This window comes from Gambusia affinis, linkage group LG22 (genome assembly GCF_019740435.1).
Source record: "Gambusia affinis linkage group LG22, SWU_Gaff_1.0, whole genome shotgun sequence".
NCBI lineage: Eukaryota > Metazoa > Chordata > Actinopteri > Cyprinodontiformes > Poeciliidae > Gambusia > Gambusia affinis.
In genome coordinates, this window is record NC_057889.1 from 8,689,888 (window position 1) to 8,834,066 (window position 144,179).

The following is a 144,179-nucleotide window of genomic DNA, read 5'->3' on the forward strand; positions in this document are numbered from 1 at the left end:
TCCATGGTGATCTGAAACTTGCTTTAATATGGACACTGAAACTGGCGGCTCATATGTCTCCTACCTGACCTGCCTCTTAGCTGATGATACACTGTAGATCAAGTCACCATCTGTCTTACAGTTGCTCTTCATCTTGTTCTGTATTGATGAAAAGAAATAAAAAAAGAATTGCCAAGTTTTAAAACGTCCTACAACCATGTTTCTTAAATTATTATACAGATACTACCGGTGGAAACTTTAGAATACAATGTTGTTGTTTTGTTTTTTTTCAAGGAGTCAACTCAAGAGAAAATTCAGGAGGAGAATGCTTGAGACCCTCTTGTGGAACCTGCAGTGAACATGCAAAGATGCATTTACCTCTGTAGTTGTAACTGGATCTGAAAATGAGACCACATCCATGTTCCAGTAGCCAATTATGATATTAGTTTTAATTGATAAAAACACTACATCTGCAAAAGACTTGTAATGCCCTTTCATAATAGCTGTCTTCATAATGTTATATTGTCCTATCTGGCATGAAGATTTTCATTTCAGATCTATTAATATGAATTAATAACTCTGAGGTGAAGTGCATGATAACATCCACAACCATGCTGTCTTCCACAGTGCAATCCGATACCCCATATTAAACAAGAAAGCATTTTAAATACATGGCTCCCATATACACAAATGATTCATCAGTGTTGCCAGTTGTTCCAGTTGTTTGTCCATTCCTACTTAGGTGGAGAACTCTGGTCAGAATGGGCTAACTGGTCAAAACCACGCAATGAGGTGTGGCCCACTGTATATTCTGACATGTGTCTATCAGAACTCGCACAAACATCATCGTTTGAGCTACAGCAGATCGTGTATTGGTGATTGATGTAGGCTATATATCTCAACATCCCAGGATGAAGATATTATCAATGTTATCCACTTCGAATGTCAGTGGTCATAATGTTATGGCCGATGACGGGGATCAAATGATACGATGGACTGCCGTAAACACTCTACAGTTACAGTCTCATCAGTCGCTCGGTAACTGATGCCCCTTTAAAGCGACCACTGACGTCATGTTTTTGACAGGGGGTGGGCAACGGGAGAAGAAGAAGAAGAAGGGAACGGATGTACCCGGAGAGAAGGATGACCAGGATCATGTCCCCGGCTGTTCCTCGCTCACACAAATCTGCAACATGATGAACGCCGCTCCTGGAGCGCTCGCCCGCAGGATGCCGTCAGCGGCCCGGCGGAGCGGCTGCTGGATAGCGTGGTGCCAGGCAATCCTGCTCGGCGTGTCGGCGCTGGTTATCGTGGCCGAGCGGAGCGCACGTAAGTGGGCAGCTAGCTTGCCGGTGGCGTTCGCGCTCCCAAGTTAATGCTTTATCTAACAAAATAAAATAATAGCGAGACGACAGATTTCATTACACTGTGGATGTTTTAGCTACACTCTTGGAAATATGACCTCTATACTGTAGTACTGTCACGAAGCTTTATATTCATGTGGAAACACAATTTAATAGGTGAAGCTGTTATTACTAGTGTGAACAGAGTCGAGACTTTGTTTACCTCAGCTGGAAACTGGTGTGAACACCTGAAGGTGTCCCCCAACAGCTTCACCTATCATCCAAGGCTATTTACATCCTACCACTCACCACAAACAGCATTTATATTCTAAAACCCTTACCCCATATTAATTTCTAAAATTTTAGTCCATATTAAACAAAATTATCTCTCGTGCTGTTCTCATCACACTTGTTATCTGTCAGCTCAGTCTCCCTGAACAAGCGGATCAATGAGCCAAGGTCAGGATACCAGAAAGATGACTGGATCTGTACAAAGTGTGACTTTGTGTTCTGCAGGTATACCATTCCCTGAAGATAAAAATACTCAGCTACTGGTTGGACTCCACACTTCTGCCGATTTCTCATTTCTGAGCAGCATCAGTTTATGTAACAAATATTTGAAGTTTGCATCAAAGCTGGTAGACAGACAGCATGACTGCATTGTGGCGGATCTTTTTGCTCGTGGCATTCTGTGCATTTGGCAATATATCAGAACATATGCAATGCTTTAATACAGTTCACTTCAATTACTTTTATTTATGTAGTGCCAATTTGCAACACATGTCATCCCAAGACACGTTTCCAGGTATATGAAAATATATATCCAAATCAATCTAATACAAACCATCCACATATTCAAATCCAGTTCCATCCTGGTTATAAAACATTGCAGTTAAATTCAGTTTGTAATGCCAAATGGTAAATTTTTATTTTCTTTTGCAGAAATCCGTCCCACTGATAAAGCATGCTTTATGCATAATGACCTCTTGTTACCTCATTTCATTCTTGCACTCTGTAAGTTCCATTTGCACTTTAAATTCTTGCACAAACCTGCATTCTGCTCGTCTTTTTTTTTTTTGGCGTGCGTGCATCAGTGATCTACTGTATAGGATTCTACCTTTGGAACGAGGAGACGCAGTGGGCAGGCCTCACACTCGGCCTCTTCCTTCCTGGGACAGCAGTCCAGCTGCTCAGTGTGAAGTGGTACTATGATGACGGGGATGAAAGGCGGTGCTACCTCTCCGTCATACACGTGCTACACTTGGGCATCTTTAAAAGGTATGATCTGTACAACCACAGGATGTTGGGGTTTATTGCATGTGAGCACAGCCAGCATGTTCAGTGAGATATGACACTCCTGAAAGTGCAGACAGGGATTTTGACATCATTCTGTCATTGAGAAGGTTATCCCTGTTCAGGTGTTTGTCTCCCTCTGCTGGCAGGTTGTGGGACTGCATGAGGTCAGTGCTGCACATGCAGGGCTCGGTGGCTGAGCTGGGTGCGGCTGTCATGCAGCAGGCAGACGTTGCTGCCCTGTGGCTGCTGGAGGCGCTTGTCCTAACGCTGCCTCAGAGCTTGCTGCAGGCGTATGTGGTTGTGTCTACAGATGTGGGGATAATGTCACCAGGTCAGCTCATCTCTAAGTCAGTTATTAGCTCTCCTTTTAGGCATGACTTTATTGTCTGATGCTTTGCTTCTGTTTAATACTCAGTGGCATATTGCTGTGGACTATGCGTGCTGTCCATTTCCTGGGCCCTGGTGCTGTACAGCAGAGCCTGCTGCCTGATACGACCAGGCCACTTGGCCATGCCACCAGCAGCCCTGCTGTGCCAGCTGGTCTGGAGAGCAGGCATGTTGGGAGCCCGGGTGACCTGCCTCATGTTCTTCGCCAGGGTCTTCAACTGGTGGGTGTGCGGAGTAGCAGGTGAGCACAGAGAGGGAAGGTCCTCCGATACAATTTAGGCACAATCCAAAAACAAACTTCCGTAGTTTGCATTTGGGCTATAAATCTCTGATTTTGGTCCTTTTTGCCTTGATATCCAGGTTTTCACTGGCTCACAGCCTCCTTCTGGCTAGTATCACAGCAGCCCGACATTTGCACTGGTCACTGGTGCTGGCGTGCCTTTAACGGCGTTCTGGGGCTCATCCACGTCTTCCTCTTCCTCAACGTCAAAGACGGACCCTCGCGCTTTCGCATGGCCAGCTTCTATGCAGTAAGAAATGACTTGTTTTACAGAAAACTGTTTCATGCGCTGTGCACCGGTGTGCCCGTTCATCCCACACAGCGACCTACAAGGACACACACTTATATAAAGCAAGAAGTTTGCACCGTCATTCTCACCTCGGTGTCCTCAGCCTGAAGTGACGTAAAGCTGTGACTTTCTCCTCCTCCCTTAGTTCATGCTCGTAGAGAATGTGACTCTGCTGCTGGCCGCGTCCGACTTCCTGAGCGAAGCATCATGGGATAGCATGACCCTTCCCACCTCTGTGCTGTGCAGCTTTTTCCTTGGTGAGTAATTTTGTCCGCAGCGTCTGTACAGAGGCATAAACCAGTCCAATTCTGTTAGTAATAATAATGATAACAAAATGTATGGAATCAAAACTCTTAAAAACGACTATATGGCTGCAAAGGTAGAAAATTTATCATCTGATATGTCTGAAGCTGTTAAGATCATATGATACCAAATTTTCTTAAATACACAACAGTGAAGAGAGACTTTTTTGTTTCCTCGGGTTGTCTCTTTGATGAACACTTAACAGTCGAAGGTCCCACATCCATACTTACCTTCACCTTCCCTAATTCAACCTTGTCTTCCTCGTTTGTAAAAACACTGTATATGCACATATTTACAAAAACATGTTTTATAATAGTTCCCTATTTATATTTAAAATGTTCTCACTGAGGGCAAAATTGAACCAAAGTCAAATTTCTTGTTTGTGTGCACAAACTTAGCGTATGAAGCTGCTTCTGACTGAAGTGTTTGTCTGCAGCTTTTCACCGCAAATTGACTGACTTTTTCTGATAAACCTTTTTGAAAAACATCTAAATAAGTTGCAGTCGGATAAATTCATAGAAAAACAAATTCAAAAGATCCTCAATTACCATACAGTTATTAAATGTGGAGAAAATCTTGCACTTAGGCATTTTTATTTTTTAAATCACCACTAATAATTAATGGCCCATTTCTCTTTGACACTCTTCAAAATGAGAAAGACGAACACACTACCCAAGTAGGACAGGAGTGTGTCTGTGTTTACCTACTACCGCAAACTACAATCTAACAGAGGTGCCAATCAGTCGGAGGGCACAGGGAAGGAATACATACTAAACTTTGATATTTTCTCTCGTTTGCTTCCAAGGAGCCATCTCGCTGGTCCTGTACTACCGGTTCCTCCATCCCAAGTCCACAGAAATCTCCCAAGGTACAAACCGGCATCAGATGGGCAGCACATGCATAGAGCAAGGCGAGTCCTCCTTGTCTCTTGGCGACAAAAGTCTGCCAGCGTCTTCTGTCCAGAATCACGGCAGCTTCTCCCTGTCCGGCATGGCTGGCTCTCTGCTGGAGCACCCGGGAAACTGTCAAGGCCAGTCCAACAGCTCCTGCCCTTGCTTCCACCACCACTGGCTCCTCATCCGTCTGGCCCTGAAAACCGGCGATCTCTGTAAAATCAACAGGGCGTATGGAGCCGGTGGGCCTGCGGCCATATTGGACATGGAGGAGTACAACCAGGAGTTTAAAAGCAACGAGGGCATCACCTTTACCGCTGGAGGCAGCTGTGAAGGGGTGTCCACCTCCGAGTCCCAGGGTAAGGGCCTCGCTCCACTCTCAGACTGCAAAGACGAGTTCCAGAGCGTAAGCGAGCCCACGTCAACCGAGCGACCCGAGGGAGAGGACGACAGTCTGGAGATGGAAAGCCCCATGGAGTCACCCGCATCGGATTTTAAACGCAGCTCCCCGGAGGGCAAGTCTGTTTTTGGAGACAGCCCAGAGCCTTATTACTGCCCTACTGAATCAAGTTCCACCTTGTACTTCAGTGCTGATCCCCAGTCCCCCAGCAGCGCCAGCAACCCCCGTTTGGACCGGGACATCGGGGGTCTGGAACAGGGGGTCCGGCTCAGCTCCATCCCCAGTGATCCTGCCCTACACAGAGACGTGCGTGGACTCATGAGCCGCGTCGGGCCACGCTGCACCTCCACTCCTAAGCTGGACTGCGGGGTGTCGGATTCTCCCCCAAGCGTCCCACATCTCACAGGTCCAAGAAGGCAGCTCATACTGTCCCGCAGAGAGGAAGATAATACTTTCTAGCTGTCATGTGGCACAATCGGGGAAGAAGTTGAGAGCAGCAGCTGATCCAACGTTAATGGAGCACACCAGCTTTATCAGAGTCGTAGGGGTTAGAGCACTACATGCAGTAGGGAACCTAAAATAACATCTAGTTTTCTCTTAACATTAACCATTCTAAAAAATGCATTGCTTCTAAATGTTGGAAACACAGAAACTATCAACGTTTTTTTTTTTTTTAAAGGAAAATCTGACATTCAAGTGACAGTAATGATGTATGATCACGCCACCAGCCCTGGTATCAGTTCATATTTGTGCTATACTACAGCTACACTTTGGAATTATACTGTGCAAAAAAAAAAAAAAAATTGCTTCCCCTTGACTGTGATTACTTAAAATGAAAGCAAAAGTATGCATAGCCCTTGAAATGTTTAGATTTTGGACGTTTACAACCACAAACTCCTTTTATTGGGATTTTATGTGCATGTGCAGATTTGTGAACTTATTATTAATTTACTAGTTTTTGACAGCTAAAAATCAGGAATGTGTGATTTGCTTTTATCCAGTGATAGTCTCAACAACTCTGACCAGGTTCCCTGCTTTTGCTGAAGACAAACATCTCCACAGTATGATGCTGGCGCCACTGTGTTTCACAGTGACCACGATGTTTTCAGGCTGAATGCAGGGGTAATCTGCTGCAGGATACGGGCAAAAAATTTTATTTAGTTGTCATTTGAACCTCTTACACATATTTGCAGTGTCACACACATAACATGAGGTAAACTCCAAACAAAACAACCAGTTGTCTCTGCAAGAATAGTTTGAACTCTCCTTAACAATTAGTTTTGAGAACCTGTCCTCAACATGGTCTCAGGTGTTTTGATCAGTAGTATTCCCTAACAAATCCCTTCAGAGAACAGCTGCACCTATACTCACATGACATTTTATGCAGATTGACTGTATTTACGGATTAGGCAACTTCTAGATTCAATTAGTTCCATTAGATTTAGTGGTATGGGGTTATGATAACAAATGCACAGCAGACATTTTTTCATTTTTATTTCCCAAAAAAAAAAATATGTTGGTCTGTCACATAAAATTCCAATGAGCTGCATTGAAATTTGTGGTTGCAGGATGACACAATGTGAAGAGATTCAAGGGGTGTGAGTATTTATTCAAAGCACGGTACGTGCTAGTTTGGTTTAAAACATTTTATCATAGGCAGCGACTCTGCTCTGAAACAACAGCGAATTTCAGTAAGTCATACTGAAACATTCATATCACTGCAGCTGTTTGATGACGGAGTGCATAGTTCTAGCAGTGAGTGGAGCATCTGACCTCTGAACCTATCTCAATGTAAGCCATAGCTATTATGGCTTCTTAAAAGCACAACTATTTTCAGTATAATCTGTTTCTGCTGCAATGCTGTTATTTTTATTTTTTTTCCTTTTACGTAAAAAATAAGACTTCACTACCGGTACATACACGTGATGTTAATAAGCTCTGTTTTTCATGTGGTGTTAATTGCCATTGTGTTGAGCAGAAAACTGTGATGTTTTTTTTATCTTTTTTTTTTCTGTTACATGTTGACCATGTAATTGTTAAATAACTTATTGAACTAACATTATGTTGTAAAACAACAATAACGTCTCAGGCACAAATTCATCTACTGTGAGACAAAATGAATCATGTGCTTATGAGACATTTATGGTGACTTTTTTTTATTTATTTGCTCTTGATTGCTCTTTTCAGGTGACAAACTTTTATTAGAAGCACTGTTGTGAGACAGGAAAGCAGTGTAACAATGCCTGTGTGGCATTTTGAGATATAACGTCTGAGGCCACTGGTGGCTTGAAATAAGCAATAAACAGCCTACATGTTTGACTGAGTTGACTTATTATTTCTTTAATATTTTTAAAGATAGTTCTTAGGAAATTATTGAAATAATCTCAGACTTGTATGTTATTCCTGCAGTAATAGAAAAGTTATTTAAAACTGATGGTGGGTGGAGCTAAATACAAGAGACTTCTGGAAAAAAAAACAGATTTAGGCTGAAACATTTGACACACACTACTTCTGAAAAATATATGTAAATAGTATCGTTCCTATGTTTCAAGGTTGTCCGCGACTTAGTGTCGCTCTTTTCATAAAATCACAAGTGTAAAAAGCTAAAGGAACATGAATAAGACACTTTTTGCACGTCTCCTATTGTTTTTTTCACAACTGACTGTTGGCTTTGAAGTAATTAAAAAATAAAGCGGAAAATACTAATCACTCTTATTGTTGTACTTAATACAACGGTTGTCTTTATTCGTCGTTTTTGTAACCTTTAGCCAAATCTTTTTAATTTCTCGGGTGTAAAAAACAATACAGGTTGTTAAAACAGCCTCAGTTTTGAGACTTGTGTCTAATTATCTTTTTTTTCAGTAGGCTGAGACCTGAACGGCTTTAAAGGTATTTATGACACTCGCCCTTTAAGATGAGGCGCATGCGCAAACCGCCGCCAAAGTTAACTCCTGAACTTCGCAGAGCCGAAAAATTTTTCTGATTTATAAAATCAGTGAGCTGACATGGCATTTCGCCGGAGAAACAAGAGCTACCCCTTCTTCAGCCAGGAGTTTCTCATCCAGAACCATGCCGACATCGTGTTCAGCCTGGTAATTTTCATTCTGATCGGACTGATGTTTGAGGTGAGATGAACTCTGATTCTTTCTTTTCTTCCCTCGTCTCTGTTTGTCTCTCAGCTGTTTTAAGAATGCAAGTCTGTCTGTGCGTTGCTGCACTGATGTGTGAGCTGAAAAGCTCTGTTTCTATCGATTATGTGCAGAGTGCATCAGAGGTTCGTTCACACCGACCGATAAGAACGAGAATATCACCTTCTTTCATGTACTTTTTTTCCCCAACAACTTGTGTTGCCAGTAAGTGCTGCTTTTCTAGTCGAAGACATACACGAATTAAAACAGCTTTATATAAGTGTTGAACAGAACTGCAAGACATATTACGGGGATCTGATTTTCAAAGTGAAATATTACATATTTGCTTTTAGTGTTAAGTATCTTCAATAGGGCTCTTGGATTTCTTTCGCATAAACAAAATGATTCCGTAATTACCTGCTTTGCTTCCTGTCAAGATGAATATATTTTCTTATATTTAACGTATGCTTCATTCCAGTAAACATTGTGTTGTAACAAACTTTATGAACTGTAGCAAAAATCCAACAAATTATACAGAAAATTAGGTTGTTCCTATTTTCAAAATAAAAGCACGGCACTCGCTGTATTGTAATTAATACCGCTCCTGTTTATTTTGAAAGGCAGTAACGGAAGTTACTTTGTTTTCAGCCGCGCTCTTTATCTGTTAAGTTAACTGCCACGTCTCACTCTGATCCGCTGCTTGTGGCCACTCTGGCTTTAGCAGCTCCAAAGACCGCTTTGACCAGCCGCTATTTCGGCAAGGACATTCAGCTATAGATGGTTCATGGTGGAGCTGTTTCTCCTAGCACCCTGCTAAAGCCATCATGTCCCCACCTCCGGGTATTTAAAGTTTCTGTCCGGATCTCTGGTTGTGATCACACATCTGGTCGAGATGAGAATGACTTGAAGGGGGATTTCCTTTTTTTCTGGTTTCAGAAGAAAAAGGGAACTGTGCATTTCATATGAACTAGATTTTTCAGATCTTGTTCTCATAGGTTAAATGCCCTCAGCAAACAGAACAAAAGCAGTGAGTTGTTGTGATGGTCAATCCGATGGCAGAGCACCAAGTCTTTCTCAACAGTCCTGTATGCTTTGGCAGTTTGGACTGCTTAAAACAGAAGCAAGCAAATACTGTCCTTTAAGAGGCTAGGTTTTGGACTTTTGACCACTTCACAATGAATGTTATCTCAAGGCACCTGACTAGGAAACATGTGTAGCCTAATTTGTCCAAATTCCAATCCACTCTTTTCATTCTTTGACTCCCAGTCATACAGTCAGATTCTGACCTGTGATTGTGAAAGGGGGATACTTTGTTAAAATGAAACCATATCAGAAAACATAGGAAAGAAGATGCTCGGAGATCTAAACTGAACTTTTTGGCCTCCAGTCGAAACACCGTGAGTGGCAGAAACCTAACACTGTACATGGGTTAAGACCCACCATCTCAATTGTAAAACATGATGGCAGCACCATGGTGTTTGAATGGTTTACATTGGTGGAGAACAGTTGTGCCAATCACAGTTGGGTCCAAATTCAGTTCATATTAGTCTGAATAATTCCAATACAGCTCAGTATTACAAACAGATTCAGATCGTATTACTCCAGTTGTCTATAATTGTTTTAATGAAAGCATTAAGATGTTCTGTTTGCAGTTCACCACAGGCCATGTCAATGGAACAATCCAGACATGTCTACAAAGGTGATGTAATTGGATAATATTAAAATAGAACCTTCTGGCTTGTATACATATTACAGTATTTTTACCACCATAGTGGAAGCATGGTGGAAATTCTATGGAAATACTATGGAAATTCCTCATACAAAAAATCCTCAGGTATCTGGTCTTACTTCTGATTACGTCTTTAACAAGCATATTATCCGTAGGAATTCAGTTCATTTTACGCCTTTCTCTTCCTCCTGTTGATACTGTCTTGATCTAATCTCATAACAACACTTTGAAGACCAGTTTGTTGAAGCTGCTTTACTCAGATCACTTACTTGTTTTTGTCCTTTGTTTTTCAGGCAACAGCAAAGACAGCCATACTCTTTATTCAGCCCCAGTACAACATCACCACATTATCACTAGGTAAGAGGTGACGAAATTATATTTAAGACCATAAACACATTTCTTTCTAACTTCTCCAGGATGTTTTAACAAAATGTGTTTTGTGTTTCTTCCCTCCTTTGTGTGCTTAGAGGGAGAGGTGACTACATATCATTATGGATGGAAGGACTGTGCCACCATCCTCTTCTATTTCTTCATCGCTATCATCCTCCATGCTGTAGTTCAGGAGTATCTTCTGGATGTAAGCACCTAAACTGCCAAGCAAAATGCATTTGTAAATCACAACATTATATAGTGTCCTTATCTTTGTTGCAAGATTCAACAAAAACCTCACTGTATTGTAATCTATGTACATAACTATACTATGTTAATACATACAGGAAAAAATATTTTCTTCCATTACTGATATAAAATTGCAAATGTTTGCCTTCATATTATAAGATTTCTCCAGGTTTGCTAAATTAAATCATTTCTTATATACAAAGTTTTGTATTTAAAAATGTTCTGATGACCTCACTGCCTTTAACAGGTATTCATAGAAGGTTTTCATAGTATTTGATTAGGAGTTTATGTGACAGGCCAACACAATATGCATAATTCAGAGGAGCAGGTAAAAGAATAACCAGAAATTAAATTGAATTTTTTTGGGCTCCATACAAATTGGTAAAAGTAATGTGATTATGACAGTGTGAAAGATTATACTTTAAGTCTATCCAAAGGTCAGAAAGTAAACTTTTTCACTTGGCTGGATTTGCACACGTAATGATGAGTCATTACAAACATTTTCAAGCTTATTCTAAACACAGAAAAAGACTGCTTGTGTATAGTAAAGTCACATAATATTTGATCTGTCTTAAAATACAGCCAGTCACTAAGGACAAATGAATTTTATTTTCGCACCCTCCATCAGCTTTTTGTTTGCCTTGAAAGGAATACACCGTTAGAGGAGTGTTTGTCAGCAGCAGCCATAAATGGTATCTCCTGTCTCTTCTTGCCCTACTTTTTCTTTTTTCTTTTTTTTTTTTTTGTATCGATGACACTTCCTTGTGGCCACAGTGACAGTGACGCTCATTATGACAGGATCCAGTGTCACTCACATGATATGTTGTTTTGTTCCTGCCACAGAAAGTGAACCGCCGCCTTCACCTGTCCAAGAGCAAAAACACCAAGTTTAATGAGTCAGGTCAGCTGGGTGTGTTCCATTTAGTGTCGAGTGTGTGGAGTTTCTACATCCTCATTACAGTGAGTAAAGATTTTACTGGTACAACTTCTTATTTATTGATACTCCACCTAACTTTGACATGTAGAAATAAGGCAGTTAGAGGGTTTTATTTGTTCTTTATGATCTTTTCTAAATAGGAAGGATATCTTCTGCACCCCAGCAGCCTTTGGGAGAACTACCCCCATTCGCACCTCAGGTAGATATTTACAAGGTTTACTCTTTTACAAATAAATACAGAGCTGCTTGTTCTTATGGTGGTACACTGGAATTTTAACCAGAAGTCATAAAAAATAAGAATTTACATGTAACTGAGTAAAGTTCTGCTGAAAAATATGGTTTTAGATCATTTTCATTCATACTGGGTCACCTGTGTAATGTCTGAGATGTACTGACAAAATTGGATCCTGACTAGAATCGACAAGTTTTCTTTTTTGTTTTGTTTTTTTATGACGAGACATGACCTGGTTGGAAGTCAAGAAGGAGTGTAATTTAAATTATCCATGTACTCCATTTAGTTTGAACTGCTTTGGCATGGGTCATCAGAAGGTCGCCACATTTGCAGGCAAATTTTTTAAAGGAAATTTTTGCTGGCAAATTTAAAGTGAAAAAAAAAATTGTTGAAAAGGAGTTGTATGTTATTTGTAGAAAAATGGCCTCAGTGCATAATGCTTCCAGAAAATCAGCATATTAAATAATTTTCTTCTCTGCAAAAATAAATTAAACTGATCTTTTTAAACTGCAGATCATTCATTCATTTTTTTTACAGCTTAGCAATTAAATATTTTGCGGTACTTTTCAATGATGTAGAAACTGGCAAGTACATGACCTGCTGTAAACAGTTTTTTTCTGAAAACATAAATAAGACATGAAAAGGTATTTTGTATGAGTGCAAATTAAACATGAGGGTTTAGGCGTCTTTCATAGTGTTGGAAACCCCTTTTTTATGCTTGAACAATTCAGAGTTCAGTCTTTTAATTGCATGACACATAAAAACCTCATTCCCCTCTGAAAAGTTCTACTTCAAAGAAAACGCTGCCAATGACCCAAAGAACATCTTCAGAACAGACCTTCAAAACTATTTGTTAAAACAGCAACCCTCCTTGAAACAAAATAAAAACAAAGCCGAAGTAGCCGACACCAGCAGTGCTGCATGTTTCTGATCAGATAAGAATCATCTGTGTTCATTTATGCACACACAACTGCAGCATGTTTGCTGCTGTTTTTGCTTCTGTTTAATTCTCCCACTGTTCTCCGTGTTTGCATTCAAGGTTTCAGGTGAAGTTTTTCTACCTCACTCAGCTGGCCTACTGGCTCCACGCTCTGCCGGAACTCTACTTCCAGAAAGTACGCAAGGTCAGTGGAGGAGGCCCAGGGAGCAGGTGGAGCTCTGGAGTGGGACTAGATAAGCTTGGTTTAGAACTCCTTCCATGGACTTCTTGTATAATTTCCCTGCAGATGTGCTAAACAGAATGAGGGGCAATCTCATGGAAGATTTGAGAATCGGGCGTGTTTCTAAAAATAACTGCTTTCTGTTTCAGGAGGAGATTCCACGTCAGCTGCAGTACATCTGCCTTTATCTGCTGCACATCTCTGTAGCTTATTTGTTAAAGTAAGTGTCTGTGAGTAGGGCTGATTGCTAATGTGATAGTGAAGTGTGGAAGGTTTGTGAAGAAGTTTGCATTAGCAAAGAGCAAAGTGCTAAGATAACCCAGCTCAGTTTGTTTGTGGTTTTGCTTGTATGTCCTCGAGTTGATCTTTTTCTCTTCTGTAGTTTGAGCCGTGTGGGTCTGGTGCTCCTTTTTCTCCAGTACGTGTCAGAACTGGGCTTCCACATTGCTAGACTCCTGTACTTCACTGATGAGAATCATCAGAAAATGTAAGGGGTTTCTTACCTAAATAGGTTCCAAGTCATTCAGCTGTAAAAGGTTAATTTGCATCAATGCAGCTCCATGCAGGGTGAATCTGAAAAATGCCACGTTGCTGTGTTGGTTCAGGTTTGATCTGTGGGCGGTGAGCTTCGTGTTTACACGGATGGCCACTCTGACCCTGATGTTCCTCGCTGTGGGCTTTGGTTTGGCCCGCTGTGAGAATCAGGGGCTGGACATAGAGATGGGGAACTTCAACACTGTTCTGATAAGGTGAGCCCTGGTTTAGGCTTTTTTGACTAATAGAAAAAAATGAATGATCTCAATAAACATTGTATATCTTTAACACGAAACGGGTGCCTGGGACAAGACTGGCTGAAAAATGTATAATGTGATGTTTGGATCAGACCATCTAGAAACTACAATCTAAGGATTAGAATATCTCTTAAATTGGAAGAGGTTATAAGTGTATGAAGCAATCGCATCTAATTGTGAAAGTGGACAAAAGTACTGAGCGTCTTTTTTTTTTTTCTTTAGAGATGTGGGTAAAAGACAAGTTCATTAACTGATTAAAAAAAAACAACTTTTTTTGTTTTTAGCCTTCTCTAGTTAAACATTCCCTCTTTATTAGTCAGTTTTATCATTTGATAAAAACCTGCCACTCTACAGCCAACTCTTACAGCGCTATAAGACAGCTTTGAAAAAGAATTGTCCCGATTTACTTGCCAAACTGAAAAAAAAAATTGCTCACTTTTAAGTTCACCCTGCCACTATCGTTATTTTTTCTTTTTTCCAAAAATGTATCGGCTTTTCTGAACATGTGAACCTGAGCTGTGTTTTGTTTTGAAAGGTTCCCCTTTGATCCTCAATAAAATATGAAGATTTGTTCAATTTAAAAAGAAAATTGAAAATAAGATACAAAAATGCTTGGTTCCCCTCTCTAATAACAGTGATTGCTTTGAAAACTGAATGAGAATGAGGCTTGTTGGATTCATACCATCTAAACTAATATATATTGTCTATATATTAGTGTACTGAGATGCTAGCATCAGGTTAACTTACTGCCTTGTTAATTTTTGTTTTTTTGAGTATTTATGACAACCGGCCAGCTAGTTCGAATCTGTTTCTACATCGCAATTTTCAATCCAGACTCCCAGCACGAACAGGTCTTTTGGCCAATATTACCAGGACTGCTTTAAAAAAAAAAGAAGAAGAAGAAAGAATGTCAGTTAATGGCAGCAGCACTAATTTTCTCTCATTTGGTCTTGCTCAGGATGACTGTTCTACTGGTGGTGTGTTTGACTCAATCTTGGCTCCTCTGGAAGTTTATCCGCTTCCAGCTGAGGCGCTGGCGGGAGTTCAGACACGAACAAGCTGTCCGCAAGAAGGCTACCGCAAAACAACCCATGCGGCAATTAAAGAGGGACACATGTGAGCTCCTGAGATAATATTTTATTCTTCATTCAACTTGTCTCGCTCTAACTTTTATGACGCATCAGAGAATATTTTAACTTTTCTCCTCTGTCTCCCTGCTAGTTGGTTATCATGAGAACGGAGTGCTTAAAGCTGAGAATGGAGTCTCACCGCGGACAAAGAAGCTCAAATCCCCTTGAGGTGGCAAACTTCCTGGCCTCCACGGTGACTTCATCCCTAATTAAGGTTTCTCATCAGCACAGCAGTGAAGCTGAGGGGGAGAGCTGCCGCTGGTCACATGGTTTTGGCTGAGAATGTCCTGTGATGATGATACAAGGACTCAGTTACTACAGACTTTTGGCTTGAATGCTGGAATATGAAAATCCAAGGACATCCTTTGAGCCCAACAGACATTTATTCCTCTCATTGTTTCAGTATTGGTTTTCTTTTTGGTGTTTTTGTACATCTCCACAGCCTGCGATCCGACACTAAGGCACACCGTTAGTGATTCATAAACGGCAACAAATAAAAAAAGAAAGTAAAGTGAGTATTGTGTGCTGCACATGTTATCTTTGTGTCCATGTTGAATGTGTTTTTGCATACTCTCAAACATAAGTACTGTACTGCAGCTCATACTAGTGAGCCGGCTTGGCTTGTTTTCTTTTCTGCTCCGCCGGGGCAGAAAAGCGTTGCTGATGAAACGATATGAACTAACCAGCAAAAAAAAAGAAAAAAAGTATATATCATGCATTTCTCACTGGTCACTTAATAGATTTGTATCAAGTATATATTGTGGATGTTACCGCATGCCATTTCATGTCCTTTTTATTCCCTCTGTTTTGTTTATCAATTACTTTATTAAAAAATACATTGGTCTGAAACAGATGGGTTTTGTTTTATTATTATTAGTGTTTTTAAATGTTTCCCTGACTTCTTTTTCAGTTTTTCTCTTGGACTACAAAATATTTATCAAACCCTGTCAGCATGAAGCCTGAGATTTCAGTAATTATTTGAAATGACACCGCGCTGGTATGTTTCCAGCTGAGAGTTCTTTTGTGTTTCAGTGAAGGACTTTAGAGTAATCACAGTACTACAGTTGCATTTTATTTGCATAATATTTTATTCATTGCCCTTGGGGAAAAAAAATAATCCAGAATTTCCTTCAGGTCATGGAGCTGATTATTTTTCTTCACCTGGTAAAATAAGGAGAAGCATTAGGTCTTTTGTTTGAACTAATGTGGAGAGAGCGACATCTACTGTATGTAAGGAGGACATAACAAGCAGACAGATGTAGAATCTGAAGTCAATTTAAAAGGCTACAGGAAAAATAGGCAGATTTAATGGTTACCTTTTTGCTTCACTTGGCATGCCGCTCGCCTTTTCCACTCCTAACGTTTGTTTCAGTGACTCCAGAGTCTGAGAAGGGACCTGATCTGAGTTGGACTCCAAGTATTTAAGCACGTAGAGGTCTGCGTTGGTCAGAATGAAGCGGTGGCCAAAAACTGGTAAACAGTAAGCTCTGTATTAATGTCTTGTAACTGACTTACTGGACAGAGCTCAAGATCCATGCATGATATCTTTATAGCAAGTTGTAGCAAGACTTGTAAGATCTGCAAGACTTCATAACAATCTTTCAGGACTGAAATTAGGATTACCCTCCACAGTGGCTCCAATAACAAAGTCTGCAGGTGTGTAGAACACAGGATTATCCATAGTGGAGCCTGGCTTGGGAACTTGGGACTTTTCCAGAAACTTCCCAGTAATAATGCCAGAGTTGCGCCTTGGCGTTTCATAAATACTGATCATGTCGGTATCCAGGTGGTAGGACAGTATAAAACGCCGGTCTCTATCTTCAGGGTATGGGGAATCCTGAGGGACAGTGAAGGAAAACTTAAGTCTGGAGGGATTGAAGCATTAAGTGTCTCCTGAATGTACCATAGCAAGTAGTTTACTATTTGATTTACAGTGCCAGTCAGAATATTACATAGGAGCATTTTGAACATTAATCTCATAACTGGTTGAGGTTTTAACTGTGCCTTTCTGCCATCCTTTTTCCAGGTTAAAATAATTGTATGGCAAACAGCTTCAATGAAACAAAATTGCGTATTTAATTAAGCTGACTACAAACTTTCTCTAATCCACAAAGGGTTAAAATTCCAGAAATTAATGATAGCCTACTTAAAATCAGTTTTACACCATTGTCTTGTTGAAACTCTCATTTGTGTTAAAGTTCCACGCCATGAATGTGAAAACGGCTACAAAATATGAGTAGAGTTTCTTCAACTTGCTAAAGCAAATTTAGAAAAATATTAGTGAAGGTTTGAGGCTTTCTATTATTTCAAACCTGTAAATATTCCACTCTGGTAGACAAAAAATCACATTGTTCATTAAAAGCCTGAAATTAATGGGACAATAAAGTGAATGACAAGTGAATGTAAAACTCTGAGCAGCACTGTATGTTTAGTTGATACTACTGCCGCAGAGTTTATTATTCATCAGTGGTATCTCACCAGCTTGGCAGTGTAGCGAAGCATTTTGTTGCAGTTTACTAATCTCTTCATTATATTATGTTTGGGAGGCTCAGGAATTAAAGAATAACAATTTTGGAGAGAGTCTTCAAGAGAGCCAAATCCGTTGTAGGGTGGGATCACCTGTGTCTTTGGAAAAAACAAACACACTTTAACATTAGATAATCTAAAAGGCGTATAATCCATGATGAGGAACAGAATGCAGATTTTATGTTTTTTTTTCTTTTTTTTCTGCAAATCAGCAAAGCCATACCTTCTTTGATGTATCTTCCATCTTTGGTATCTCTACAGCTTTCATATCCATGTCTGGGTAATTCTTCTGGTAATATTCTCTAGTGAAGCCGTCGCAGTCGTACAGAAAGAAGTTATGGCTCAGGAGCTTCACCTTTTGACCCAGCTGGAAGTCTTTGGGGGAATAGTACTCCTCCACAAGGTCGTTGGAGATCTCCATCACAATGCTAGGGAAGGTCTCTTAAAGGAGTGGAATTTAATCATGTATCTTCATTTTATGTAGTAATATGTTGTTTGAGCATTTTTTTAAAATTAAGTATGAAAATATTTCAACATAAAATGAAGAATTATTTACATATATCAATAGCTACATAGTTGCTTTCACATCTTAAAGCATCCTACCTTCTTTGACTTTCTTAGGTATCTTTTGTCGGCTCATGAAAAGAGGGAAAGGATCGCGGCCACTGTTGCGTTGGTGAACCTCTCTTACATCCACAGTGTCGTCTACCAGGTAATAGTGAATGATGACAGGCCAGGTATGACTCTGATAAGCATCACATTCGACCCACTGACCATAGTATCGGAGCACCTGACCATGAATCAAAACAGGGAGTTAATGTACAATAAATTAATTAAACCGTTAATTAAGATCATATTAATGCCTTCTAAAAAAATTAACTAGTTGCACTCCAAATTCATGCTTGCCATTCAAAGATGGAGAACTCTATCACTATTCGGGATTTTGATTTCAAGAATACCGCTTTGAAAGACAGAAGTGTTTTATAGACTGATTTCTACAATTATTGATGAAAAATGGAAAAGAGAAGTGTATTTTAAACTATTTAACTTTTTTTGTCTTTCTAAAAATTATTGCATGTGCTCTTTTGGAGCTTATCATGCAACTAGTGGCCGATTTTATTTGGCACCCTCTCCAGGTGAACAAATGTAAATCCCCTTTTGGCCTTCAGAATTGCCTTATTTCTTTGTGGCATATTGTCACCAAGTTATTAGAAATATTTCTCAGAGGTATTGGTCCACACTGACACCATACAGTTACTGATTTGTCCAGTCTCCTGCTCTGGTGCATCACTGTCTTACTGCAAGTCTTCCTAAGAAGATAGATAGTGTGCTCATAAAGGGATGGACATGGACAGCAAAAGTACCAATTTAAGCTTTGGTATTGAGATGAAGGTCAATTAATACCAAGGCACCCAAAAGTTTCACAAACATGCTGTAGATTGAACAGAGGATTATCAAACCAAGCAAAAAGTTCTGCTATTGTCCTCTTTTGGTGAACTTGTGTGAAGTATAGCGACAGCTTGCTGTTCTTAGTTGACAGGCATGGCACCCGGTGTGTTCTTCTTCTGTAGCATATCTTAGTTGTAACAAATGGTTATTTGTGCTGTTCCCTTTCTGTCTTCTTGAACTAATCTGCCCATCTGCTCGGAATTTACCTTGGAGTCCATATGAAGAAAGCGGTATAATTTCTCAAACTTGGCAGGGCTGGTGTTGACATGTTCTAGGACTGGTTTGATACTACGGCGTTTGCTGTATGGATCTTCTGGTATTTTTTCTGGCTCCTTCAAAATGATGCCCTCACTTCCCATGAATTCCTGTTCAGAGGATGTGAGATATAGACAAAGAGTGTGTCTGTTTCCAAAAGTAGACCTATAAATGCCACTACATCTTGTTGTGTGAGGTAGGCAGAGGTGGTAATTACTGTACCTTAGTGAACAAATCACAGTCTGTGATGCGGTACTTGGACCCATAGACCTCCAGGTCCATAGCAAGGTTGAGATCTTTCCAGTTGTAATAATTCCCATACTCATTTTTTGGCAAACGCTGACGTTTGATACGCTTGCCTTGTGGTATCCCAGAGTTCTCCACTGATGGCTCGATGATGCACATGCTGTCATCCTCAAGGTAATAGTAAATGGTCACGGGGCGAACACGGTAATTTTCTGCAGGGGAGTGCAAGATTTCCTCCATGAAGTAGCCGTAGAAGCGAAGAACCTAAAACATGGTATGCAAGTAAAAGGCATTAAAAACAAAAAAGTACACCCTAACCTATATTGATATTTTTCTTCGTGATCTCAGACCTTCTTGTCAAGTGCCACATGAGCTGGAATGAATTCTTCATATTGCGGCTTATCATATACAGTATATGGCTCCTCAAAACATAGTTTATCAATATCGTGGTGAGTTAATGGCTCTGATGCTAGAACCTCCTTCCCAATGACCACAGAGGGACGATGAGACAGAAAAAAGCCGTTCTTATAGCCGAGTGTCTGGGACCGATGGAAGGCTGTCTTCTGCACACACAGACCACTGAGAAGTCAATGACAAAGGCCTAGCCAAATCACAGTATAAATCTGGACTTACCAACACTAAGCATGTGCATGAATACAATTAGAAGTGTGAGCAATGGCATAAAAAAATGTATCTGCAGGAACAAACATTCATATGCACAGAAAAATAAGAATTTAAAGATTACAAACAACTAAATATGTAACAATAACCCCACCGCAAGGGGAAAAAAATTAATAAATTGGATGCTGACAATCTTTTCATTCAATCAGATGCAATGACAAAAACCCAGAACCTGATCCGACAGTCTCTTTTGAAAGGAACATCTGGGTGTTTTTTTTTTTTTTAATTTGTCATAAAATTGCTTCTTCTGACCTTGGGATGAATTTGATGGCAGTGAAGATCAAAAGATTTAATTTCACATTGGGGTGAAAAATATATATATAAAAAAAATATTTATCCTCATTTCTTAGGCTTTATGCTATTCTTTAATTTAAGCCCTAAAAAAGGAGTAAAGTGGTGGTTCTTGACTTTTTTTTTCTTTTTTTAATCTTCATGTAAGATTTATGGCTCTAAACAAGTTTTATTTACTCAGACTGAGAGTAAAAAAGTAAAAAAGGCTTTTTGGATTGTAAAGGTTAAATATACTTGTTTTATATTCACCTATTCCTGAGAATGTCTTGAATATGCTGTGTGGACACCCTTACTGAAAACTGTGTCGCTGCAGCTAGAAATTCTCACATACTCGAATGTTAAGAGGAAAATGCTTTAGCTCTTAAATTCGTTTGTTTTTCGGACCTTTAAGTTAAACGAGCCCCGACTTGCTGTTTAAAGGAATGCGGTAGCTGCATTTTCATTACCGGGGGACACAGAGTTATTTCATCAATGAAATAGAACATCTTAAACAAGACCTTAAATCCTTAAAATTTTTTAAATAATATTAAATAATAATAATAAAAAAGTTATGTTTAACAACTTACCGCCAGATCCCGAAAGGTGTATCCAGGTATAAATGGTAATCCGTTATTCCACTCGGTGGACATTTTCTGTATCGACTTTCTTCTGAAATTTTCTTCACTCTAAAAGCCTGGTAATTCCCTGTTTTAGGAAATTTAAACGATTTCGTTTACGCTAGAAGTTGCACAACACTTCCACTGTTTAGTTTATGGTATCCATGGAAACCGTAAACCGAAAACAATTTTAAATCAAAATGCGGAACTTTTTTTGAGCCCCTCCGAAAATGACACAAGATAGACATTAATGCTAATGAATCAATACGGATTCCAAAACTGTTATTTCTTATCACAACAGCCTAAAGTTTGTTTCAGTATAACACAAGTTGCAAAACTGTTATTCAACCAGCAGGTGGCAACAAAGCTCAAATCTGACTGACCCAGCTGACTTGAATTGCATTTTGTTGCTTGTTTCCTTCTATTATTAAAGATGTGATTAAGTTGTTTGTCTCCTATTTATTGATTTATCCAGGTAAGCTGTTGAGTACCACTTCTCATTTACAAACATGACCTGGCTACAAACCAAAATAGAAAAACAACATACAGTGTATAAAGACCAAAAGTGCTCGACTTTTTGGTAAAAATTAAAAAAAAATTTTTTGAAGAAAAAATAGAAAGAAAAGGCAATGTTGATGATCACTTAATTTGAACACAGTTTATTTAAAGCACAGATGACATAGTTTATTCTGACAGATAGCAACGTTTAATTTATTTATCATGTAGGCATATAGTCCATGTGGACTGGTCCGTTATAATAATAACTCTGAAATGCCCTGTGTCTTCTGTAACAAAAATCTGTTAAAATATTACAAAGCCAAAGGCAGTAGCTTATGTTATCAAACTGGCAATGTGACTGAAAAACAAAAGCAGGTTACATGTCAGCTGGGGAGGCGCATTTTAATAAATTAGAATTTCATCAAATAACTCATTCATGTCAATAGTTGAATTCAAAAGCAAGAGCTTACTTTTTTGTTTGTGATGAATAAGGCTTACAGCTAATAAATAACCTAGAAGTTAGTTTGAAAATATAAAAAAAATATACATAAAGATATTTATCTATATACCTATATCTCGCTTTCTCTCTCTCTCTCTCTGTCTTTATATATATATATATATATATATATATATATATATATATATATAGAGAGAGAGATATATATAGATATATATATATTATGCAGAAATGTTTGCCTAATGAATTGTATGCCCATGTTCCATGGATTAAATTTGCTCTACTTGGTTTGAGCTTCTCCTAGACTAATTCTGCATCAGTGTGGAAGAACATTTGCCACTGCTGAGATGTTAAGGAAGCCCATGTTACTTAAATAGTTCACTTCTGCTTGTCTGTATTCCTCTCAGCAGTCTAAAGAATGTAATTTCTGTAACATGTCTGTGTGCATTGGCTGTTGAACCCACACGTCTTGCCAATCTTCCCTGAACTCTTGAAGACCCTTTGCTTCACAATTCTCTTAAACCTATGGTTACTCATATTGGTTGTGCACCTTTTTTCTAATACATGTTTTCCCTCCATTAAATGTTGTAACAATATGCTTGAAGACAGCAGTCTCTGCTCCAGCAGTTTGTGTAATAACATGAGGATTGTGTAACATAATAGTAAAAAAGGTGTTTTTATTGGTTTTATCGCTTATAAATTTGCTCAGTAACTGAATGTTGTGTTTTTACTAGCTGAACCTCATATTAATCAACGTTAACAGAAACAAATGTTTGAAATAAGCCACTCTGATTGAATTTCACTTTTGAATGGATTGACTTATAAAAAATGAACTTTTCGGTGGATTCTAATTTACTTAGACACATGTAGCCTACGTGTTTATTGTGCAGAGCTGGTTCCTTCTTCAGATAGCCACAAACATCTGCTTAGGACCACTAGCTTTACAATAAGGTCCTGATTGGCAGTAGCCCCGCACTCCACACAATCTTTAAGGAGCGAGAACCAAAACAGGAAAAAATAACAAAAAAACGTTCAAGCAAAACCACTGGTACGAAACTGGTATATTCTTGTAATTTTCATATCCGTCAGAGTACATAGCAAGTGCAATATTAAATAGAAACATTCAGATGTGACACAAGCTTCACCTTTCCATTGTAACTGTACTGTAATAGTGGCATGCAAATGAAGTATTTCGAATTAATTAGCTCACCTGTTTAAAACATTTGTTAAATTCTACCAACTATCTTTCATAGCTAGAAAAAGGCACTGATCTGTGAATTACTGTATCAAAAATAAGATTATAAATCATTAAAAACCTCTTGGAGGCTCTTTGCATCATATTTCTAGCTATTTTCTTTCAATGCCTTAAAAATAAAAAGAATTTATTTGGTCTGCTAATGACTCCCTTTTTAGGAAGAAAGCACATCAGCCAAACACAGAAACACTAGGATTGCATCCCTGAGGTGCCAGACAACTTTTGCCACGTATAAAAATATTTTAAAATAAACCATACTTGAGAGCAAAAGGTCAATATCTATTAAATATTATAAAATATGTTTCATAAGGATTGAGATGAATCCCTCGCACTCACACAAACACATGCACACATACAAAATCTTTTGGTTTTATGAAGCACAAAGGCAGCATGGTTCACCGTGGAAAGATTGTCTTAATTCATCTCATTGTCAAAAGCACTTTTTTTTTCTTTGTTGAATTTCATACTGAATACTGGAAAGTAGAGAGCAGAAAGCTCAAAGTTTCACAGTCTCATCCAGCTGCCAAGTGTTCTGTGTATAATAGACCCCTGTGAGGCCGTGGTCCTTCAGTCTCCATGTAGTCTCTGCAAGCCTGTGGATGTCCAAGGCAACCAACCCATAAATCCCCACTTCAAAAAGGCCTACTGAAGTCAACGGAGAGTCAGTGTTGCCCTTCACCCCTCAATTCCGCCAGTTAGGGTGAACCATGAGGTAAGCTTGCCGTGCAGAGCCCAAGCTTTTTGTTTGGCTGAGGGGGCTCCACCTTATGATACCTACTGGTATCATAACCCTACAACCCTGCAAAACCTCCCCTCTGTTTTCAGAGTCCACAGCTGCATTTGCATGCTTGCTTCCAAAGCTCCATGCTGGTCTTCTCTGGTTTCTACCCTCATAACCAAGTGCATCCTGGAATTAGTTCAAGGAAGTCTTCAATAAGAATGACTGAAGGCGGGACTCAGTAATACCGATTGAGGCTCCGTGTCCCTGGAATGTCAGGCTGCCCGTTCATCCAGATCTCTCGTATGATTCGCTCCCTTTCCTCGAGCCGCTGGGCTCGCTCCAGCTCCTCTGCTGAGGTGAAAACATTCATGTTGAGCGTGCGCTCAAAGCGCCTGTGCCTCCGCGCCGACAGGTCTGACGTGGTGTCCCAGTCCGAGTCTGAGTCGCTGGAGTCCGAGGATGAGTGGGCGGGACGGGGCGGTTTCTTGACGACTGGCCGCTTCCGAGCCTGGCAGTCTGTGCGACAGGAGATCTGGACCACCAGGGCAAAGAGGGTGAGGAAGAGGCCCAGACACACACCGCAGACGAAGAACAGTGCGGCCCTTTCGGGATGATCTGTTTTTGAAGAGAAATAATTTTTTTTGAAACTGCATCATCACACTCACTTATACACTTGAAGTTTCAAATAAAGAAGAAATAAAAAAAGTGGAAACCTATATTTGGCTGTGGTGTAACTTATACAGCAAATATTTATTGATCATAAAATGTTATTACCATTAAATACGCAAGAAAGTTTTTAGATTGTGCAAGCTAATGTTCTTGGATGTTTATTTTTGTGCATGTACAATGCATTTCATTACAAATAAAAAATTGTTTTGGTCACAGAGATGGATATAAAACACTCTAATAAAGTTTGTTCAGATGACCTAAAGTTTTCCTCCTTCTTTTGCCCTTTTTCCTTAATGATGTCAGATGAATGCAATCACTATTTCAGCTTAAATCTGGATATTCTGTAATGCCTCATTAAATGTCACTAACAGTGTCCTACCTGATATGTAGGTGTATGCTGCCAGTGCATTGCTAATGAGGGCCATGTTGGCTCTGGAGGTGGAGTTGATCACAGGATTCATGCCTGATGGCTGTGATGAACTGTTTCCGCTGCCTCTTCTGGTGTCAGATGGTTTCTTCTTGTCGGGGCTCCGAGCTAAAGGTTGCAGTTTTAAAAGCAGTAAGTCACCATGAGGCTTCGACTTCAAGCCCATTACATTCAGTGTGAGTAATTCGTCATTACTAGGGTAATTTATGGTGAAACAAGTGTGTATTGTGCAAACATCCATCAGAAAACTGAGTCACCGAAGGCCTCTCAGGAGAATTTTTCTATGTTTTGTCAAAGACACAGAGAAATTCAGCAGATGGAACAACATCTGCTTCTGTTTGATTTACTATGACTCAAAAACTTTAAGCGACAGAAAACCACGTGGAAATAGTTTTCAGTTTGGCAACATTTCAAAACGCCCCTTTCCCCCTATTTCTCAGGAGGTTGTGTTCATAAAAAGTAACAACTTTATGCTACTCTGGATTTTCGTTATTTCTATTTGTGCTGTCTTTGGACATCTATGTCCCAGTCTAATCACTGGGTACAATTCATTTTATTTAATTTTAAATTGTTGCTTTTTTTAGCCACAACATGATCTCCATGGATGAACAATGCACCACTAGAAAAATAACCTAAAAACAGATGTGAGACGTGGTTACACTGTCATGTTACTACGTTTGGACTTTTTTGTTTGGTGAAGGTAAGCGGGCTTTGGTAAACTGTCTTACCTCTAATTGTAGGTTTCTTAAGATAAGACTTTTTTATCTGATAAATATAGTTTAGATTGGGGTTGCTCACTGTGCAGTTAAGTGGTTCCACCTGGACCTGTTAATGTGGCCAGCACGTAAGTTCAACATTCAACCTGGGTATCTTTCTCTATATCAAACACAAACATATCCACAATATATGTGGATATGTTTGTAACAGAAAACACAGGAAACAGAAGAATGTTGCTTCAATAAAAAGAGATCTTAAAATATGAAAATATTTTTGGTTTTTTGAATCACATTATATTAATTGTAAATACTTTGTTTGCATACTCTTTGTCTAATGCTTGAAATAGATTTTTTTCACAACTGTAGGCAGAAATAAAAAGTGGCTCAAATAAATTTTATTGAAAGAAACTTAAAAATATATTGCAGAAGAAAATAGGGCTTTTTTTTGTAAGAAATATGTTCTTAACACCTGGATCTAAAAACACAGATAATGATTAGAAATGGCACATTCCACATGCTGTGCATTTCCAACAAGTCTGCATATCAAAATAACTAGCTGTTGACATTAACTTTAGCTGGCTTTAACATAGGTTCAAACTATGTACCTTTAATTGTTTCCCTGCGACATACGTCTGTCTGCCATTGTACAGTCACTTTAGAGATAAACAAGTTTTTCCCGTTAAACTCATAAAGGATTTTTTTTTTATATAAGTTGTGCAAGGAAGTGAATCTATTCATGAGTCAGAGGCTGTCAGTGCTGCATCATTCCCAGTTCCCCCTGTGCTTTTTCCCCTCTATTAACTCCTTGTTCATTCAAGCATCCTCCCGATCAGTACTGTGCCGGTAGCTGAGCAGAGTAATGAGTGTTGGATGGGAGCCAGTGTCCCTAAAGAATGAAGCTTTGTTTGAGTTTTCTTCATTGCCAGGCTCTCCACTTTTTGTCTTTCTCTATCTTTTTACCTCCATGGATATTTGACATTATAAGACGGGCTTAGACTATGCTTACATGTAGGCTAATCAGTGGATCCTTGAATGCTTAATGTTTGAAAGGCCACTGATCACAACGTGAACTCGACACATATGGAAACAATTATACATGTGACTTTTGGTATACACATACCTCTAAACTTGAGCCATAAATTATGATTGGTCTTGAGTCCTGGAAACCTTCAAGACTGTTCACTGTTCTCTTTAAAAGGCTGAACGTTTGAGTCTGGATCTATTAGCTTGTGCATTTGCTCTATTGCTTACTTGGAACAGTGTTTTGGCCTGAACTTCCCCCAGAAGGCCCGTCTCCCACTACATTGGGGTCACGGGTGGCAGAGGGTGGGTGGTACACCGGTGGTCTGCGGCCTGGCTCCTGGAGCAGTCTCTTTGGCACTTAAAAGAAAGGGAAAAGCAAAGTTACAGAGTTAGTTGGAGGAGCAGATAATTAAAGAAAAATGTTTTTTTTTCTAAGGTACTTCTAAATACATATTTAACAACTTCTGCATATTTAATGTAATGTTGGCCTTATAACTAAGTGGCTTACATAGGTATTTGCAGCTTAATATAACTGTTTCCAGACACAATAATGAAAGAAATTACCACATTTTCTACCATAAGAAAGTAGACTCGTGAATAAGATGCAAGAGAAAGTGAACACAGTTTTTAACAGCAGTAAGAATACATTTTGGTTTTCATTTCACAAAAATAGCAAGTAGATCATGTTATTTATTTTTGTTTTGAATTTTTGGGTAAAACCCCTGATACAGCATTTGTACTTTAGATTTTTTTTTTTTTTTTACAGGGAGAGTCTCATACCTACCTGTAGTTGTGGCTTAGTATTCTCGAGCTCTGTAAGCTCTTGTAGAGACTAAGTATAAGCTACTAAGTATAAGCCATGATTTCCATTATTTATTCGGAACTAATCTTGCAATGAAGCTAAAGATCCAAAACAGGCTACAGCAGACGCCAGAGATGCTTAACAGATGCTGCTGATGAAGACTGAGAGTTTCCCTAATGCCTGGTGTGTTTCATTAAAGCAAAGACAAAAGAAAAACAATCATCAAACAGCTACTGTATGAAGGAGACAGATGTAGAGAACATCCTGGCCATGACTCACATTCCTCTTCATGCTACTCACTGATTCCCAAAAGTTAAGATTCTTCAATTCCCCCTTACCCATTGCAGCCCCCCCGCCACCACTGCTACCCCCATATCCTAACAGCTCCCTGTGAGTTAGAGAGTCTGAACTCTTTTCCCCCAGACACAAACCCACAATGCAGTGGGTTATACATTCCTGTTCACTCAAATGTGGTTTTTGCAGGCCAGGCCACGCTCCGGTCACCTTGTTTATCTTCCCTGTTGTATCTGCAGTGATTTGCAGCTCGACAGATGACCGACTGTTCGGCTTTCTGCTGTTCTCTCATGTTCATCTCTCTGGACAAGCAATCAGACGATGAGGAAAGATTTGCTCCGTGTTTCTGCAGGCATCATCAGCCCTCCTAATGCTCAGATTCTGACACGTGATTGAAGACAAAAAAAGCCCCAAAAATGTCCAGTTTGTTTAAAATCTGGGAAAATAAATATACTTTCCAGGGTTGTAATTTGGCTGTGATCCAAAAGCCAATCTAAACTAAGGAAGGAGCTGAGCAGACCACACTCCTTCCAGTCACTGGATACTTATCCCCTAGACATATTAGAAGGCTTTCCCAATTGTAAGCAATAATGAAAATATAACCACTGACATTCAAAGCTTTTACTCTCTGGGAATTCTGTTTGGCAGAGTTATGCGCTTATCTTTAGAGCACTGCATAACTGCTGGAGAACATTTCATTGTTCATTTCATTGCAAATAATTAGATTTACATCATATTAAAAGGGAACAGCAGTCTGGATTCCAAACTAATTGCAATTGTCCCAAGTGACCTCCAAAAAAGCAGTCATACTGCTGCTTTAATTGGTGTCCAGAGGAAAATATCATGTTTATAAGGGTCGGTAAAACGTGAGCAGATTCTTTGTATATTCAAATATTTCCTTAAACAAAACATTAATTGATCTTTTTAAAAAAATTATGTTTTGGTGTGTAATGATGCAGCCATTTGTCAAAAATTATAGTCTTTGCAAACAAATTTTCCTGACTGGAGTAAAAGTGGATAAAACAGTGGATTCAGTCACAGTGGTCCAGCTGGTGGAAACAGTGGCTGTTTAAATTTAGTCAGAGGAATGTGAAAGGTCATAAACTAGAATGCTTTTAGGTTTTTGCCTTCAGAGAAACCAGTTAACTCACTAGAGAAATAAAGACCAGTGGAGCAGCCTGAATAAATGTACTGCATACACAAGGGGATCTAAAAGACATAGTTATTGAATTCTAGTATTTGTTTCAGTTCTCTATTCATTCAAATTCCAAATGATTTTAACTATGTTTCCAGTTGCAGAAGAACATATTCTTACATTTAAATACTTCCAGGTCATGTGGCAAACCAAAGCAATATATCAAATTTGGAAGTAGAAGAAACAGCAAAATTGAGAAATGAGATTTGACCTTAAAGTTACCCTTTATTCTTCCTCATCTATCTGACCCACTAATCACAAGTCCTAAAATTCCCCCAATAGCACACTACCATCTTCCCCATGCCCCGCCCTGATTACAGCTTTCTGATTGGTCCTAATTGACTGCACATGTGGCCCGCGTTCACAGCGAAGAGACACCAAAGTGTGACACGCACAAGCACACCAAATGAGACGTGGTTACATTACCTTCCACAAAAATATGCTTCAGTGCAATGTGTTACACTGACCACAGCTCGTCTAAAAATATCTAAAAAGTCAAAAAGCTCAAACTTTGTGAATTAAATGGCCGCAAACCACCCCTCAGAACCCAGACAGTTAGACTGAACCAGTAAAACGGGAGGAAAAAGGGGGTGAAAGGGAGCAAAACCGAGCACATAAATCACACCCCAAAGCCTGCATTATAATGACATGCTCACATAAATGCAGGGCAAACGATTCCTCGCGATTCTTAAAATAACTTTGCCAAACGAGGCCTCTCTGCTTAAGCCGTGACTCTAAGAGCCATGGATCGCCACAGGGAGCGAAGATACGAGGCGGGAAAGAGCCCTCATAACAATGACCCTTGTTTACACTGGCAGAGCACAGCTTTGTTTTCACTGGGCTCTGCAGACCAGTGTGCATGTGTGTTGGTGTTTGCATGCCCTGTGCTGACCAACGCTGAAAATATTTGAAGAAAAACCTTGCAAGCCGAAGGGGATATAATGAAATATTAGAGCCTAATTATCTGAGGTGAGATCAAAACTGTGCCAATTACTTTAATGTACGTAATGTAGCCCTTGAGAACATGCAAGAGTGGAGGGGTTGGGGGGCTCAGGGCGCTGCAGGGGAATAAACATTTACAGCATTGTTTTAAATTCCCTGTTTGGCTCTGAAACCGAACATATGTAGTGTGTTTAAGGGGAAAAAATACATTAAGACAATGTGCTGGCATCTTGTTGGAAGTCTGAGAATAAACTGTCTGGTTTTAATTAGCACACAGCCAGTGCCTAAAAATCTACATCAATAAAGTGCTGATTAAAGCTCAAAACTCAACTCATGGACGCAAAAGGGTAATGATTCAGTGAATATGTTCACTGTTTATTGACAAATGGAAACAAGAAAATGTTTTATTCTGTTTTGGGTCTTTCTCTTACCTCCCACAGACATGCAGACAGACATCTCCATGCACACATTCATGAACTCATCCACAAACCCAAACACACACAGTCATTTTTCACTTAGGTAATGGCATTCCTGCGGAATAACAAGCGAGGTGAACAGGGCAGACACTGAAGGTGTCGAGAAAGCTTCTCAATGGTCCCTCCCCCAGTGTAACGCTATAACAGTATCCAGATGACAACAACCTTATTGAGGTTGAGTGTGAATATGTGTCAATTTTGACTTCTTATGAGAGACAGACAATGCCTGGACATAACACAGTATAAAGATGTGAGTAGGCATGAGTGTTTAAAAGACCAGAGGCTGCCAAAGTTTATTTACTACCATTAAAAAACAGAGATGCTAACTCTCCATCTGCGGGAATAAATGGCTTAAAAAATTGTCAGCTTGCTTTAAGTTTTCTTCCATTTCCTTTGATTAAGGTCTATATGTCAGAGGACATGATTAACTCACTCATTCTTGTCTTGTGTATACAAAGTAGATCAGGTTTAATAGCAGTAATGTGAACACCACCAAGGGACTGATGGTCTGTGCTAAGGCCTTTTTCTGGTTCTGCTACAATTTTCTGATAGCTTAAACAATGCAAATTACTTTATTGCTTTATTAGGTTTAGAGTTTAGTGTGTGCAAGTGCTAGGAAAGAGTTACAACCCACTATCATTGTGGTAATTTTAGAGGAGTCCTGAAGCAAAAGGCCAACAGTTTTACTTTTGCACCTTCCACAAATATTGACTTCCCTAGTAAATGTGTGTACAAAAACCTTTAACAAACAGTAGATCCTGGATTAAAAGTTGGGAGACACATTGATGCACCTGAAACAGAAAAGGCTACATAAAAAATTAGTTAGCAACTTAGGTTATAGCAGTTGTCACTGACTGGACCAATATGAACCAAGACGTCACAATTTTTGTGACCTACCTTGAATAATTGGTTGGTCAAAATATGAATTGGACCACAATTTTTCAGAACAAACTTTGGTTTGTGGGTTCTTACTAATTATTTGAATGACATCCGTACCTCTAATCTTCTTCAGGAAGCAAATAGATGGAAAACTTATAAAAAAAGAAACTAATTATAGCCCAAACAGGACATCTAGAAAAACTATAATAAATGCTATTCTTAGAAAATCTCATACAAAAGGTCTTGAAAAAATATTTAAATGTGCTAAATAAATAAACTCAAATAAGTCCAATAAACTCAAAGCTCTGCCAAAATTAAAAGTGATTTAAAATTAATTTCTATGGCTCTTTGAACACCTTTATATTGACACATCCGACAGGTGTGGAAATCTCTAATCATTATTCTGTTTATTGCTAAAAAAAATCAAAATACCATAATATGTTATAAATGTTACTTTACATTCAAGGCAAGGAGAACTAATAATTGACACTTTGTGAAAGCAAGAAATTCTCTTTTTCAGAACGAGTTTGTCCTACAGCTGCATCTCTCTCTTTTTTTTTTTTTAGCACAATACAGGTTTACAGAGCAGCAGTAGCTCAAAAAAAGACAAAAGGTGATACAATCCTGACAGAAGATAACTTCACTCCCTACTTTTCAGCCTTACTTCTATTGTATGCCCAAGTTCAGCTCCAAAACAGTATTTACAATTTTATTGGATAAACTGCCAATTACTTTATCACCTTCTGTAGGAGACAAATGAATGTAAATGTATGCATACACACACACATGCAAAGACTCCACAGACTGTCTTCAAATTGTGATTGCTCTCACCACAACCATTCGTTTCACTCCACAGCCCCAGCTGTTTTAACTATTTCAATGCTCCTCATTCTCAACACAAGCCTACACTCACAGGGTATCATTAATATACATGCAGTGACAGAAATAGACAGAATAGCGTCATAATCATGTAAGAAAGACTTTATTCTGGTACTCTCCCTCAAATCCCACACAAACATGTAAATTATTTTATATCTCTGATTTTATATCTCTGATGCTAATAAATCAAAAATAAATGTACTAAACTCTTAAACGGACTAGAAATGTTGCCACAGCAAGCAGATTGGATCTCTGTTGCTAATGTGGCTGTTTTCATCAGTTGAAAGCAAGACAAACTTATCTGAGGCTGAAATCAGCAAAGCTCGTCATTATCTGGTGTCCATCTGTGGGTCAACAAGGATGTACCCAATGCTGAATCATCAAACCTAAGCCACCAGCCTAAACTCACTCTTTCGTATCATAGTTATGAGGTCATGGGGGCTGTTTTCATAGGCCCACACAGCAGCTGAGGTAACCAAATGACTGTATCATCTGTAAACCACCAAGATGTAGACGTGTCATTTGTTCTTACTGATATAAAAGGGAGAAGTGTCAGTGTGAATGTTGCAGGATATGTTTGGGCAAAATAAGACATAAAGGCAACATGCAACAAACATGCCCTGACAACTGTCAAGGCTGTTCTGAACAATAGTGCTATCTTTAGCTGAGGACAACAACTGGTTGAACAAAGGCGATAATAACATCAGCAACTGACAGAAATCTACTGGGACCAGAAGAGTGCATAATGCTCCAAGATTAACCGCTGTTAAATTTATTTCCCATAATGCCCAACAACAAACTGACATACAGCATTTGCAGTTAAGAAAATGAATGAACAAGTTAATTAGAAGAACCAATGATTATAAAATGACAAGAAGACTTTGTTTATATATCCTTCTCTCAGTGTGTATGCTAGCTAACTATTGCTTTTCATAGCTACAGATGGATGAAAACAATGCAATCACAGCTTTTGCAACAGAATACAATAATAGCACGCAGAAGTAGCATCTGATAAAGATAATCTTTTTCAGAACATTTAAGGGAAACCTGCTCTACTTTTCAAGCTTTCCTTTAAAAAGTTGATTTCACAATTTCACCTTTGTCACATGTCCCAACGAGGTAATCATACAAAGATAGAACAGTGTTGCTTGCATTGTTTAAGAGATTCCCAACAACTAAGTGGCTTTCCCGTAAACACACAGAAGAAGTGAATTAAATTAGAAGCTTTTGTCTTAGACACCAGAGGACAAAATTATAGAAGCATCACAAAGCATCTTCTTTCAGCATCTGTGCATCATTATGTAGTCTATGATTTGATGCAGAACATCTCATTCTATTCGTTATTCAGGTAAAAACACCACCACCTGCCTTATGTGTGTAAACTGTATATCACTGGTGTTACTGTGCTCTGTCATCATCAAGCAATTATACAAACCATAAGTGAGAATGATTACGGCCACCAGATCTCAGATAAGTAATACCTTACTCTATTACGCAAACAGACAATCAGTGATAACTTAAGCATCATCACATTAAAACCGCCGTGTGGGAGTGCATATCTAAATGTGAGCAATGTTTTGTTTTATCTCTAAGTGATGACAGAGTTATACATTAGAGGTGGGTTCTGGAAAGAGATACCGATAGCGAGGCCTGGCTCAGTCTAAGTTTGTCATCTGTCTAATCATAAGACACATGAGATTATGTAATGGGAAAAACTGCAACACCGTTTGTTTAGTCTGCCGTTAAACACTCTGCTGGAGTTTTAACTGTCCAAAATATCCTTTCAGAAGGAATTGTTACACAGTAATGGAAATGAAAGGGTCAATGGTAAAAGGAAGAGTACAAAATAGAGACAAGAATAAAGGAATCACCAGATGGGCATAAAAAAGGAGAAATTACGGACAGAAAGCAGGAGTGGTACTTAGTAAACAATTACTAGGTAATGGAACAAAAACCTAAATTATACAGAGAATTTTACTTGGAAGGGATCATGTTTGTAAGCGGAAGTGATGTAAAGCAAAGCAACTTTACAGGTCTGTGGTTGGCTGAGGGTCAGGAAGTGATAGGGGAGTGGAGTGGAGAGACAGGAAGTAACATACAGCATATAAATAAGAAAGAAAAGAGGTTCTAAAAAACAGTGTTTTGCTGATATTTACTCTCAACTTGACAATCTGTTTATAGATATCAACTCTACACTCTTGTTTGCAGCTACCGTGATCATTTCAGACCGGAATTCACTGTAAGATATATGTAATGCTCGTTGACGCATTAGCATTCATTAGCAAAGTGAATGCACGTTGAGTACTGTGAGCTAAATCGGCTAACAGAAGACTTAACTAAGGTTTCCATCGTGGGAGTATTCCAGAGCTGAGCCTAGTGCAGAGAGATGAACTTACACTGAGTTTGTATGACTGTGCTGGAGGGCTGTGTCTCTGTTGGACTTTCCTGCTGCTTGCTGAATCCTGTGGACCGAGTGACTGGTGAAGGAGCTGACAAAATCTTGCCAACTGTGACCAAGGACAGGTTTATTTCCAAGAAGGTTCAAGATTTTTCCTTTGGAGTAAGTTACCACAATTCCACCCTTCACCATCACATCAGGCCTGCAATGGGGTTTTTTTTTGGGGGGGAGCTATATTTTAGTTAATCATTGCTGGCCTAGGTGAACGTTGAAGTGTGGGCCCACATTAATTTAGGTTTTGTGAAACTAAGAGACTGAAACAGTTGCAATTTTGTGAATTTATTTTTGTGTTTATTACATGTTCATATCTCATACAGGTGTGTGAGTGTGTTTGATTTTAATAGAATAATATTTTGAGTTTATTATTCTTACTGAGAGCTGTATTATTGGGTGAAAAGATTAGAAAGTACTGGTGTATTATTACTCTAAGGTGAGTGAACTCCATAGGTTCAAACTCAAGAGTGTATTAGAGTTATTATTTGTAAGTTAATAGGTTTAACAAACTACTAGAAAGTGAGTAAGGCTCACTTTCTAGTAGCATTACTCACTTTATAGTAGTTTGTTAAACCTATTAACTTACAATAGGTTAATTGTAATGTTACTTTAACATTCATAGCTCAATGTTAAAGTAATGCTTACTTTAACATTGAAACTGTTAAACATTGAAATTTCTGTAAATCAAATTATACCTAAGTTTCCTATATTTCTTGTATGTCAGATAAAAATTTGTGATTTGAGACAAATAAAGATCCAGAATCAACTTTAAACATCAACTTAAAAGTTTTATTTAAAAAGACAGTTTTACTTAAAAGTATTTTAGCATTTGTGATGTAATCCCCAGATGACTCGAGAGTCACAACCACTGGATTTGCACCATGCTGCTTAAAAGTTGCTTCATTTCCACACATCTGGGCCCACATAGGAAACAGTCCACATCTACAGACCAAGAATATTTGCAAAATTAATACATTGTATGCCACCAAATGCATTTGTACCATCTACAAGGTGCAATTACCAGAACTATCCTCTCCCAGCAGAGAATTTTTAACATGATTCTACTGTTAACTATTATTAGAACCAGATCCATAGTTAGAAAGTAGTAAGCAGGTGTTACTACAGAATGCACTCAGCAGCTGTTTGTGATCAACAGACAGAGAGGAGAGACAGTAAAAGAGAGCAGGACAGTCTATAAACATGCCTGTCTTCATTTCAAAAGGGAATGAAAAAGTTTTTAGACAGATCCCACAGTGACTCTTGGGTCAACCGATCAAGGTAAAGACTCAAATTTATGCTCAATGTGTTTCCACTCACACAATAGAGATGTTCTGGTTGTCTGTGTTGCAGTCCATGTTTCCTAAAACAACAAATACGTGTGCTGCTGTTTCCGGTGACTCCGGTCGACACAGCCATGGCTTTTAAACAGCTTGAGACCAAACAGATGTGGAGGCATGTCCCCAGGGTTACGAGAGCAGAAAGGCAGAGCACAAGAGAGAGAGTAACGCTAGACTCAGAGACAGCTCCAGACACTTTTACAACAGTCTTTAAAATAAACACCTGCTGCAGCTGAAGGGCTTTGCACAGAGCAGAGAACCTGCACATATCTCTACACATAAACAATTCTTATGAGCAATTCAATTCAAATTAGATTTGTGCAAGTTTTACAGGGAACAGTCAAGTATTTTAACAACTGTAAATTCTTGAAAACTACAAAAGACCTTGGATGAACAGCCAACTGTGGCTGACAGAGGAAGAAAATGCAATTTGATCTGCAAGACCTGTCTTTTCTTACAATCCCTTTTACTGATTTGACCAAAGCCAGACTTGCATAAGCACATACACAACACAAATGTCACCATTTGACACATTACGCTCAGCTGTATGAGACAGAGTAGATATCCAGTACTCAGTTGGCAGACTGAGCAGGGGGAAGAGAAGAATTAAGGCAACTGTGGCTTACTGTGGCAAAAAGAAAAACTGACTTTCTCAAAGGATTAATGGAGGCAAGTTAGCTTTAAACTGCATTTAATATCTATAGATGTTTTGTTGAGCAGTGAAATTGCACCAGGAAAGAAGCGTCTATGAAAATGGAGAAAGTTGATCTGCAATTGTGCATTTACAGAGATGTCATATAAGACTTAATCTGACTTAGCTTAGTAGGTATTTGTTCAATTTCAACAGCAATGCATTTGTAACAAACATGTTGCTTCTTCTGTAATCCAAACATTTAGCATGCATTCTCGCTAAAAGGTTAAATATGTATGAAGTATGAGCAACAAGGTTTTGATTTACCAGTTCCCGAAACTACATACATGCCAATAATAATAATAATAATAATAATAATAATAATAATAATAATAATAATAATAATAATAATAATAATAATAATAATAATAATAATAATAAAAACGCCTTGTAGAAGCACATCCGGGGTCAGTGCAACCCTGCCAGACCGCATACAAAGGTATAAAGCTTACATGGTCCAATGGACCCTATAATCAAAATCTTGCAAACGTGAAAACCATCTCAATATCCAGGTAATTTGGAGGAAGCTGAATTCAGTCCCATAGAGACCTGGGTACACTGTGGCTAAGCTAAGTGCAACTCAGAAAGCTGGCTGAGCTATAGCTGACGCATGTATTTATGCACACCGATAAAAAAAAACACACACTGTGAAAGAAGCATCCAGCTTTTCAGTGTGGACCTGTGGATGGAAAATTACCTATAGGACAGCAGGTGCGTTAAAAGCTAAAGAAAAGACCCAAAAGTAGTAAAATGGAATTTTTATAAAAAGTGTTTTCTAAAAAGTTTTCTTTTCTTCTCACATACAAGACTTAAGTATCTATCTGAGAAAAACAGACACTTTTCAAGCATTGTTCCATTAGAGCATACAGAAAACCAATAAAATGGAACTTCTCCATACTTAACAAATTGACATAAAATACCCCATTACCAAATTAAATGTGTCAAAGTAACATGCTCCATATGAGTCAGTGTTGCAGAGGAAAGTGGTTCCCACACAGTTTTGATGAACCACGTTTATTATGTCACACCCGAATCACATGCAGCCACATGGGCCGCTCCGTACCAACATAAAAGCCTGCCAGCGTTAGCATAGCAGTTAATCATAAACCCCACAACAGCGCACACTCCCCAAAACTAGCAGAACCCAATCTGGCACTGGGTGTCATGTTGCAGGCAGGAAACAGATGGCCTACTGGGAGAAAAAAAAGTAGAAAAAAGTATGCCAAACAAGGACACAAAACTGCTTTTCCTCCCACTTTTTCTCTTGCCATTCCTTCTTCCATCATCGCTCGCATCTTTGTTGAAGGGAAAAGGAAGGGAGTACAACCGCTTTGGTGCTTAGAGTGCAGATCAGTGGGCTCTGGCTTGAGATCAGAGTGATGGATGTTCTCTGAGAGATTTTATAAATATCAAGCCTGCAGGATTGTACTGTACTCAGCCACACTGTAGCTTTGAGCCTTCATGCTATTTAAGACAGACTCTGGGACTAATACCAGTGGGAGAAAATAGATTTGAAGCCTTTAGCGAAAAATATTATTGTTACCCAGAGATATGCTTGACTTTCACATTAAGGATTAAAAACTAATTTTAGTATTCAGTGCCTTGCAAAAGTATATTGCTTGAATACCACAAATATCAATGTTGTTTTGGGAATTTATGTGATTCCCAAAACAGTGCATAATTGCAAAATTTAGACATGCACTGGTGATTCTGTTGTGATGCTCTGGTCAGGTGAGACCTTTTGGCCGACATGCAAAATGATATGTGTCATGGCAAACTAACACCTAACATCACCCAAAACACACCATCGCCATGGTGAAATTTGGTGGCGGCAGGAGCATGCTGTTTGATGCCAAAGTTCAGACCTAAATCAAATTAAAAATCTGTTTGAAAAATGGGGATTTAAAATGGATTTTCACAGATGGCCTCAATCCACTTTAACTTACATTAACCTATTTTAAAAAGATTTATTTTTAGGAACAAAATTACTAACCATGCATATTTTCCCCAACATTTTAAAATTGTACACTACTGGGTCAGTCTTTCACATTAAATCTCCAATAAATACACAAAGTAAGGTGTTAAAAGTTTGTGGTATATTGTTGCATAAATTACTTTGAGTCTGTCATTTAACTTCCACTTTTAAAAAAGACTTCTTGCAACATTAGGTAACAAGTTACACACTCAGAAGTAAAGACTGATTGTGTTAGGTTTACTTCCTCCTGCTTAACCCTATGTGGCCTTTGCTTGGAACACAGAGGAGGCCAATAAGCAACAGAATGTAGATAACTTTTGACCCAGAAAACAACAATTACAGATCAATATTGCTTGAAGAAGAGCTATCCGCCACGTGATAAGTGGACTGACCCCGGCTGTTTCAGGCCATCATCCATCACATGTTTACTTAACTCTGCGTCCTGTGTTTTGCCCAAATTGCCATTGTCAGATCTTTATCAACAAAACAGAGCTCTCACACTAAAACCTTCACAGATCATGTAACATTTAGAAAATCTTGGTCCTTCATTCTAGAACTTTGATAGATTTAGATTATCAGTTAGATGTGGAGCATCAAAGGTCACAAAATAACAATTTGAAGATTAAGTCAAACTTTTAAACAGTTCAATGTAGTTTTCACATTCTAAGACTTAAAACAAAGAGATAATGTAATCACATTCCGCATGCTTTTACTTAAATTAAAAAAATGTAAATACTGACAACACAGGAGGTGTGCAGAAAAAGATTTAACACATAATTTGTGAAATATGCTTAATTATAAGAACTTAAGAGGCCATTTTTAAAACTTGTCTGTTAATTTGTAAAGCTTGTAACACACCATGAATAAAACTACAGACGAAATGCAACCCAAGACCAATGGTTAAAGTGTAAAAAACCTGCTTCATGTGGCCTGACTTACATATGTTTAGATAGAAACCTCTCCTCTAATGAATGTTAATTAAATTTGCACTCTGTAATCCTGCTTCAAAACATTTCAAGCTTAATGGGAGGTCTTAGAGGTTGGTTGAGGGGTGTTTAGGCTTTTTGAAAGACTCCAGGCTTCTAATAAACAGTCAAGCAAGCTAAAATATAAAAACACTTTACCTCATCCTCTATGACTCTTTCTTCTTTCTGTTGGCATGCGTGGCATGGCATAACATCAGTTCATTTATTTGTACTACAATTGAACCCCATAAAAATTATTTTTACAAAATTGCAAATTTACCTCCTTTCTTATTTACACCTCAGTTTCATTAAGCATTCTTTTTTTCAATCCACACAATGATTACTTGTCTGTAACAAGTTTTAACTTTGTTCTACTCACTCAACAAGTGTTTTCTTGGCTCAAAGCAATCTTTGCCTCTCAGAACAAATTGAGCTTAATAGGGTGAGACTGGGTGAGGTGACAGTGGGGAGAGGAGAGGGGAAAGCAAAAAGAGGGCTGTAAAAACACCACATGCTACTCTACACCAGTATTCAGGTTGAGAACAGAACAGCCAAATGAACAGGCGCCTCATCCAACTAAAAGGTTTAGTATACTTATTGCATTATATAAGTGTTGTTTTTTGCCTTTGATATTCTGGATTCCTATTGATTGATGTAAAACTCCTGACATCCTGCTTTACCTCACTTGAGGGTTATAGGGTTAAATGCCCTTTCCTTATTGATATATTTGGGCCAACCAGATGTATACAAAACTTAATATAATGACATGAGTGGTTATATAAATTTTTAAGAGTGAAGTGACCAATTATATTTCTAAATGCATACAGCCTTTAAAAGCTATCTGCAAACAAATTTTAAAACCAATGATGTTGGTATAGTGTTGTTTTATTTAGATGCATAAAATGCACATACTTATTTATCTCCCAAGAGTTGCACTTCTGACTAACAAATGCTCATTACTTTTTTCTACTAATGTGGAACAAAATTGCTACAGAGAACAAAACATGTTACATGTATATACCCCCGAAAAGAAGCCAGTATCAAAAAGGCACTCATTTAATCTAATGTGAACAGTAACTGGCAGATAGCTGCTGACCAGCGTCCAGAAAACACAGACCTGGCCAGTCAGGGAAGTGGGCAAACTTACACACCTTGAGCAAAAAGCCTGACACATACTCACAAAGAAGGCATGGGCCTCTGTACTGGACTTTTTCCACTTTACCTCATGCTGCAGAGCTTTGGTTTAATTACTTGGTCTACTGTTAAGGGTCTTCTACTGCCAACAGATTTATTCTTTTGCAAAAGAGCTGTGTCCTTCACCCTCAACATGGGGCCTTGAAAAAGGTATACTTAAAGGGCCAACTATGAAGGTAGAAACCTATCAGAATAAACCCTTTAAAGAAGTCCTCTTGTCAAAAAACATATTGTTTAGACTCTCGCAGTAAAATTTAAATATATTCTATAAACCACATTACCACAGTCTGTTTAATGTGCATGGGATTTTGTATAGAATTGCAACCAAGAATCATTACGTTTAACAGAGAAATATAAAGCTAAAAGATCCAGTCTTTTCAGAATCTGTGAATGGACCATTTATTTAGGCTACCAGATAGTTCTGACCACATGTTTCAGTGTGGCTGTAGTTACTGAGGGAAAAAGCAGCAAAGTATCAGTCAGACATTTAAAACTAATGTCAGAGGAAGAACAAAAACGTAAAGAGAAACTTTATTTTCAACTGAGATGTATTCAGTCGAGCTGCTGCAACACTTCTGTCAGTGCTGAAGAATCACAAGGTGTTATCTGTGGCCATTTTATACTTCGACGTTTTCCTCATTTCATGCTAAATATTTTCAGGACCAAAAGTCACTGTCCAACAAAAAATTAATTTCTGCCCAACAATGTTTTATGAAGTTTCCAACTTCAGAAGATATCAATACTGCCAATGCGATGTTTCTAATCTTCCATGGATAATTGCACACTACAAAATGCCATCATCCTTTTATAAAATGTCAGAATTATAAGTAAGTTTGAACACACACAGAGAAACCAGTAAACAATTATTAATGTCAAATGTGCTGATCATGCTAATTGCTAACACAAGATATGACAAATATAAGTTTAAAATGTCCACTCCATAATAATTTGTTTTAAATTAGTACATCACTGTGGCACTGCAGTCATGCTGTTGAAGGACTGAATACAGGAGTTTGGAGTGAGAACTTAATGCCACAATGCACTGCATTGACCTTCTTTCAGTTTCAACAAGAGGAGGAGTTTCAATGCATGAAACTGTGACAACGTTACAATTGATACTGGAGTAATTCTATCTCCCTTTTATTGGTCTTTCATGACTGTGACATAGGGGAGACAAGTGCACTACATGAGACCCTTTCTCTCACTGGCAGACGGAAGGCTTTGCTCCTTGGTCAGAAGCTCTGTATCCCAAAATATTCAGGTGACTCTATTGTATTTTCCCCAGTCAAAGGAATACACCTGGTTTGTGGTTTTATTCAGAATTCTTTAGAAGGAACTTTATACTTACAGGTTCCCTAAGATTGCTGTCGACAGGCTGTCGCTCTCTGCTATCCCTCCGAGCAGAAGACATGTTTTAATCCAGATAATCCTGCAAGGTGACACTTTCTCATTCATGGGTACTTTGCCTTCCCTTTTTGGCACCTAATCTATATAAAACAGCCCCAAAAAACATTCTAAAATCTCCCATTTTCTTAAAACAATTTGCATCTAAGCTAAATGTAGCTAAGAGCTATGGCATTTCCAACACAAAGCTTTTTGTGTTCGCACAGTCAGCCACAACAAACTGCTGACAATAAACCATTGATATTGTTATATATAATGCTATGGCCTTAAAAGAGATTTTTAACAGCAAAATGTCAGAATCTGTACATTTACACTCTTGGGGTTCCAAATTATCAATTAATAAGTCAATGAAGCAGTAAGTAAGTACATAAATAAGAAAATATATAGATTACAAATAGATGTTTGAAAAAGTTCATTGATTTCTAATTCAGTCAAAACTAATAAAGCACTGCTTTCTTTTGAATGAACCTGGTTTTTCCAATATTCACAATTGTAAGCTCATTGTATAATTTGTCTTGGTTCTTCTAAAATAAATTTAAATATTTTCATTGTTTTTATATTTTCATCATTCTTAAATTTTTTTCTCAGTGGTTATGTGTTACCACTGAGTAACTGTAACTGGGTGTTACAAGTTCAATGAGTTTGTTGAATACAGTATTTAACTGAATTCTTTTGTCAATAAATATATATGTTCCAGAGACATAGCCTGTATTTATTCCATGTAACATCTTTCTGTTCAAAGATATTGAACACTTATTACTTAATTTATTATTTTAAAACCTAAACCACGTCAGGCTTGTATTTATATGAAATAACAGAGACTGAACTGTTTGGCTATTATCATCCTGAAATACGCGGAGCCCTGACTTGTAATTTTGATCATAATTACTAGTTTTGTTAATAATTGACCTAAGGAATCATTTATAGTTAATCATAGCTAAATCTAGACTCCTATTGTGGCACAACAACACTCTCTCGCGAATGGCGTTACAAAAAGTCACTATCTACTCTTGGCAGGATGGCAAGAGATAAAAATCTGAATTTTATATCAGCACAAGACTAAACAAACTGGGATGTGTAAATATAACTTCAGAGCACTGAAGTGATGGATTTCTGTACTCTGTGTGGGTGAGCCTCAGTAACCTTTCCCTCTTATCTCAGTGACTTGAATTCTACCTAAATCTGGATGACATACCTTGCAAATCCTACTGGGAGATAATTTATTGCCTATAGCAATAGAGGTCCCCATAAATCCCTCAAGATGGAACCAGTCCAGGCAGTAACCCGGACATCAGAGGAAAGACAAAAGCACAGGTGCTTTTTTAGATAGGACAGAAGAAGTCTCTTTGACTTATTGTGGCAGAGTACAAAGAACTGGCCAAAGAGGAAAGAAATTCCTATTAAATTACCTTAAAGAGAAGAAGAACAAAAGTAAGTAGCGCAGAGCACATAAAACCTGATTGTGTGGCTGCTGGCATCAAATATTAGATGTTGTTTGACAATGGAGATACACAATAAAATGGTACATGAACTTGCAATGACCAGTCTATCTGAAACCCAACATGTAGATGCATGTTTGTGTTAAGATCATTTTTAGCCTCTCGGTGTAGTTATCCCAAAATATTTTCATAAATAGAGTATTTCTTGAAAAGGACAACTGAAGTGTGAAGAAAAAGGTAAGAGGAAGGATGGAAAAAGAAAACATTTCTTAAGGAGAACTGAAGCCTTGAGGAATGCATGCTGGGCTGCAAAAACAGAGAACAGAGAAGGAAAGGATAAAAATGAAGTCAAGGGTAGAGGAAAAAAAAAAACGAAGGGGGTCAAAAAGGGTTTTTCTTTCTGTGAGAGAACAGACCAAAGCTGAGTATAGTGCCAGGTTATATTCGGACTAGACAGAGTAAATGAAGCCACTTGATTAAAAACAGCAAAGAAGGGTGGTAGTAGTTGCAGTAGGGTCGGGGCTCCATAAAGATGAAGAGATGCTCTGACTCTGCTTCCTCTCTGTTTTTAGAACTAAGCCAGTGGTCTTATCTAGAGACCAGACCCAAATCCAGATTGATTAGCACAGCACTGTGGAACACAAAGTCACAGAGAAAGAGCTACAAAAGGTTAGACAAAGAATAACAGAAAGATAGAGAAACATGTTCCGTTTGCCTATTAATCATTTTTGCTGCCCTCCCAATCTCTCCCTACATCTACAAAGAGCATGCAAAGTACTAATCTGGGATAACAAACAGAGGCAAATCAACATCCTGAGTTGCTGGGCTAAATCCTGTGTCTGCGCTGTAAAACGCCTGCCTCACAAATCCTCCCCCTTCCTCTTTTGCTAACACAAACCACACACTAATTCATAAATTACAAACAAAGAGTCCCTTGTGGTTTGGGAGGGTCCAGGCCGACACTGCAAACTGGCACTAAGGGGGAACAGCCGCGCATCAATTAGAAGCAAACCTGACTGGCAGGGAGGGATAGGTGTGGGTACATGCTTGGAGTAGCAGATTCTCATGCCTTCGCCGTCTATGTATGGCTTACATTTGTTTGTAGCATGCAATAAAACAGGCAGACCATTTGGAAGCAATAAAAACAACTTGCTCCAAAACTGCTAAGCAAATATTTTGTGCCCAGCCTACAACAGCCCACACTTTATTGGTGGCAAGAAGAAATGCTGAATCTAAAATATTTTAGATCATCTCTGCGCTTGCTAATATCACAACTGTTCACAGATGGAGACAAGTTCAAAATCCAGCTCACACCTGACAATACAATTCACTATCCAGATTGTAGTAAACACAGGTGTGAATGCAATCAAAATTTTGGGAGAAAAGATTAGAAATATGAATTCATTTTCATCTAGATCACCATTTTTAGTCTCAACAGAAACCATCCTCATCCCTGAGAATACACATATTTCTCTGTTCTTTTAGATACCTTGAGTAACCACAAGAAGTAACTCCTTTCCAACTCCAAAATACAAATCGGAAACACAAATACAACACAGTGTCAGCTTAAAACATGTACATTAGTAATGGGGCCCATAACAGCAGCCCAGGCAACGTCACAACCTGGGTATCTCCTCAAAGGACACTTTTTATTTTGACAGGAAATATTGTAGCATATAATTGTTGCATGAACTTGTGTCATGAGCTTTATCCCAGTTTTTAATACTATAACTGTAATATATAAATTCTCCTGGTTCCTATCACACCATAAAGTAGTGGAAATGAGAATAGCAAACAAAATAATGAAATAAAGTGACAAAAGTATTTATGTGGTTGAAGCACCATAGGAGCAAAATAGTTGTTTGTCTTTTGGACTTAAGAATAAGTTCAAAAGAAACCGCAATAGTCCTATGACAGCATTATGAAGAGATAACAACCTGGATGTAGGTCAGCAGTTGCCAGTGGTCTTGCAGTAGTGCCAAAATTAGCAATACACTTAACTGTACACAGAAAAGTCATACCAAGTGATACATTTTCAAATTCAGATATAATTTAGATTCATTTGTTAGACTTTGTTATAAGTGAAATTGCAATTTTTAACTAAGGAACAGTTAGACACTTAAAATTTCCAATGATGAGCCATAAAAAATAAAGAAATAGTGACACAGGAAAGTGTTACTTCAAACCGTAAGGGCTGTACTCCCGGAATAATACTAATGTCAGTATTTTAATCAATAAATCAGTTACCCAAATACTAAATACCCCATTCTTGACATTCTTAAATAAATGAGACAAAAAAAGGCATTATTGTGTTTGAAAAACACATTAATAAATATATTGAACATTTATTGCTTACATTCAATACATTGAACATTTATTACAGGAAAAATATTTATTTATTCTTTAAATGTTCTAATTTTAACTTCACAAACAATATATTTTGTATTTATTTATGCTTCTTTTTCTTCAGTTTTATAATTGGGCTTGTTTAGAAGTCACTAAATACTCAGAAGAATTTCCACTGACAGGTTGTGTAGTTTGACCTGATGGTTTTTAACAGAAAATTGATTTAGCACATTAACAAAAATAAGCAAAGTTGTCAGTCTTTAAAATGATAACTTCATTTCAGATTAGCATCTGAAATAATTTTTCTTTTAGAATGAAGTACTTTAAATAAGCTTCATTTTTTTCATGACATTTTCAGTCAGTTTGTACGGTTTTGAGTCAGCAGTTGGTATATGTTGTGAACATCTCATTGCCTCTGGTATTTTTATTAAACTCTGGACCCCACGGTTGAGTTAAACTCAAGCTGAATCAGTTCGTTCATTAGGAAAACCTGCTGATCTTCTATGGTCACACTGAAATACGTAAACAAATAGTGTAGCTATCAATGTAACAGTGCAGACCAGAGAGATTGTCATTTTAGGTCATGTTCATGTTTTCATGCTGGCAAGTTGTTCCTGAATCCACAGTACATAGAGTATAAGACTTCAAGCTTGCGAATTAGCCTCTGATCATATTTCACAGGAATAGCAGAATAGGAATAGTAGCAGACATATTCACTTCAAAATTATTTTAGCCATCTGAGACATACCTTCATTTTGAAATATCCTTCAGAATCAAACATTTGAAAATTTAGAGGATAGAAAAAGTTGGTTCAATCTTTACCACCAGCCTTCAACAACTTCAGTTCAAAAGAAGACAGACAGAAACAGAGAAATTCAAGAGCGTGTTCAGGCAAAAGGCGAGGGGACACTTACATACACATTGCTGAATGAAAAATCCTCCAGGGTTAACTTCTTTCTCTTTGAGCTTAGGAGACTGCCTGGCGTGTTAAAGAGCACTCTTCTGCCCCGCCACGAGAGCTGCAACTATCTTAGTCGTAAAAACAAATGCTCACGTGAATATTCCACTGTGGGTCTGAGCAGAATCAGAGAGAGTGAGCCAAAAAAGGAAACATAAGGAAGGAGGGAGGATAACAAAGAATAGCCCCTTTAAGAAGGTATGGTCCTTTATGGTGACTCCCCCTGTTTTAGCCAAATAAAGTACAAGGGGAGTTACCTCTTTTTTTCTTCCTCCAAACAAGAAAATAAGGATTCTTCTCTCTTAAGCTCTGCCTTCCTTCCTACTCTCAGCGAGAGCGAAAGTTAAACCCGGCTTTACACAACTGGAATGTGACAGCAGGAGAGAGAGAGCGCGAGAGAGAATGAGCTGGAGAGCTGGGGAGAAGGAGACGTTGGACATGTGTAGTGTCCACCTCCACTGCTATGTGAGTGAGCAGTCAAACAGAATTACAAAGGGGAGGGACAGAGCAAGTCATAGAAGGCGAGGGGCTGGTGTGGGTGGGTGTGAGAGAGTGAGCACGAGACAGACAGAAACGGAGAGCAAAGAGAAATGTCAGAGTGTAGCTCCGGGAAATGACTAGAGAATTTCATTCAACTGATCCTGGAAAATCTGGAAGCGGGATGTGAGTGATCTGGAACATGCTGCTAGGAGCTGCACGTAATTGAAGACACACTGCAATGGCAGGACGCAAACATGAGATATTCCAAGCACAGTATATCTAACTTTTAGGACAAATGTATTATTAGATCTGCAGTAGACAGACATTTGGGAGAAACATAACCACTCATTTACTCTAATGTTGGGAGGACCATGTTTTCTTCTCAATATGTCATTTGGCGCTGATTTGGCTTTTAGATCCAAAGAAGCACAATGAGGCACAACAAACAATGGCTATTTAGACATAGAATATGGTGTGGTGAAGGAATGGATAAAAGAGAGGACTTTCAGTACATCTCTGTATGTATGAAGCACGGCAGCTCCACTCGCTTTTGGACAAAGATGCACAATGTATAAATCAGATATAAACTGGACATGATATCAAATATACTGGATGTAAAACCATAAAAAAAACAAACTTTTTCTTATTAATTTTAAGCTACAGGGCTATGACTGTTTTGGTAAACAGCTCAATAGAACATCATTGTAACCTGGACAGGTTGCCAGTCCATCACAAATTCTAAATGCTCTTATTATACATTCTCCAAAATGCTATTTGACTAATATGGACTTTTTCTGCAAAGAACATTAGCAAATAATATAACAAGCACTAAGAAGCCAAAGCATTCCAAAGAATATTTATCCTTATCATCTGCTTTGACAAGTCAGGTGGATTGTTTCCTTAAACTGTTCAATGTCCACGTTATTATTTTTAAAGATAAAATAAGCTGCTGTATTGATGACAGAAAAGCTGAACAGTGGAGTTAATTCCTTGTGGGACTCTTTGAAATTGTGTAAAAGTTAACAAACTTTAAAAAATTAAAACGCCAAAAATTCCAAAATAATTGTTCTTATTTGACTCCTACCCCCAGACAGGCCCTCTCCTCACACACACAAATATTGCTCACTGTCCCATAATCCCCCTCTCTCTCTCTCTCTCTCTCTCTCTCTCTGCAGTGTAGAAGGAGGCCCTCTTCCTCTGCAGGAAGAAAACTGAAACCAGCCACAGACTGGAAAACATTAGTCTACCCCCTCGGTCTTCTGATTCAACATTCTCCGCATATAAATGAAAACAAGAACGAGTCACAGATTGACAAAGATGTGTGCAGATTTGCCTATTTTGCAGTTTGAAGAGCTGTAGCCCATTTGGCAAAAAGAAAAAAGTAAATTTTTATATGTGCTGAGTAATACATTTGCTTTTACATCCAAGCACACATGTGACTGAGAGAACGTTAACAGATTCTGTCTATTATGTTACCTATCTAAAGAAGACAAATGGCTTACTGGGTTGAATGCAGAACATTCCTCCACTCTGGAAAGAGCTTCCTATGCAGAGTGCTGGAATATTTAGACATAAGTGGCTCTGGCTCCAAGCTCAGACTTTAGAGAACTCACCAGTTGTAACAGACATAATTGTTAACATGAAACCTGGCCTTATTATGAGCCATAACAGAGAGAGAACTTCTTGCTGAAATAATGGGATGAATAGGAGGACAGAAGGATTTTTTTTCTAAAGCTTTGATGATGTTCACAACATTATAGAGAAAAACAACAGCGGGCAGGAAGTAAAGAAAATCCACCCACAATAATTCCATTAGCATTTAGTCATATGGAAAATGATGTGATTAATGCCACAAATAAAGACAAAGACGGCCAAGTTGGAACTTTTGGCAGCTTCAAAAAATCTGGGTTATGTTTAGTAATTAAAGAGGCAGAGCTTTGCAAAATTGGTGATTGGAAATCAGCCACAAAATCTCTTCATTGGTGCAATTCTGTCAATAGTATTTTTGTTAAAAAATAAAATGTTTTACTTCACACACTTATTATTAGTAAGGGGCAGAATACTCTGGGCACATAAACTTAAGTTGCTTTGCTGATGCATGTGAGAGGGACTAATTTTAGACACAAAACACTGAATGAACTTTGAATACTCAGATTAGTCAGGCACTTTGTGGTAAAGCAAAACACTGTGTTAGCATTTGAATAAACAGAAAAAACACTAAATGAATGGTCACCACCTGTTGATTAGGATACATTTGGATTCTATTTGCTTAAATTTGCTTGAGATATCTGCCAGGGTGAGAAGAAAAAGATCAGAGGTGATAAAACACCTTTTCTACTTTATGATTCATTTATTTTTATTAAAATTTAACAGCCTCTCTCAGCTGAGATCACACTAACTGGGCATTCAGCTTAATGAGAAACATATGACTACAAGACATTCTGTAACGTCAAGTGTGGAAACAGTCAGGGAGGACTAGTTTGGTGTTACTGAACTGTTCAGATATCAGTTTAAGCTGGCAAAACATAAATTTTACAAATCTGTAAAAAACAGAAACTTGCCTGATGTTCCTCAACCTTATCCGCTGCCTTATTTATTTATTTTTTTTTCTTGGACACCAGACTGTTAAAATTGGGTTAAAATTGTTAGCATCTTTGCTAAAAATATTCAGTTCAAATTTTGTCAATCAATTCAATGCACCATAAAAGATGAACAGAATCAGTTTCTATTCATAAATATATAATCATATCAAACCAATAGAAATCAATCACATGGACAAACTTAAATTTGACTCTATTTCGATTCAATCTCAGTTATAATACTCTGAGTATTGCAACTCAATTAATACTGTCAAAAAAAGTTTTAAAAAGGTTTTGTATATGAAGAAGCCCTGCTAACACAATATTCCAAAATCACTTAAATGTGTTTTTTTCTTTGTTTTTTTATGTTTTTAATTTTTTTTTTTTTTTCTTGAATATGTTTGTTCACTGCAAAAAATAAATTCCCATACAAAGAAAGCAATGCTCCTAACATTGAATAATCTGTGCCACAATGACAATCCACAAAATGTCACTAAAATTATTTCTAATTTATATTTAAATTTCATAGTATGATCCAAGTGTCTTTAAACATTGAATTATAAATCCATGATGTTTCCCTTTATATATATAGTAAATATTTTTCAACACCCTTCAAAATGGGTAAGACAAATGAACTTGCCTGCATATAGTGTTGATCTTCATAAGTGCTGATCTAGTTACAAGAAAACATCCACATGCTAAAACTTTCCTGTATCTACTGTACAGGCAGACAAATGTTTGCAGGATTTGAAACAACTGGAAGAATGACAAACAAAGTTGGATGAGGACTCATGTTTATTGTGCCACCACATATAGTGATGAGAGTGACAGGGGAGGGGGAAAAGACTCTCTCAATTTCTGTCGAGTAAGCTTTGTGTTATGAGAATGGAAATAATTCACAGAGAATCTGCAGCTTCCACATTGAGATAAAGGCTGTTTTCAACATCTTGGCAAATTTTCTTTGCCCAAAACATGTGGCTAATAAACTAATGATGCAAGAACATTTTTCAGTCACCTGAGTCTTGAGTTGAGTTATTGTGTACAAGGCTGGTTTGACGTGCAAGTCTGGCTACCCCAGTTCCATTTGGAACACAAAAAATGGATTAAAACCACGTTAAACAGTTTTTAGAGATTAGAGATAAAGAACGGAAAGACCTCTTCTGACTGATAACTCTGTAAAATGCTGTGTCACATGCACAGATGTGTGTGCAACCATCTGTGTAAATTGTAGATATCTGAAAGAAAAAAAAAGCACATGGTTCAGTGAGCACACTATAAAACACGTGTGTTTTGGGGTTTATGTTGTACAAAAATCCAGCTATACAATGAGCTATGAGAGAGAATGATGAGTCCCAGCAGCAGCCACTGTCTGCCTGGCTGGGCAGCAGCTTCATACAACTGAGCCAAAATAAACATCTTCCCCACAGTCTCCTCTACTGACATGAAATGAATGTGCGCAAGTAGGCGGAGTATTATTGTTCATGGGTGCCTGTGTCTATGTGTCTTGGCCAACTTCTGCAAAACCATTTGTGACTATTCAAACCACAAGTTTCTGAGTTACATCTTCATCTTTCTCCGTTCCCTGGTTGCATATAATTCATCCCCAAAGCAGCCATATCTAAAGAACCACAGGCTCCAATACCGGGTTTGTCTTCCGCTTAAAAACACTGGCAGTAAAGTCAAGGGTCCATCATTCTGCCACTCACTAAATTTTCTTCATAGACAAAAGGAACAGTTACACAACAAATACTAAAATTATGAAATGTTATTTAATTTATGTACGGTATTTTATTTATGTACTAAGTATTAGGTAAGATTTTTCTGTTTTCTGTTTTATATGGTTCAACAGAAATGTGGTAGAGGAATTTCTTGCATGCTAAAGTGGATGCAGTAGTAAAGGCTTTATGTACAGTATGTACATACATTATGCTTAAATTATACTTGGCATTTGTTTATGGTCTTCTTTCCATTCGGAGGTTACAAACTCAAGGCTGGAAATTGGTGGGCAATGTAGCGTCCTACAACAGCCCCAAATTGCAAGAAGACCAAAGGAAAGCCACAATGTATTAATATCCTTTTTTGCAACTGAATCAGTTTATTTCAGCTTTCTTTGACTCTCCTCAACAGTGTGTGGTATAGAGTTTAAAACAAGCTGTGATGATTTTATCCATTATTCCACATAGAACAAATCTGATGCAAAACCCTCTAGGAGAGTTTGGAAGAGCCTCTCCTTCATTTTGACATGAGTTCCAAGGCTTTAATACTTCTTACGGGAGTAAAGTAGGAAATGCCTTGGGGATAGTGAGACAATCTTGAAACTGAGATTGATTCAGAAAGATGAAGGGTTCATTTGATTAGAATGATTGTTCATAGATCATTTTTAGTTAACTTTAGTTTCAATTTATAGCGACTTTATGTAGAACAGGGTAGCAGGAATTCCTACATGCGCATGTAGGAATTCCTGCCGCATTCCTACATGCGGCAGGAATGTCATAATTTACAAAGTTATTTCATGGAATAAATAAATAAATAATGACAATACAGCGCAAAGGTATTCATCAGCCCTCGAATACATTTTTCACATGTCATTACAGTAGAACCCCAAGATGAAATGGATTCCTTTTTGGTCTTATGTTATAGTTTAACACATAGTATAATGTGTAATTCTCAGAGGGACAATCATATGTGGTTTGAACCAAAGCTGAGGTTTTGGCTGACATACAAAAGCTCTGAGTGTGGGAGAATACTAACCCTACAAAAAACAAATATGTGAAAAAAGTTCAAGTACAGATAAATATTTCTGTAAAGCAGCTAACCCTTAATATGACCCTAAATACATTTTACAATGAGCATAAATGCTCTGGCAGGTTCTTACATGAGTCTTCATTTTGCTATATTGTGTGTTTTGTTCATTAATAATAATTAAAACATTATTTACTTGTTTGTTTTACAAACAGCAACTTGAATTAGTGGTCAGATTGGACCAAATTTACCACAATACTTAAAAAAATCTAATAGAAATATGTTATAGTGACAAAAAAGGCTATTGTTTAATTGTCTTTAGGTCAACCTTTCAATATATCTAAACATAAGAAAAACGAAACATCAAAAGGTCACTTTGTGAAAAACAAATGCTCCATGAAGACTCATTTATCCATCTCAGGTAGCTACAATGAAAGCAAACATTTACTTTGTGAATAATTGTTAGAGATAAATATTTCTTTTCAACCCTAGTCTCACCAATTATATGGCTTTACATTTGTTCTATTTATAGATACATGTAGCAGTTCTGGGACAAACAAGTCACAGGGACTTCCTCCTGAGGGGGAAAATGTAAATGAAGCCTAGCAGCGGTGGCCGTGCAGTGTGTGTATTCTGCTGGGAGACTGACGGAGAGTCCCAGATAATTTGCAACTGTGTTATTTCTAAGAAGCGAGTCCATCCCTTGAGCTAAGGGAAGAAGAAGCTGTGAAGCTTCATAAATCACAGGCAGGCCGCGGCTTATAAAGAGTCTTCATCATAAATCAAAATAATATTTGCACAAATTCCCTAATGGAAATACAGCACCTTACAAGGATATTTACACACCTTGAATTTTTCACATATTACCTCGTCACAACTGCGTTGTGTTCAAAATGAATTTGAACACAAATATTAAATTCATTGAACACTAAGACCAACACAAAGTAGATGGACAGACACAATTACCACCTATAATTGTGACCAGAAAGCCATAACAGTAGATAAAATGTTGTGGAGCGTTACTGTTCCAACTTTGCAGATCCGACGACTTGAAGATTTGTACAATGCCTCAAACTAAGTCAGACTGGATGGAGAGCATCTGCAACTGTTAAACATAAAGTTTCCTTTTCAGATCATTGAAGCTACTAGAAATTATTCACAAATGCAAAAATGTATTCACCTCTCCCAAGGAACAAGATGAAAAGACAGAAACATAAATGCAAATCGTTGCAAACGAGTCTCCATGTGCTGCCCCTACACTCAACCATCAATGAAAGAGGATCCCCCTTAATTACCACGTTGCCTGAGCCCAGAGCCACTAGCAACTTCATATACATGGCAGATCTACTCACATTCAAACATCTCCCTCTTGAACCGCAAACCCCCAGCCTCCTCTCAACAAGCTCCACATTTACAGACGCAACAATCCTAACCACTGTAAAAATAGCACGCTAACATCTCATATCCTTCCCCTTTTTGCCCTGTTTATAAGACTTTTACACATGCACTCATTTAGAAACTGCAACACCGGAGCTGTTAAGGTTGACTGTTGAGTTATCAGTGATGGATAAGGGAGGTCAGACAGAGATCTGGGCCAAATGACTGCGTAAACACAGCTGAACAGTCTGTGTATTTTTGTCTGCAGTGGGAGGTTGTCATCGAGACAAAGGCTGCATGGATTTCCTGAATGATTGTTAATGTTATTTAGTGATTAGTGATGAATGGGAGGGGGTCTTGAAAACCAGACATCACACCAAAATCTAGCAGCAGAACTTTGGGACGCAGGATGATTACATCAGATTGATTGAGAAGGCAGAAGAATTGCTGAAAATGCAATCCACACAGATAAACTTGCAAACCAAATGAGTGCATAATCGGCTTTTTCAAGCCCAGAGGGAACAGTGAAAGATGAAATAAAATGCAGTCCTTAAAATTAGAACTCAAAAATGCCACTGACATGCCAAGCCTTGGAGCTGGATTCATCTAATTTGGGGTTTCTGAGGCTAATGTTCTTGTGGATTTGAAAAGCTCCACGTCATGGCGCTCACTGATCAATTCATGGTGCTTGAGGCGCCTCTGGGAGTGATGTGTGGGTGTGTGTGTGTGTGTGTGACCTTTTGAGCATACCACCAAACGTGTGGTTAATGAATTACATTCTTGACAGTTCAGGATTAACCTGAGGGTAGGGAACAGATAAAAGACAAAACTCCTTATCTATTTATCTCGTCCACAGATGTAAAGCTAAGACAGGAGTAAGGAAAAAAGGAAAACTGCCCCAACTCAGAGAAAACATATCTCAATTCCAAAGAAAGAAAGAAAACAATTTACTTTGAAAAGCCATGTGTAGTTTGAATTTTTGTGTTTCAAAAGCTGTGACCTTTTATTTGGGGATGTATTTTAGAGGCAAAGTAGAAAAAAGAAAATTAACAGAAAAAAGCACATTTTATAAGTGAGCAAGTATTACCCCCTAGTGGCAGGAACATAAAATCTGATGAGTGTTGTCTGACTCACCACATGTATAGATGACACTGAGGTACTTCTTGGTGCCGGCGTAGCATGGATCTCCAAATTCTCTGGTGGAGGCTTGGACCCGACAGCTCTTCTTTCCCTGGCAGCGGGCTGTAAGAACCTGGAGGGCCTTCGCTGCCTGGCAATCTGGGGGAAAAACAGAAAAGAATGTTTGTTTTCAAGCCAACCAGCATGTTCAAAATGAAGGAAATTAGTTACTCCTATTCATGGCAGAACCATTATAAAGAAGAGTTTACATAATTAGACAGGAAAGATTTCTCCAAGACCAAAATAACCAAACTTACATTCAGCACGAATGGCTATCTATAGTGCCTGAAAGCAATGACAGTATGTTCCTTAAAAAGGCAAAAAAAAAGAAAAAAAAAAACCCTGTTATGATGCTAAAGCATGAAATATAACTTTGTTTCTCAAGTTCTGACTAAACTTAAAACACAAAAAATTAGAACTAATTATTAGGAACTGGGTTTTATGAGCTGCAGTTTTTGAAGATCAGTGTAATTTTTTCTACAGTTTCAAATGAATTATTTTTTCATTTTCTGTAAACCAATAAAATTTCCTCCATTTTTATACATTAAAGGAATTTGTATATATATAAACAGTCATTCACCTTCAGTAATCTCTACTAGTGCACTAGCACATCAACTACAGCAGCTCTAGGTATAAACAAACACACTCAAACCCTTTCCTCACTCAGCTTGCACTACATTGATGTGTCTGTCCACATCAGAAAGCTTCCAGGAGCCCTAAATTGTACAAAGGACACATGATCCAGCATCTGTGTGTGCTTGTACGAGGAAACAAGGCAAAGGAATGGAAAGATGGGTCTCTCATACATCATCACTAAGCACCTGGCGCCTCCTCATGAACCTCTCATCTGCAGCTCTCATCAACAGGGAAGCGTGACTGCACAGATTAGGTCGACATGAGCTTAAAAAGTGTTCACCTTGAAGCCGGCTAACTGTCCATTTATCTAGCACAGTGCTAGATACATGAACAAAATTGTCTTTTCATACAACCAATTGTGATTTACTGAAGCACCTCCAGTGGATTTTTTGTGTTCTTCATTTCTTAATACAAACAGCAATAAAATAACACAAAAGCGAATCGATACAGATAAAGCCAGAACAAACTCCTGCTGTGTGTCTAATGGGAGTGTGAATGGTTCCTGGTTTCGCATGGATGCCTCCCGGGCCTCCATGGTTCACCTAAACCCCTTAAAACAACAGGAGGAAACAAGCCTTTGAAAGTGGACACTTGGCTGTCTCACTGTCTCCCCTGGTGGGCCTTAAACAGAGGATAAAAAAAAGCCAAAGGTAAAGAGAAAAGGCTGGTTAAAACTCGGCTCACACGTCAACGGGCCATAACAAATTACGGTGAAGGTCAGAGGTCAAATGTCACAGTCAGGAAGACTGCAAGGGTAATCTAGTAGATATGTATAGTGTCATATAAGGATTTTTTAAAACTGAATTTAAGTATGCTATTCTGATTTATTACCAAAAAAAAAAGGAACAATTTAAACCATATTAATGGAAGCTATAAACTAATGTAACAGCAAGTCATAATTTGTGCATTAAATGAAGCAAGCTGGCACCCTGTGGGAACCAGTAAGAAGATCCAGAAACAAGCTGTTCACCTCAATTGTTACACAGTTCCCACTGTCACCTCAAGCACACAAACTCACTTGCTCATTTGCATTGCAAGTCGATGAATAAAAATGTCTGACACACTACTGGAAGAAAAGAAATGGGGAAATGTCAGTACAAATTTAATAGCTGTCCTAAGTTGTTTTTGGGATTTTAGTTTTGTAAATTCTCGGCTCTCTCTCATTATTGTGGAATTTAGGAAATCTAAATAATTTAAGTAATTCTAATTGACCTAAAATATGAGAAACTCAACTTCCTCTATGATAGTGAGAAGAAAAAAAAAAGGTGCATGTCTCTTTTAACTCGTTTCTATGACCTACTCATTTGGCAGCAAACATTTCTTCATAGAGTAATACATTTAATGAAAATGATGTCTCACTTCCCTGCCTCACTGCTGGTGACATTCTAAAACTTTTAGAAGAATAATCAGAGTGTTATTATTCAGGGAGGAGATGACCAGAACTGGCTGGCAGTACACAAGCAAGAACACAGCTTCAGAATCAGTGAATATGTGTAATTTTGACCGCTGACAGGTTATCACACGGCTAATTGATAAAGCTTTTGATATGGGTAGCCAGAACAATCGCAAGAAACCCTCCATTAACTTTTTTGAAATCTGGAGAAAGTGCCCTTCAAACCTGAAGTTGTCAACTGGAGCCAAAGTTGACCTTCGTTGAAATAGGTGGTACATTGCAGGAGCAGGGCTGAACGTATCTCCAAATGGCTGCCACGGGACATTCAAAGATGTCTCAGACATGCATGAAAAAGTCAAAGCAACACTGTCGGTATGTTTTAGATGAGGAAATTACGTTATAAAATAATATAAAGCTAAAAAAAAAGTTGATTGTGCATATGCCCCACCCTTTCAAAATGATTCTGTTGAATCATAATTCAAAATCAACGTCTGATTTTCACTGGTTAATTTTAAGTAAGTTTTTCTTTATTACTTTTGTTCATTGCAAGTATTTCATTATAGGATTTTCGGTCATCAAAGGAGGTTTGCTGACAATTTTGTCCATGTCTGTACTCCCAATCACTCTGGAGTTTGACAGGGCGCACTACTCTCTAACACCTAAACCAAAATTAGGGAAATGACAAGGCATGAACCTTATAATTCAAGATTTCTCTGGAGGTAATTATGCATACTTAAAAACATAATGTTTATGCTGCTGATTTTTTGTCCAGCTTTAATAAACATGTCTATGGTGACCTGCTGCTTTACACAAAAGCAGCAGGTCATTCATTTTCCTCCAAAAGGGCTTGTTTAAGCTGGTATGCAACATTGAAAACATCCTCCCTGATGAGAGAGTTCGCTCTGACTGACAGCTCCCCATTAGCTGAAGCTTTGATTCTCTTCCTGGTGATTAGTGAGGCACAGGGCTCACCGAACACCAGTGGGTCTGCGGGGTTCAGAAAATCACGACGTTGAAGAGCACGAGGGCAGAGAAACATGTGTGATTTGTCTTCTACCACAGCCACGCACACACACAGTCACACGCACATGCACACGCACACACAGAGTGATTAGTTTAAAAGGGTCTGTCCTGCAGACTCTCATTAGTGGTATTAACACAGATTGACAAGGATACAGCGTTTCGCAGTCTTTCTTTTTTTTATACACACATGCAAACACAAGAAGGCAACTAGTGACCTCTAACCTTTACCCCTAACAATTTCCCAAGATTGTGCTACCACAATTTTATCCTCAAAACAAAATAAGGACAGGACCATTGTACAAGTAAAGAAGGTGAAAAGCCAAGACAGGCAGAGGAGTTTCCAGGCAAAACACACCCATTTACACTCACCTACTTTCAAATCAAGCAAGTCACATGCAAAACAATATTTTTTTTTACTCAGATTTTACTGATTGCATTTAATAGAGTGAAATAACAAATCAGTTACAGCTCCATTTTATATTCTCTCAGTTTCTGTTGCTGATACCCTGTACCAGCAGTACCATAGTTTACACCTTTAGCCACATCACTCGTCAAATGGAAACTTTTACCTTTCTACCTTATGTTACAAGTATCAATGCTGGATTGTGTACAATCTTCCCCCACCTTCTTCTTGTTTTAACATGCTCCCATTTTTCACATGATAACACACCAGAACAATAACATGTCAAATACAAACTTGTGTACTGACGCTTGACGTTGCTTTCACTTTGGAAAGGTATATGCTGGTATAATTTTTTAGGATGGCTGTGAGTAAAACCTGCTTTCTGTTCAATAAAAAAGCCTCTTACCTCATACAGTGAGGAAACAGATATACAAACACACATGCTCATATCAGTATATCCACAGCAACTTCCAAAACACTCCTGTTTTTTCCACCCACACACACCATTCCTGGAATTTAAAAACAATGGCCGGAGAAGCCTGTCATACATCCTCATCTCCTCTTTCACTCTGACTCACCTGCTTTCCACTACACACAGTGCTGCTTTAAAGGGAGGCTCAAAGTGAGCATTTATGAAATTGCCTTAAACAATCTAACAATCATAAACTAACCACCCCATTTTATGAGCTCATCAATTTTGCCTCTAAAGCTGGTTGTAGTTGTGATCCAGACTGAGCAAAGTGTCAAAAGCATTCCTTAGAGATTTTGGTCCATATTGACATGATCATTTCATGTTTGCTCCAGATTTGTTTACTGCATGTCCATAATGTAAATATCCTCTTCCACCACATCTCAAACTTGCTCAACTAAGTTCAGAACTGGTAACTGTGGAAAACATCGGCGTACAGTCAACTCATTGTCCAGTTCCATTAACTGGCTTGAGATGATTTCTGGGACAAGTTTCATTAACCTGCTGGGTGAATACATCAGCAGATAGGTACATTGTGGTTCTAAAGAAATTATCATAATCAGCAGCAGTATTCAGTTAGGCAGGGGTGTTTAAAGGGGGCTAGTCGGAACTGCTCTGAATACACCTGCTCATGTCCATAAGTGAAAGAAAAACAGCCACACAATAGTGTGGTGGGGTTATAGTATGAAAAAGTTTGAATCATCAAAACTAAATCATCCCCTAGATGTTCTTCATTTGCTTTCTATTTGTCATTGTCAGAACAATAAAGTCATACGACGACAGATATCACTTTTAAATTCACCTTTAAGAATTTTTTTCATCTTAAAAGTAACTGCGCTTGCCTGAGAGACTAATAAGCCTGGGTTTAAATATTTTAAATATTTTCTTTGAAGCAGCGACTCAAAAGTGAAAGCACAATGGTCTCCCCAAAGAGAGGGGAAAAAATGTCTGAAATCCTGCATGCCAAGCATGGGGGCCTATTTAGATGTCAAGAGGTGTGTGTGATGTTAATGTGGCAGATGAGAGAGGAGAGCTGAGGCAAGCCCCTTTACTTTGAGGATTCTCCTTCACCACCAAAGGTTGCCAGTTGCTCACCCCCCTCCCCAAAAACCAAGAAAAAAAGATGGGATCAAAGAGGCTTTAGTTATGTGAGCATGTTTCATGTACCTGCTTGCATCTTTGTCTTTTACATTTTTCAGGGCTTTAGATTTAACAAGTGACCAGATGTATGATCTAAAAGCAGTAAATTGCAGTCAATGGACACACTTCAAGCACAGTGCCTTGCAAAAGTATTCATATTCCTTTGAACTTTTCCACATTTTGTCATGTGGGTGGAGGTGGAGTAAATTGTCAGCAGGACCACTATTAGTCATGCATTCACAAATCAAGAATAAAGCAGGGTGAAAAGTGGAAAAGTGGTGGTGGTAACATCTCGCGACAGGAAGCTGGTCAGTGTTCGTGGGAAGATGGATGGGGCACAATACAGCCTGTAGTTTACTTGATCAAACAGAACAACGACCCAAACATGCAATCAGAGCAAGAATTAAAGGTATCCTAGTCACAGTTCAGACCTAATTCAAGTTGATAATTTGTGGCAAGATCTTGAAATCACTTTCCACGTCTCCATGCAGAATAAACAGTACACCTGGGCAGGTGCAGACATAGTGTGAACTCACCTCAGGCAACAATAAACTTACTAGGTCCATGTACTTTGGGAGACAGTCCTAAGCTCTGCTGTTGGCACATATTTACACATTTAAAAATTACTGTGGGTAAAAAACAAACTTATGAAATCATTTAGCCTTACAAGAAGTACCATGCCACTTTGTGATTTAGAAATAATTAATACTGCGTAAAATAGGCTGTCACTTAAGGCAGCCTTATTTCCTGTTCTAGGTGACATGGCAGCCACATCAAAGGCAGAGACGACAGGGGAAATCCCACTACAGTACCACAAGTCTTTTTGAAACAGCCTCGGGATGGTTATGGATGGCTTGATTTCACAAGCACACACGCACACGCACACGCACACGCACAGTGACTCAGTGTTTGAGAGAAAGACCTGGGCCTTCCTCTGCTCTATTGTGATTCGATTTTTCAATGTTGGGAGCAACTGTATTTGGGTCTGAACTTGAAACCAAATCCTTAGACGCCTAAACTCACCTGCTACCTGTTGCACATTTTCGGTCCACCTGTATGAGGACCCCTTCAATGCAGCTATCAGTGCTCGTATATATACAAAAGGACATAGATACATGTACATTCCCACACAAAGCTGTTCTGTACATTTGTCTATGATGACTCAGTGAATGATGCCTTTGTCAGGCTGTCAACACTGAGCTGAGACCTTTGTAAAAAACTTATTATGTTAACTCCTACATCTAAAAATGGCCCCCAGCTTTCAGCTCAAGGGAGACGTAGACAAACAGGTGTATCCACAGTAAAATCCTCTGTCATTATTTCCTCCAGTGCAATGACAAAATAAAGGTGGAGCAAAGTAAATTAGCTAGTTAGCAAAGAGGCTTTGGGCCAATGCCACAGTAGCTGCACTAATACTCAGAGTAGGTCCCAGCTTAGAGTCATTAACATTCCTCTATAACAAGGACAAGTGTACATCTGGAGATCCCAAGTGCTCAGATGTGCACATCCACTACACAGTCTTGCATGTAAGGGAATTCAATATGTCCCCTTTTCTACAGGCCAGATTGTGCACTTTGGATGACATTTGATCTGCATTCCACCCCAGTCTTCTGGCAGTGTTGCATGTTTGACTGCATCTGTCGTCATTCACCCTGAGAGATGTTTTAATTTATCTGAAAATGCTTTCAAAACATGTGTATAAAATGCAAAGTGGTATATTGTGTCAAAAGTTTTTTTTAATTACCTAGAAATTGTAGGGCAGGTACAAACAGGTTTAAATAGCTGGTGCAGGATTTTTCCTCAAGATCATTTGAAGCTAGTGGCATCATGGGAAATTATGAGGCCTTAAGAAACCACAAATACCCTGTTCAGGAAATATCTTCTTAGTTGAAAGAAGTCAATGAAGGGAATATTCAACAGGCATTTTGCTTCGTAGTTAAAAGAAGTTCAAGTTCTGACATGTTAAATTCATTTAAATTATTGGATTTTCCATCTAGGAATGACACTTTGTACACAAGGCTACCAAAAGATGATATTGGTAATTCCCAAAACATTAACATGTATGAGTAAAAAGAAAACATCTACAACAAAATAAGCTGGGCAGTTCTGGAGATTGAAGGACATACTATTCACAGCTTGTTTCTTCATGTGGTTATTTCTCCTACGATCTCAAATTAACCCAAAAGTGATGTTGTGAAGAAAGACAGACACCACTCTTCTAAACTGCCCAAATACTACATAAATATTGTACTTTTATGTTAATATAAATAAAGAATTGTTTAGTCTTATAGTAGAGTAACTGAATTTTAAAACTCTGTAGGACTAGTTGAGACCACAGCAGCAAGAATCTTTTATTTGGAACTTTCGTGTTTGGTTTATTTTCTTCCTGTTCGCTCTAGGTTCTGGTTTTTCTAGGTTTTCAATAGAGATAAGCATGACCTTTCATGATGGATGGACAGACGTCTTGCTAATGAGATGAAGCTTCATGAACAATTTCACTGAGAACATCAACACATATTGGCCAGTAAAATGAATGGTTAGCGACGACGACTGGCGATGAGTCTTTAACATCACCACTGATAAATTTTGACCCACAATCCTTTGCAAAAATGACTAAAACCATCACAAATGTGAGCATTTTGGAGGGAAACTACATGCTAAATTGATGTTCCAATATTATGCTATCAACATTTCAAAGAAAAAAAATCTATTGAAGTTACAAACAGCAAATTGAAAGGGAACTGATTCTTTTACATTTTGTCATGCAGAAATATCTTGGTCATTGGAGTAGAACAGCAGAAGATATTTAGAAAACTATTAATCATGAATTGTAAGAGTGAAAACTTATTAAGTCAAGTTACACAACAAAACTTGATATTTGATATAAAGACTAGCAATGAACAAATCTGCAACAAAAAAGCAGAACCTCGTGTTAGCATTGTGTGCTGAATGATATACACCAAAAGCTTTGCCATCCATTAGTGTGAAAAGAGAATTACCAAACAGCCTTAACTATGGTGCATCAAGAAAGCTGACACTGAGAATGTGACTCACCTACTGATGAAGGCCTCCTGTAGTGAGGGGGGCACTCCAGTGTGCCTCGTTGAGTTCGACCAAACATGGCGGAGTAAACAGAAATCTGCATGCCCTGTTTGCAGTTGAGCCTCATCTGCTCCTCCTCACAGACAACCTTACTTTTATACTCATCTGTGGACAGGGAGAAGAAATAATTACACAAAGTTTCACAACTTTATTAATGTTTCAGTTATCATTAATATCTCCTAAAAATTTCAAAAACAATAAAATGTTACACAAATTACGTTTCATAGGTTAAGCATAGGTTCTGGTTACAGGAAACAGCGTTTTATTCCTTGAGAACAATGACATATAGAGGGAAATTAATGAGTTAACGTGCAGAGCCACGCAGAGGAATTCCTCAGACACACCCAGCCAAAGTGACCTGTGACAGCAAGGAGCAGATCCACTGGCCTTGAAATGAAAACACAACAGCAGCCCCTTCTCCGTCCATGTGGGGAGTGGAACAGGAATGTTGGCTAAAGACAGCAGACAAAACGGACAGGATATTTCCTGGTGATGGATTCACTCTTGCTTTCTCTCCCTCTCTGTTTTTCTTCACTTGAAGTGCCCTCCATCCGACTTTCCTTTCAGAAGCAGTGACACCTGCCTGTTGCACCTCACCAACACCCCATGTGGCCTTTCTTTCTTCCACACAGAAGCCATTGGTTAAGTGACACCGAACAAAAAGCTGTTGATTGGCCCTGGCGTCTGGTGCAGAAAGAAAAAGTGGGGGCACCAGAAGGATCAGTGGATTATTGCTCACTTGTGGTCACTCTAGCGAGAAGTTTTACACAGCTCAGTGCAGCTTGGCTCAGCACAGCTCTGAGATTTGAATGGATGCTAAAATCAGGGTGGGATTACTGCACTGTTGAAGCTCACCTCTGAAGTGATACTCTTAACTTGCTGGCTCACAGGATGGAAGGCAAAGGATAATGGTAGAAAAAATACTTTTTTCTTTAAAGGCAAAAGAAGAGATCTCAATAGATACGGAAAGATTATATTATAGGGAAATTAACTGATGAGAAGGAGACTGCTCTACTGCTTTAGCAACCCCTTTTCTCATTTGTCCCTATCTTCAACTATCAACTATATTCAATATTATTGAGATTTTAGGTGATAAATCAACACAAACTGATGCAGAATTCTGAAGTAGATGGAAAAACATGTATGGTTTTCAAAATTCTAAAGTCTATAAAAAGTGGCCTCTATTCAGCACCTCTGAGTCAATACTTTGTAAAACCAGTGTTTTGGGATATGCCTAGCTTTGAACATGTAGAGGCACATTTTACTTTGCATTGTTACTTGCAAAGTACCTCAAGCTTGGTCAGGTTGGATGAACAGAGTTGCCACAAATTGGACATAAGTCTGGACTTTGTCAAGTTCAGTTTACACCTGAACTTGCTTTAATAAAAACCATGCCATTTAATTTCCAACTTTTCTTGCAGAAAAGTGAACCTTTGTCATAGTCTCACATCATTTTAAGCTTCTAACAGAATCCTCTAGCAGGATTTCAAATTGCCAAGTGTCATTCATGTTCCCCATAACTTTGACTATCACTACAACATGTTACATGTAGCCAGTTTGATGTGAAAAGTTATGCTTTATGTCACTCATAGCTACTATTGGACTGATTGGACAGATGGGTTGTATATGGTTGCACTGGATTTTATTTAAGGGTAGTATTGTAAATGGAGCTGAATTCAAATGCATGCACCATTTTTATTTATTTTTTAATCAATAACAACTTTGTAAACCTTTACATATTTTTTCCTTCACCTTACTGTCACTGCATTGATCTATCATATGAAATCCCCACAAAGCAAAGTGTGAAAAGTTCAAAGGATGCAAAGACGTTTTTTAAAAGCCTTGTCTGTACGGGCGACTTAAAAAAGGGTCCAAGGGTCACATGGGAGGGACAAAAATGTCAGAGAAGGCGGACGATGATGGACTTACTAGGTCTGCATTTGTACCAGACAATGAGGTATTTACTGCTGCCAGGACACTGGTCCGTCCCAAACACACGGCTGTTGACAAGGACTTGACAGCTCCTTCTGTCTTGGCACTCGTCCAACATTTTCTAAAGAAGAAAAGTGACACAGAGCAGAAGAGAACCAAAGACAGCTTTAGAGGGAGAACAATAAACAAAAATGATGGTGAAATCAGGACCCTGCAAACCTAAACCCACTTCAAACAGGCTGGCTTTATACATGGAAAGCCAAGGAAAGGAAAAACTTTGGGAAACTCCACTCTTGTAATTTCCTGGCATTGTTTTTATTCTCTGGTTTCATCATCTGCATCCCAGGTGAGAACATTCACCAATATCCCAGATTTTTTTTTCTCCCCTACGTTCCCCTGCACAATGTGAGGTGACAGGGTAAACTTAGTCTCTCATCCAAACTTGTTTGTCAATTATTTTAGGAATGCAGTGAAATATGAATATATTTGGGAGAAATTTTGTTTATTTCTCCCAATAACGCAACTTTATGTTGCTGCCTAAAAAAAATTTATCCAGGAAAAAATTTATCATGTAGCAAGACAAAAATCTGTCACTGATTAAACAAAAAACTGGTGACTTATTCAAGAGTTAAATAAGTTCCTATTTTAGCTTCTTTGTAATATGTTATCAATATGACATTTACATATTTTTTCACGTATTAAAAGACAAAAAATGTGTCCATTTTGATATTCAAGTAAGTTTAGAGAAAACAATTATACAGCAATAAAAAAATATATTTAAACTGTGCAGATTTAGCTTTAGTTCTATATATACTTCCTTAGATTAACAAGACATTTAAACAAAACAACAAACTCCAACACAGTTATCTATAAATTCAACATTTTATAGAGACATTTCCACAATAATGCCAACAATCCTGCAGTTATAAACAGGTGGTACGATAGGATTCCACAGTTTTGCTCATGTGGGTGGCAGATCAGCCAGTCAAAGTTTCACTTCCATACAAAGCAGCCTCTGTGCCTGTGCATTCATGTCTGACTTGTCTATGGTAGAAATAGTGGGTGTTTGACTCTAAAAGGCAGGGCGAACCAAGAATGAAGCTAACAACTGAATGAATGCTTAACAATACGTGTTTGTGTCTGTGTTGCAAAGCGGTGGTTTTAGTCCCACCGCATCCTAATTTAGGAAAGGATGCTGAAGCAAAAACTCCATGAAATTGCATTGTGCTGTGGGAATACACAAGCCCCTTTCCCATTTATAGTGGGTAATTTGGCGGAAAACACCCCAACAAAGCATTACATAATCAGTGGTTTCACAAAAATTTACCCTTGTCCAATTTGACCACCTTGTGGGACACATTCAGAAATTTGGAGAGAAACAAGTTTGTTTATGTGCTAAAACGGGACTAAGAGGTGAGCAATGCCATGGATGGAACTGAAATTTGTAAAAGAGCTAAAACAGAATCGAAAAGTATAGAAGGACGTTACAAATTATCACTGTTGTGATTATTTACCTGTAGTGCGGTGGACATCGAGCAATATTGATCATCCTCCTGGGAATTGTAGGAGCTCAGGAGTGCCTGGTATGTTTGAGGACACTGTTGAGGATCAGAGGGCCTTTTTCTACCATAGAAAGCTGATTGGACAGTTATGGTGGTACGGGGGGGACAACGAACAGACAGGATCTCTCCGTCACAGGCCTGTTCAGTGTAGTTCCTCAACACTTTGGATAGGTAGCCTTTAAAACAGAGAGAAGCCAGCACGGATACATTTTTACAAAACATTGCAAAACGTTTTCTTGGATCTCCTTTACTTTAATCCTTTAAAATGCAGCAAATAGAAAAATTGTATAGGGAATCAAACAAAATATGCAGCTTCCTGAAAAAAAAAAAAAAAAAAAATATATATATATATATATATATATATATATATATATATATATATATATACACACTTTTAGCAATTTCACATTTGACAAGTGATGTTCACATACAAAATGTTTATTCTCCAAGGTATACCCCAAGGTACCTAAAGCCGAAATTGCAACATAAAGAGGTTTTAAAACTGTGTAGTCCTATGAACTAACAAATATGCATATCACTTTACTAAAATGACAAAAATGACAAATGTTTATTTGTCATATTTTGAGAATCATATATGCAGTAATGTAGTGTAATAACATGTTTTTGTTAGTCTATTACGAAACATTTCAATAAATTACAGTGAAGTTGCAAAACGTCAATACACTCAAACTTACATAAACTCACAATATGCACACAGCGCGATTCAATTATCCCTATTTGCTGAGCAGTATAAAAGAGGAAGGAACACACACACGCGCCTACGCACACACAGTATCCAAACACACACAACAAAACACTTGAACAAGGCACAGTGACACACACATTGGCCCCCTATCACCATGGCCACAGTTAAAAGGAGGAAGGGAAACAGAGGAGACATTTGAGGGCTTTGAAAGGTCAGCCTCTCTCTAAATAGAGATGCTTTTAGAAATGGTTATTTCACCAGCTAAGACTTTTAGATCTGAAAATGGAAAAGGAATGAATATGCAGTCAGTATTTATGTGGGAATGATTTGTATAACACCCGTCACATTATTAAAAGTTCAAGCCCCCAAAAAACAACAATACCTGCCTTTGTTACATATATTATTTCCAATACTTGTATAATATATATTTGAAGGAACTATCTATCTAATGCAAATTAACATGAACATTATCTCAAGTTAAAGGTTGACTGAGCAGCACTTGTGTGGCTTGGACATTTCATCAAGACATCATTTCTCAAATTGTGATTGTTTTAATGATTTGGGCTTTGCTGGTCCCCTCCCACCATCCACCTCTCACTCACTATGATCTCCATCTCCAACAACTGCACACACCCCCTGTCTACTTTGCTTGCCACATTCCAGAGTAAGAGAGAACTTGGCATTTCCCCTGGCAGAAGGACCACACACACACACACACACACACACACACACACCCACATGCCTACACACACATAAAGAAACAAAACATCAACACAAACAATGTGGTCAGGACAAGCCTGTTTGGCTCCTGAATATGGGACCTCTGGTGATGTTGTAACAGTATCGCATTATCCGAAGCTGGTTCCTGGCAGAGCCCCCTATCGTGCTATAACAGCGTATTTGTGTAACCAAGGAAACAGACAGGGTTAGGAAGGCAGTGAAACAGACTTGGCTTAAGATAGCTTAGAGAAATTGCCATTTGGAGGTTTCTTCAAAGAGACGTCCTTGTGCAACAGTTTCTTCGTTATAACCGCTGTGATGGGCCTTACTCCACCCCAGAAGGGGGGCAGGGAGGGAAAAAAACTAACAGATTATCTCACAAGAACCCTCAGGTGCTTCCTTAAGACTCCAAGTTGTCTCTTTTTCCCTCCTGCTATTTCAGGAACATACCTATTGTTAATCTTCCTTCTACCTGTTGAATGAGGTCTACTTTAAAGACCAACAAACCGAGCGGCTGTGTGGACACCATGGCCAATGACAGGTGTCCCTCAAAGGCAGACAGCTTAACAATAATGGAGGAACACCCAGGCATCTTCCTCCTCCCGTTTCCTCCCCCTGTTCTTTTCATGTGGCTTCAAACTATTTCTTTAACTAGATCTCTGCCCTTTACCCCTAACAAAAGCTGTCACGCTATTTTGTCTACAGGTTTGTTTGTTCGGCTATTAAAAGACAGGAGGCTGCGGTGGAGAAGCTGCTCTTGTACAAACAGGTCACTTTTGTCTGAGTTCTTTGTTGATATTAACATGTTTAATCTCAATAGAGGGACCACTTGGATCTATTCTAAACAAAGACAGATGAAGCTGCACCTGCCTTTTGTATCTAAGGCCCAACCAAGAAGGGATCTTTTCCTGTGACGCAATTAAACCTGTCAGTCGGGTGTTCAGCTCACAGACCGTATAACTAGACCTTTAGCTTCTCATTTGTGGTCATGTGAGGACTCTTAAGTCTGACCCGGTGAGGGAGGAGGTCAGGTATGATGGAGATTAGTGACGAGTTACTGTGTTGTGTCAACAAGACAGAAAAGGAAGCTGCTGTGAGAAATTTTCCTTCTAAAATCACAGCTTGCAGCTTTCCCACAATGTTACCTGTCTCGCCTTTCAGGTCAGCTGGGCTTTGACTAATTCAGTTTGTGGTCCAGGTTCATTCAGATTCTTGTCTTTGCTCATAATGAGTATGCCAAGCCCTTAGAGAGAGAAAAAAAAAACAAAAAGTGTGGGTTTGACAACACTCTTGGCCCAGGTAGAGTCAATGAGCTAGTTTTCTGTTTGAAAGATGCAGTCTCTTCCTATTGGCTATCACTTCAGTGCATTCACAATAGCAGCAGCTTTAGATATAACTGGTATGTTTTTACAGTGTTAGCTTAGCACAGAAGCTTGTTAAAGAGCTTAGGCCTTTAACTCAGTTTATTATATAAAGTAAACCTTCTTGCCCCAGTACTAAGTTTTTACTCTGGTGAATATTAACAGATTAAAATCTGATATAATGCCACAAATATGGGTATTTACATTCACATTTAGAGATATCCAGCAGGCTGCAGAAACTACAAGATTAGACAGAAAGGTCCAAGTGCAGTGCCAGGCTGCACTGCATATTCATACCCCTTGAATATGCAATATGCATTTTTTAAATGTTGTCACAGTACAGTCACAAATTATAACATATTGTGACGTAGAAAGTGATCTTCACATTTTTTAATAAATAATAATAATCTGAAATGTGTGGCATACATTCCACACATGGTTTAAATGTGTGTTAAATCATAAAAAAATGTGAATAAGTTCAAAGGGTACGAATACTTTTCTGAGGCACAACATATCATTAACTATACTTCAAAACATTTAAAAGCCAAGAAGTCCTTTCATTTTTTTAGCAACAAAAACCCAAGCCTGTATTGCGTACCATCATGCCACATTTAAGCATTTACAGCTTTATAAATTTATTGGGATTATTTTAAGCAAATTATAGCCATTAAACCATGAAAGGTTCCAAGACGCTGTGCTGCAGGCTTGCTGTGGAAGAAAGAATTCCCTTCAAGTGGTAACTTATAGGAAGTATTACCACTCAAAGACACAGGCCGCACTCTGTATTTGTAGAGAGATGGGGGATGAAAAGTAAAACTTATACCACTTTATCTCGGCAGAAAATGGCTCAGACAAGCATGTAGGTGACTGCCTGAAAACTGAATTTAAAATCTCTAAATTGTTCATATATATACTGCAGAAATTAACATTTAGGAAAATTGGCTCAAGAGACATTAAAACACTGAAAGAATAAAATAAATAGCATCTGTATTTGTAAAGATAATGACAAATCTTTCTAAAAGTAGAAGCAGGATGTGGCCATAACTTTAAACCTTGAAGAAGCTACTTTTCTTAATTCAGAAGCATGAACACACTGTAGCACCAAAACAATACATGCATCTTTTAGACGTCACATGAATTTTCTATCATTAAACCACAAGCTCAAAAATGAAGAACCAAAATTTCCACAAAAACACGTTTTCAAATGATAATGACAAATACCAAATGCTTTTCTACAGATACACAGAACAATGCTTACAGTAAAGCCCTTCAGATTGAAGGCTAAAAAATGCATTCCTAAAATACACAACATTCTTCTCCTTACAATAAATTAGTCTTGCTCTTACAGTCACGCCTTGGATTAGCCTACTTTCTAGTTAATCACACTATGGGGCAAAGAAAGCGCATGGGGGTATTCTGCAGAAATGGATACTTCACTCGGAGCCCTTTCAAGATGTGGTGAAGCCCAGTAGGATTTTGATAAGAATGTGAATGTGCATGGGAAATATCCTGCGGCTTGAAATTGTGGGACAAGTCTTTAAAAAATTTGGTGGAACAAAATAATGTTTTAAAATTGGGGAAATAACCTAAAACATGTTCTTGGGGATGTTCTTAAAAATTCTAATTCAACCGTTTTACAGCATTTATTGTTAATATTTATACTGCAGAAAATAACATTTAGGAAAATTGGCTCAAAGCTTCATCTTTGTCAGCACTTTATGGTTGCACATCTTTTGCAGCTAAAAGCTATGAAAAAGAAACCACTTGTTTGATCAGAACGACAAAATAAATTTGTTTTGAAGTTCTATGTTCAAACACAGAGGTGATCTTACGTACACACAACCAAGGTCAGAGGCAAACAATTAATTTTTCATCTGTGTTTTGGACTAGTGCCATTCAAGTCCAATCCTCACTTGCCAGTGACACAGGTTTTTGATGTGTCATGTTTCAACACCAAGGTGTGACAAAAGAATAGTGACAATGAAATAGTGACAATTTCTAGCGTATTTTACAAAATACGCTAGAAATAGTGTATTTCTACACTAATTTAGTCACACCACTAAATTAGTGTGACCACCATTGATCACCGTGGTTCAAAATTTCTACACTCCAAGAGACTCCAAGTACACACAAAAAATTTAGTTAAGGGCTACAAAAGTGGATTTTCTGTATGTCCCCTTTAAATCTAATTTGGACTAGACAATATAAGACAGAACTTCAGGGGAATTTGGATGCACACAATTCATCAATCTAAATTCCACTTCATAGTTATTCAGTTTAACAATCTTTACTTTGATGTTAGCAGATGTGTCCAGACAGTCCCTTTTAGAGTTTGCACACATAATTTTCATAGTTTGATATCCAAAAGCAAGTGAAGTGCAACCAAACAGGTATATCACATATTGTGTGCCAGTCGACGCATGATCTGTTTCACTTGAATAGTTTCCAGCTGGACCCCATCCTCCCTTCAAATGACGGTAGTGAGACTAGAATCTGGGCAGATGGAGTCATTAAAACTGGAGACACAAACACAAACATCCCTGTTGCACAATCTGATGATTCCCCTGTGCCAACACAGACAGTTAAGCACACACTCATAAATAAACCAGCAGGGTCACACAGAAGCAATCAGACATCAAACAGCTCTCCATAAATAACTTCTAACCCTACCTCTGCCCCTATTTTGTCTGAAAGCAGCTCATTAATTATTTTCATGATGTATGACACCAAGAGAAGGAGCCTGCAAGGCCTGGACTTGCAACTGGACTCACTGGACTATGAGCTTTAAGTCTGAAATGTATTTAAAAGAACATAATGAGAAAGAAGGTATAAAACAGTGAAAGTATAAAACAGGATCCAGAAGTATACTAATATGATAATAATGCAGCATAATATTGACAAGTTATAGGTACATATCTTTAGCAAGAAAATGAAAGGTGAATAGGATCAACAGATTAAATAAGCCCAATATAAAGTAAAGTCAATACCTTGCAGGTCTAAAAACAATCACTCTTTTTGTTATTCACAAGCTCTTAAAGTCAATGAAACTTCATTTAGATTTTTCAATCATTGCAAAGATTTACTGAATTGTACTGGGCATGGTAAACACCAACCTAGGTTGAAACTGGGCTCTTGGTCAATTTGCACCTTTGCCAATTTGTACTTCATTTTGCACCAATGCATTGTGATTTTATCTATTCTTATTTTCATTCAATACCCATGCTTTATCCACCTCCTGCAGGCACATGTTTTTTGATTGCAACAAAGCCTTCCACGCTAGAAGGTACCATCTGGTACCCAAAAGGTCATGTTTAAGCTGTCTTAAATAGCAAAATGTGCAAAGATACAAAATGGTGAAAGGGCAAAATAACCAGCACCGCATAAGTAACTCTAGGTCTGTTGTGACAAAGAGAGTTGAGCCAAAAGGGAAGCTTGATGATTTACTACACTTTAAATCAGGGGAGTGCAATCCTGGTCCTCGAGGGCCGGTGTCCTGCAACTCTTAGATGTCTCCCTGGTCCAACACACTTGAATCCAATAGCTGAATCACCTTCTAAGTGCAGTCAGGTTCTCCAGAGTCCTGCTAATGACCTCATTATTTGACTCAGGTGTGTTGAAGTAGAGACATCTAAAAGTTGCAGGAGACCGGCCATCGAGGCCAGGAGTGCCCACCCCTGCTTTAAATGATACAATGATAGTTATATTTGCGTGTTGCCTGAAAGAATGAGACCCTGTACAAACACAAAAGTTAAGTTAGTGTCCTCTATTGAGTGGTTCTGGATACCCTCAAGGACAGATTTAGGAGACTGGCTTATTGGTGGAGGTCAGAGTACTAGAGGCATTACAGCAAAGTACTAAACGGAGCCAGTTAATGTGATATAAGCATGGAAGGAATGGATGCCTCCTGGAGAAGTCTTAAGGGAAAGCCTAATACTGCAACAAAGTCAAAAGAGATATTGTCTCTCAAGCTCAATGATCACAGAATAAGCCTACATGTTTTTCCTTACAAACATTAGGCATAAGGAAACAAGATTGTTTCCTTACAAACAAACTACATCTTAATCTAAGATTAAGATGTAGAACAATAAGGGAAGTTCTACTTGTGGGTCTGTTGCCTAAACTCTCCCTGAGGGGTAAATAGGTATAAAACATCTGCTGGCTTACAGATGTCATCACAGCTTGACAGTGGCTGCAAAGTCTCCCTTAGGGAATCCTCAAACTTTGGTCCCACCCAAGCCCACTCATGACCTCTTTTAGCTCATGTCTTTCCTGGTGACCTCTGAGGGCCAAAGGGTAGCCAGGAGAGGGGACATGTTGCTCTGAGTTTCTGAGCATGTGTGCTGAGGGTTTCTTATCATTGGTGGGTGGTGGCTATGGAGATGAAGGGTGAATAACAAGAGACTGAAAGGTTTCAAGAACACCCCTGCATGTCCAGACGCCCAAAGACAGAGTCTAATGGAGGGGCAGACACACAGATTGAGAGAAGGGCCAAGAGGAGGACACATAAGTCATTTTAATGGTCATTTTTATAGCCTGGGAGAAGTGGGTGGAAACCAGACTGTCCGTTATTAACTGGAGCTCCAGTTTTTATTGCTGCAAAGTGAACGACAGATGGAGTCTTCCTCAATCATTCAAAGTGGACCGTGTTTAAGAGTCTAAACAGCATAAATCTGGGCCAAAAGTACAAACATGACAAGCCTCAGCAAGACATTGTCCAAAACATGTGCATTATAGTAGAAAAGGTTGAAGAATAATAACTCCAAAAATATTGGTTTCAACTACACTTTACATTAAGAAGACAATTTTAATAACTCAACAACTAAGTAAAACTGATTTCACACCTCAACAAATAAAGACCCAGAATATGAAAATGGACAGCGCCATCATCCATCCATCCATCCATCCATCCATTCATCCATCCATCCACCCACCCATCCATCCATACATCCATCCATGCATCCATCCATCCATCCATCCATCCATACATCCATCCATCCTTCCATCCTTCCATCCATCCAACCTTCCATCCATCCATCCATCCATCCATCCATACATCCATCCATCCATGGTCTGTATCATGTGTTCTAACAATCTTGGGTATAAATGACACATAATAGAAGTGAAGCCATCGTTTGCACAATAAAATTTACCTCTCCAATCCTTAGGGCCAGCCCACCCACACCCTTTCATTGCTACAAAGGTTTGAACCTGCCAACAGCATGACAGTTAGCCTCTAGCAAATTTTAAACATGCGGAAAAGATGAGAGAAATATTTTCCTTAGAAAAAGTGAAGTGGGAGGGCATTGGGACTCTTCAGCTTCTCAAGGGGAATTAACAAGCTTATCTCAGGGGTTGTTCATTGACAACAAGGAATAGAGTAACTCTCATGAAACAGAAAATATGAAAAGAGGGGTGCAGCATGTCCAATGAGATTTAGAAGGCAGACCTTTTTCCTAAATAGTTAAGGGGGAGTTTCCTTTCAGTTCGAGAGCTTTTAGCTTCTAAAAGCTAAAAGTTCTCACACTACCTTGTTAGTGTGAACAGGGTAAAACAAGAATGTTAGTTTGTAACTGGGGTGGTGCTTAAAATGTTATTCATTTAAATTTTTTACTTCAGAGTAAAAAATGTCACTGAAGTTTTTCAATCAAATTATTAAGTCTGTCTCAAGGTCAAAATGTAATTTTTCTTTCACTAAACTGGGCCCAAAACAATTATTACCAACTGAAACTTCTTTCAGCCTCAGCTCTGCACTGCATTTGTTAACTAGCAATTTTGTTAAGTAGCAAAAGGTTACACAACTGCCTGTAAATACTTGTGAACATCTTTCTCCTTCACACAACCTGTCCAAGAAATGTTCACAAACATAAAGAGTCATAGTCCTGCCGAGGTACACTTTATCTGTAACTACAGGACCCAACCTGAACTAGTGATTTAACTGCTAAAGAATGAAGATGTTTTTATCTAACCTGCCAAAATGCCAATTGTGCTAAGATTTAAAGTTTTGGGAAGCAGCCCAATAAATACAATCCTTCAATGGCCCACGCTGCAAAACAACACTCCTCATCTGGCATGCATTCTAAAGTCTCAAATTTGTGTTCACAAATTGACTGGCCAAAAAAGAATGCTCTGGTTTATTTTTAATTAATTAATATCCCCAAACACTGCTTTTCATTCAAGAGAAAAAACAAACAAACAAACAAAAAAACAAAAAACCAGAGACCTAAACTAAGTATGCCAAAGGTTGGGGCAGAGGACTGAAAAAGGCTTCAATATATCCTTTTAATATGTTATACAGCAACCAGTACACCATTCATCTAACAAATAACATAAATAGAACGAGACAGAATATGTATATTTGAACCTTATGCACAATTTCAATCAGGTTCGTGTTTGCAACTCATAAAAGTTATATTAATTTCCATGTTCGATGATGAAAAATCAATGTAACAACAATGGCTTCATATGATGAAGGCAGTCATATCAAAGCCTTCTGGTCAAATGTGAATTTATATGTTAAAGACCATAGTGGTCTGTCCAGGGTTGAGAAAATAGGAAGAAATGATGAGGAGTAGTGAGGAGAGAGAGATTGATTAATTGGCTATGATCGCTTATGACAACAAAAATCAGCTAAACAAACAAGAAAATCTATCAGTCTTCAGGTAGACAGAGTAATTTCTGGTCCAGTTCTGAATAGCTGCGTTACATAATTGCACACCAAACTTACCTCTAAACTTTATAAGTTTATCTAGTTTTCTCACAACAGATCATTTTGACTTAAAGGCCCATTCCAAAATCAATGAATAAAACATGGATAGTAATTTATATAATACTTTCAAGATTTTTATGTTTATTTTTCTGGCACAAAAATATTTGAACTAATAGCAATCTATTTATTGTAAACGAGTAGATATTTAGACTTGTGGGGCCTTATATTTAGGATGTAAATGTAATTAATTTGTGTGAACAGGCTAAAACAAGAATGTAATTTGCTTGCCTTTCTTATTAGTTTCCTCCACATTTACCTGAGCTTCCCATACTGGTTAGCTACAGATTAGTTGTGATTTCGGAAGGCTTTTGCTGAAGTGTGCCGCAGTGCATACAGTCAGTCTGACACAGTTGGAAGGCTACACAATGCCTCCTTGTTCAGCCTGGCCCTTCTGCTTCTCCATCTCTCTTTCCGTCTCTCAGTGTGCCTCGAGGAGTTTAATCAAACTACAGTCGCTTTGTTTTTCTTTCCTTTATTAAAAACAGTAAGATAAATAAGTTGGAAAGACTTGAGTGATAAGAAAAAAGTTAATGTTAGATGAAGGCGGACACATTTATGTCTAAACCCAAACATAAATCAGTTCCCAAGAAGCGTGGTGAGGAACATGAAAGAGGAGGAGGGAAATGAAAGCATTGCTGACAGTCTGAAAGCAGCAGAAATAGTTCTGTCCATGAGTTTTTGCATGTGCTTGTCATTGGCGCTGCAATAAGTTTTATTCCTTCACTATAGGAGAGCTGGACCTAAGCAAATCACTGGGCTACGTACAAACCCACCAAGCTCTCTGAAGATCTCATTTCTGTTTAATTAGATGTTACGACAATCAAACTGAATACTACAACATTTTGTGATTGCAGCTGCAGACGCCATAATTTGCCGAATTCAACTTTGCGCTCACAGGATGAAAAATGACACAGCATTCTTTGCTAATCTTTCAATTGTTGACTAAACAGAAGCAGCCAAGATGTGAAGACAGTTTCTCAGCACAGCTGCAATCTCTACTGAAGAGTAGTCCTCACGTTTCCCAGTGTTTTCTTTGGAGCGTCTAGGGCAAGTGCGAACATACACCTGTGATGTATATAGACATTTTTGTAGGTAAGTGGTTGAAGAATCAGACTCCCTCTCTATTCACCACAATAACAGTCATTACTAAAAAGAATCTATCCAAGTCAACACCTTGCTGGGCAGTTTGGGTGGTTTCATGTACTGAAAGCAGACTATGCAAAATAATGATTATCACATGGAGGCCTAGCTTTTGGGACACTCATCTACCAGTAATAAGAGTTGATTTAGAAACCAGTGCTGCTCATAGAAAGACCTCTTTCTCAGCACATTTTAGTAATTCAAAAAGCAACACAGATAAGCCCAAAATGAGACACTATTTAAAAAGAAAGTGACACCTACTTTTACCCAGACATAGGTTTGCTTTCTCTTTACAGTAAACAAAGTGATAACAGTGCATCGCCTTATCTGTTGTGGCCAGTTTAGGCTGCCTTGTTATGGTGCTAAACAGTGGTTTCACAATTTAAGCCATGGGAAATCTCAACAATTGTTAACTTATGACTCATGAGTCATAGCAATATGATAAGATGAACTATGGGAATTTAGTAACGTAAAGAAAAAACTGATTCTGTCCAGGCTGTCCTGAGTGGACCACAGGTCTAGTTAGAGTAACCTCAGTATTCATATTTTAGAGTACAAGACAACTCTAAAATTTGAGTGATACTTTGACCATTTCAGTTCCTCTTAAATGGTGTTGAAACAAAAAGATTTTAAGTCATGCATTATATTTTGCTAAGTTAAAAAGTCCAAAATAATTCACAATTAGTTTTAATTTTAAATATTGGTTAGCACTGACTGTATTAAATATTGAATTTAAATTCATTCATTCAGAAGAATTATTTTATGTTTTAGAAAAAATACAGTAAAAACACTAATATTCATGAAGTAACAGACTGCTTCTATTTTTAGTCTTTTTGGACTAAAGAGGATGTCTTATTTGAAAAAGTACATCGTTCTTATGTTGTCTAAAATCCACCACATCTACATCCCCTAACATAGAGACAGACGGCACAAAGTAAGGTAAGTTCACACTCACAATGAACCAGAATCCATTCCTTTTGGATTGAATTCTATATGCTGTGTTTTTTTTTTTGCACTATACACTACGGTACATTGATCTATTTTTATGCTCAATCCAGCAAGATTTTGATTTGTTTCTTCCAAGGAAACAAATTTCCAAATTTGGAAATAAATGATAATAACCATTTATTATCATTTATAATCAATAATAAAATAATTATTTATTATGTAAATGATTCACATTTAATGTATAACTGTAATTTCAGCAAATTCACAATTTCACAACTTTTAATTGTGTATTTCTTCACCCGAATCATTTCTTCATCCATTATGGAAAATTGCACTGTCGCAAGTTTTAAATCTAACCTTGCTTACGAAATCACTAAATTCTTGAAAATGAGGTCACATAAAAATTGTATCAAGCTAACTTTGACTTTGCCAAACAATTGTCAAAGCAACGTTAAATTTAAGATTAATTTGCATCTCTACTAGCAAAAATGCAACAAGCTTCTAAAATTCAACAAAGTACACAGTAAGAGAGAAGATCAAAGTCTAGCTTTACAGCAACAGGTTCATACATGATTGTTCTTGGGATAGGACCAAGATATTACTAAGAGTAATTAGTGTGATCAACTCTAAATCTGTTAAACCTTAACATGTGTTCGACCAGAAATTAATATTATAATAACTTATACTACCAGCACTCAGAAATAAGAATTATTGACCTAGATTATGTGCACAAAAAGGAATTTGACTTCAGTTTCAAACACTCACAGCTTACAGATGTAAAGCATTCATATCTAAACTTTAGCAGGAATAAAATAAAGGATAAATGGAAGGGTATGTGTACAACCAATTTGGCAGCTTGCATTTGTAAGATTGTGTGTGCACATAATCACAAACCACAATTTTGATCTATTACCCCACCAGCTTCCTGATTATATAAAAATAATCTCAACCTGAGTGGTATATGATTTAGAATAAGTAGCACAGGAAGCTGCCGTATTGCAGTGCATTTGTAAAAACTCAGTTCGGTGGGAAAGTAATCATGGCCCAAACCAGCTTTTAGTGCTCAACACATTTTCTCTCTCTACTGCTCACTCTGTGCATTGAATATGGATTTTGTGTTTATGTTGACAAAAAACATTTGGGTATGTTAGTTGGAATACTGCCAGCCCAGTGCGGCTGTGCTTAGGTTAACATGAGGCCAGTAGGGCCATTTGTTTTTTTCAAATTCTGGGATGACCAGTCACACAGATGCCCGCAAAGTGAATAAACTACTGCTGGTTGTATGAGGACCCATCACAAGGCCTCCATATGTTGCCGCCACCCTGATAAACCAACAAACTCTCAACACAGTAGTTTTGTCAAGCTTTAAAAAGTCAGGGGACTTTTACACTCCATCACATGCACAGGGCAACTCACTGTGTTCTTGATGAACACCGGCAGACCTCTCCAAGACCCAGGAAGAACTAACCACATTCTAGTCAATTTTTAAGGCAGTGGTGTGGTCTTTCTCCAGTTTGAAAGAGAAATAGGTAGTTAGTGTATCCTAAGCCTGATTTGCTAAAGGGGAAAATCAAAGAAGAAAACCAAAGTGCTTCATACTTTCCAAACATCCCAACATAAATCACTTAGCAGCTGTTTCCACCAAGTCTGTGCATTGCTGCATGATGGTGGGATAACTTAATTTTCTCATGTCGAATCTGAAATGAGTGCAGCTTCCTGTTGTAAACACTCATCTCTCGTCAGTAACACCACTTTGTTGTTCCCCCAGCATTATGTCAAGCTCTGCTTTATGTGTGTTTGTATATATCTGCTTATTGTATCCTGAGGGAGGAACTTACAAATCTTTCATCACTGTCATGTTGTGCCAGGTCAGACTTCCTCCTGAAATAACACACACACACCCTACAGCCTGCGCCTGGTGGAGACAGAAGCTGTCTATTACGTCCCTGAACTGTCTGCATTCAATGTAGTACCATGTGTTTCCACACTCATAAAAACAAAATAAAGAGAAACTTTAATAATTGAAATGCTGTTAACTACTCAAGACCTTGGCAGATAAACATCATCAGCTTTAATTGGTGTTGCATAATAGAATAAACTGCAGTAGATTCACAGTAATCTATTGTCATTCAATGCAACACTATATAAGAATTAAAATAAGAAAAAAATGTACAGGCCTCTGAAAAAGTTTGCAGATTTCTTTGGCACACTAAAATGTTTCAGACCATCAAGAAATTTTAATCCCAGACAAGCTGAGTAAACACAAAATGCTATTTTTATATGATTTTAATTTATTAAAATAAAATAATTTCTCTTTAGGGAATGTAATGGCTCCATACTCTTTGTAAGTAATTCTACCACCTTTGCCATCGAGTGTGTGTTCTGGTAATTGGTTTTCTACATTCCTGCTAGAAATATTTTCTATGCTGATTTTTGCAGAATTCAAATCCAGTGATATTGGAGCATTTTGAGCATGAACACTCAGCTTAAGGTCCTTACACATCATTTCAACTAAGTTAACTTGTGGACTTTGACTAGGCCACTCTAAAGTCTTCATTCTATTTTTCAAATTGGAAAATTATTATTTATAATGTAGATTCTTATGGAATTGCTGGGTTATACAAAGACCCATGTATAGAGTTATTTTCTCAACAACTGCATGAAGTTTGTGTTATGAAAACTAAGCCTAAGTGGATTTGCAACAATTTAGATTCTGTAAGCGGATTCTGAGCAACATTTAAATCTCACAACATGCCATAAATCCACCTATTTCCTTTTGAAATCTGTCTGCTGCAAGTTCCAGACAGGACAAAAAAGATGACATTTTGAGAGGATCTTAGTTGAAGCAAAACTCTTGTGAGCTCATTCCATCTTTTCGCCTCTTTGAAAACACAGTTTTAAAAAACTCTTTAAGGCCTCTTATTCAGTTCTTAAAGAAAAGCAGCCTCACGTCAGGCCCTCGCTGTCCGCCCAGCCGCCTGCCTGCAAAGCGGTAGACAAAACAAGTGGGAGGCAGGATTTGTTTAGACAGAGCTCACCTGGCGCACACGCAAACACAGAAACAGTGATCAGGCAAGCTCCAGGGAGGAGTAGAGGCAGCACAGAGGAGGAGAAGGAGGGGTGGCGCTGGCTGGGAGAACACGGAGGTGAGATAATGAGTGTGTGAAGGGGGGAAGGGGCTCAAAGAGCAGAGCATGCGGTGTGACGTATTACCCACGGCTACTAAAAAAAGTAAAGCAGTTAAAGGTTTGAGGGGAATAAGTGGTGCTCAGTCAAATGTGGAAGGGCTTGTATGAGAGAAGGGGTTTGGAAAAGCCTAATCCAGCACTTCCTTGTGCAGTAACCAAGGAGGAGAAATTCTAGATTTCCTGTGTGTCTTGGCTTCACTTATATATATCTTAGCATAGAAAAACATTTGGTTGATCTATCAACCTGGGCGAATTTTGCTCAAACACAATTATATGCAGCTTCAAAAGCCTAAAATCCTAAATATTAAACTGACAGCTGGGCAAAAAAAGTGCATTGGCTAAAATCAGCCAAAATCATCCGGATTAAGGGAAATAAAGGACAATCTATTACTACTGGCACCATAAGTCAGCTAATATGTTTTTTTGCCCACAAATGTATTCACAGACTGAGAATAGGGCTGTTTGTAAAAAAAGACAGGGTGTAAATTTTACTCCCTTCTTTCCAAAGTACAGGTGATATTAAAGATGAGGGAATCTACAGGATGTTCTTTTTTTCAAAATGTGCTTATTTTTCTTTATGTTTGTTTTATTGTTTAGACCAATGTCATAGAAATGTTTAGACATCCCAATATACACAGCACAATAACAAACATGGCATTAATTTTACACAGCTGTAAGTTTGAGAAAGGACAAGTAACTGATAGAAAAAAAACAGAAGTTTTAATGACTTCATAAACTGTCTTAAACATAAATTAAGTGCCAAATGAGGTAAAAACCACAAAAGTTTCTTCTTCTCAAACCAAATAAAAAGTAAAATTTCTTTGCTGTAAGTAAACTCATTTTTCATTTCTGCTCAATACAAGATGATAAGATGCTTTAATAATTTTTCATGTTAGTGGAAGTATTTTTAGTATTTGCACACCTTTTTCTAAATGCCTACCACTTTTTGTCTTTGTAACACTCTTCTTAACAAAAAGCAAATAATCTTTGGAGAAAGTCACAGGAAATATTTTTAGTGACGGAACAAAGTAAACATATAGAAAGATTTAGTAAAAGCAACAGCCGTAACTGAGTATTGGAAAGTGATAAAATGTAATTGCTGTAAATTGAGCCTCTGTTTCATCACATGGAGGTTTTCCATTGCATCGTACTTGACTGTGCTTGACTTTTCTCCATTCACTGCAGATAGTTTCCTCTCAACAAAAATGCTTCAGCTGCTTATCATCTTGGCACAATGTCAAGTTTCATTGATATAGATGGAGGCTATCAGAGAACTAAACAGAAAATAAATGTTACCTAAATGGATTCCAATGGGAAATTACTTTTAGAAAACAAAATTCTCTAATTAGACCATTTTGATTAGGCTCCTCCCTATAATGCCTGAAAATGGAGAAATATAAAAGAGACAAAAGGGCAGAAAAAAAAATTTCAATTAGGATTTATTAAAAGGAAACTGAGTTACAAAACATAAAATCCATTTTCTTCTGCCAGTTAAAAAATGATTATGACTGAAATAAACTCAAAACTGAAATAAATTAATGACTGTTATTGTCCTGACTTTCCCTCAACCTTTGCAATCTGGGAAAGAACACGTGAGAAGGGCTGTCAGCAGGGAACAAAAAGCAAGATGGATGGTAACTCCCCTCTAACCACACACACTCTCACAGTTACTATGGGTTGACCTCAGTTGACCCCACGGCCCCTCGACAGCCTCTCATCCTATTGACTGGGATTAGAGAAGGGTTTGTCCACGGGGTTTTATGACGGTGAAAACAGAACGAAAGTGGCCTCACAGTAACCCTTCGGCGACAACGTGGTTTTTCTGGTGAGCCCGAACAACAATGAAACGTTTTTAACACATGTGGCAGGGTTTTGTTTGCTTGGACTAAGAATGACTCAATCTAATAAAAAAAGCACTCTTAAGAAGTCTATTCCTATTATGGTTAAGATTTTCTGAGGTCATTTCATCTTTTTCATTTACCTTCATTTCCACATGTTGATAATCTGCTGTGCTTTGTTCATGTTGGCATCCAGACAGGAAAAAAATAAACTCATCGTGCAATCTTCATACTGAAAGATATTTAAAACATTTCTGTCAGCAGTAAGATGACTGTTCATTGTTTGGTAATAATAGATAATTAGGAGTGTAGTAATCAAAATGAATCATCTATAAATTAATTAACAAAGCATCAGTAAAACATACAGATGAGTATTAATTAACTGCTGCCACTGTAAGCATAAAGACACTTAAATGTTGCACAGCTCTCTCTGCACCTCTAATTATCTCTGTAGCCAGCTGTATACTGTAATAGACGAAGATGACGGGGCAGAAGCAGGGGTAAATTACCCACCAACAAACTATAGTTTTCAGCAGTAAAAGATGCTGATGATGTATTAAAGTGTTGCATTGATATGACATGCAAGCACACACACAGGCAACTTTAAACAATATGTTGCAGAATATAAACTTCTGCTGCTTGAAAAATAGCAACTAATTCCCACTGGTTATTTCTCTTCAGCTCAGAGGTTGTATTTAAGTCATATACTGTAGATGTGATTGAAGTGACGAAGGACCAAGTTCTATCTTCCCACCACAGACCCCCCAGCAGGATGGTAATTGAAGAAGAGAAACATCTCTGAAGCATACTGTTTGATAAACCAACAAATATAGACAACCATTTGATGATGTCTATGTGCCAGCCAGTTGTTTGGCAGCTGTCACAAAAAATGTGTCTGTTGTCCACTTACAAAAAGTAATATGCAGAGTTTGCCTCTACTCTGACTCAATCTGGAATCACAAACTGGCATAAAGCTGCATAAATAACCCCACATGTGTAAGCTGCCTCTGCTGTTCGTTCATCACCTGTCAGGCCCATTGGTGATGAATGAAGAGGCATTCATAAAATTAAGCCAGCATTGCAGAACCAAAGGAGACATGTAGCAGAACTTATCGAGGTTGAGATAGAGTGTTACAGAGAAAATGAGTGTCTTATTCTGAAAGGTTAAACACCTTGAATCCCTGTGACTCCTGACCACTTTCATAGTCAAGTCTCAATGTGAGATGAGCTTTACAACAATGGTGGGTTGACTTCAACCATGTCTTGCCCCAGCTGTTGAGAAACAATTGCTTCCTGAAGGTATGAATGTTTTAAATTTTATCCAATTGCTAATAATTACCTGTCAATGTTAATTCAATATATGGAAGCATTCACTTCCTCCAATGCCATTGCTAAAATTACAGCCAGACTACAATCCTAAAACAGTGCAGAAAATCAATATAGACATTCACAACATCTCCTTCTGTTCGTTGACTGGCTCAGTCAAAAATTGACAGGAGATAATCCAAGTCAAGAGGATAAATCCCACAATATGCCAGAAATGAGAAATTATTTCAAGAGGAATTGCACAGGAAGTCAAAGCCAAGAAAATAGCTGCCAAAAAACAAGGGAAGAAAATGTGGAAAAACAACTCCTCTATCATCAGGTTTGTCATGCTGTGGAGATGTTTCTCTTTCAAAGGCCCTCAAAGTCTAATGAGAGTGCATGCCATCATGGACTTTTACTATTTTAGATAAAAATCTCTCAGCCTTTGCCAGAAAGCTGAATAACATCATTACATCTCTTAGCTAGATGCATATTACCTACATCCACTTTCCATACCCTTTTAATCCCTGAAATGTCCCTTTGGATAATACCTGTCTTCAGTAGTCAATGGCCAAGAGACAGGGTACACCAAATGGTCACCAGCCCATCGAAAGATATTTCAGCAGGACAGTGATCCTAAACATATAACAAAAATATCTGAAAAATATTTAAGCAATCACATAATTAACCTGAAATGGTCATCTTAGTCACTAGAAGATCTAAAACCTGAACTATGGAGGGCCCATATAAAAGGCCCACAACAGTGAACCTTGAAGTGAGATATGGCAGTGGTCAAAGACCCCTTTCTCTGTATATCCTAACCTCATGAAACAATACTGAAGGAGTGCTATTGTAATCACACCAAAGGGTTACACAAACCACTTTCTATCAGCCAGAGAGCTAACAACACCTGTCAATCAAACAACATATTCTTGTTTCCCTGGAATTTCGGCTGGTCAAGAATGTGAAAAAAGGGGGACGTTGTCCCTGAGGCATGGTCTGGCAGTTTCACTTATCTTTGAATATTTGAACAGCATCTCTGTACAATCTTGTACCACATAGGACACAGAATAGTAACTTGGTATTATAAATGGCTCCAGATAATCTGAGGCATTTGAAATATGTTTCCCACAGGAGTAAAGTATCCTGAAAGAGCATCAATAAATTCCTGCAGCACCAAAAATTTGCACCATCACATGAAAGCTTGGACCGATCAGTTCAAATCTAAAAATGTTTTGCCTCTTACTGAGTTAACCAACTTATACTACACTCAGCAGTACTATTTGTGACAAAAATCACAACACCCACTCATGTGTGGTAATTACTGCTTTACCAGCCATCCCTAGACCGCGTTCTTTAGTAGCTCATTAGACAGTATCAAGAATAGTACACATGGGAGTAAATTTCACACATCTGTTGTTTATCAACTCTCACTGCATTGTCACTTTGCTGTTTCCAACCATTAGACCCATTAGAGGCTAATTAACATTGTGACAAACCCTTCTTCCTGTTTTATAGCACCATAAATAAAAGTGTTCTGACTTACTATGGGTTCCCTTCCTTTTGTTTGTGTTCTTTTTGTCGCTTTTAATGTATCAGGCCATTCAACAAATTTGAATCAATAAATTCAAAAGGCAGTTTTCAAATCACAACTTCATTTATAAATGGAAATAAATCTGTCTAGATCACCCTGACACATCCTGAAAAAGTCACTATTGGCCATGTTACAACTAACTGTGATTATCCGCATCCAAAACTACTCTAAGAGAGCATCAACAACTCCAACTCATCCAAGAGGTTACAAAAGAATCTGGAACATTAAAACCATTGAAGGACTCGCTTACCGCAGTGTCCTTTATTCAACAATGACAAAAATACTCAGCAAAACTGGAATCAATGGAAGAATTCCAAGGCAAAAAGAGCAAAATACTGTCTCAAATCTTGATAATCTCCAAGGCTTGCTGCAAAAATGTTTTTGGTACTGATAACACAGTCCCAAAAATCATCACCAAGTTGGTTTTTGGTGACAATGCCATCACCAAGATTCACAAAAGTGAAACTTGATGATGACATTGTTATGGTTTTAGCCTGATGCTCTAGTTTGGTACAGGACAATTTACCATAACTGAATGGGGCCATGAATTCTGCGTTCTACAGGGAAATCCTTAAGAAGTTGTGTTCTCAACTGTACTTGGGATGAAGGACAGGACAATGATCCAAATGTAAAAATGTGAAGGGTTTGGAATAGATTAGTTAAAATACTGCCTTAAATTAGATCAACATGTTGTGGCATCGCTTTAAAAGCACTGTCCACTCTTAAAAACTCCCAACTGTCTGAATTAAAACGACTCTGCAAGAAGAGACCAAATTTCCTAAATATTGATGTTAAATTCTTATATCCATTTACTGAAAACACTTCTGAACTAGGGGGTTAGTTATTATTTTCACATAGTGCTAAGTTGGTTTGAATAGCTTTTTAATAAATAAAATAATAATTTACAAATTATTTCCTCATGTTATCTTTTTTTCTGACAGCTAAAGTTTGATGAACTGAATCATGTAAGAATGACAAACAAAGCAAAAACAGTAGAAATCTCTGTGGGGGTAAATAGTTAACTGTAGTTAGGTAATATAAAGGATTTGTGTTAGCAGATGAAAAATCCCAGCTTGTTACCTAATCAAAGTGGCGGGTCCAAGGCACTGCAATGTATTAGCTTTCAAAGTGGTACCAGAAAACATGAAGCAGTGTCCACCCCCCTTCCGCCCCCCATGTATCTGCAGCAAATATTATCCAACATATAGTAACCATATTATTCAAATCATCCGAGCCGCATCACCAATAACATATTCTATGTGTAAAACTACTTCTTAATCCCTACCCAGTTGTTTTGAAGAACTTGTAGATCGTTCAACAGAAAGTGATCTAAAGCAGGCCAAAAGTTCAGCTCATTTTGGCTCTTTATTCCCTTTCCGTGTGCTCGAGTTGTATATCTCAGAAGCTTTACGAGACAAACATCTGAGAGCGCATGCTGTAGCACGCCAGAGGCACGAGTCGTGATGCGACGCTGGACTGAAATTACACCTCAGTTGTTTTGAAAGACGCGCTTCCTAAGAAACGCTCTAAGTTTGATTTAATCATTTATTTGCAATAGTGTAAGTTCTATCTGAAAATGCTAGGTAAAATGTGAACCAATACGCAGAATAGTTTTTTTAAATATATATAAATAGCGTATTGTTTTATTTTATTTTATTTTATTTTATTTTATTTAAGATTCAAACTTTTATTTAAAATGGTTACCTGGAAAGTCCGGAGAGCCCTTGGTGAGATCGCAGATGACGGTCAGACACGTTATTCCCAACAGGAGCGCAAAATTGACGGCTGAGATAGTCCAATCTGAGAATAACATCATTGAAACCTCGAAGTTTGTAATTTCCCCCCGAATCACCGAAAAAAAAAAAAAAATCCAGCAGCAACGAGTTCCAGTTTCAAGAGATGTGCGATTCCATGTTTCTAGACTTCCATCATCCTCCCTCCACCACAATGCTTCTTGCATCGACGAGGGCTGGGTTTGAAGTCCGTGTGTGCACCGAGTGTTGTTTCCAACCGCGCTTTGAAGGAGGAGGCATTCCACCTGCTGGAACTGCGCCACCCTGCATGCCCTCAAAGATCTAAGGGAAACACATAGGGCAAAACCTCTGTTTCGAAATTACAATTTATACTGCACAATTCAGACTTAAACAGCACTTCGAAAATGCTGCAAACTTTTAGATAAGCTTTGTCTTCACTGACAATGTCTTGGTTTTCATACCTGTTGAAATTTTCACGTTTTGTCAAGTTACAGGAACGCTCAGTATGCTTTCTTTGGAGTTTAAGTGGCAGAACTCAAAGTTCTGCAAAATAAAAGAAGGAATAGTAAAACAAACAAACAAACAAACAAACAAACAAACAAACAAAACCGTTGGTTTCAGTATTTTTTTAAAATTAATAACATTTATAGATACAAAAATAATAAAATCATTCCCCCTTCAACTACACATTGTTCGAGACGTAACCTAAGCAGTTAATTGTTCTGTGAAGAGCAGAGAGGGTTTTTGAGACTATTAGTAACAAGACCAGTTAAGGATGAGGCTGTAGAGAAGTTCAAAACAGAGTTAATTTATAAAACAATATCCCAAGCTTTGAGCACATTATAAAATACTATCCAGATGATCCCTTAAAAATAAAGAGTATTGGACAACTGAAAACCAGCGAAAACATAGCCATGCGCACACTTGTCAGGATTGGCAAGGGTAGCATTATTCAGCACTGCAGTTAAAAGACCAATAGTTATTTTGGATGCGCTTTAGAGATCCAAAAACTCAAGTGGGAGAATCTATCAACAGGACAACTTTGTAAGTTCTACAAATCTGACCTTTAATGAAGACTGGTACAAAGAAACCAAAATTGTAAGACAGTCGTAATAATGTCTTACACGGAATGTTTTAAATAATTATTTACTTTTTTGTAGACGTTACAGGTGTGAGGAAGAAGTGTTCTAGTCAGATTAATCTAAAATATAACTTATCATCTAAGGCATAACAATAGCAACTTTTACGTAATTTTTACGTTTTCGTTTCAATTAAAAAAAACACGTTTTGTTCAATTTTCCCCTTTGAAAACGTTAACAGAGAGTGGCCGATTTATAATAGGACAATTGCGCCATCTTCCGAAGTAAACCCCTGAACTACACCCCATAATCGCGTTTAGAACGTTTGGCCTTCACGGTTTCCGTACAACGTGACAACGTAAGGTCAGACATGGCGGTCTGCACTAGAGGACTTGGTAAACTTGCTTCGTCGCTGCGTTTTTGTCGAAAATTGCAGCACCAGAATGAACGTAAGTGTCTTAAAGAGGCTTGAAGCAGTCTGCAATGTTGTATAACTCGCTCTTACTTTTGGAATAAATAGACTCTTAGTTGTATTTTGTTCTGGTATTGCTAAGATTAGCGAGGTTAGCTAAGCTAGCCGTTGAAAAAAATCATCTTGAGATCTTGCTTCCTTTTTATTTTCAGGGTTGTTTTCTACATCCATGTGTCGCCCTGCGGCAGACAGCGAACCACCTAAATTTGTCCCTCCTTCCAAGCCTGTTATAATAGATAAAACACAAAATGTGGCTTCTCTGAGAAAGTAAGATTATTCTTACATTGTAAACAACAAAATCCTTTTGGTAAAAGCTCAAGATGTTGTCTTATCATTTGTTACTGTGTTGGTTCAGCTTGCTTGATGTTCTGTCAGGTTTCTGAGTCCAGAGTTCGTCCCTCCCAGGCAGAGAACGGCTCCTTTCAAGTTTTTCTTGGAGAGGAAAGACATGATTCGCAGGAGGAAAATGCTCAACATTCCTGAATTCTATGTTGGTAAGGGACTAAACGTTTTAAGTGGATTGTGATTACATTTGATGTTGTTTCACATGGACATCACTCCTGAAATACCTGTTACAAATAACAAGTATTTTTTGTTAATTGGTTGATTATTTTCTCTTTATTTACTTACACGCAATTGTATTACAAAAAGAAAAGAAAAAAGCGAAGCTGTTTTTCCAAGTGCTGAATTTCAAGTTTGCAGCTATAAGTGACTAAAAAGGAGGGACTTGGAAATTGGCTGAGACACTTCTTCATCTGGGGGAAGCTCCAAGTGGAGCTGCTGCTTCTCAGTATAAAGAAGATTCTGCTGTGATTCAGACATTTGCTTAGCATGTCTCATGAAACGTTTACAAACCAAAAACAAAAAAAAAGCGCCAAACTACTAAGCAGCTTAAATCCTGCATTATCTATGACGAATAATGATTCAGGATTTCATGTCTTAAATGAACTGACCAAAATTTAGATTGGGGAGGGGGAGAACTTCCTTTGAGTTTTATACAAAAACAGTCTTGAGTCTGATGGTCCGTGACCGACATCCAACTATTTGGATGATGACTACGACCTTGTCATAAAGATTTGCATGGACTTCACTGGGGCCCAGCAGAATAAGACGATACCACAAAAACTATTAGAGTGATGAAAAGAATCAAATATCAGTAAATTCTCAAATGGGGAAAAAAATTTCCCCCATTTCATCTCAGCTTTTTTTATTCAAAAGAGTGATTGGCAACAAGTATTGATTCAAAAAAAACAAAACAGAATCAATCATAAGAAATATTAACAAAAGTAAAAATTATGATTGTTAGTGAGCAGAGATCTGTCCTGACTTGACTGTTGGTACCGGTATTAGTATTGCAAAAATGTGTTATTTAATTAGCTTTACTAGTACCAGTTAGCATTATTTGTATGTCTTTCAGGCAGCATTCTTGCAGTGTCCATGGCTGATCCTAATGCTAGTGGGAAAACAAACCGCTTTGTTGGTATCTGCATCCAGAGGGGTGGAAACGGGCTGGGCGCCACTTTTGTCTTGAGGAACATTATTAATAATCAAGGTAAGATTAGTTATGCTGCACAGTTCAGCATAGAGAAGCATGTTTGGCTTAAGATGTCATCTAGGAATCACTCCAACCCTGCAGGGATTTTAAAAGCTTTAAACACTTGGCATAGTTTGAAACAGATCCTGTTCAAATGTAGAAAGAGTTATAGATGACTGTGTTTGGTCAATCACTTAAACAAGCATAGCGTTCTTTGGAATTTCTTTGAATGTAAACCTTTAAGTCAAGATAAAATTTGAACTAAATATTTGTCCAGCCTGCTTGCAGCTGTTAAGTCACTGACTATATTTGGATGTTTCAGTTGCTTAATATTTGGTGAATAATAATGCAAATGGAAGGAGTGTAGCAGTGCGCAAAAGTCACTGTTTGGTAGGTTTTATCGTACACTTTCTTTCAAAAGAAATTAGTAAAAATGTGTGATGTTTGATTGACAGTCACTTTGGGTTTGTTTTGATATTTGGACAAATCAGTGTCCCAGCTATATCTGTGTGTAGTATGTGCATGGCTCCTAGCAGAGATGTGTAAAAACCCAGTGAATTACTTCATTAATCTTTAATTACAGTAGTAGATTCTTTAGATTGATCAATTTTGCAAAATCCCATAACACATTTTTGTGGAAAAATAATACTGTTATTTATTTAACAAAACTGTTGGTACTACAAATAGTGTACAGCATATTTTTTGTCAATTAGAACAGTAAGAGGATTTCTTGGGTATGCACTCTGTGCTTTAGCTCAAAACACCCACTGCATGGCAGATTCACCAACATTTGCTTTTCCACATATTTATCCTACTCATGCCAGAAACATCCAACTGTTCCAATTAAAGTCACAACAGAGTCTAGCAAACTCCATATGGTTACATTTTATGATTTTAGGAGGAAAAAAAGCTTTTTCCTGACATTCTTCCCAAATAACTTGCTAATCTTTCAGTAGTTTGTCGGCATCACAAATCAGTTTACAGATATCTTTATTCCTTAATTGTTTAGTGGTCTTCTGATATGACCAGAAGATTGTCCTGTTGATTTTGAAATTATGGAAAAAAATGCTAATTTTTATTGTCTTGCGGATTAATTGGTCAGTACTTACTGGTACAAGAAAGGAGACTGGTGAGTGTCAGACAAAATGTGTGTGTTTCCAAGGTGTTGAGATCTGCTACGAGATGTACAATCCTAGGATCCAGAAAATTGAAGTCCTGAAGCTGGAAAAAAGACTGGACAATAACCTTATGTACCTTAGAGACGCTCTGCCTGAGTACAGCACAGTGGACCCAGAAATGAAGCCTGTGCCCTTCTCTCCCACTGGAGAAGTGCCTGTTAACTCGGTGAGTGGGCTGTTTAGGTTGGTCTGACAAATTATTTCTGCTTTAATTTAAACTGCTCTTTGTCATGCTGTGTATAATTGTTTATACTAATAAATGTCTGTATGTTGTTGTTTAAGTAATGCTAATATATCTCCATTAAGTTATTTGGTTCTTTGGAACTCTTGTAATAAATTAGTAAAATTTACAGAGAGCTACTTTGTATAGGTTTTTTGGTGTAAATTTTATTATACATTGCCTGCAGTAAAACAAAACAGTTGAGAAAGAATAATAAAAAAAACAATTAAAAATAAAACAATTAAGCCTTTTTTTTCTCCCTCTCTGTTCTCCAGCTCAAAGTAAAAATGCGTCCAAAGCCGTGGTCCAAACACTGGGAATGGCCCAAGTTCAACATCCAGGGCATCCGCTTCGATCTGTGCTTGACGCCCAATCAGATGGCGACTGCCCAGAAACGTGCACAGCCTTGGAAGGAGTATGACATGCTGCGGGAGTATGACACAGTCGAACTAAAGGAACAGATCCTCAAAGAAGTGCAGGAGGAGATGAGCAAGTGACTGGAGTCCTCCTGTTTTATCCCTCAGTGCAGCCATGGGAGCAAACAATTCCAGCAACAAGGAATAATTGGAAAACAGATTGAATGGAACTATTCATTCAGTATGTGACAATTAACTTAAAGGTCACTGTATAATAATTACAAAAGAAGCAACATGGACATTTCATATTTGTCAGTGTATTAAATTGTCTTGTATGTATTCACTTTACTGTACGAGCTCCTTCAGGTCTCTAACTTGTCTCCTTCCAAACAGAAATTAAGTTACCTTTCTAAAATTATTAAACTGTTGAAATTGAGTTAATTGTCTTACATTTAGCTTATTTTCCCTTGTTATTGCTTTTATTTTAATTCAACTTGTTTTATTTTCTTCCTCTTTCTTTTTCCATATATTAAGCTTTCACTTTTAACTGTTTGGAACAGAGAAGTCTGCAGCGGCAATATTTTTTTTATTGTAAATTTATGAGACCAATTAAGAATAAGAATTTTCAATAGAAGGTTATGGTACCACATTATAGTTTTCACAATGAAGTATATGACTGCTGCCTTTAGGGAGGTCCAGCAGACATTCATTGGCACCCTCTATAAAAGGCATAAGCCATAAAATGGTCACTGCTAAAGAAGCTGGCAGTTCACAGATTGCTATAGCAATCAGTTCCACACATTCATCCATTTTCTTTATACCCTTATCCCTAGAGGGGTCAGGAGGTGCTGATGCCTATCTCCAGCTAACGTTCCGTGCGAGACGCAGGGTACACCCTGGACAGGTCGCTAGTCTGTCGCAGGGCAACACAGAGACAAACAACCATGCACACACACAGTAGAACAGTGCCACCTTGTGACATTTTTGGAATTTGTATTTTCCTTCTCCTTTTTCTGAAGTAGAAATTAATCTGTTGTCTTAACTAGCTCCAATAGAGGAAGGTAAGAGTAGATTTCAAATTAGTTATACTGGCAGACTGCAATAAATAATAAGAAAAACATTTTTCAACGTAGACATATTAGCCTAATTAAAAGTATGTATATGTGTTGGACAACTGAGCAAGAGTAAAGGCACATTTGAAATTTGTGATTCAGGACTGGCTTAAAGCAAGAAAGGTAACATTTGCAGGGTTTCTTAACATTCCACAAGTCAATAGTAAAGAACGAATCTTCCAAAGTTCTGGCATTCATCTCCTTTATAAAATTTCACTATGAATTTATGCCATATATCTATAGCAGGCAGAGTTTTAATAGTACTTAGAAAATAAGATATATTCAGACATAAGGAAGTATTGATACGGAAGAGCTAGAACAGATGTGAAGATAAGAAAGACCCCGGCTCCTGAATCTCAAATGTGCCTTTACTGTTGCTCAGTTGTCCAACACATATACAGACTTTTAATTAGGCTAATATGTCTATGTTGAAAAATATTTTTCTTATTATTTATTGCAGTGTGCCTGTATAACTCATTTGAAATCTCCTCTTCCCTACCTCTATTGGAACTTGTTAAGACAATAGATAAATTTCTACTTCAGAAAAAGGAGATAGGAAACACAAATTCCAAAAATGTCACTAGGTGGCACTGTTCTACTTTTATCAACGCTCCTATAAATGGTTACATAACTGTCTGACTGGGTTTTTGAGGCTAAACACCTTACAAACTAAAATAAACAATTATGTATTATTTGAATAAATCTTAAAAGGGCATTTTTCTAAAATAAAAAGATGCATTTATTTCAGTATTTCTGTCGTTTAAAATAGACTTGGTGTTTAAAAAGGAAAATTCAAGGAGTGCAAGCAAAGACACCCGGTAGTGTTTTACTACTGTGGATGGAAAATTGTGGTGTTAAGATGGTATGTTAGAGCGTCAGTCGAGCTGTATAAAAACACTTGGACTCCTTATGTTATGTCTGCTCCTTGTGAATGTGTGTGTGTATAAACAGGCTGAATGAGTCTCTGCACTCTAATTTCTGCATATTACAGGATGAGACGTGGAGAAAATGGTCTCTAATACAGGAGCAGCAGATGTTTGCTGAGCTCATTATGGACCACACAGCGTTGCTGTGCGGAGATCCAGAGGAGTAACTGAGAGTTTTCTGCTTTAACAGCAACCCACAGCATGTTTGTAAGTAGTTGGATTATTAAATAATCTTCTACCTGTTAAGTAAGTTGTTTCGTATGCAGGGGTCCAGCTAAGTTACTCCCTGCTCAATCATCAATCTGCAGCAAAGAAAGCCAACTCCATCTGCTTTTAAGTGGCTGTCCTGCACATTGTCATTACCTTACCCACTGAACCAGCTGGCCCTTTCACCTTCTCATTTCTCCCTCTCAGTATTTCTGTTTGGAACTGATTGATGTTCTCTTGCGGAGGCAGTAACTGAAATGTTTATCCTAAAGCACATTACAGAGTCTTCAGAGGCATTCCACAGTAACACCACTGGACTGGTAAACCAGTTTAAACCAAAAGGTTACTCAAAGGAAACTTCCTGCCACTCTGTGTGTCCGTGTGTGTGTGTGAGATCTAGGGAGGCTCATCTGCACGAGCCTCCCATGCCCTCCGGTTGACTTCTCTGCACCTGGAGTGAAGTTAAAGCCCCTTGGCTGGGAACCGAGATCAAACACACGCAAACTCACATTCGTCAACTTGCAGACAGGCTATCAAATCACCTATCACCACAACCAGACATCTCAAACTTTGCCAACTGTAGATGTCTGGGGCAACCTGTCTGTCAATTCCTGAGCGAAACTGGATACGCTCCATTCATGGTTGCTGTGGCACCAGGGTGGAGCATGCAGGTTTGTGGTGACAATAATCCCACCCATCAATAGCGGTCAACTATAAAGCATGGTGGGCTGATGATAGCTCCATTGCCACACCACTCTCAAGGTCAACACTGGAATGTTGGGAGGGATGTACTCTTCCAATCAGTCTTCCTCCCTTTTCACTTGCCCTTCCAAAGCCTTCACCTTTCTTCTTCAGTCTCTCTCTTTTTCGGGGGGTTAGCTCAGGCTTTGAAAAGGAGCCAGCTTGGTGAATTGGAAAGGATGTGATACAGTGTGTGAAGAAACTCCCACAGACTGAAATTTTGGTCTTCACCTCTTCTTTATCCTTTGGAGCGTCGTGCGATTTCCTACTCTTCTACCTGCCCGGCCTAGGGAAATTAGTTTCACTCGCTCTGTCCTTGTCAGTGTTAGTGTGAACTATGTTCAAGCTGTCTACATGTATGACAAGTGCAACTGGATACTGGGCCACCCGTAGACCCCCCAAACCCCTCCCTCACAGGTAAATTACACCCTGTCATTGTGTGCGTGAGTGCACTTGTGTGTATGTGCAGCTCAGGGCCACCCGTGGTCCTTGGTAGATTACACACTTGAGTTTCACCATATGCTTCCAGTGAAACGACGCTGCCGTCTGTTCCTCTGTCCAACTGTCCCACGAGCTTGGCTAGGGCTCCTGCTGCCATCACTCTCCCTTTGTTAGAGACATGCAGACAACCTGACAGAGCAACAGCTGCTAGGAAACATTACATTGCAAGCAGCTGATAGCTGAAGCTGAGCAGTCACATATCCCAGTTATTTTGCTGATGTGGTCCTAAGTGAGGAACCATGAAATTCTTGCAGTTGAAAGGAGAATCAACTGTAGTGCTAAGTAGGCAAGAATCTGTGTGTCAGCCTTGAACTTTAACATAAAATTGAACAATGCAGCTTTTAATTAAATTCCTCTCTCAACTGTAGTTCTAAAACTTTAGAAAAGTGGCACCACCATCAGAAATATTTCCAAAAAGCTACTTTTCTCTCTTGAATAAGAATGAGAACATTTTTTTAGCCTGCTTTGAGACAACATGTGCGGGAGGCGTAGACTTACTTTATAGTTCACACAGCTGGAAACAAGTACATTCTCTCCAACACACCCGCTTAAAAGAAGTTTGCCTTTTTTTATTTAACTTCAGTATACCTTAATCCCGCTAACCAGTCCATGCCCAGTCACATTTAACTTTAGACAAATTATTAAAGACTAAATTGACCTACAAATGCCAGTTATACCATTATTTCTTTGAAAGTACGACATTCGTCATCACTGGGAAGAGAAATGGTGTAGTGGTAGAGTGGGCACCACATACATGAAGCCTGCTTCTTCTGAATGTAGCTGTTTGAGTTTTGACTCCTCACCCCATATTTATTGCTGCTCATCTCCCTGTTTGACCTGTTGCAGTTTTCCCATTTTCAAAACTGCTGACAAGAAATGAAATTCTGCATCTTAAATTCTTAAACACCCTCATCAACTAACAATAAGCATAAATGACAAAAGCACTTACATTTTTAATAGGTTTCTATGGGGTTGCCATTAATTGTGATGTGACTGATTTAGAAAAAAAAAAAACATTTATGGCTTAACATTTTATCTTTCCATACTGAATAAATGTATTTAAATATATATGTCCTTTGTCATTTTACTTCTTAAGCAGTTTCAATATCACTTGTTTGAATTTCATATGATTGTCCTATTTAGTATGTGAATTACCTTATTTATTCCTTAGCTTAATGTTATGGAATTACAACAGCAACATTTTTGTCCCTTTATATAGAAAAAGGAACACATCTGGTTTAGCTCCTTTTTGTGAAAGCTGTAATTGTGGTGGTATAGCACGGAGAATAGGCCTTGTAGGAGGAGGAGCGATGTCCTCTCTGGGAAAATTTGAAGATTTGTTACTTTGACCATCAACACGCCCGACATAAAACACTGAAGCAAGGGTAAGGGAATAAATAAAACACAATATGACATGCGGAAATTTACACACATGCATTGCAATTCCCCTGCATTTTTACTTCCAACACAAATTACATTTAGGTCAGAACCACCCACAGACAAGAGAGAAAAATAAAAACATTTTATCACAGCAATGACAGAGAGCAATGAAGTCATTCACCACATATTCAGCAAACTAAATAGAGGCTTTACAAATAAAACTCAACATGCTGCTTAAAAATGTGTGTCACTGCTGCAGTATGAATGCCTGAGCATTTCTTTTATTTCAATTTAACATAAAAAAATATTATTCATCCCTGGCAGTTTTGAGTTTGGTTATACAGTTGCATTATTATTATTATTATTATTATTATTATTATTATTATTATTATTATTATTATTATTATTATTATTATTATTATTATTGTTATTATTATTATTATTATTATTATTATTAAAACACAGCATCAGTAAATGGAAGCAGCTGAAAGTCTCACATTTCTACACACAATGAATTTGATAATTATTGAATTCAATAATGCTGAACAGTTATTTTTTAATTCTCTCACAAAAACAATAGAAAAGAATGGATTAAGCTGCAACAATAATCTCAGTTTTGCTATCAGTTTGTGGAGTTAATAATGTCAATCAGAGTTGTTCAAAAATGGCAATAAATAATATTTTTTTTTCATGATAACAACAGGCTGCAAGGAAATTGCCCATACCTATTTCACAGAGTCAAGGCTTTCATATTGAATAATACTGTACCAGTTACATGCATGGTGGTTGCCTAATGCTGAGGGTCTGTTTCACTGTCGGTGACACAGGTGTAATATAAAGTGGATAGCATGATATAGACATACAACTAATACCAGATATTGTAACCTCACCTCAAATAAACAGCTATCTGGTTGAAATGCAGACACAACTGTATATTCCAACAGTGCAATAATGCCAAAAAGGGATGTTTATGCTGGGAACCTACACCATTTAAATTAACTTTGCCAACGTTGATCAGAAGAATAGTGAAATTTCTAGCTAGAATTATGTGTATTAAGATTCATTGGCTACCTTTCTAGCAAACTGTATTGACAATATTTCTACCATCCCACCCAGTATACAGGACACAGCCATCTGAATTTATTCCACATCCTAATGCATATTCTTGACTTTCAGGATCTCCATGTACATATGCCGTCCAAGGTGACTCCAAGTCTGTTTGATGCATTTTCTCATAACACTGATATCAGTGCTTGCTTCTGCCAAAGCCAGCTCAGTTGTGCTTTAAGAGTCAGGACATGTGATCCAGGTCATAACACAGTACATTCTTAATCATAATATATCCTACTCCTGTTTGGTCATGATGACCCCACTGTGTACTTTTAGAAGAACATTAGTTTAAAAGGCATGCCTTTGTTTTGATGCAATGGTGAACATCTGTGGTGGGCACATTAGCAGTAGGGCTTTCTTGCCTCTGAAGGGCGCCCTCAGCTTTGTCTTCCCTCAGCTGTCGTTCAGAAGCCCCTCTACAGCTGGTCTTCCTCTCTTCTGAGCTGTAATTGCACCTCTGTCCTGGGAAAAAAAGGGAGGAAATCCCTGAGCTTTCGCCTTGCAACAATGACAATAAAAAAGAGGTGAGGAAAGGAGGAAAAAAGCATTTCAGCTGAGATGAAAGAGGGAGGGAAGCTTTGGAATTGAAGGGGGTATCGAGAGTTGTTGGCTCAGGAGTGCATAGAGGTGGAGGTACAGAGAGAAAGATGAAGGAGAATGCATGGGAGGAGGGATGGTGTTAGTGATGGTAGTAAACTCTTGAGTTTTATTAACCTCATTTGGTTGAGAGGCAGAGAGTGAAGGGGAAAGGAGGAGTGGTGTATTTAGTCTGTGGATGCAGACTGGAGTTTACTAATGAGGGGTCCAAATGCACACAAACTCACACACACAGTTTCTGAGCTCATTCCCTTACACATACCAGATTCACCTTGATCTAATGCCAAGAATGCAGTCAAAGCAGGCCTTTACGGGGCCGGGTATCGCTAACTTCAATCTAACTGCCTCTGTTCATTTATTCCCTCGTATCAAGCAGCAGCTGAAAGGCAATTTACCCTAAATTGCTGTTGATATTCAAGGATGGAGCTGAGGCACACAATCATTTGATTCAGAGCCAAACCCCACTGCCGTGGGTCGTCTAGTTATTTAGCACATCTATTATGTTATGTAATTCAAATACAGACACCATTTAACATTTCCATTTACTATAACAAAATAATTTAAAAAAACTGCCTGAGAAAAACTTCACTATAATGTTTATCATTAGATTATTAGAAGTACCCAAAGGATTTAGAAGAAACTCAAGTGAACTCTAATCTAGAACGCCTGGGGCCAGAAAGGTTGACAAACAACTGAATAATTGATATAAGGTCCGGTGAGGTAACAAGAACCCTGCTGCTGAGTTATCTTACTCCAGATGCAAATCCCCTTAGGTGATGTCTCAACACAAACATATAACAGATCTTTGACATTCATTTAGAATTCAACTCTGTAAATGTATTTGTTGCAAAAGAGTATTTGGAAGTTAATCATTGTGTCTATTCAAACTTTTAAGCTAACAGTTGAAGATATTTAACAACTTGATTTTCACACATTCTGGATTCTTCTCTGTAGAAATATTTGCATTGCAATAGTCTTTTTAGTATAATCATTTAATCATTTGACAGTGGTTCATGGTTTTAGGGCTTAATGTAGCAAACAAATCAGAGCAATTTTATTTACTGAGTTATTGATTTACCCATTTGTTTGGTCCTGTTTTGATGTTTGACGTTTTTCACACCTGTTTTTACCTGGATATTGCAATGTGCATATAAAAACATATTTCTCCTGTGCCATAAGTGTCGGAATAATCTCATGCTGACGCACTCTAATGTCTGATTCTGCAGGTTTCATTATGATTGCTTAAATCTGTTTATGAAGAAATGATTTAGCACCAAAATTGTTAAACTCTTTTTTTTTACTATTTTCGTTTGGTTTGAACTTAGAATAGATCTAAATATTCCGTTTGTTACTATCTTTATTCACCTGTTATGCATGCTGACCACTGATGACCTGAAATGGACACAAAGAAATCCTACTTAGGACTCTTGCTAAAAACAGAACAATGAAGATGTGAATAACAGACAAATGGCCTGAAAGACATACACACTCTGTGAATACCTACAGTGAAGATAAATGACTCCGTAAAGGTGCTCTCTGAACTGGACTGTTGCTGACAAATGGTCTGACACCTTGGAGCATGAACTGACCTCCTGCTCAGTGCTAACCATGGGAAGGTTATTATGTGATCTGAACCAGAGGTTAAGAGACCGTTCTTCCACTTTTGTTCATGAGCTGACATTTAAACAAAGATCCCAATTATGAAGCCCTTTTTGTGCTTTTAAGATGAGCAGAATACATTCTGACTAAAGCCAATTTATATGGAATAGCATTTTAAAATAAATATTTTCAGCTCAGTTGTTATCTATAAATGACCAGACCAATTTGATTTATAAAAATTGGCAAAACACATGTCCTGATTACAAGTCTAGATAAGGACTCAAATTAATTCTGCCACAAGAATTTACTATTTGTTACAAGGGAAGTGAAAAAAATCCCCAAAAGGTGCTGTTTGAAAACTTCAGCTACTTCTGTGTTGGAGGTTATGCTACAACAAAAATCCCCCAAAAGATGTATTTATTTAAAGCTTTTTACACATGTTTACCAGGAATGCCAATAAATCTTTGGGGCGCTGTGCAAAAAAGTCTAACATCAGCTTACAGCTCTCTGATTGACAGCTTACCAAACACTCTTTGAACTTTTCTAAAGCAGTAAACTCTTCACCATCTGGTACTTCAGGCAGTTTAAAAACTGATTAGCAAATGCGACCCAGTCTTGATATAAAAACAAATTCTACAGCAGCCAGTAAATTCCACACCAGCTCAAGACCTCATCTGAACTGCCCAAAGCCATCAGTTGAAAGCGTTCAAAGTTTGTCTTAAAAAGCTGTGACGGGCCATTCAGGGCAGCTCTGGCCCGTTTGTCTGCGTGTCAATATGCTACCCATTCGCTGTGTCTCGCATGGACGCCATCATTAAACTTCTGACCTTGCCACGTCTGACACTATTTGACAAAACTCTGACTACTGTCTACGTAATGCTTAACCCTGTCACACTGAGTTTACTTGTCTTGTCTTTATTATTTAGCTATCATTATCACTCCCTAGCCCACACACCCAGGGGTATGTAGGTCAGTTGTTATAAATTGGGAGCCTACAATAAAACCTAAAACCTATGGTGAGGCCTCATAGACAATTTCATTGCTCTATCAGAGCTGCCATCTTCAACCCATGCACCATTACCCTACAATAGCCCACAGTATCAAATTACAAAGATCTACTTCACAGCTCATTACCAGCTTATAATACAGGACAGTTTAATTGTTTTTCTGGTGTTATTTCTAGACCTATTTTTGCAACAGAGTAGCATATAAATAGAAGGACCTTTCAAAAGCACTCACAAGGTCAACTTTTTCTCCTACCAAACATTGCTTTTGTTTTCATGACAGAACAACATTAAGTACTGTGTAATTGTGCAAGAAATATCAACATTGTATTCAAATTTTTGTAAATAAAATCAGAAAAGTATGTAGTGTATTTATATAGACCCTGAGACTTGGGATAAAGATGTGGAGAAGTTTTAGACAGACTAGAGTTATCAAGCAATATTCCAAGATTTCGAAATCTCATGGAGCAATGTTCAATCTATGACAAAATTTAATGAATATGGAACAACTACAAGCGAGGTATAGCAATTAACATAAACTGACAGGCCAAACAAAGAGAACATCAATCAAAAAAGCAGGTAAAATGAAATGTGTGGAGGAAAACTAACTGAGTATTAATATTGTGAAATATTAATGCTATGTATATATAATGAATATCAATTTCTATGTCTGTATCATGTGTTGCCCATACCATGAGGGGGTGGAAAAGCTATTTTTTTTTGGTTTTCTACACTGATCTTGATATCCATTACTCGATGCCCATCTAGCAATGATCACATCTTACCGTTCATTGTTTCCTCTTACCCAACTGCTGGCCAATACCACTCAATACCCCAGGTCCAGTTTCCCCATCAATGTTACTCCCACTCTGCCCCCACGCCCTCTTGAGCCCCAGACCAGTCCCCATAGTAGTGTCTGCATAGGAGGCTGTTGGCGCCTAACCAGCAGCAGATGTGGTTCCGCAGAGAACACCGGCCCTCATTAACTTCAATGGATTTCCTAATGCGACAGCTACCATATTTCATTTACCGCGCACCCACACCCCAGCGGACCTGATGGGGGCCAACTGATACTTCCATTCTCTCGCATCCCAGAGTGGTGGTGGAGGCGGAGGGATTAGGGTAAGAGGTGCACTCATAGTCCTTAGGGAGTAATGGGGGAGCAGGAGGAGTGTGAGGCAAAGGAAGAGAGGATGAGGGGAGTAAAGGATTTCAGAAACCAGAGCAGAAGACATGACCCCTCTTACGAAGAGGAAATCAATTAATTCAAGCTTTTTATGGCACAGTCTCTGAAATGAGAAACAAAAGCCAAGTCAGCAGTCTGAGCAACATTGCAATATGTCAAAAACAGAAGAGGATAGAAAAGGGGAGTAACTTATTTAGGGTGTGAAAGACAGAAGGAAAAAGCTTGTGGAAAAGATCTAAATACTGAAAAAAACATGGATGCTAAGAGAGATGGATGTGAGGGGAGAGAGGGAGTGAGGGAATTTATGGTCCTGGGTCTTATTGTTCCTGTACACGTGAGAGTGTGCAGCTGGGGGAAAAGAGGGAAATGGGGTGCAGATGTACTGTATCAAACACAGAGGCCTGAACTTCAATAGATACATTACGATGTGCTCCCCTGCTGCACTCCTTTCCCAAACATCAAAACCTCCTTCTAACTTTCTCCCTCTTGTAGCTACTGACTCCGCCCCACTTTTTTTCAAGCAACACATTTTTGCCTTGTACCCCCCTTTCTTGCACTAATATCCGCAACCTGTCCCACATTTTTTCTTCTTCTCTGTACCAGTAAGCTTCTCTCATTTCCCTTAAATGCAGCTTCTTTTACTGACGCAGCAGGTATCAGGATTTGCCAGCAAGCGGTGGCCTTCTTTGAACTGTGACTGGCTTGTTTAAAAATTTAACTTAACACATAGCTGTGTACAGATGTTATGGAGCCCTAATGGTGTGGGTATACTATGCCCTGGATAACAGTTTGTCACAGCTGTTCACACTTTCCCTCTACCTCTCTTTCTCCCTACATTCCTTTAAAACACATACAAATCATTATAAGAAGACATATGGAACTAGAAGGGGAAGGGTGTGACAGGAGTCTGACCTCCATGTATGCCAGCTCTATCCTCTTTTAGGATATCAACGGTGCATGGGGGTGGGTTAGAGTACAGCAGGAGCTTTGGTGGTGGCACTGGGGCACTGGAAGTGGGACAGGACATGACACTCCTCTCCTCGTCTTCCCTGCTGACTAAAGAAAGACAGAGAGAGCACTTCCCTAAGGAGTGGAGAGCTGAGACTCTGGATAATTCCCGGTGCTTTCCCGGTGCCTATAGAGGAAGGGGCCCCTCTGGATTTGTCAGTTGTGGCTGCAGCTGTCTCCGGGCAAAATGGACCACAGTGGACTTGACACTTGATCTCTCTTCTCTCCCTCTCTGCCTCCTTTTTGTCCTTTTATCTCTCTCTGTCTCTCTCTTTACTAACTCTCTGTCTGTCTTGCTCCATCATTCATTTCACTATTTCACACTTGCTATCTGTTTTAGCTTTCTTAAATGAAAAAAGGTATTATTTGTAGGGTTGTCTTGATATATTTTGGATGCAAGTAATGCAAAATCACTTTGAGCCTATGTCCTTTTAAAATTATTATTTAATTGTGCTTAAGATTTCCACATTCACACCTTGGTTTAATTGCTGCTAGACCTGTAGAATTAGCAAATTATTTTAATTGAACCACTTCGGCCAACATATACAGTACAGACCAAACGTTTGGACACACCTTCTCATTGAATTCAATTAGAAAGTGTGTCCAAAGTTTTGGTCTGTACTGTAATAGACAGGAAGGAGTCAAAAAGCACACACACATAGGTGAAAAACCAATTCACTGTCATCTTTCAGGAAAGGGTTTTAAAGCCATTTCCTTGGCTTTGAAACTTTTGTGAAGCACAGTCAGAGCCATCTACAGTACAAATGGAGTACTTTAAATAATGACACACCTGTTATGATGTTCTTGTTCCTATCATGTTTCATGCTGCTACACTGATCTGCCCCTCCCAAACCTGCTGGCTGCTGATTGCTCCAGTGGATGCTGGTGCCTATATAAACTCCTAATCTTCACTCACTCAATGCAAGATCAACTTTTGCCATCCTTGTCACACCCTTTGAGCGTTCCATGTCTGAATTTCTTACTTATTTTATGCCTTCTGACCATTGCCCTGCCTGTTCCCTGACTGCCATGCTGCTGACCTGGACTGTTCACCCAACAGTAACCTCCCAATTTCCCATGGTCAAACCTTAACATTGGATTGGACTGTGTGATCCAACCCTGCTACTAAGTTTCTACTTTCCGTGATGTCATTGTTCTCAGTTTGTATATTGCAAAATGTTCCATTCTATACGGTACTGTGAGTGAAATAATCACTGGTAAAAGGGCATTTTCCACTCCTCACTAGTTACATCTCTGAGGATTTGGGTTTGTTGAGTTCCAACTTTATCCATTTCACAGAGTCTGACCAGAAATCCGATCTAAAGAATACGTTTTTGTCCATGCCCATTCCAAGTTTGGTCGTTAAAAGTTGTTTAATCTTTTCTGGGCAGTAGTCTGAGTTCTGGGTCCAAAATGTACATTACCCTTTACAAGGAAGGCATTAACAAGTCTTTGATGATGTAACTAAAGAACCCAGAACATCTAATGCACCAAAGGCCCCTCAATTCTCAGTTAAGATACTGAGTCGTTGTTCAGGATTTAACAGTAACAATGAGAGAGTGGGGAAAAATGCCCTGAGAGTTATAGCTAACCAAAATGAACACAAAAGCCTTAGATCTGTCAAGAATCATCTTGAGGACACCCAAGACTTTTGGGGAAAAAAACTACTTTCCTGCTTTAGAACATGGATTGCTCGTTAGACAATTGATGAATCTGTCAATTCTGCTCTTGAAAATAATCCAACCATCAGTGACCTTAAGCTTCAGTGTATTTGGGTTATGCAGAATGAAAGTGATCCAAAGCTTCAGCAAGTCTATCTCTGTATGACATAGACTTAGACAAAGTCCATTCTTGTTGACAGTTGCTTTCATCAAGGGTGACACAACCCATTTTTAGGTTTAGGGGACAATTACATTTTGACTTTAGCCCAGTCTGGTTTGAATGGCTTTTTTCTCTTAAAACAATAGAATCATTATTTGAAAATTGCATTATTTGAATACTCAATTTGATTGAAGAGCTGGTCTAGATCTGCAAATTAGCAACTGTAAAAACGTGTCATATTACTGAGTGCAGGACTTTCAAAGAAACATTCTCGTAACATCTGCAAATACATCTTTGGAATCCATATTTTTAGAAATATTTTGCTGAAATTCATTCTGTAGCAGACACATCAAAAAGTTTTTAGCACCTTCCATTGACTATGAAATCCATCTGACATTTTAGTGCTTGTACCTGAAAAAAGTAGTGCTTAAGTAATTTACCTCCTTTGTCTAGGCAACACATCTGGCTCACAGAGACATGTAGTCATGCCCAAAGTCTCTATAAAGTGAAACACCATCCATAAAATCTCCATTAGAGAGGGGCTGCCTGGAGGTCGTCGGGAGGAGAATCAGGGGGTCACAGTTCCGCTGTAGTGCCTTCACACTTAGGGTTAGAGGTGAGTGCTGTTGACATTCCTCCCATCACTGTCTGATATCACCAAGATTGATAAGCCAGAGAAAGGTTCTGGGAGGAGTAAACCCTCTCAGCCCCTAAGCTTAAACATTTATGTTTGGTTCTGTTTCTTTTAGACTATCTGCTCTGTTTTTTCTGGTGATGCATCATGTTCTTTATTTCTCTGTCACCTAATTGTCTCATAGATATTCAGTGAGGCTTCAGACTCACACAGGGATTGACCTTGGAGGAACAACACAAGAGAGTGTTTATCTATCTTTCCTCTTAGCTAAACCAGATAAAAGAAGAGACTTGTGACAGATCTCCCACCCTTCTCCAGAGTCTTCTGGGATTTTCTGTTAACAATTTCATGCAAACTACAGTAAGAGCTGTGAATTATCGCCTTGTCAAATTCCACACCTTGCAAGTGCGGTTGCCCTTGGAGGGCAGGTAAAAACTTCTACCTGTGCTGTCTATAAGCCGACGGTTTTATATTTCTTTTGATTTAATTAAGGTTTTGGAGCTACTCTGGACAGAAATTGTGAGAATCTTAACTTGCAGAAAACATGTTAACCTTATTCTCTGAAAATTATTTTCAGTGAGTTGGACATAAACACAGGGTTCTTTGATTTCCACTACAGAGCTCTTAGCAATTAGCTGCTAATACCTTAAGCTGGAACCTACACCTCACTCAACAAAGATGGTCATAACCTTTTCTTTAAATTTTTCAACATTATACAAGAGAATAAAATGATACATAATTTTTTTCATTTATAATTCCAGGTTCTGTAAAGCCACAATCCAATGATCTGTTTTGCAGACATTTACAGTAAAAGGAAAATTAGACAAAGCACACCCAGCTTTCCCGTAGGTCAGTCGATCATTATTGCCCTCTCACAGTCCAGCTTATCTTTTGTAATCAAATACACCAACCCCACAAAATAACATGTAATTGAAGTTTTTTTTTCCCCAAACTTCTTTCAGCCTGAGCTCTGTGAAGATAACATTCCCCGCTTCTGCTGCTGTCTCTGGTGTGTTTGAGTAAACAAACAAACAAAGTTGGAAACAGGCAGTCAGCAGCAGGGCAGCCTTGTTAGGTTGAGCCACCAGGGCGATGGGATTCAAAGCCTGTTAGTTTTTCCCCTGGGAGACATGTTTGTTATGTGTGTGTGTGTGTTTTGTGTATGTATGTGTATATGTGGGAGGATTACTTGTTGTTTATTACTATAATTTGTCTGAGTGGCTCTGGAGAGATTTTAGGCTCTTTGAAGCAAGGCTGGATGAAGCCTGGAGCGTGGCATGCTGTGGCCAGGATTTGGGCCCAATTTCTAATTCATCTAACCCCTGAATTCACCCAGCCTACTCCTTTTCTGTAATCCTCTGTCTCAATCCTTTATCCTGAGCTGTATCATCCTGGGTCCTCCTGAAATTTATGGGTCACACAGACAGAAAATTTTGAAAGGCCAGTGTCTTATGTAAGATTTCAAGCGAGTCAAAAAAAAAACTTGTTTAATTTTCTTAACTTTGAAAATGGGAGAAATTTTCTCTCCCTTATCAAGTTTAGTAAAATTTTACATTTGTTGAGCAGTTTCCAGAATGAAAAACTCTTAAGTAGTTAAGCAAGTAATTGCAATTTTCTGTTTCACAACTGCACCTGGCAATTGTGAAAAAGGCTGCAAGAACTGTAGATTGTTATTCAATATAAATAAAGAAACAGACAAATGGGATGATCTAAGTGACTCACCATTTCCAGATCAACATGGCTTCAAGGTATTTATTGAATATTTATCAATTTGAAAAGAGGAACAAAATGCATAACTATGTCCAAAAGTAACAGTGTCCTGCGCATCCAAGTATTTATTGATCATAAACACTGCTGTGCTTTGCTGAACTAGGACCAATTAGGGCAAATTACTTCAAATACTAAAGTGGAAAACAAAACTATCTATGTTTAATTTGTCCCTTAATAACAAAAAAAAGGTTCAAATAAATAAATCACCTGGTCACACAGTGAGAACACAATCCTTATTATTGTGAAATGTGATTTTTTTTTTCCCAAAACCACTGCACTGGCAAGCTCATCAATTCTTATTAAATAAGCATAATGTTTGTTTATAGTCAGACACAGAATTTAGTAACTTCATTAATAATTATTTCCAACCTAGGAGTATCATGCATAATACTTGTTGCTGATAGGATGAGCTCCCAAAATCAGAAGACACTGGATGGTAGCTTCTGCAGTAGTGCTAAGACAGATTCCACTTTCTTAATTTACTCGTATTATTGTATATTCGGTGATTGAACTATTAAAAGTTTTTCAGAAAAGGTTTGAAGTATTTCTGGATTTTAGCTATTAGCTGTGGTCCAGAATATCACAATATCACAAAAGCAACTTTCTCTTTCTTATTTAATTTGAATGGTGCTAATATTGTTTGTAATATTGTTTGCCATCAATTTGCAATTGTTTATTTATTATTTGTCTTGTAGTTAACGTACATGTTAATGTTTTTGGATCGCTTAAAGACTAGAAACATTTTCTTGACTTTAGAACCTTATCTGAACAAGACTTGTTTCCAATTATTTTGGTATTAATTGAGGCACTGTGTGTCTGCTTGCTGGTGGCTGTCTGCATATACTCTTGTGTCCATCCGTGCATTGTATGTCTGCATAGGAAGTCCTCTTGCATACCCATCTATCAAGCACATGTCTGCGCTTTAGCTGTGTCCTGCGGGGAAAGGTTCACTTAGATCCAAAGCGGGTTTAATTGGTGTCAAATAGGTCTCAGTAAAAAGTCATCAGAGACTAGGGACTCTCAGCAAGACAGGAAAGCTTTTATTAGGGGACTTCCTGCACACTGTATGACTCTACATGTCACCGTCTGTCCTATTGTCTCTTCACATATCCCACCCTCTTAAAATCTCTCATCACTGCTCAGTTTCCATCTGCTCTCTTCCTCTCCCACTCAGACTCAATTGGGTTCAAATGTTTGCTATTTATCACTGGTCCTCCCAGTCAGACTGCTGATTTTATTCTATATCTGTATTGGTGTGTCTCTCATGATGATTTTGGTAGATTTATCCATTCTACTATGCAAAGGTTCTCCTAACATATCAGGTTGTGAGAACAACTCTTGCCCATAAGCCAACAGATTTTTCATCAGATTTAATTCTGAACATACGCTAGAATACTTTAAAACTTTTAATTAGTTTCAGTATTTTTGTTTGTTGAATTACATGCATGTTTTAAAAATAGTAAAAATAATAAACCGTTTAAAGCTATCTTAAACTATTGTTGATTATATTAACCTTGACAATAAGTTCAGTTTCATCTGAAGAATGGTTAACCCACAGCATGATACTTCCACCCCCGTGTTTTACTGTGGATATGGTGTTCTGTTGGTGAAGCACAGTGTTGTTGTACATGAAGCATACATTTTAGAATTGTGATATTCTAAGGGAGTTTTCACACTTGATAGTCTGGGAAACTTGGTTTGCTTGGGGACCTAAATTTATTAAATAATTTTCAGCTGGTGCAAGGATACCAGACAAGGGTTTGGATTGCGAGGCCCCATCACCGTACCAGGAATCACTGAAGGAAATGACACAAAGACGTCTGAATAAGACACAAGGCGCAACTTCCTTTTTTATGAAATGTAAAAAAAAAAAAAGGGAGTCGGTTTAGGTTTTAGTAGCTATGCATTTATATTTTGTCTTTGGCAAAAGACTACTAGCAATTTCGTCCGCTGGCACGTAAGTCAACTTGTTTTGGTTGTATATGTCCAGATGCCCTGAAATCCACTTCCTGCTTATTTTACACCTCCCAAAACAAACCAGGGTATCTGGGCAAATGTATTAGGGTTCAATTAAAAAGGTCTAAATAAGACTGTTTAGGGAACTATCTGACATTCTCCCCAAAGCTTCTGGACTTAGGTAGTTTCTTTCGGAAACAAACCCTCTGTCTCGAAACCCTACAACTTAGCTTAGAGCCCTGGAGAAAGCAGGAGAGTGTTATCACATGTAGAACATGAACAGTTTTTAACAGAAATGCCAGAAGCTCCTTCAGTATTGCCATTGGCCTTTTGGAAGCTTGCACGACTCAGTTTTGTAATGTTACTGTTAAACCAGATTTTTTCTTTACTGTCACATGGCATATATACAATAACAAAAAATTTCTTGCTCTCTTCTTCAGACAGAAAATTTTTATCCATTTAGATCTTTCGGATTCATCCTAAACTCTGGGCAAACTTATCGTTAGCAAAATCAAGCAAATGGATAAATATTAAGAGATTCTGCAAAGTCAGCAGAATTTTATTTCTGAAGGCTAGAAAATCCATCAAAACATGGTACCATATAATAGTCTGAGTGTATGGTTACTTATGCAACAAAGGGATTACACTATTTTCACATTGCACCTCCAGCAAATTTGTTTTTCAGTAAAAAATGTACAGGGCATTTGATACAGTAAAGTAAGGACTGGTTTTCTTTAAAGATGCCAAAACTTGATATTATAGCAGTACAGTTTTGAGATCCTTTGTATCATTTTTGATAAATTATTAAATGATAGCTTGACGGCATGAACAACTGCCGTCACAATATGCCAAGTCATCTGAGTCATTGTTACCATGCATCCTTTCCTGTTATACTGTGGTATGTAAATAGATGACACCTACACTTCTTCTTTATTTACTATCACTGGGTTTATTTGGGCAGTAATGTAAATGGTCAAAAAAGTCCTAGTGTTTTACTGATAAGCATTTCACAAACATTGTCATGACATTTTGTCTTGCGCTTGTCATTTCACACTTGACCTATTTTGCACCCTTGAAGGCTGCGAGCCATCTGTAATTGTATGTTTCATGCTTGCTTTTACAAGCAAGTAACTTTCTATAATTGAGTCACAAGCTGTTCACATTATAAATGTGCAATTTTTTTTTCTAGATTCTCTTCTTCTTACAGAAATTAGTTTTTACTTTGTCATTGAATCAGTTATTACTTTGTCATTTGTCACCGAAGGTTTTTCTTCCATTTCTGATGCCAATTTCAAGACATCAGATATTACTATGATGCAAAGTTAAACTTCTTTTAAGGTGTTCTTGATATATCCAGCATTTGCATAACAACTGAAAGTAACACAGTTGTAAAATAGCACACTGCCTGGAAAATACCTAGAATCCATTCAAGACAGATAAGAGAAACAAAGATTTGAAAACATCTTGGAACTCTATTCACCCATGATGTAAGGGGACTATTGAAATACCACAGTTTCTTGTAAAAATAGTTGTATTTCAAAAGTTTCTTCATGTCATAATGGTAATTTCTTGTTTCTTTCTCAGCCCACACATATTTCCACTGATATACACAAAACAATATTAGTAAGGATCATGGAGCAGCTGCATCTTTCAAGTTTTGTTAGCAGGTTTAACTGAAAGTGCAACAGTGGCTGTAATTACTGTTGCTCAACGACAACCAGACTAAGAAAACACATAACAACTTTGGAGACAGTTCCTCTTCCCACGTGTGTATGTTTTAACGCAAGCTGGCATTCAGGCACATACATGGAACACCTGCGCCTCAGGTATCAGGATATGAGAAAAAGCTTTTCCCCGTCATCAAAGTTTGATCAGTTATTCTTTCCAGCTTTGCTTTACATCCTAGTGCTAATGGAAGCAGAAACTACTAAGCTGTCATTAGATTTGTACTTTAGTGTCGAATGTGATTTAGTCACATTGTGTTTTGTTAAAAAAAAAAAGGTTACTGATCCAATCATTTTTAAAGAACATTTCATTCTGTGCCTATCTGTGTACGTCACAGTACATTAATAAAGCGGAACAACCATATTTGTGAATGGAACCAGGAATCAAGGACAAGTACAAACTCATCCTGACAGCTTAGCTGCAACGGTGGATGCCTAACTGCCATTGTTACGAAAGTCTGCACAAAGTTCGTTTCTTGTTTCATGACAAGACAAGCTCACACAATATCCTAGCGAAACCATCAGAGTTATCTTTGTGTACCTGCAGAACCAGAGTCTTTCTAAATAATTTGCAAGGTTTTGGCTCAGTTTCTATAATAATTTTTAAAATTACTCTTGAATTAACGAACGCATCCCACCGTTTATCTTATAACAAGACACTCTGCAATCAGCCCTCCAGCCAATCGGTTTCTCACTTGCCCTCTTTCTCTGCTTTTGTTCCTTTTCCCTGCTTTCTTTTTTTATGGCCCTCCACCTCTCTTTTTGAACTCCCCCATAGTACCCTCCTTTTCTTTTTTCCTCTTTCATTTCATTTATATCTGAATGCAACCCCTTTCTATAAGCCCCCCTTTTTTCTCTCTGCCTCCCCAACCATTTCTTCTCCACCCCTCTCTTGTTCGATCCCTGACTCAACTTTCACATTCCAGGAGCATTCCTGTAGGATTAGCCTTTAGCATTCTTAGGCTTTGCAAAGGCCACGGCCCCCCCACTGTGATGGTGGCAGGCAGTAACGGACGGCAGAGAAAAGAGAGTGTGTGTGTGTGCTCTCACTTTCTTTCATCACCACCCTCTTCCATGCCTGCTGCCCCATTTCTATCGAGCTCAGCTTCCATCACAGTCAGCAACCCTTAGTTCTCACCCTAAAATGTCCTGGGAGTTCCTGTGTGAACATACATGAAAAGCACAAGCAGCCATTCAGAAAATACTTCAAATGTGCTGATCATAGATTTTCCTTCTGTTCAAGTAAGCTTAGAAACAATAATGCAAATTCCATCTTGCTTATTTACAAACTATAGTTTGAATCTTGGATGAGCAAGTTATCACAACTTCCATAGTTAAAGATCTCAAATAAAAACTTAGGCATAGTATAAGTACAGATTTTCTAAAATGGAAAGAAAGAAATTAACCTTTATAAGCACAATAGTCACAACCATTCCAAAATGTAACAGATCCACAACCACTGATACATCTGAATAAGATTCAGAAAATGAATTACGTCAATTTTATATGTCTAGCTATATAATTTTTTTTTAATTTCCTTTTTCAAGAAGGTTCATGCTGCATTCGACTTTCTTATCCCAGCATGCTTGAGCCATGCTGTAGAGGTTTTTAGGTTTAAACAAAGTCTTTGCTGATGTTGCTCCTGTCAGAATTCCAGAGTCTGTACAGATGTAGCTGTTCATCCAAAAGCAGGTTAAAAAAAACAATACTGTTGTTATAAAATTTTGCTAGCATCTATACTTATAAAAAGTACAATGTTCTGTAATGTTGCTTGTGGCACCCATCCGCACTCCAGCTTTGCACATGCAGATGACACTCAACTATATTCATCTAAAAGTCATAGCATTTCAGAAATCTTAAACACACGCTCTACATGGCTTTCATTTTGTCTTTTCTACTTAGGTAAAGAACTTTTGGTTATTCTATTGAGAAGGATTTTTCCTTTAAATCTCATATTAAACATGCTTTTAGGATATTTGTTCTGTATTTTAAATTACTGAATACCACTATTATGTTTGAAGTCAATATCCCCGTTAGAACATAGCAAGCAATAGTCTCCCTATTCCATATTTCACAGCAAATCTAGAAAATGTAAAATCTAAGCAACATTGATATTTTCAGTTGATATAATTGTTTATAATTTTCTTTCCTTCTCTTCTTCTCTAACTTTTTAGTCAAGGCAATCAAGCAAAAAAAAAAAAAAAAAAAATGTAAGCACTATGAGGTAATTGTGGCCTCTTCACTGTTTGTCTTTGTGCTTCCATAAGAGGTCTTTGTGTAACAAGCCAAACTGGTAGCACTGGCCTACCACATGTGGAAACACTCACTTCACCTCCCAGGATAAAATACTTGGCAAGGACAGACAAGCGCTGGAGTGGGGGTGAGAGACAGAAAGAGAATGAATGTTTGTTGGTGGGACCAGTGAGTGAGTTCGAGTTTTCCTCAACCAAAATAAAAGTGTGACCAGAGCAGGGGACGCCCCTCAAAAGTCTCTCAGCTGTTTCCATCTTTTGTCCAGCCAACATCATAAATTTTTCTGGCAGGACCTCCTTTTCTTCCTTTTATTTTCGCTCCCCCTTTATGGTTATTTGCACAGTCAAATTCAGATGTCAAAAAATAAGTAACTCAAACTCAAAATAAGTATTCACTTAAATTTACTGAACTTATCGCTTCTATTTCTTGAACCAGCTGTTTTGGCACTGTGTACCTCGACCGTTTCCACTTTCTCTTTTTTTCCCCCTATCAGACCCTTTATCTAAATCTCCCTCTCCTGGCTCACGTTGCGGGTTTTTTTTTGTGAATGTACTATACTGTATTCTTTCCCTCCACATCAAGCTTATTGCTTTCTGTCAGGCTGCTGCAGGCGCCCCAAAGGGAGACGGCTCCCCTCACGTCTAAACATCTGTCCATCCCATTACCGCGGCTGCTGCTGAACCTGAACCCCTTTTACTCATGTTGACAGCAGCTCTGACGAGAATGCGAATGATATCCAAGGGACTGATGTTATTCCCGAGTGCCTGCTCAAAGCTCCTGATTATGTGAGCCAGCTGGCTTAGAGACGTGAGGAGTCACTGCGGCAGGCGGTGTTCCGCTGGGCATCCAATATGGTCCCGGATGTTTTCTAATCATGGCTATCTTAAGTGTGAGAACGGCACTGCACAGGGCATCAGTCGGCTGGGTCGTTTGGTTGGAATGTGATGCAGGAAATCCATAATGGGGGTTTCTGAAAGTGCCGGCAGGATGCGCGTTGTCTTTTAGCATGGAGAGGAACAGAGTAAACGGATATGGCTAAAGGTGGTGGCAGCAGTGATGATATCAGTGATGATGATGATGATGAGAATGCAAATGGTGAACATTTTTAAAATGACCTCGTAATAGATGGGAAAGATATTTGCTTAGGTACTGACCCATCACTGAAAGAAAAGAAAAAAAAATCAGGAATAAAGAATATTCTTGAATTTGTCAAAAGTGATGGGGAAAAATTCCTTTTGCATGGTTTTGAATCATGTATTTTTGAATCATGGAAATGTGTTGAAACTCCAAACTTTCTTAAAAGTAGTGAGATATGTGATCACTTCCTGTTTGTTTTATTTGACTATAATTTTAAATGTTCAGATATAGAAATATTAATTCTCAACAGACTTGTGCCTGTTTTCCTAGAAATAGGCACAACTGTTTGACATATTAAGTCGTTACCCTTTTAGTGCTTTTACCCACAGTTTTGATTAGTTGACAAATCTCTCTTTAGAAAAGAAATACATTCAAAATAGGGCTCTTGTGGAATTCTAATCAAACATTGTTTACATTGTATTATTATTTATTGTCATTTAGATTAAGAATAAATATTTGCCATTTGTGACAATTGTTTGCCATTATTACCTATGTGTAATGATCTTCATGAAGAAAAATTTTCATTAATGTAATTTCTCAAAATGTTAGGAGTAAAAGTTAAATTTAAATAGAGGGTAAACTTGAAAAATATAAAAGGCATCATGTTATATATTTTGTTTTTATGCGGACTTCAATAAAAAGATAAAAACTCTTGACTTTTTAAAGCAAATATTGCAGGGAAAGATGATCTTGTAAAAAAAAAAAAAGCTAAGCAAACATAACATTTTGCTAAAATTTTCTAAGTTGAAGCAGAGCTACAAATGAAAGCCTACTTTTATGTCAGCATTTCCACAACAGGATAGAAATTCTTTGTAACTTGCATATGAGACATAAATGTAATATTAACATCAAAATCAATCAAGTGTGTTTCACTAGGGCAGGTTGTAGAAAGTGTAGTGTTTAAGGGGCATTAATTAAGGACAAGCTGCCACAACTATGCAGGGACAGTCAACAGTAATTCCAGTCTGGACAAACAAGTAAGAGAGACTGTGGATGGATGAAACCACATCCATGACGACCAGATTCAGTTACCAAATGAGAACCCCTCCCTAAACCTATCAGAGTAATGGTTTGGACTTTTTTTTTTTTTTTTTTTTGCTTTCTAGTTTTGTCAACTGCTTTGCGGTCAACAGATAATGCCTATTCTAATGCAGGATTCTTTCCTGCAGATGGACCGAACAGAACACCATTGTGACTTTGACCTCCTCTGTGGCCTCATCAGATTGGGCTGCAGGTAAACACAAACATTGTGAGTGGAGAGAAAGCAAAGTTTTTGTGATAAATGATGCACACATGCAGACAATCTCAGAGGAACTGTTTAGTAATTGCAGTTCTCAGGTTTCTGAGAAGCAATTTGGTGGCAGTTGGAGAAAATTTAGGTATTGATCATCCGCAGGATAAATATTAATGTTAACTATGATGTTGAGTTATCAATTTAACAGCCAAAAATAAACATGTTCTCCAAGAACATGATTATGATTGATGGCTCCACTCTGCCATTCCAACCCCTTTAATGCAATTTCACTCACCTGTGATGTGGTCTATTAAATCACTCTCCTGCTTTCTAGTTTCAGCAAGATTATCGAAAGCTCCAAATAGATGTTCAATGGTTTTTCCTCACCTTCGTTTCTGTTGCCTGAAAGACAGATTCCTTGCCTTACTCTTGTCTGACTTCTAGCAAGCTTCTGATCTTTGGATTGACCTGGTTTCATGTGCTCTAAACTCTGATTTTTGCCTAACTGTTCTATAAGTAATTTGATCAATGTCTCCTCATGTATTCCCTAACCTGTCTTCTGCTAAAACTTCTGGATTCACAGCTGACAAAATTCTCTCACATCTGTGAATTGAATAAAGAATCCCTTTTCCCCCACTAATTACTATGTCTCCATCACCGTCGCCTGCTGTTCCTTGATTTCACCGTGGAAAGGTGCTGTGTTTTCCCTTCATGTTCACACCATCCTTATGAACTTGCTGAAGTGTGTTTGATATCTGAGCTACTAAAGCTAAAGCTCTGTTAGCTTACTAGCCACAATTAGTTCTGCTGTGTTTACTATACAGCTTGTTCTATTCTGGCTGTGACACACTGTCAACGCTCATACACACAATAATATTTGTATTGGTGGTACTTAAAGATACATGTGATATTTAGAGAGGTTGCTAAATGGCACAGCTGCTGCTATTTTCTGTGTTGTTAGCTGATCTGCTAATTCTGGATGTGACATAATCACTCCTGCTCTCTGTCTGGGAAATTATGAGTCCATATCCGCTTTTTATCCCCATTTTGGTAGTCCATCACACCATTCAGTCAGTTACTGTTATGGCTAGGTGGCACATTAAGTATTATTTTATTTTTATTCTGCTTTGCATTGTGCACTGCTTCTTAACCCCCAGAAACTGGTGTTCTTTATTAGCTTTCAGAGGTAATTTGAGCTCACTCTAATTCGTTTTGGGACTCTCAGTAATGAGAGTCTCAAAACACACCTTGTTTTGAGACCTATAAACTCACTGTGACATCACTGTATCAATTATTGGTGATCAGTTTCAGTTTGATTCTCATCTTTTACTTTTAAAAATTTTTTCACATTGTTTCCTTATTCTTTTTTATTTTAACTTAGTTGAATGTTACATGCCTCGTTAAAGAGATTCTTGACTGGAGTATCTTAACTGGAAGTTAAGTTGAAATATTTTAATACATTTTCATATTTTGGAGAGAAGTTGTTTAATCCTCTGTGTAGAGCTTGCTGTTTGAGAACACCAGTGCGGAAATGTGTTCTTTGATTTACCGTTCTGAAATACCGCACCTCACCATTCAGGTATTCAGGAAAAAGAAAAAAACATAAAAAAAATAAATCTGACAGAGACTGAGAGCTGTTTGCTATTAATTCCTGAAAATCAAGTGGTGCCCTGACTTGTTAATTTTGATTAAATCACATTTTATTAATAATTGCCCCTAGCATTTATTAATAGTTGTTCATAGCCAAGACAAACTTCCTGTTGCAAAACAATGGATACTTTTGCAAGGAACTGAACATTTTCTTCATACAATACAAACACATGCAAACATACACACAAATGCTCCTTCATGGCTCAGCACAGACCCCTCTACACATACTACAGACATGTCCCTTGTAAGTGAGATGTCTTCTGTTTCAACAAAGTGTGCTGTGTGGGCTGCCTGTCTTTTCCTCCCATGGCAGAGTTACCCAATCTCCTGACACACATTCTGCACAGATGACGAAGGACTCTTCTCATGACGCCGCCGGAGCCACCCGTTTAGTTCCGCCTTGGTTCTGTACACGCACAGATCACAGAGGTCACAGGGGCCCAATAGGGGCACACTCTTTAAGTGAGGAGTTATGAAAAGCCCCAAAGTGTATAAGGTCTACTATGAACAACTTTGATGTGCTCAGCTCATCCCTGTGTCTGACTCTGGGTACAGTGCCATGCAGTGTCTAGTTAGAAAAATTACAACTGACCCTGAGTGTGATCTCTGGAGACCAAGAACGCATGAATCCAAACCTCTAGAAAGCACTAAAACCTCCTTTTGTTGACCTTCCTGGAAGTCTGTAGACATATAGATATTGTGTGAGTTCATGAATGTGTGTTTGCATTTGAGTGAGCTCGCCTGTGGCTATTCCCTCACCTCTATTGACCCCCCACAAAGAAAGAGCTCAAAGGCACAGAGGTGGTGATCCCTGACCCTTGACAGAATCCAAGCCAAATTAGAAAACTCCACTCATTTATTATCACAGGTCATGACTTCTTGTGGATAACATGGGAATGTGCTCCATAATCAACTCTGTCAGGGGAAAACCTGCCTGTTTACTAGTCAGAGATTATCATATCTCTTTAATTTACACACACGGTTGACTCTGTTTTCCCAGCGGTTTAATCTGATCACAGACAGCAAAAATTGGGTGGATTTTGTAATCGACTGAACCGGCAAATTCTGCACAGTGGCAGAAACCTCAAGCTTACATGTGAGGACCAACTTTATTAACAATGTAGTATTATGCTTTTTTTTTTTCAGGCCTTTTTTTATAGTTCAGTATAACTGGGAGACTCAAGTGGGAGTTCTGAATCAAAACCAAATGAAAATGCAACAATTTTTCCATAATTGGTGGCTTTTTGCGCAAGCTTCTGCATGCAGCTGCTGAGCCAGCAACACCCCAGAGCCTCTCCCCAGCTGATTCCCAGAGAAAACAAGTTGTGTGCCTGTGAGACTTTCAATTAAGAGACACTGAGCCTGAGGTCTGGCATTCGGCTCCCATACTCACTCATTTTTATGATGCCCTCAAATCTATAAACTCACTTATTTATAAACATATTGCAGAGGCCATAAAAGAGGGACTTGTTTCTGGCTAAGTAGTGCATTGAGTACAGTTAGATGTGCTTGCATGCGTGCATGTGTGTGTGTGTGTCTGTGTATACAGAGGTGTGTCTGGGAGAATAACTGACAAAAAAATGTGTGGATGTAGAAATATATAATTGCTTTTGTTTATCTGTCTTTATCCAAGATTATGTGGGTGTGATCTGTGCACATGCAGGCCTGTTCCGTCAGGCGCAGCACAGGCTGGGGTTTGGAACAGGAGGCTGGCAAAACGTGGATGAAACTGGCACAAGGTCATGTTATGACGCTGCATGTTGCGTAAAGAGCAGGAGAACACGCTACAGGAGCCACAACACACTCAAAGAAAGAGGGTGTAGCAGAGCGCGGGAGTGAGAAACACACAAAAGATGCTTTCACACAGTCAGGATTTTACTTTGCTGCTGTAGCAACTGGAATACATTTTGGACAGTTTGTGTGCTGAAGAATACTCAGTAAATACTCCTTACATCTCGTTTTATTTGCACAAGTGAGAGCCACTCGTTGTTTCATTTTACTTAAAAAAAAAAAAGTTCTCATAGAGTTCCTTTTAAAAATATTCATACCCCTGGAGTTTTGCTTGCTTTGTTACATTGCAGCCACAAACTTCAAATGCATTTTACTGAGTTTTTGGCTAGACCAACACAAAGTAGTGCATAATTACAAAAATGATTTTTCAGGGTTTTTTTTTCTCTTTCTTTTTTTTTTTTTTTTTTTTGAAAAACGAAACATAAATTTGTATTCAACTCTCCAGAGTAAAAACTTTGTCCAGCCACATTTTCCTGCACAAGTCTTTTGGGTATGTCCCTGCCAGCTTTGCAGAAACTGAAAAATACCTCAAACACAGCAAAATTGGAGCGGGAGTGTCAGAAATAGATTCAAACCATTTGTCCATCCATCTTCCCTTTATCTCTAAAATGTTTCAGTGTCCCTGCTTAAGTAAAGCATTCCAGCAGAATGATGCTGCCATCACCATATTTTAAAACAGAATTGCGAGTTAAGAGTAAATTTTCTTCCACAAATAATGCTTTGCATGTCAGGCAAAAAGCACAATTTTGGTTCCATTTGACCAGAGCACATCCTCCCACTATGTTTTCTGTCTCGCCACATTTTGAAATCATAGATTTCAGAGTGCTTTGTGATATTGTAAAAGAGGAGTATTATGTAAATTCAACAGTTTCAAACTTTATGTTGTTATAATGTTATTCTGTCATCAAAAAAATGCATGTAGTTTTGCTTTCATTCTTTCATGCATCTTTAAGAAATCCTTGATTTTCAGTCTTGTTACCAGCAGAAGTTTAAATAGAGGTTTGCTTTTATTTTGACAGTATACTTCTGCGTTTCTAAGTTTGCTAAATGAATTTGCAAATTCATAAAATTGTTATAAATTTGCAACCTACATATTTTGTAGGTTGCCACAAAATATGTAGCAAATTAAATACACAGCAAGCTATGTATTTAATTTCAAGCTAAATATTTAAAAAAATAAATTTTGAAAACTGTTTAATTTGTAGCTAAATATTTAATTTACAGACCGGGTTTGTAAACTAAGCAAACTTGCAAGGTAAATATTTAGCTTGTGAATTAAATAAACTTTGGAACATGGACGTTTATAAATATAAATAACGTAGTAAAAAAAAATGAACACCTATTTCTGTCTGTTAATATTTCTGTTAACTTTTCACTACATAACTTCAGACAGTACCCAATAATCTCTTAGATCTGATTTCAGAATTAGTTTTACTTTAGTTCTGTTTTCAAATGTTGAGAAGTTTCTAAGTTTTAATCTTAATTTAATAGTTCACCTTTATTGATTTAACATGCAAAAGTACTTGTTTTCTTTAAGACAATTCTATTCAAGAATTGAGAGCTGCATGAATTTGGACTCTTTGAAAATAATGTTTTACTGCAACCTAGATCAGATTTATTTCCAGGACTATTGAAACTGCCCACTATGCTACTATTCAATATGTGTTTTGATAGGATGTTTTGTTAAAACATCAAAAACCTTTACCACAAATCCAGTTCTCTGTAATATATCTTTTTCAGCTTAAATCTAAAAGCATCTGCTTGGATTGCTTCTAAAAGGATTGCTTTTGCTGTTCAACAGCATTCATTTAAATATTCTGAACAAGCAGCATTTGTCTTTTGTGATCAGAATTCAGGCGTGTCGACCAGGACTGAAAAAACAAAAAATGGCTAATGTGGGAATCTTTTTAGCTCCAGCATGGACATCCTGGCTGCCATAAGCTACACGGGGCATCTGCTTCCTTCCAGGGTTATAACCCAGGCCTTGGCCTTGTAACGTCTGTCTGGTCTCTGGCCTTTCAGAGGACTCATATCCCACCCTGTCTGGAATATAAGACACAACCTTCCTAAGTGCACTAGAGGGGCACTGGATAGAAAAAGTAGCCACGGAGTTCCTCAATCATTGGCCCAGTTTCAACTTCTCAGTTGAAATTTTTATGGAAAAATATAGGCCTATAAATATATATACACACATAGCTACTGTGTTAAAATGATGGTACCAGAGAAGGTGCCACCCAAACGGTCGGAATTTTTGACATTTGGTACCACACTTTCTTGACTTTCTTTTTTTATCTCCCAATTTTTATATCGATGTCAGAAACTCTGGGGCCACTTGTTCTCCCTAGTTCGCCTTTTCCCTGGAGCACACCTACCTTTCCTCCTTCATCAGACTATCTTAATACTGCCTCTGGTTGTCTGATTTTAAGTGTAATTTTATATTATACTTATGACAATAAATAAGAAAAAATAAGACAAGGAAAATATCTCATTATTCTGCTTGCATCCAGTCAGTCGGGCTTTTGGGATTTGACTAATGATGATGAATACTTCACAGCCATTCTGCCTAAGAACATTTAAAAAAACAAATGCATTTAAATCATCCTTTGCACAAATTATAGATGTCGTGAGAATATTTTAATTTTTTTTATTTTGGATGCCAAGTCACACTTCTTTATTTATGCACATGAGAGAGATGTACTGCTTTATCTACTACAAGCTCTTCCGGCTCACTAGCAATTTTCTTCTTTGCATTTCACTTTCTGCTTTTGTAATCCCTTTTTATACATTCACACCCATTAGGTGTGTGGGTGTGTGTGTGTGTTTGTGTTATTGTAAGGGAAAAAAACACAGCGGATGTACGACGAGGTCTCCGTGTCCAGACACCTCGTGAACAATCAGAGAGTCTCCACTCGGTTTCCTGTTTGATTTTTATTGGCCATGCGGTCATCGCCACGGTGACTCAAACAGGAAGTGCTGCAGTGCTGCATGATGAACGAATGAACAGGAAGATTAAAAACATGAGAGCAGAATGAGCGGATACACTCACCGATCTATTTCAGGAGCTGAAAGGGCACTCTCTCCCTCACACATACACACTGAGGATGCTTTGCTTCCTGACCTCTGCCACCAGTGAGTTGAACCTCTTTGCTCTTGGCCTGTGTTTGTTTTGAATACCTTTCACTTTGGTTTAGATGTCAAGACAAAATCCAACCTTTATTGTGGTTGCGTGACATATGGAATCCAGTGTGTATGCTGCCTGTAATCTTGTAGGCGCCTGGTCAAAAGATTGAAGTTTGTAAATAAAAAAAAAAAAAAAAATCAGCCAATTTAGTAACTTGCAACAGTATTTATAATCTGAAATTTTTCACATTTTTTCATGTTCCAACTACAAACTTGTATCGAATTTCACCGGAATGATGAAAATGATAGACAGACATAAATCCTCGGTCAGAAAATTGCCTCCTTATTCAGCGTTCCTTTGCCAAGTCACCTTAATTACAACTGAAGGGCATCTCTCCTGTCATCTCTCTGCCAATTTCACATCTAACAGTTTCAGTCCAGTCCAGACTCTGTCGGACTGGACTGAAATTTCAATTCTTGCTCCAGATTCTCAGTTGAATTTAGACTAAGACTGGGTTGGCCTAACAAATGTATTATATTTAAATTTAAACCATTCCACCGTAGCTTAGAGACTGTCCATAACTTTGTATTTTCCCCTACATTGTTTGTGGCAAACTATTTCTCCTGGCTCTCTTTCACATTCTTCTTGCAACTCATCCATGATCGTGTGTAAAAAGAATAGCTGCCCTGTCAAAAAATTCACAAGTGGTCCACTCCAGCTCCTCCATTTATCATTAGTATCCTTGCTGCTCCTCTGATTAATGCTCTCCTTGCCTAGTTTAAGTGCATTTCAGATATTTAGTAAGAAAAATCTACAGAACGTATTTTGTAGTCAGTATTGAAGATGTTTTAATTAATTCATAAATTAACCTACACCTAAAGATGCAATAGACAGAAATGTCTTCAAATTGAACACTGTCTTATGGATATGCATAAGACAGTTAGTAAGTGAAGTAGACTCAAAGTTGACTAAAGCAGACACCATCAATTGTTTTAAATTAAGTCCAGCACACATGAAGCACAAAATCAGTGAGAATCAATTTAAAGAACATTGTACTTTTTGGGACACATGAAGACGTCTATGAAAGAGATTCATTATACACAAGGTGAATGTTTGGCACTCTGTGCTGATATGTTAGCTGTAATGTCATTGCTTAAGATGGTATAGATACTGCGATATCAACTGCTTAATGATTTTATCTTTGTTTTAAACAAGTAAAGCCTTGTTCTCAGTCACTTCTCTGTTCTTAATATCAACTATAATTGACTGCTCATGGTTGACAACTATTAAAAAAAATGTTTTTTGATGTTCTTGTATTTGTTAAAGTTTTTAAACAGAAATAATAAATGGCTAACATTGGTATAGGTATGCCAAAGCATAAAAAACAAGTAGGCAACACAATTCTGATCAGTGCATTTCTAGTTCTTGCCATAATTTAGTCTCTTACACCTTGTTTTAACAGCAAGTCGCACAGATTGCATTCAGTTCTTCACCTCTGGATTTGTTTACAACTTATTCATTTTCCCTAAGGTCCTCCTAACCTGACTTCTCATCTCCCGTCCCTGCTGTTCCCAGTGGAGCTCCAAGTAATCAGTGGTTCTTTGATGGGGAAGCAGTGCAGAGGACAGGCACAGGGGGATTATGAGTGAGCTTTGGTTGCAGCTTCTACATTTTCTCAACCTGTAAAACAGCAAGCTAGGAAATTTCCACTGAATCACAAAAAGGGGGATGGAGAGGAACATGGCTCCCAGATGTTATCACAGAACATTGTGCATGCTTGTGCTTTTATATACATGCATGTAATAACTGCTCAGGCAGTGAAATGCAAATGTATGTGTATTATAGCTAATTTGTAGGTTGTACAGACTGCTGCATCATTCATATTTTAGATGTGCACACATAAATAAATACTAGATAAATTTTGACTTAAGAAGTGCTACATTTTGTCATTGTTAGTAGAAACCTTTGCTAATTTAGACCATCTAGACCATTGCTATTACAACTCCTAGTAGAAAACAGTCCCATCAGGGATGTGCTGTAATACAGCTCGTTATGGCATATTAATTTTAAGTTCATTTTAATTCCCCAGAAGAGCTTGACTCTCATATTTCACTATTGGTGAGAGGCAGGGTATTTCATTCAATCATGATTTTCTCTCAGGGCCTCATTAGGGCCTTGTTATCTCATTAGCAAGTTGCACAATCCTCATTAGTACCTGCAAATTTAGGATGGTTGGTCTGCCTTCAGCTTGCTCTCTGATAATGGGAGAGATTGTTTTAAATACATCATTGCACTACTGTTATATTGAATAGATTTCTTCTCCAGAGGATTTTGTTTGTGCAGGACTGGCCTGGAAAATCATTTTATCACCAAGGTTGGCAACAGACAAGACCAGTGGATTGTGGGCATCTTGAGGGCAAGTCTAAAGCCTTAAAGTTTGACCACAGGCCTGACTCATTCCCTTCATGTGGCTGTTGTGTAATGTTTTGATTAATAGACTGCAGCTTCCTCTTCTGTGTTGGCGACTACAAAAACACAAATAAATTAAGTCTTACAGACGCCTTTCCAGCCTTGAAAATGGCAGAAAAAAAAAGAGAGACAGCAAACAAAAGCAAACAACTCACTATTTCCTTCTTAAGAGCTTGTTTGAATTACTCCTTTATTTGTGTTCAGAGGATTTCTGGAAGTGGACAGCCCGAGGAAAAGAGGAGGTGGGGTATGGGAGCAAAGGAGGTGGAAGGTTGAGTTTGTCCCGTGGGTTAATTTGGCCTGTTTTGTTGGTGGTCATGTTGAAACGGTGCGTTATTGCCCAGAGGGACATGCAGATTCAGGGTGATGTGGGGTGCTTTCTTTGTTGGAGGAGACACAAATGCACAGAGGAAACACTGGTAGCACTTAGGCAAACCCAAATAAACAATTTGAGCCCAAATGATTCACAGGTGTGGGAAGGCACAACTGCCATGTGAGGGGTAGGAGGGGCATTATGGGACTGGGGCTGTGGTGGCACCAGCACACATGTTCACCGTGGCTGTGGCACTGTTGGACTGTAGAGGTGGAGAGATTATGTAATTGGCTCAGCTGCCGTCAGGCCTCAAACAAAACCACAGAGCGACAATGCATGGGTACAGTAGACTTTTTGGTGTACCTAATAAATAATGACGTGTGTACATGCACGGATGGTCTAAACCAATATATGGTCATTTATATGGTCTCATATTTTTCAGAGTTCTCAGGTTTCTTGTGAGATTTAGCAATCTGTTATGCATATAGAGTACTTGAACACTCTGCGTCTTTCTGAGCAGGAATGGACTGTGACGTCTCAGGAAATCACCTGAAGATTTCACACAAAGTCCCTCGTAAACACACTCATTCAAGCATTATTTTTCGCATTTTTATAAATTACACCCACCCACTAACTTACTGTATTTATGCAGTAGACTAAATATGAGGTAAATGAAGCATTGTTTTTCAACATTTTGCAAATATAAATCTAAAAAGCATGGGGATTACATTTAAATTCAGTGCAACAATTCCAAAATTCACAAAACATGTGAACAGGAACACACCAGACAGGTAAAGGATGATGCTAAAGAATATCCAAAGCGATTTCACAAAGCACTGTTCAATCCATAATTTGAAAATTAAAAGACTAAAACACAACTACAAACCTTCTAAGACATGCTACTTATCTACATAATCACCTGTTATGGTTTGTTATATTGTATAACAAGTTTAAAATAATATAATTACATTAAAAGCAGGCAGCAAACATAAACACACACAATGCATCCTTTCTGCCTTTCTATTCTATAATGGCTTCAGTGGTCAAAGCCTTCACTTGCTAAGCGGGATAAACATCAGCTTTAAAGCATTAAAGTGTAATGGCGAAACAGTGACCTCACAGATAATGCACACACACACACACACAAACTCACACACTTAGCAAGCACTAAAAACTAAGCTAAGCATGGGCAGCTGCCAAGGCCAATCAAAGCCCTCTGTACATCCTGGGAGCAGCTGTCTCGTCCAATCATAGTTGCACGTGTGTCATCTGCCTTTCAGTTGCAAACGGCGCTCAGAATAGGACTGTGTGAACCCAACAGTGGGACTCTTCTTAGTTGCATACTTCCTCTTGTTTAAGAAGGAAGGAAGGATGGTGTTTAGAAAGCCAGAAAGTCTCTTTTTAATTGAACACAAAAGACATGCACATATAAATCTAAAGTACAACTGAGTGGCTTTCAAATGCTCTTTAATACTCTTGACATGAAGATCCAAATCTTTTTTTTTTTTTCCCGCTTTGTAATCCATCCGAAAATGATTCGCTGGTCAAATTCCCAGCAGGTGATGGAAGCAGGGGCTTTCCTATTTTACCTACCGTTACATTCCCTAATAAGCCATCAAAGACCTATCAGTGCACACAAGGATCCAGGGAGACTGAGGTGACCTCAGGTGACCTCTGCGCGGGTGAGTTCCTGTGCCCAGAGGCGTTTCATGGCTTACAACAAGCCAAAGGTCAATAAGAGAGGGGGGAAGAGAGAGGAGATGATGGGAAAAGAGATTTTTTTTTTTTAAAAAAGGACAAAGGGGTGAGATGAGTTCCTCTTCCAACACGCACACAGAATGCAGTCCAGATTATTTAAGGATAACCAACTGAGGTTTAAGTGTTCTCTGGAGAAGGGGGTGGAGGGACAGAGAGGAGATCTGTTCGCTTTACTGCAGAGCACAAAGTATGTCTGTGGTGAGGTCAGCTGGTGACAGCTGAATGCTCCAAATCTGTGCACCTCAACCAGCCGCTGCTTCACATACTTACTGAAAAGGCTGATTCATGCATTCACCCTGCCTGCGAAGCAATTCACAGCTCACCCGCTCGCACATGTGTGCGTGTGCTACACAAACACATTTGGACCCCAAGCAGGGGCCGAGGGGTCTTAACACAATCACCTTTTCTTCTTTGTTGGAAGGCAGGAAAAACAACGGTGCGACACGGCGTCTTCTCTGCCCATGTGGAAAAACTCATGGGAGATTATCGCAGCGTAGCCCGTGCCCTTACTGAACAAGGCCCCAGCTGTTGAACAGGAAGTCACCTCCGGTACGGCCCTGCTCCTCTAGCAACCCTCTTTACTGCCTGGTGGGCAGTCAGTTGAGGGAGGAAAGTCAAAACGGACAGGGACACAACAAAGTCTTTGGACTCAATAAAGATCCCAGTGTGTGCAGACTGTGTAAATCTAAAAGAAACGCAGAGTGGAAGAGTTAAATGCTGGGAGGGGAGGAAATGTTCAAGATTGATTAAGGATATTTTTCATATAGAATAAATCCTGAGGAACTGGAAGAAGAGAGTTTCTATTTACAACCAAAATTTAATGCCCAAATATACATCAATGGGGAAAGTGTTATGTCTGAGCATAGCCTTAAGAACGAGACTTGTATCAATTAGAGATTAATTGCTCCTCAACAAATAAAATATTTCTTTATAGACCTTCTTGGAGGAAAATACATTCATTATTTACATTAGGAGTAAAGACGATCTCACACAGTGTGTGACAATTTAGCCTTTTATGTTAGTGATTCGGTCAATGCCAGTAACTGAAATGATGCCAGAGCAAGATCGCTCCGGCGACACAGAAGTGTAATTCAGGTAGTGCAAGCCTCCGACAAACATGTCAAAATACTGATGTGTCTACAAAAAATCCATCCATCTATGCTAAAGGCCATTCACCCGAACTGTCCTCGTTGACGTAGAGGCATTATGAAAATTGTTGACTATTTTGGCAGAGCTTTGTGTGAAGCTCTGACTAAATGTCAACAAATGGTCAGACATTTGTTGCCGTATATATAATTTTACTTGTCTGCTTCTACTATCCGATTTTTGTATGTGAAGAAGACATAAATACATTTGAGTAATGTTCATCTGATGTGGTGAGGCAGTACGTACATTTGGACAATTCTTCACTAAAAATCTACCATAAAAATAGAACTGTCAAATGGTAAAAAATTGCAACATCGTTGTTCATGGAGGAGGCTGTACACACAAAAATGTGACGGTCTCTCTATGACTGTTTTGTAAAAGAGAAGTAGAGGTTGCAGAGAGCATAAAGGCTCCTACATACATCATTGCAGACCATTTGTTTTCACGCATTGAGGGAAAACTCCTCTCAATTCACTGTATGTCATGCTCCTATCTGCTAGCATATCCTCTCTGTCCCTGTATCCTCTGTTTTGCTTTGAAGAGAATGCAGCTACACCTGCATGAAAACTTCTGACCAATCATACAACACTTTGCACAAAGTTCTGTCGAAATATTGACTGGGGCCCCGTGTCGAGAAATGGAGGCGCATGTTCTGCGAACAATCATAAAAGACTATGCAATTTTCGTCAGAGATCTTTATCAATGAGAACTGATTTTAGCACTTTGGATGAAGTATGTGGGAGCCATTAATGCTTGAATTGTTGAGGGAAGATTGGTGCCTATCTCCACTGGTCCGTGGTTGAGAGGCTGGGTACACCCTGCAAAGGTTAACAGTTCATCATAGGGGCAGAAGGCATTGTTTCATTTTATGTATCATTTGTGTTTCCTCTGATTTTAGTTTTAAACACCTCACTGATCAGAAAAAGATCCCAAATAACATATTTACGTTTACAAGCTGCAAATTGTCTGATTCCAGTCACCAATGGAGTTTTCTGTGTATTTTTGGTGAAAAAAAGGTAGCATCCTTTGAAGCGTCTCCAAAGAATGCTACCAATGGTCTTTCAAATGACAATTTCTATCAGGACTGTGCCACATTCTGCATAAAGCTGAGAAACACAGCTTCTTTTGACAACTGCTATAGCAAAGCTTCAGATGTCATGCCTACGCAACTGCAAAGCTGCAAAGAATCGGAGAAAGGGGCAGAGATTTGTATAAAGGACAGAAACGTGGACAGAACGGCACAGAGAACATTCAACAACCTCTCCCTGATAGTGAGAGAAACTCACTCAGTCATTAGCATTGCAGATGCTAGCGATAGGAAGAATAAAAAGGCCTCATCCACCCCATCATAATCTGTGCATTGTCCAAGAACTACGCAGCAGTCTTTGCTGTGTGCTGTATGTGTGGGAGTGAAGGCAGGATCCAATGATTGGAATTCATAGTGGATATCTGTGGGATTCAAGGCTTTCCTCTTATCACAGCCAAATGTCAAAGTGAGGATGTAGTGGCGCGGAAACAGAATAAAGCATAGCAGGAATACTTCTCAGGCTCTGTCAGCGGCGTGCTTCTCATTCAGTCGCAGACACAAGTGAGGTACTCTCATTTGAGCTCTCAGAGCTCCAGCTGATATGCTGATATAACAGGGACATGGTGATACACTGTGAGAAAATAAACTCTCCTGGTTTCTATTGCCATGAACAGAACCGCACACAGAGAACATGTACAGAAGTTTACATTATTACTTTAAAGACCAAACTGTCAGATAGTTAAATCCAGGCACTCTTGAAGCCAGTAGAGTTGACAGCAGATCATGTCAGATAATTAGGCAAAAGGTAAGGAAATCCCCAGTAACTTGGTGACAGGCAGGTTGACTTATCTCGTGGTACCTCCCTGTTCCCCTCTCCTCCCCCCCAAACATGATCAAATGCAGCCTAACAATGTTAGCTCTGCCCTGTCCACAACCTAAACTCCCTCATGACCCCCATTAACCGACTATGTCTCACTATTGCACGGTCCATCAGTTCTGTTTGAAGTGTATATGTAGGTGTGCGCGTGTGCATGCATGTGTGTGTGAGCCACTGTCGCTTCGAGCTATGTGACAGATGACCTGATGACCATGTCCTTCATAGGAGGGAGGATCAATAAATAAAAGGACTCCTCCCATCGTCAAACAGTCTGAATGTGTGTTTGAATATGCAAATTACATGATTGCGTGCATGCGTGTTGGGGTGTGTGTGTGTGTGTGTGTGTGCTCTGCTCTTCAAGGGCTGATTCCAATCAATATAAGATGGTTGGCTGTAGATGATGTTTAGCTTAAGCTAATTATTGATCAGATGTGTTTGTGGTAAATAGTGCATGGTGCATTCTGCTAGGTCTATAAGCACATGGCACACAGATCTATAGGCCACACAAACACACTTAATTTGCAGCCTAAACAATAAGAATTTAATGTTTTTACAAAAATGTGGACACTGAAATTGAAATTCTGTGTTTATGGATGGTTACTATACATTTTAACAATACTAATACTTTTATCTGCTTCTCTCAAATAAAAATATTTGAGAAAAGCAAGAAGGTTTTGTTGAATTGAAATGTTCAAACAACTGTCTCATCTGACCATCTAAACAAGTTCACCTTAGAAGCAGAGTGTAAAAACCTAAAATAAGACATGTGTAGCAGTATGTGCTCACATTTATTTATTTTGCTTAGGCCTTTTGGTTCACCACTCTGATTAAGCAACTGCAATGTACAACAAAAAATTATTTATGCACTCCTAGCAACTTCGTAATAGCTGCAGTTGAAACCACAGTAAAATACATTAAGCGGAAATTGCAAACACAGGTTCACTACAAAAGCCTGCATGTAATTTAGTTTGGGTACTGCTGCTTTGAAGAGACCTCAGAGGTTTGTTATAGATGATTAGTGAACAAACACCTTCATAAAAACAAGGAACACTCTGGGAAACACAGGGGTAGCCGTCCCAGCTAACTGTGGAGGATCTGCAAATATCAGGGATCAAATCACAGGCAGTTTATATTTTTCCACCTGAACTGTTGCAAGCTAGTTGTTGTGGCTTTCCACAAATCTGGCCACTGAGCCAAAATGAAACCTGTTATTGAGACAAGGCCGAATAAAGTACTGTTTGCAGTTTGCCAACGATCATGTAGGAGACACTGCAGACATGGTTCAGACTACATGCGTGATGGTATTTCTGATACAGTGTTTCCTCCTGAGCATTCCACTCCTGTGATACAAAGTGGTGGAAGCATGCTGGTTAAGTTCTGGTTGTGTTTGAGCTATTTTGACAAGAATACTGGGCAAAAAATGTGAATGTTTATAGTTGCAGAGCTGATGGAAGCATATCTTAAATCACATGAGTTGACAAATGCAGCAAAAGGTTTTTTCTCATAAACTGAGGTGAAACCTATGTATCGTTTTCTTTACACTTTACAATTACTCAGTACTCTGTGTGGGTGTATCATGCCATCTCATGAAATATGAAAACAGTTATAGGGGCATGAATATGTTTTCAAGAATTATATTTCTAATCCAAACATCAATTATCAAAGTTGCAATAAATATGGTCTTTATACAGAGTTTTTAAAAAGTTTACAGAAAAGATATAGCAAGTACCACCTTCACATTTATATCAGTGAAACATCCTCCCCGTGTATAACAAATAATCCAAAAGCAATATATGACATCAACTTTTTAGCTTTATCCTGTAATATATCAAATGACTGCAGGACACTGGATGTTATCATTCAGATGTTGTATTTTTTGCATATGAAAAAGAGATGAATATTAATGTCTTTGGGAAACAGTGACCATAAAAATGTCATCTCCGACTTTAAGAATAGCTCTCACTGTGATGTTTTTTTTTTTTTTTTTTGGTTCTCTTAGCCTCAAATATGCAGCCGACATCGGACGGTCACAGGAGCTCTCTGAGAGCTCGGTCGAGCTGCATAACTTGAGGTGAAGGCATGTGTGTTTTCCATCCTCGCACAGCATGAAGGCAGATTCGCCTTCACATCTCCCGGCAATCCGTCAGTGAGCCGCAAGCAGCACGCTGACACTCCAAAACAGGGGCTCCATTCTCCTCAAATGTTTCTCAACCTAGATGAGTCACAGGGTAACTGGCACTGCTTGAAACAAGCGTGTCGTCTCTTCGGTTCCTTGCGGCTGGGGCTGAGGGGATAATAAGAGACCTGGGAGAAATAAGGGCCCTTTCTAATCCTAAACCTCCTCATAGACAGCACTATTATCAGCCTTGTGTTTAAGTCAGATTACATGCTGCAATTAAAGGAAGGCATCGCGGGATCCTTTATGGGAACTGCTACGGTGAGCCAACAGGCTAAGGGTTTGGAGAGTTTTGGAGAAAAAGACTTGTTTATGGAGCTGAGAGGCTGACAAACTGTCCCAGTGGTATTGGAGGAATGGTTTAGTCATGAGGTTATGCTAAACATGGGTGGAGATGAATAAACATCGACCATACATGGGGGAATATTTTCATATACAACCAGGGGGAAAAAAAGTTAAAGAAGGCGTTCATGCACACTTCATACCTTCCTAACGTACAGAGAACTGAGTCATTGCAGTGGCATGCATGGTCCTGCACTGGTGTAACATAAAGAATTTAAAAACGTCAGAAAATAAGGAAATCCTCTTAATTTGCAGTATATTTGCATATTAGGGAAATGAGCTGGCAATAAATCAGGAGTTGCGCAAAAAAAAAAAAAAAACTATACTGATTGTGAAATTATTTTATTACAAACCATATAATATTGATAGGCTTGGCAATGCAAGCCAAGCCTATTATGGCTAACCTATTATGCAATAGTATAATAGCCAACTACCTAATCTAGATTAGGTAGTTCTGGATCCTAGTGGCTAGTAAAAAAGGGGCCAAGACCAAAACAAATCTGTATTGGCATGAACTCCAGTCTGACAAAAAGTCAAAGTGATTTCTGTGACTGCTATTTTATAAACCTTCAAAATTTGCTACATATGAAACAGAGTAGGAGGCAACTGCTCATTTGTTTAACTCCACACTTTTCCAGAGACAATTTTAGCAGGTTTCGTAACATTATGGATGTGAGCGGAAAACATTTCATTTGAAGACGTTTTAAAGTGATCAGGTTTTATTTAGTGTGTTTCACAAAGCAGGGAGCAGTACATGTTGTCTTCAAATTTGGCAGTGTGATAAAGGGCTATTCCACTGCTTTTTTTGGATCAGTTTGAAGACCAAACATTGATTTGGAAAGGACATAACATTCTGCCTGTCAAAGTGTTTAATACTTTATTTCGTTTCTTAAAAATGTTCTTGGGCCTAAATTAGACCTAGTTTATAACTAAATTTCCACTTGTTTACCAAAGAATCACCAAAAGTAGTTTTAATGTTTTAGAACCTAGAAAAGAAAATTAAGTTTTCTAATTTACATACCAGAAAAATGACGTAACTACATTCCTTACTTTTTAGAATTGCAGAAACCTTGAAATGTTTAGATACATAGGACAAGTGGACCTAAATGCACACACCAGTGGACGTGTGTGGCACTGATGAGAGGCCAACAGGGAAATCAGCGGGGACGCTTTAAATGCCCTAATGTGGTCAAATTGTTTTCAGATTTTCCATTGATGGACAGTTTCCTTTCACCCATTTAACTACCTCACACACACATATCTATAACTCCTCTGAAGCTCTGGTCAGTACTTCCAAGTCTGGACATCGTTACAAAGTTCTTTGCTTGACCCCTGACCTGTGACCTCTGATCCTAAAGTGCCATTTGCATCGTGAGCCATGGAGATGGGCAGGATGGAGGACCAATCTGAGACAGGAAGTCACGGACGGAAAAGAATTGCTGTAGAGGCACCGGTGTAGGCTGATTGATATATATCCAAATAAACCAAACCAGATCAAAGGCACAAATAGGTCTTGAAGAAGTTTGGAAGCTATTCATATCCGAGTCAGTTTTTGCCATACATTCTCACAGAAGCAGAAGTCGAGACGTGCGAGAGAGATTTAAGACACCGGTGGCATCCGGTTTCTGCCCCGACTTGTGCTTTACAAAATGATTAGTTACAGGAGGTGAATAGATGAGAGCATGAAATGAAACGGAAGAGAAAAGGGATTTAAAAAGTTAGATAAATCTAAAACAAAGCACATGCCCTCTTATCTACCTTCACATCTTAATCGCATGATAATTCCATCCCCTCGTCCTGACAAACAGAAGTGTAATAGAAATAAAACAAAAATTAAGATAATCATCAATGGTTTTGACAGAGACACCAGTTCAGCCTGCAGCACTTTTTTTTGTAGGCTTTCAAAAATGCAGTTACTTTTTCTTGTGCTTGTTTGAAAAATACCCAGAACTAGACAGAGTTGTGTGACTGAGGCATGACTGGACAAGCAAGGTGGTTCATGGTGTCCATGACTTTGAAACCTGAGGGCCAGAAAAGATGGAGGAAAAGGATGTGGGAGTTTTGGAAGACCATTCTAATAGCTGTAGAGGCGAAAAAAGAAACTAGCAAAAGCTGTGATTATTTTGGCACAAAATTTTAAGTGGCAATTATGTCATTTTGCTGTCATGCAAAAGATCTCTTTTGACATGAAGTATGAATATAAATCAAGCTTACTCCTAAGTTAGAATATTTGAAAATAAAGATGAACAAATACATGTAATGGTTATTGGAATCTGACATTTTTTAGCTTGATGCTAATTGTTTTTCTGGTGGTCCGAAGTATCCTTTTTCAACCACTGAATTTCACATCTGCTAGCTGTACTAGTTCCCTGTTTTAACATGATTTAGTGTAAAGGATGTTAATTTAATGTAATTAATTTTTTAACACCACCATTATGTTTCAAAATGAAATCAGAACATGCAAAAATGATGTAAGGAGCAATTTAAGAAAAAAATCTGTATTTTCGAAAAGGTATCAATAAATGTTTGAGAGTCATTCACTCTGAACAAAAGTGAAAGAGAGAGGAAGACTTTAAGCAAATAACAGGATAGCTAAACATTACGTCAAATGTGCTTTTTTCACCCATTTGTAATATTCACCTGGAAATTTCAGCAACTATTTGTTTCAGAGTTAAAGGGTCTATCTTCTGAAGGAAATACCAAAAAGACTCCGCTGTGTTAGTTATGCAAATAATTAATCACAGGAAGGGTAAAAAACTATAGTAGAATGCTGTTGTGGTACATTGATATATTGTGGATTAGATTCTACATTTTACATCCATATGCTGCATTGTTCAGTCACTCATCCTCAACTAGGTCAGAAGCAACACTGATGTTACTGTTTCTTCCAGCAACATTTCAACATGTCCATAAGTTATGGAATCAAGCAGTCTTTTGACTTAACAGTGATGATCATTCATCATCAGAATGAGGATGGAAAAAGTTAATTGCCCGCAATACATAAATCTCTTGGCATCATCACTTAGCATAAATCTAGATTAGGTAGTTCTGGATCCTAGTGGCTAGTAAAAAAGGGGCCAAGACCAAAACAAATCTGTATTGGCATGAACTCCAGTCTGACAAAAAGTCAAAGTGATTTCTGTGACTGCTATTTTATAAACCTTCAAAATTTGCTACATATGAAACAGAGTAGGAGGCAGTGCACCACCAGTAATCTTTCCGTATGACACACAACAAATTATGTGAAACTGAGAGGTTTCGGTCTACTGCAGGTAAAATATTCAGCACTGTTATTCCTTAACAGAAGGATGTGTAACATTTATGTCATGATACTTCAAGCTGTCATATTTGAAATGACCAATTGTTCACTCTCACTTTTCAAATTGATGAATGTTCTTTATATAAATGTTCTGTCGGCTTATAACAGAAAGTCAGTTTACAATACACATATTTCTTGCTAATTTCTCCCATTAATCACTGCAATATTCTCAGTCCTGCCAGTTCTTGCCTTTCACTAAGGCTGACTGAGTCATGTTCAAAGATGCCCAGAAGAAGTTGCTAAATAAACAGTCTCAACCACAGTGTATTGAACAGAATTGTTGCTTTAGGTAATTGTGTTTTAAAAGAGCCAAAGTCTCTGAATCATCCTCTATAGACTCAAAATTTGTCTTTGGGTGTGCACAGCCCTATGTTTACATACTTTAAAATGTCATAAGGTATTGTTTTCTTAAAAGTGAGCATTCCTACAGAAGTTATTTTCACCTTGAATTTGAAATTATGTTTTAGGCGTTTCTTTAAAGTGCTTTTACTGAAAGGCTCTGCTATGCATGTTTAAAGCTGTTGCCATAAAAATCTAAAGTTTATATAGTGTTCTTTTTTTTTTGGGGGGGGGGGGGGTGGATATTCCCAACAATATATGCATCATGTAAATTTGAAAATAAAAGTAATCTGTTATTAGTAATATGATTTGTGAAACCCAGTTGTTAGAGGATTCCATTTATAGAAACCTATTAGCTGGCATTAGTCATTTTACAGCAAGCATATTAAATGGGCTATGACATAAGTTTTATTCATTGTTGTTGCTTCTTTTTCTGTTTTATGGCTTTTTTTGGGTGAAAAGTTTCTTCTGGAATTTTTCCGAGATCTAGTTTTGACCAAACATGCTTTGAAACATAACCTCCCCCCATTTACTTTTTTCATTCTTCCTGTCCTTTATCTTTTCTTCTACTTTCCTTTCTAGTTTGGGCAGTAAATATGTGACTCCAGGCAAGATAGTTATACAGCAACAAGGTTCTCCAAGAGCAATAACATGCTGTGACCCAGGAAGCACATAGAAGCCTTTCAGACCTTGTACCGCACCACGCAAACACCCCCACACGCGCGTGCATGCCGACGAGACACACAGGGAAACATCTGTGTATGGTGAAGTGGTCAGCGCGCCAGTAAAACTGGATGAGGCTTTAAAGACATTCCTTCATTTTACGGCTAGGTGAAAGAAAGGCGGTTGAAGGTAATGAGGAGGCAAATACCTCAAGTGTCATCGACACCACACCACCTCCCAGATTTCTATCGCAGCTTTCTGCAGGGCCAAACAAACAAGCAAACACACACACACACACCAGCCAGCAAAGAGGTAACTGTCATTGCTGATGAGGTGGAACACAGCCCCCTACAGATTTGCAAATATGTTTGTTTATATCCACATTCAATCCAACATCTCTGTGTAAAATAAGTGCATAAGATCACAGTGACGGCAAGCCCCCTTATACAGCAAGAGGGTGCTGTGAAGCACAGCCTACAAATAACTCACTCTGCTCTGTGAATTTTCTGATATTAATTAAGAATTCATTTATTTCTATTTTTCTTCAGATTATTTCAGAGTATTTTGCACGTTGTTTTATTTGTTTTTTTTTTTTTTTTTTTTTTTACCAGCATGATCACACTGAAGATTATGCTGAAGTACTGAGATACCAGACATTTTTTTATGTTACTTTATTTGTATTAATGTGAAACTAATTAGCAATTTTTTTTGACACAAAGTTTTGGTAAGTCTTTTTAATGAATGACAATAAAAATGAGACATGAAAAATAATCTGGGTTAAGATTTTGTCATCATGTACAGTATGTAGTGACTAATTTAAAGAGGGTGTTTTTACCTCTTATTTAGGTGTAACTGGTGAATTAATTTGTCTTTCACTCAAGTATTGGATATTGCAGACCATTTTGTTTATTGACAAAGTAGAAAATTGTATTTTCAATCTAAAGAGTGAATTCCTATATAAAAAAAGTAGTACCAGGAACCAGCCTCTCAGAGCAGTGATAGGGAAATTGATGAGTGACAAATTTTCTCACTTTCCAAAAACAACACTCCAACATTTGTTTGGTGTCATTATCAGCAGATAAGGTGTAAAAGTAAATGGAAATCTTCTTGACAGCTGTTTTTTTTAGTGGTCTGGGGGGGGGGGGGGTTCAGTCTTTCCTTTATGTTTTTACGCATTCTTTTAAGATACCAAGCAATTGAATGTGTGTCTGCAAGTAGAAACAATCATATTATCTGATAAATAGTAATCAGTTACAAAGAGGAAAAATAAGGAATCGAAAATAATGCACTTGAATGAAGGGCCATGTTTATAAATAAAATAAAGTATCGTACAAAAGTATTTATGTACTAAATCTTTAGTACAAATTTTAAAAAGTGACAAACTCGCAGGTATTTGTCTATTTGCATCTCTGGTGAGCCACATCACACTGCAGATCAAACAGCACCCTCTCAGACAACTTTTCACCATATGTGGATTATCTGGAGTGTCACACACCCTCTCCGATCCCAGCCCGATCTATCCAAACAGAGCAGGCGAGCAGGGGGAGGAAATTGAATTTCCCCCCTCAAAGACAGACCTCTAAATCCCCATCAATGGGAGCTTAGAAAGCCTGGAGTCCATCAAGTTTCGTCTGTCAAGGTGGTCCAGCCAATCAGATTCCTTCCTCTTGCATGTCTTTCCTTAGCAAACATGTCACTAAAAGAGATAGTCACACTCAGACGCTCACATGAGCTCCAACAGACAAAAAATACTAGAGTAATCAAACAAATGCAAACACACACACACACAGAGAGACACAGTCCTGTCCCTCCTCTCAGCACCAGCCTCAGCATCAACAATCAACAATCTGTGGCATTGTGGACCCTCTGATCCTGTGACCTTTCACCTTTGAAGTTAACCCCGGAGAAGCCTGCGCTGAGAAGTGAACTAGGCAGCGGCAGCAAAGAAGGTGTAGTTCCCATGAGAACAGGAACAAGGGAAGTTCAGAAATACAAGACACTGAAGATGGTGATGATGACGATGGTGAGGAAGGGCGATGACGTGTACTTTAGTGTTCTGCACTGATTGAAGACACTATTGGAGTGTCAACGTTGCTAAATATAAAACATGGAGGCAAATCAATATTAGAACTTATGCCTTAAGTTTAAGAGGTTTGCAGGCCAACAATGAAATATTTTCTCATTTTGTACATGAAACATACAACTTCAAAGTGTCTCAACTTATCAGACAAAAATGTGATTAGAGAATGAAACTCCTAGAGCTCCACTCCCACCATCCCCCTTCCAACTCACTTTCATCACTGTGTTGACACTCTAACATACAGCAGCTGCTCCAAATGGCAACAGCAGCATCTCTCTAGAGGAAAGCCCCAGCTGCAACACCTCTCTCTGGGCATCCAGGTCAGCAACCCCACCAACTACCCCAGAACCCGAGGTCTCATATGAAAGGATTCAAACCTGCCTTTGAATAAAGGCATTATTGACCTGCGAATTTGTGACAACACCCACTTACCCTGGATCTGTATTGACAGATCCTGCGGTGCTGGTGAAAGGTTTGCAAATACATGAATGTCATTCATGTTGGGCTTTTTAATAATGATTTGTAACAGTTTGAAACAAATGCTTGAATTAGGATATTTCACTTCTCTTCTTGTCAAACATGGCAGAGTTTATTTAAATTGTTTAATTTCCTGGCAAAAGTCAGAGTTTTATAGTTCATAAGTTTTTGATATGCTTAAATTGAGGGTACAATGAGGCATTTAATATTAGCCCTTATCTACACCCGGTCCAGTTTTAGTGTGTTTGTTGGCATTTTGGATCATTATTCTCTTAGAACTCCCAAGTTCAGACCACAGACAGACCTCTATGCAGTTGGGTATTGTGAACGGATAAACAACCCAACTGCAAATATGAGTTGCTGATAACCAATGAAAAGAGAGCCTTGGATATGTCATCAGCTGTGTGCCAACTTAAAAAAATAATAATAAAAAAAAGTTATTTGTCACTATACAGCCCTCCCACATTCCTGTTGGTACTTTTGCAATTATTTACACAGTTTTACTGTTTTAAATTATTGGTAAAAAAAAAAAAAAAAAGACAAATTGCCTGTACTTGTATAGCACTTTGTCAAGTCCAGAGCACGGCAAAGTGCTTCCCACTTCATTCAGCCATTCACCCATTCACACACACATTTGCACAGAAATAAATGGTGGCAAACTAATTGTAGACACAGATGCCCTGGGGCATTCTGACAGAGGCAGTGGGTAGAAGCGTCTTACCCACAGGCACAATGACCAAGACAGACGGAGCGGAAGTTTGAACCATCGACTGATTTGATACAGGATGAACTCCCACCAATGTAGCCACTTTCATAAAACATTTTGCTGGTATTGCACATCTTTGTTTTTCTGTAGTGTTTTTATTCATTATATTTACTATAAAAAAAGATATTTCTATTCTATATTTCTAAACAGCATTATGAACATAAATGCACAACAGCACTGGACGTAATACAAATCACTTTATTAACTACAATCACAGTTTTATCAAAAATGATTGATGGTGCAACATATATTAAACATGTTTATTGTTGCCAATCAAAATAGTTTTGTAAAAACACAGAAAGCTTACAATAAGGAGCAGCATAATTTTTTAATGTCCCTTATTGTTCTCTGTACAGTTCAGTAGTTTTGATGAGAAGCCATATTGTTGTCTTCTTTTCCTGACTCATTACATTTCCTGACACCTGCCTTACTTATCTTCTTTTGTTGTTCCTGTTCAGAAGAGTGAAAAAACCTGAAAGGAATTATTTATAAGTAAAAAGAGCTGATTATGATGTCCGTAAATCTGACTTCTAACATTCAATAAGACATCCAAACATTGGCCTTACAAAAAAAAGCTCAGTCAAGAGCAAACCTAACTTGGACCTATACAACGTGGAGATCCGTCAAAGCAGAACTGTGACACATTTGTCTCTGGTTATGTTATACAGTTGTATACAGCATGCACATGGACACAGACACACTTTCTATCAGCGGTCTATATCCTGTTTGGCAGCACTCTAATGACCTCTAAACAATGTATCCTTTAGATAAGGATCAGATCTTGGTGTGTGTGTGTGTTTGTGTGTGTGTGTGTGTGTGTCTTTGTTCGTGTATGATGCTGGCTATAATCGGCAGTATTCATGCAGGCCCGGGCTTCCAGCGTTTCTACAGCTGTTGCCTGTTGTACTCCCTGACCTCTGCCAGTAGGTCCTGAGGCCATGAGTCCTGATAGCAGCCGCTCAAACGCTCCCCTCTGGATCTGCAGGGCCAAGGTTGAGGACAAGCACAAGCCGTTCACCCGTTTGTGATGCATACAAACATTTCACATGTCTTCCCCCAAGTTTGTTTAAAAATACAGGCATACCTTTTGTTCACACCTGCATAAAAGTGTTGATGATTTTGCAATTTTTGTTTTTTTGTCAGGAAAAAAAAAATGCTGTTAACTGTATGATCCAGATTCCTTCTACAAAAAAACAAAAAGATCTGTTCACTTCAACTTTTTATTTGTTGCTCTTAAATGCAAATAATTACCTTGAGAAATCACCTAATTAGTAAAAGTCTACCTGTGTAGGTAGGTGGAAGAAAATGTTGAAAACAATGTGTAATATTCCTTCTACCTCACAACTTTAGCAAAATTCTCACAAGTTTGTTGTTGTAAAGTAATAAAGTAGTGTATAAAAAAAAAATTAGGAAGGCATCTCATAGATGTTATCCTGTCAGCCATCATCAGCTTTCTCCAGTTACTAATGCATAAAAATATAATTCGGTCGTACACAAGCCATGTAAATACCCATGGTCTGCAGTTTAGGTAGCCTGCTTTAAGTTGATTTTTGGTGGAGTGACCTTTTGCGCTGAATGCACTTTATTATCAAAAAACCCAACACACAAATTTAGACAGAATTTATTATGAGGAGTATTTGTATTTTTCCTCAGAGCAAGAGAGCAAAACCCTTCCCACTGACAGCTGCCTCAACATTTCTCTGCTGACCAGTAACATTCAAACAATAACTGCTACACGTTCTGACATTCTTCAGTAAGAACATCACATATCATTCATGCTTGTCATGATTTCCTGCTTCTTGCAGTCTGAGACAAGTGCGTTTTATGAACGTGCATGTTCTTACAGACAGGTGGTACTGATCAATGTGAAAGGCTGTAATTGACGGCACATTCACGTAGCCAAGAGTTTGTCTGATTAATTTCGGAAGACTCGTGAAAAGGTTTTACGGTAAATAGAAAGAGGAGCTTTGACTAGACTATAAAATGTTTTACATAAACAACCATTGATAAATTATGAAAACTTATGTAACAGTATATTTAAAAGAAGCTTTATAACTTGCATTATGCCCTACTTTACAGAAACTGGAAACTGTATTTTCAGACGTCTCAAAAAAATTGTACACTGATCAGACATGTCTGTTTAGTGTATGGAAAAGCTTCTTTCTTGCTTTCAATTTCTGTCCTCAATGCAACAAGCTCACTTTGAAAATATAGGCAGATTTCCAAAATCTCAGAGTTCAGCTCATTTTCAGTTTTTTTAATCTTTTATTTATGAAAAATTCAGAATAATAAAAAAAGCACAATTAACAGTGGACAACAAATTAAATATAAATGTGAGAAAACAAAAACACATTTTTTTATTATTCTACAAATTCAAAAAGAAAAAACAAAATATACTAAAAAAGTTATCCAACTTACGTACATCTTTTTGAAAGTCCATTCTTTAAATTGTTCAAAGTCCAAAAGAGGTCCAAATATTTCCCAACAAAGTTTCTTGATGACCCCACCGACCACCCTCCATTGATCCTCCAATAGTCCAAGAAAAAGTTTCCAGCAATTTATTTTTGTGAAATTATGTTCATTATGGAATACAGACAAAGGCTGCCATTTTAGCAACTTTTACCAAGGAAAATTTGATAGTCATTCATACAGATTGCAAAAGACAGTAAAGATAAAGCTAATTTCCCTGCATTTGATATATCTTCTTTCATAAAGACATATCACATTGCTTTATCTCCTGAAAACCCAACAACCACGTCTTCTCCACACACTCACAAGTCTTTATTCGTTCCTTTATGGCCATCTGGAGAAGTATTTTTTGGACCTCAGATGGATAAACTGTCTCTCTGTGGACCC

At 38.3% G+C, this 144,179-nt stretch overlaps 5 protein-coding genes across 9 annotated transcripts; 3 read left to right on the plus strand and 2 right to left on the minus strand.

The window, feature by feature from the left end:
• The first annotated feature begins 1,186 nt into the window (after positions 1-1,186).
• xkr5a (XK related 5a) lies at positions 1,187-7,603 on the plus strand. 2 transcript variants are annotated; one of them, XM_044107356.1, is made up of 7 exons: positions 1,187-1,838; positions 2,417-2,600; positions 2,765-2,949; positions 3,034-3,246; positions 3,366-3,535; positions 3,720-3,831; positions 4,683-7,603. In XM_044107356.1, the coding sequence occupies exons 1-7, from the start codon at positions 1,772-1,774 to the stop codon at positions 5,627-5,629; spliced, it is 1,878 nt and encodes a 625-aa protein (XP_043963291.1). In that variant the 5' UTR covers positions 1,187-1,771; the 3' UTR covers positions 5,630-7,603. The 2 variants fall into 2 exon arrangements, with proteins under 2 accessions (XP_043963291.1, XP_043963292.1); XM_044107357.1 differs by having other exon boundaries at positions 1,200-1,308; positions 1,839-2,600.
• Positions 7,604-8,081: 478 nt separating this feature from the next.
• Positions 8,082-15,744, plus strand: tram2 (translocation associated membrane protein 2). Of its 3 annotated transcripts, none has more exons than XM_044107358.1 (11): positions 8,082-8,295; positions 10,321-10,384; positions 10,495-10,604; positions 11,489-11,605; positions 11,723-11,781; positions 12,854-12,938; positions 13,124-13,194; positions 13,357-13,461; positions 13,580-13,723; positions 14,724-14,881; positions 14,987-15,744. In XM_044107358.1, the coding sequence occupies exons 1-11, from the start codon at positions 8,176-8,178 to the stop codon at positions 15,061-15,063; spliced, it is 1,110 nt and encodes a 369-aa protein (XP_043963293.1). In that variant the 5' UTR covers positions 8,082-8,175; the 3' UTR covers positions 15,064-15,744. The 3 variants fall into 3 exon arrangements, with proteins under 3 accessions (XP_043963293.1, XP_043963294.1, XP_043963295.1); XM_044107359.1 differs by lacking the exon at positions 8,082-8,295 and adding an exon at positions 8,376-8,444; XM_044107360.1 differs by lacking the exon at positions 8,082-8,295 and adding an exon at positions 8,966-9,138.
• Positions 15,745-16,023: 279 nt separating this feature from the next.
• efhc1 (EF-hand domain (C-terminal) containing 1) lies at positions 16,024-21,115 on the minus strand. The gene is made up of 10 exons (XM_044107361.1): positions 20,910-21,115; positions 19,722-19,934; positions 19,348-19,635; positions 19,077-19,235; positions 18,025-18,211; positions 17,645-17,862; positions 17,374-17,520; positions 16,519-16,732; positions 16,212-16,365; positions 16,024-16,056 (listed from the first exon to the last, which is right to left on the minus strand). Exons 1-10 carry the CDS (start codon positions 20,970-20,972, stop codon positions 16,053-16,055), a joined length of 1,647 nt encoding a protein of 548 aa, XP_043963296.1. The 5' UTR covers positions 20,973-21,115; the 3' UTR covers positions 16,024-16,052.
• Positions 21,116-22,082: 967 nt separating this feature from the next.
• LOC122825802 (protein eva-1 homolog A) lies at positions 22,083-88,475 on the minus strand. Of its 2 annotated transcripts, XM_044107362.1 has the most exons (8): positions 88,221-88,475; positions 66,903-67,126; positions 65,386-65,509; positions 63,409-63,561; positions 55,246-55,389; positions 26,934-27,062; positions 24,919-25,074; positions 22,083-24,485 (listed from the first exon to the last, which is right to left on the minus strand). In XM_044107362.1, exons 1-8 carry the CDS (start codon positions 88,330-88,332, stop codon positions 24,106-24,108), a joined length of 1,422 nt encoding a protein of 473 aa, XP_043963297.1. In that variant the 5' UTR covers positions 88,333-88,475; the 3' UTR covers positions 22,083-24,105. The 2 variants fall into 2 exon arrangements, with proteins under 2 accessions (XP_043963297.1, XP_043963298.1); XM_044107363.1 differs by lacking the exons at positions 55,246-55,389; positions 63,409-63,561; positions 65,386-65,509; positions 66,903-67,126; positions 88,221-88,475 and adding an exon at positions 46,890-47,378 and having other exon boundaries at positions 22,084-24,485.
• Positions 88,476-89,630: 1,155 nt separating this feature from the next.
• On the plus strand, positions 89,631-93,545 carry mrpl19 (mitochondrial ribosomal protein L19). The gene is made up of 6 exons (XM_044107364.1): positions 89,631-89,798; positions 89,974-90,088; positions 90,197-90,315; positions 91,239-91,373; positions 92,518-92,699; positions 93,029-93,545. Exons 1-6 carry the CDS (start codon positions 89,720-89,722, stop codon positions 93,248-93,250), a joined length of 852 nt encoding a protein of 283 aa, XP_043963299.1. The 5' UTR covers positions 89,631-89,719; the 3' UTR covers positions 93,251-93,545.
• The last annotated feature ends 50,634 nt before the right edge of the window (positions 93,546-144,179 follow it).

What these genes read in the sequence shown, in the direction of transcription:
- xkr5a (XM_044107356.1), top strand. Translation starts at nt 1,772, where the DNA reads ATGAGCCAAGGTCAGGATACCAGAAAGATGACTGGATCTGTACAAAGT. An exon ending in TGTGACTTTGTGTTCTGCAG is followed by an intron (nt 1,839 to 2,416) that starts GTATACCATTCC and finishes TGCGTGCATCAG; the next exon opens with TGATCTACTGTATAGGATTC. An exon ending in GTGGGTGTGCGGAGTAGCAG is followed by an intron (nt 3,247 to 3,365) that starts GTGAGCACAGAG and finishes CTTGATATCCAG; the next exon opens with GTTTTCACTGGCTCACAGCC.
- tram2 (XM_044107358.1), top strand. Translation starts at nt 8,176, where the DNA reads ATGGCATTTCGCCGGAGAAACAAGAGCTACCCCTTCTTCAGCCAGGAG. An exon ending in GATGAGAATCATCAGAAAAT is followed by an intron (nt 13,462 to 13,579) that starts GTAAGGGGTTTC and finishes GTGTTGGTTCAG; the next exon opens with GTTTGATCTGTGGGCGGTGA. An exon ending in TTCAACACTGTTCTGATAAG is followed by an intron (nt 13,724 to 14,723) that starts GTGAGCCCTGGT and finishes GGTCTTGCTCAG; the next exon opens with GATGACTGTTCTACTGGTGG.
- efhc1 (XM_044107361.1), bottom strand. Translation starts at nt 20,972, where the DNA reads ATGTCCACCGAGTGGAATAACGGATTACCATTTATACCTGGATACACC. An exon ending in ACTGTGATTTGTTCACTAAG is followed by an intron (nt 19,236 to 19,347) that starts GTACAGTAATTA and finishes TCCTCTGAACAG; the next exon opens with GAATTCATGGGAAGTGAGGG. An exon ending in TTCGCTACACTGCCAAGCTG is followed by an intron (nt 16,733 to 17,373) that starts GTGAGATACCAC and finishes ACTGTCCCTCAG; the next exon opens with GATTCCCCATACCCTGAAGA.
- LOC122825802 (XM_044107362.1), bottom strand. Translation starts at nt 88,332, where the DNA reads ATGATGTTATTCTCAGATTGGACTATCTCAGCCGTCAATTTTGCGCTC. An exon ending in CAGGAGGCCTTCATCAGTAG is followed by an intron (nt 55,390 to 63,408) that starts GTGAGTCACATT and finishes TTTTTCCCCCAG; the next exon opens with ATTGCCAGGCAGCGAAGGCC. An exon ending in AGCATACACCTACATATCAG is followed by an intron (nt 24,486 to 24,918) that starts GTAGGACACTGT and finishes CTTCAAAAACAG; the next exon opens with ATCATCCCGAAAGGGCCGCA.
- mrpl19 (XM_044107364.1), top strand. Translation starts at nt 89,720, where the DNA reads ATGGCGGTCTGCACTAGAGGACTTGGTAAACTTGCTTCGTCGCTGCGT. An exon ending in ATTGCAGCACCAGAATGAAC is followed by an intron (nt 89,799 to 89,973) that starts GTAAGTGTCTTA and finishes TTTTATTTTCAG; the next exon opens with GGTTGTTTTCTACATCCATG. An exon ending in AATGTGGCTTCTCTGAGAAA is followed by an intron (nt 90,089 to 90,196) that starts GTAAGATTATTC and finishes ATGTTCTGTCAG; the next exon opens with GTTTCTGAGTCCAGAGTTCG.